General features: G+C 43.4%; 3 protein-coding genes across 7 annotated transcripts in view; 1 reads left to right on the top strand and 2 right to left on the bottom strand.

Moving 5' to 3' along the window:
* LOC106603419 (homeobox protein cut-like 1) overlaps window positions 1-39,184 on the bottom strand; it is a 221,370-nt gene extending 182,186 nt beyond the window's left edge. For all 3 annotated transcript variants that reach the window (XM_045717150.1, XM_045717152.1, XM_045717151.1), the window contains exon 1: window positions 39,066-39,184. In XM_045717150.1, coding sequence (XP_045573106.1) covers window positions 39,066-39,128 — 63 coding nt within the window. In that variant the 5' untranslated portion in view covers window positions 39,129-39,184. The remainder of the gene's footprint in view (window positions 1-39,065) is intronic.
* Window positions 39,185-47,134: 7,950 nt separating this feature from the next.
* Window positions 47,135-60,345, top strand: mlrb (Myosin regulatory light chain 2B, cardiac muscle isoform). 2 transcript variants are annotated; one of them, XM_045716224.1, is made up of 6 exons: window positions 47,135-47,167; window positions 50,962-51,127; window positions 52,795-52,899; window positions 53,138-53,216; window positions 55,606-55,654; window positions 60,131-60,345. In XM_045716224.1, exons 1-6 carry the CDS (start codon window positions 47,150-47,152, stop codon window positions 60,233-60,235), a joined length of 522 nt encoding a protein of 173 aa, XP_045572180.1. In that variant the 5' UTR covers window positions 47,135-47,149; the 3' UTR covers window positions 60,236-60,345.
* A 915-nt stretch (window positions 60,346-61,260) lies between these two features.
* Window positions 61,261-141,441, bottom strand: LOC106603471 (collagen alpha-1(XXVI) chain). Of its 2 annotated transcripts, XM_014197201.2 has the most exons (14): window positions 140,988-141,440; window positions 140,052-140,174; window positions 138,478-138,581; window positions 78,073-78,134; window positions 77,803-77,935; window positions 77,502-77,609; window positions 76,987-77,109; window positions 69,797-69,880; window positions 69,562-69,614; window positions 63,161-63,223; window positions 62,986-63,021; window positions 62,835-62,879; window positions 62,517-62,601; window positions 61,261-62,323 (listed from the first exon to the last, which is right to left on the bottom strand). In XM_014197201.2, exons 1-14 carry the CDS (start codon window positions 141,146-141,148, stop codon window positions 62,166-62,168), a joined length of 1,338 nt encoding a protein of 445 aa, XP_014052676.1. In that variant the 5' UTR covers window positions 141,149-141,440; the 3' UTR covers window positions 61,261-62,165. The 2 variants fall into 2 exon arrangements, with proteins under 2 accessions (XP_014052676.1, XP_014052677.1); XM_014197202.2 differs by lacking the exon at window positions 140,052-140,174 and having other exon boundaries at window positions 140,988-141,441.
* Window positions 141,442-144,179: the final 2,738 nt, after the last annotated feature.

Below are 144,179 nucleotides of genomic sequence, written 5' to 3'. Positions count from 1 at the left end.
AATAAACCAATTCAGTGGAGTGGAGATTGCAGCTACTACAAGTGGTACCCGGCTAGTAAATGACAGTAGCGGTATTGGCCTTCCAAACATTTGATTTTAATTGAATTAGACATTGAGAGGATGAGAGGAGGATAGGGAGGGAGGTCTGCAAAACAAAGGACCCCATGAGGATTTAACGTTACTTACTGGGGGTGGTGGGGATATTGAGAACGGGAGATATGATCTGGACTAGCAAACTGTTTCAGGAACGATAAGAGCTCAACTTTCTACATGAGCAACAACAGAATGGAGACACTACTAAGGAGTATAATACAACAATAAATGGTTCCACTAAGCTCATCTGAACGTTCCGTCATTAAACTCCAGTCAAAAAAGATCAATTAAAAAGCACAGGGAGAGAAAAGAAACATTCGATTCTAGAAAGCACTGAAGCAGTCAAGATTAATTGCATCCAGATAAAGCCTGGGGGGAAAACGCCAAAGGGTCAAGTCATTCCGAAGTCAACGAAACTGCTCAACCAGTCATTGTCAAGTTCATCTCACCCTGACTTAGACTAAGAGAATACAAATTAGAGAATTAAAATGGCAAAACAAAATGGAAAATGCATTAACTTTCGACTGGGGCTTCTCTTCTCACGACATCCATTTTAGAAAAAAACATTCATTTGTGGGGCTGGAGACGAGCATTCAGCTGGCTAATTATCATTCGGGGCCTGGACCAGATTAGTGGGCTTAAACCTCTCTCTCTGCGCTGTCCACCAGAAGTTGAAGTGTTATTCCGGCTGACTGGCTGAGATGAGCCCTTATCGCTGTGTGGAGCTCCCTGAAAGACCGAGGAGCTGGGTCGCTGCACTAAGAGATGAATTAGGGGCCAGGACCAGCACCATCAGATAACACCTGATAATAACCTAGGGCTGCACGATATGGGCAAACAATGTAATTGCAATTTTTTTGGACCAAATATTATACATGCGATTATACATCAAAACACTTGGGTAAACTGTTAGATTCATAGAAATAGAATGATCGTTCTGATTTTATGTTTGGAATACAGTGGGCACTTTTGTTTTTTGTTGAATGCAGTTTTGTTTCGCATGACAACAAATGAAAACGTGTTGGTTAGTGTTTACAACTGGACCCTAATTAGATCTAAGATGGGTACATTCAAAGTTTTTAGAATATTCTTTGCTTTTCCTAGTGTTGCACGGTATACTGAAACTTCTGTACTTTTTTGATACCACAACATGAAAAACAGTTTGGTACTAGAATTGTTGTTACTTTCGGTACTTCTGTCAAATGTGTCTGACATCATATACGTATTGAGAGGATAAAGTCTGTCTAGTAATTTGTCTGAATCTTCTCAAGGGGACTATGGTCATTTATCCAGGCTACTTGACACAGCGCAAGCCACTTTTGAGAAGCAAGCGAGAGAAGACAAAATGCCGATCGCATGGCTTCTTCTAACGAAAACGCCATACCTCCACGCCGCCACCTTGTTGACAAAACTGGCTCCAGAAGTAAACTATGGGAATACTCGACTTACAGAGCAGATGAGGTAGCCTATGCAGCCAACAGTGCTAGATGTGCACAATAGCCTAGGCTTGAGGTGCATTTCAGGTAATACACTTGTGTCCACCATGGAACGGCTCATACATAAAGAATTCTTCATTCAGGCTGCAAAGGGATTATTTTCCTCCTTAACTAGCTTTAATGGTGGGAAGGTGGAAAGAAAAGGGAAAAATGTGTGTGCTTTCTTTATGAAACACCATCTTCCACCACCATGCTAGAGTGGCTAATGCTACTTTTTGATGTTGTGCCCCTTGTTCAGCCAGGGGTAAAAAAACAGACTGCTGCAACCTGATTGGCAGAATGCGATACGCAACATCCGGGACTAGCAATCCTAGGCATTAGCCACTTTTTCTTTGCCGTGGTATCATTTCAGTATCGAGTAGAGTTTTGGTATTGATTATTGCGATACTAAAAATGGTATCGGTATCAAAGGCAAAATTCTGGTATCGTGACAACACTACCTTTTCCTCTCTGATTAAGAACAAGCTGTTGCACAAACAATTCTGATATACTCCACTACTGGTACCGGCCTGTATTAGAGCAAAAGTTTACTAGCAAGATTTGCCATACCTCAGTGGATTTAGCTAGCTAGCCAGCTACTTGCAATTAGTATTAGGGGCTAACAAATTATTTGGGCACATTTGCAGCTTTCTAATACCAACTAATTAGCATTTTGCACTGAGAGAAAGTTACACAAACAAATTATATAATATAGAAAACTTGGATTTTTATTAAGAAACAAAAGTGGAAAGCTGCTTCGTTCTTGTTTGGAAAAATCTGTTGACTGCATGTTGTTGTTTGGTCAATGCATCCAGAATGAATCTCAAGCACGAGGAACTGCCTGCTAGAGAGAAACGGGACGGGGAGTGGTGTGTGTGGGATTGGGAAGGTGCCAAAAGAGAAAAGACGGAGAGAAAACTAAATTCTCACAATAAATAAAACGTTTTAAAGAAAATGTGTGTTAGACGGCTAAGTGGTGTTTAGAAATATTGCAGCCTCTTGCGATATGGATATAATTTTGATTAAAATCGTTCAGTCCTAGGATAGCCACAAATGTCCCCCCTCCCACGACCAACAGCACTAGCACCCCCCATGCCACCTTCCAACCACCCACCCTCAGCTCCTCTCCAGCCATACATTGTTGCCTGAACACCTTTCAGGCCTTGACTGAACACCTCTCCTCACCGTTCCTTCCTCTCTCCTCTCCACATTCGCCTGGCGCTGCCTGCTGCTGCGATTCATAACCAAGAGATGGGAAGACAGAGAGAGAGAGACAGACAGAGACAGAGAGAGAGAGAGAGAGAGAGGAGGAAAAGGATGAGGGGAGAACATAAGGACCATGCATCCTGGCTGTAGATTTGTTGTGTTGGAAAGGCAGCACTGGGAGTGTTACACAACAGCCCTGAGCAGCCGTCATCTTAAGAGACCAGCAGCCAATAATAACGCGGTACTCCAGTAGTCAATGATGAAAGAACACTTTTACTGGAGGCTCAGACTGTCACTCAAAATGCAGACTGTTTTATGAATGGCCATACTTGCTACGGTACGAACGGTCAAAAACAGATCGCAATTTGGGATTAGATGCGACAGAGTGAAATTTTCACATTTCAGTTCATCTAAGAACAGGCAGCCATTTTAAAGGCTATACAATCGAGTTCCAACTACTATCAACCCTGCAATTCCAAGCGTGCACTCGACCCAATCTAAACCCAATAGTGCAGGTGTTATTCCTGATTTGTTTGGGTTGTCTGTTTGTTTGCCTGGGATTGGGTTCGGTTATGGGGCTACTGTGGTGCGGGTAAGGAGTGGAGAGCTGTCTAGCAGTAGCAAATGGATTTGGAAGTGCCCTGGTGGCGGGAGCAGATAGGGTGGATAGGGGAACTGTTAGCTACGGCGCACATCTCCAGTTGCCACGGAAATCGAAACCAACAAGTAATCAATCAGCCAATGTGCTGCCTCCTCTTAGCCCTCTCATAGGCAAGGGTGGGGGCGGCGGGACAAACTCTGGAATTCATCTGGGGGATCCAGAGGAGACCGGGCTGTAGCTGTAGGCCTGGTATGCAAGCACACACACACAGGCTTTATCTAAATTAGGCCTATACTTGCTATTAACACTAGTTTTCTATCCTGAACTTATGCTAGCAGCAACTGTATGGCACGCTACAACCCACATCACAGAAACTGAGTCTCACACAGACTTGAATGGATTTTCATATATTTCTTTAATCTTTCATTCACAGTGTCATGGACTTAATGGAGAAAGAATATGAATCGTGTGTGGGTGTGGACATGTCTTAGTGTGTGTGTGTGTGTGTGTGAGACGCTACATGTCTGTCTCTCTGCCTTCCTCTGACCCCTCACTCTAAACCCCTGGTTAGGGCCTTCTTTCCCAGACCCAAGCTTCCAATCCACTTGTCAGCAAATCTCCAGCCCTCCCTGAAATTACCTCAATCGCTAATCATAATACACTGGGACACCAATTTACCAGCACCACATTCTCAACCAAAGGCCAAATTCACACTAAAAAGGGAAAAGTACAGACGAGGGGCAGAAGAAAATAAGAAATAAGAAAAAGCATGTCAGCAAAATGCATTCCCGATCCCGTGTGGAAAACGTCGGCATGCTGATTCAGGCCTTGTGCACGCTTCTAATTTTAGGTCCACAAACCCCCATCCGTACCCATACTCACTCTGCACACTCATGTGATTTGGCTGTTTTTTGCGTTCGGAATTCTCTCTCCCCCAGTGCAGATTAGTGAAGTCCCTTTAAACATGCTGACGTGAGTTTTCACACGATCAAACGGTTAGAATACCACAGCCAGACCCGTTTGAGAGAGAAAAAAAACGCGAACATAAGGTGCCCCATTGAAATATGAAACGATGTGCTGGTTCTCTCAGATGCTTACCAAAGTCTTACACAGAATAAGAGGGAGAGAAAATGAAGGGAGAGAAACTTGAGCTGGTCCAGGAAATCTATAGGCACTTTGCAGTTTTTGATTAAGTGTGGAGGTGTGTGCCTACAACAGTGAAAAATGGATTCTATAATATTAAATAGAGAGTTCCAAGACGCACATATTAATTCATGGCCTTGTGTCAGATAAGAGCCAGGAGCCTCATTTGAAATATCAAAGCAGGGAGATCTTTTGTCTTGTGCTTTTAGCGGTGGAGATAGAGATAGGAAAAGAAAGAGAGAAGAGCCCAGAAGCACAGCTCTCATTGGCTTAATAATGCATGAAATGTGCTAGCGCAGTCTGGAGGCTCCAGCGCAAGTGTTTTAACTATTTATCATTGAACAGAATGCTAGTGCGGCCATTTTAACCAAGCCTATCCCCCCTCGACCCAGCCCTTTTCATTTGGGTTAGTTAATTATTCAAATGACATGCCAATCTTTGGAGCAATAACTGACTGACTAAATAACCATTCCCACCTCCCCCCTCTGTCCTTTCTCCACGTGAGACATTTTCGGGACATCTGCCGAGGGGATGTAAGGTCATCCCACTTGGGCTTGGGCAACCTCTGTGAGACACAACCTGTAGAAGAGGTTTTAGAACAATAGGCCTAAATAAGCTGCCTGAAATGGCAGTCCGTCGTTTCAAACGGGTGAAAAGTGAGACCAAATGGCGACGGACACCATGTTGGCAGAGTTGAGCTGTGGGGAAGAAGAACCTATCCTATCTGGATAGACTCCACTTTACGCTTAGCCTAAGCACAGATCTAGGATCGGCTAACCCAACCTGCACCATAAAGAGGTAGGCTTCACAGCAAAACTGACTTAAGATCTGCGCTTAAGAACAACTTAAAGTTGTAAAACTAAACTACACTTCTATGGCACCACAGTGCAGAGCAGGCAGTACAGTCAAACCTCTGATGTAGTGGCATTCTGAGGTAGAACCTCTTAGTGGTTCTCACTAAAAACAGAGAACAGCTGGGGAACCTGCCTGTCAGCAGACCTCACTCCACTTGGCCGGGGGGAACAGGGGGAGAAACATGGGGTTTATTTGCAAGAATTTGTATTTCCCTTAACATGCAGGTTTGCCGTTTCACCAGCCGTCGGTCTTAATAAAGGCAGACGCGGCCCAGCCAGTAGAATGGGAAGGGAGGGAGAGCGGTGGAGAGGGGGGTTTCCCCTTAGCCTTGGAAGGGCTCCAGTGAAAACTGGTTGGAACATGGGAAACATGTTGTCAGACCAGAGGAGAAGAAAGAGCACGTCTGGCTTGCGGTTTCCCCCGAGCACGTTCCGTCGTGACAGTGCTCTCGCCGCCCGTTCCAGGGGCTCCCCTTTCACTACAATGCCCCCCAGGGCACCGCGCCGCTGCCAAACCCACACACAAATACACACATCCAACAAACACATACACGCACACATTCTCACATGCTGGCTCCAACCGCACTTCCAAAGCCTACTCTGCCACAATGGCAGTCAGATTACTCAGCAAAAACACACGCTTGCTCTCATCAAACCCATTTCCTGTAGCTGGTGGTAGTGATTGGCTGAACCTTCAAAGAACCCCATAATAGGCGGAGCTAGCACATCACATGTTTCGAGTGGAACAGGAATGTAAACTAACGGTTTTTCTGTGAGAGCACTGTAAATCATCAAGACGGAAATAGAATGCCTAATATACAGCTTGTCTCGATGCCATGTCTCACTCAATAACAGAGTAGCTTGATTTAAAACTGACCCAGATACAGCCAGGATTACAGAGGCAGGTTGGATACAGTAGTAGTCATTGCTAGGTGAATCCCATCCACGGTCATAGAGTACAGCGTGGCTGTTTTAGCTCTTTATCTGGGGTCTCTATGAGAGGGCTTGATAAATCCTAGTGTGGGGGAGAACAGGCCTTCCTTACAACCAGGTAGAGAAGACAACAGCCTGAGGATGCCTTTGGTACTGCCTTGTATGTATTACAGCCCTTACCTCGTAACCACTGGTTTTTTATTCAATAATCCAGGGCAGGGAGGGGGAGCAATTACAGGCCTCTGGCCAGACTCCTTATCGCTGGGGTGGAGTCTTCATGATGCTAGTGATAAAGGACTACTAGGCAGTTGAATGAGGTTCAAATGGGTTTCTTTAAGGGGATGCAAGGTAGCAGTGACCTGGGCAGAATACACTAGGGCTTTCTCTCATGACTGGCTCCCCAGGAGGCCAGGCCAGTTTCCACTGGCCTCAGCCATTCTGGTAGGGGAAATTGACTATTTTAATCAAGTTACATAACAAAATCAGTCAGATAAAAACAGAGGTCGTAATAAAAACCCTAACACATTGGCTTTAAAACTGAGCTAAGCCAACGCTAAAAAGGTTCACAGGGGATTCTCACAAATGCGTATAAATATATATAATTAAAATGTAGCAAATTTTCTGCATCATCAATGAGCTGAGCTCCCTGGCCCCGAAAAAGCGGGTGCGATGGGGAGAGATTTAACATTACATTCCAATATAATGCATCAGGGATCTAAACATAATGGATGTTCCTGGATGCATTTACACCATAATAATCTGGGTCCTGAGTCCGACTAGGGGGGCTAACCGAGTCCGACTAGGGGGGCTAACCGAGTCCGACTAGGGGGGCTAACCGAGTCCGACTAGGGGGCTAACCGAGTCCGACTAGGGGGCTAACCGAGTCCGACTAGGGGGGCTAACCGAGTCCGACTAGGGGGGCTAACCGAGTCCGACTAGGGGGGCTAACCGAGTCCGACTAGGGGGGCTAACCGAGTCCGACTAGGGGGGCTAACTGAGTCTGACTAGGGGGGCTAACTGAGTCTGACTAGGGGGGCTAACTGAGTCTGACTAGGGGGGCTAACTGAGTGAACACACAGAGAGAGCACATAGACCTGTGCTGTGTAAGTAACGCTCTGGATTAAAACTTAATCTGAAACGTCTGATTATCCCCCAAAAATGCTTTAATGAGGGATTGCAATGGTTTAGATGAGCTGATTTTAAAATCGCATAATACTCACTTTTGGTTTGCGTTGGCATTATTCTGTGGTTTTTATGTAACGGGGTGAGAGATGCATTGGTGAGAGAAAATGGGGGGTTACGCGCTTTAGAATGGGGGTTCATTTACAAGAGAAACTGCATTTACAGTTTTGCATGTTCAAACACAGGTTAAGATTAGCACAAGACCAGTGTTTTGTCTGGCTGGTAGAACTTTATTAATACTATTTTACGTGGATTCTGAACGTGGTCTCAAAACAAAGCCATTCAAGTCACCCTGGATAAGGGCAAAGAACAAAATCTAATTTAGATTAATGGATCTCTTTTCCAACCGTCTCCTTTCGTGCATCCATATAGGAGGACAACCTATCACAGTGCAAATGGAGAGTGAGCCCTTTGAATAGGCTTACACGGCACCGCTGAAGAAACAGCATACGTCTCTTATCTACCACGCTAATGCTGCAGGTAGAGGCTCTGACTGAGGAATAGGCTCTTAAAAAGGGCAGTGTTTAAAATATGCATTGGCCACCAGCCAATTAGCCACCAGCTCCAGATATAGGCCTGCCAAGAGATCCAGTCAGAAGAGAAGGCAAACACCTCAAACAGTAACAGTACCAGTCCTACGTAGTCTACCACAGAGTCAGAGCTCAATTTTACACAGACTGAAAGTGTTACAGTGGATGTGTCCCAATACTCTGAGAGGGTCTCCTTTCCTTGTCTCTTCTCCTTCATGGCCCCTGATAAATGAAAGGCTAAGAGACAAGGATCCAGTGTAATCTCAGTCATATTGACAGTCAGGAGGATATGGTAAGACCTCTACTGTACATAAACTCCAACCTGGCTGCCAATGACTAATATTTGTGTGGTGATCCGATTTCTGCTTCTGAAAAAGACTAATGAAGAAGGTTACTTACAGCGTAATTTGTTGAGGGGTAACAAAGACAATGGTCTATTCACAGGAGCATTTGAGATGGAGTGTGGTGGAAACAAGGGATAGCGAGAGAACCTGAAAAACCCACTACCATAGGGTCACATTTGCAGTGGCATAACCACCTTCCTTTGCTGACATGGCACTTTAGTTCAAGGGTTTCAATTATGACCAATGCAGCCTTTGTCAAGAGTTGTTCATCACTGTTCTAGACATAAACAGTATCCTATGAAGGGGTGGCCATTTTAAGGGGGTGAGGGGTATATGGTTGTGCACAATGATCCTCCCAGCGCTAGGCTCGGCTAATGCTTTGTGTGGAGAAAGGCCTCCCTGTCTGCTTGTTCCCCAGCCTGCCTGCCTGGTAGGCTAATGAGGACACAAGGGTATAGAGGCATTGCACAGGGCTGGTTACTTCCCAGCAGCCCCCCAGGCTTCCCTGCCTGCACACACACAGACCCCCAACCTGCACAGGCAGGGGCTTCTCAAAATAATTGCCCCTTTTTAGAGGTGCACTGTTAAAAGAGACCTTGGACATCAACAAAGGGAGGAGGGCGAAAGACACTCAAAACAAAGGGGTCCTCGTTAGGAGGGAGAGCCCGGTTTATTAGACTTAACCTGGGAGAAAGTGGTGACAGGGACGGCCTATTTTCCCAATGCTTTGGCCTGCTCTCCTCCGCCATTGGGGCGCTTGTGGTGAACACTAAGTGGCAGAGTGACTGTCTGGAGTCCTGGGTTGACTAGCATTAGAAAATACCAGCACAGGCAGAGTGACCACAAATATATCCAAAGAGGTGACTAATACACAAAACAATGAGGCTACGCAAGGACAAAGAACTGTGGTTTACCTGTTTAGGTCAAGGCAAGGGCAAATATTTCCAGAGATGCTAACTCAGAAGAATAGGTCGAAGGGCTTGAACTCAAAACCTACAGATTCCTCAATACACGCTCTGTCTCTAACAGTAGCAAACTCGCAAAGTTTCAGAAGGAGAATAGACGTCTTCATCAGTGGAGTACATAAGGCAGTGTAGTACCACAGGAGAGGTGGCCTTCCAGTAGCCGCAGGGCGGCCCCAGGCTGTGGCTGCTGATGTGAAAACCGCAGGGAGAAGAAAACGTGCCCCTGGCAAAGAGACCCCGCTCCCCCTCTAGCCAGGGCTGCGCTTCCATCCCCGAGACGGAAAACACCAGGCTCTCTCTCTCTCTCTTTCTTTCTCCCCATTCAAAAAGGCATAATATCATTTTCTAGTCACTAACGGCATCTGGCTTTCATTTCCAGGACTCCTGGAGGTTTTCAGGTCACTAATAATAACTATTTCAGGCAAAGGCAAGAGTTCAGCCAGAGTCTACCTCCATGCCAGAGAGATGTGAGTTACACCATTGACGGGGCCAATGAAGAAGGGGATGAGCCGACTCCCCTGTGCCCCCAGGGGCCCCCCTCAGGGAGCTGGTTTTGTTTTGGTATGTAACAGCAGAGCCTGCCTGATGGATGTCTGTCTGGGGACTGAGGGGGAGGGAAAGCTCAGAGGGCCAGCGGGGAGTCCAAGGTTCCTCTCCCAGTCCGCCAGCAGCCCTCTGGGAACAGTTACTTCCAGCGCTGGGGGAGGATTGGGTCTCTGGAGGTCCCCTCTGACAACACTTAGTAATGCTGATGAAACCTACTTCTTTCTTTCTTTCTCTTTTTCCATCCCTCTTTCTCTCTCAGACACACACAGAAGGCTGGAAATGAGGGGAGAGCATGTCTTAATGCTCTGTGCTGCAGTTAAACTTCAGGTTTAGCAGAGGCTTATGTGGCAGTCTACCTTCCCCTCAGACTAATATGACAGGTTTAGAGGGCCGGGAGTCACTGGGCTAACCCCAATAGAGGAGGTGGTCAACTCAAGGCAATGTCTGTCAATGGCCACTGAGACAAGTCATGTCTCCTATGACTGCCGCCTAATCGGGCAATGGAGGGAGTTAAAGTTTGAAGCACTTGGGGTCGAATCCAAATGTGAGAATACACCATACTCTCATCAATGCATGATTTAGGCTTGCATCGAGTCCAAGTTAGGTGCTCTTATCTCAAGTTAGGAGTCGGGCCTAAGGGACTGTGTAGCATGTCAACCTAATTGGACTCTACTTTTTCAGTCTGTGTCCATAAAGAAACTGGTGTGCTGAATAGTCGCAGCTGCCACTTGTTATTGTAACACCTTGATCCAGTGCATGGGAGATACGGGACCCCATTACTCAGACAACTGTATGATTACAAAAGCTCTAAATGTAACACTGTTGCAATTTCCCCCCAATTTTAATGTACTAAACATCTGGGCCTGTACTTGGGCAGGTCAAAAATGGAAATAGAATTTTCTCCACACACACACACACACACACACACGACTTTCCATTCCTCAAGGCCAGTTTTCTCTTGTTAGCCAGACTTCTGAGCCGTGAAGACAAAGAAAAGCAGAAGGTTTCTCAGAAGACACAGGGATATCACCCACAGCTCTTCTAATTTCTCAGCCCCCATTTGGATCAGTTTTATCCTAGTTTGTCTTAGTGACAAGCAGAAACCAGGCTAAATCCCCTTTATCCTCCGCTCTCAGGTTACCGCTAAGGATGTGTTGAACTGTCAGCCATGGGTAAGGTCTACGAGTAGGATACGAAACAGATTTTTTTTTTTTAAACACCATGAGCCACATCAGCAGATGATAACTCATCAGTGGCACAACAGGGTAGTCTATTAGAATTCAAATCAGCTGTACTTTCAAGCACAAAATCCACTTCCATTAACTGTAGAATGGCCAATTAACTGTAAAATGGGCCATTAATGCGCTTCTAAAGTGAGAGCTTAGACAATCTCTCACTCTGACAGTCTGGGTTGCTGACAGTACATAAACTGCATTACCTCAGAAAGTGCGTCAGACAAGACGTGAGCATCTGTGTGAGAGCGTACAGTTGTGCTGATAAATCAACTCTGAGGGATAAACAACAGTGTTTCACTTCACCAAAGGAGAAATGTTAAACTAGGCTACGTCATTGGGAACTAGCTTCACTTCCAACACATTTATGACCAAGTCTATTAAATTATACAATCAGTTAACGTTGTGCATTTTACTTAATTTATTTGATTGAGTAAAAAAGGCAAAAACGACATACCGGTAGCCAGACCATATGGATAGTATGACCATCCATCACAGTCATGATATCAAATCAAACTTTATTTGTCACCTGCACCAAATACAACATTTGTAGACCTTACTGTGAAATACTTACAAGCCCTTAACTCTTCCTTGAACTTCACTGTTGGTTAAGAAAATATTTTGGGCCTTCCTCTGACACTGCCTATTATATAGGTCCTGAATGGCAGGAAGCTTGGCCCCAGTGATGTACTGGGCCGTACGCACTACCCTCTGTAGCACCTTACGGTCAGATGCCGAGCAGTTGCGAAACGAGGCGGTGATGCAACCGGTCAGGATGCTCTCGATGGTACAGCTGTAGAACTTTTTGAGGATCTGAGGACCCATGCCAAATCTTTTCAGTCTCCTGAGGAGGAAAGGGTGTTGTCGTGCCCTCTTCATGACTGTCTTGGTATGTTTGGACCATGATAGTTTGTTGGTGATGTGGACACCAAGGACCTTGAAACTCTCGACCCTCTCCACTACAGCCCTGTCGATGTTAATGGGAGCCTGTTCGGCCCTCCTTTTCCTGTAGTCCACGATCAGCTTTGTTGTCTTGCTCACATTGAGGGAAAGGTTGTTGTCCTGGCACCACACTGCCAGGTCTCTGACCTCCTCTGACGTCATCTCATTGTTGTCAGCAAACTTAATGATGGTGTTGGAGTCATGTTTGGCCACGCAGTCGTGGGTGAACAGGGAGTACAGGAGGGGACTAAGCACACACGCCTGAGGGGCCTCAGTGTTGAAGAACAGCGTAGGAGACGTGTTGTTGCCTACCCTTACCACCTGGGGGCAGCCCGTCAGAAAGATATGTGTTGCTTCCTTGTATTGATCAGCATTGGTGTAGGCCAGTAGGCTACTTTATGAGAAAAAGTATATAACAAAAGGCCCCTGTATCTGTAGCATAGACAGTAAAGGTGTATGTCAGTGAGCCTGTCATGCAACACATTCAGTATAGACATGCCAGCACTCTGTCCACAGGACGCTCATCAATTCAGGCAGGTTAATAATTCATGAAGCAGGGAGGAGAAAAATGTATAATGTTATAGCTGGACACCGGTGGCAGTTCAGGATGGGGGCAGGGAACGGCGGAGGGAGGGAAGACAGGAGGGGAGAAAGGAGGAGGCAGCGGTCAGGGACATAGCGCTGGGGCAGTCAACTATACTGAGTAGCACACCACAGCACTCTCTGCACTTCCAAATTTAATGTCCAATCTCTCAGCCTGACAAAATCGACTGAAGTTAACATGGGTGAATCTTATTGACAGCTAGCCTACAGCTAGTCTGCCATATTCAAATGGCAACTGATACTGGCGGGCTGGCAGGTGCTGTGAATGGAACATTGAAGAATTTTGTCCATATTCAGAATGCTGAAAACTACTGAAAACTCACTTACAATTTCAGACTACTAACATATTTTCTGACTACAAAAATCAAGATCAAGGAAGATATTGAACTATACTTACGGATGTGGACAGGGCCATGGGAGAGGCATCCATTCATTTAAATTGTGTGGCATAATAGAGCACTTTTCCAAAGTTTAAGAAATGACTGATGTGGTTGGTCAGGGACTTCTCTTTTCCCCCTCATCACTGAGGAGCCTATGTTCATCCCTCTTCAGGTAACTGACTGCATTATTCAAGGGTACAAGTCTGGGAGAAGCAGTAATGATATCAGTCTCTGGGCATTAGTCTGAACTTGGAACACTGTATGCGTACAATAGTTAAATCTCTATAAAGAATTGGGCCGAAAATATGTAGGTATCATATCTACTCATTGGTAAACGTAACTGTGATGGCTTATCTTTTCACTGCTTGTGATTAACAGCCTTGTCTCACGGTCATAATATCGAGGTCATGGAGTATAATGTGACAGAAGATTATACAGGTTCGACAGATTATCTATTTCCAATGCAGCCCTACGTAATGAGAAACTAAACACAGAATCGCTGTGCTGAACAAAACATTCTGTGCTGTATTATATTTAGAAGGCTGACTGATACAGAGACAGGGGCTGCTCAGGCACTGTCTAACTTGGCAATCAGAGTGAGGTAACCCTGCCAGCCAGAGAAAGAGAGAGCCGGTTGTACTCCCAGGCAGTTGACATTTTGTGTAACCTGATGCAACCTTGATTCATGGCTAATGTGGACACCAGAGCTGAGTGGAAGCAAGAACAGAACATGGGTCCTCCTCCCTGGTTGCCTGTCTATCCGCTTAAGTAAAAATCCAGAGACCGGCACACAGAGAGAGAGAGGACTCACATGCACCAACAAAACACATTAACAACATCCCATGGATAAAACAATGGATGAATGGCTCTCTCCATGGCTTCCAGTTGAAGCTCGCAAGGTGTTGCCTACGGAGCTGTGAAGGGAAGGCACCTATACTTCAGGCTCTGATCAGTACACCCAAACAAGGGCACTGGTTATACCACTGGCCTGCTGGCCCCCTACCTCTGAGGAAGCACAGTTCCGCTAATAAAACTGTTGCTGCTCTGGCACCCCAATGGTGGAACAAGCTCTACGCGCAGGACAGCGGGAAAACCTCAGTACTAGGATAGGAAAAGTAATCCTTCTAACCCCCCCCTAAAAGATTTAGATGCACTATTGTAAAGTGGTTGTTCCACTGGATATCATAAGGTGAATGCACCATTTTGTAAGTCGCTCTGGATAAGAGCGTCTGCTAAATGACTTAAATGTAATGTAATGTAATGAATAAGGTTGGCTACATCTTGCCTATTTATTCACAAGTCGCCCATCTGAACTTTCCACCGCCTGGCGTTTCCTGACAGTCTCTGTGGTTGGCTGCCTAGAACGTGCTCTGGTGTTATAATTGCGTGCACATTTGCTATCTGCAGTGTTCTGACGGGATAGTCAGACTTTTCAATCATTCCTCCGTGGGAGCTGAGAGGGCAGTTTCTGAGCCTAAATGGAGTGTGCTTTAATGGCCCCCCGAGCTGCCCCCCTCTGATTAAACATGGCATGTGAGTGAAATACTCACCCCAAAAGAGTCAGCCTGCTCCTAAAACATTTACAGCCCCACGTGGGGGAGGGCCTGGGGTTACTGCAACACCCCACCAAAAAAATCAATATGGTCAACCCTGCAAAAACTCAACCCACATATTGAGAAATATTCTCTCAAGAAACATACCTGGAGGTAAAGAGGTTTTTGGAGAGCATTAGTCAGTGAAGCGTAGTTGTGGATGTTCTTTGAAATTGTAATTCCACTTTATGGTGATTGATTTGTACAAGAAATAAAAGGAAAAAGTGTAACAAGTGTGCAGACATTTGTAGATCAATAAAAAACAACAGGTTCTTTAAACTGTATGGAAATTCAGGCAGCAGCTGTGTGTATATATAGTCTGACCATTACCAATGCTGCGGGGAAAACACCAATGACTCCGACTTTAAGCAGCATAATAATATTACTGTGTTAAAAGGGCAACTCCGCCACTTTTAACATTTGGGTATTTAGTGATGTCCTACATAGTTTTTGTGTAATTTTATAATTTAATGTCTATTGACTGTTTTAGTAGTCTCTAGGTGCTGAGCGATTAGTGATAGGGATGGGCATTTGACCATTTTTGACTTTGAGTACTGGCATGATTTTCTTTAGAGTACTCGAATGAAAAAAAAGAAGCTATTTTTAGAACAAGGCACTGGAAAAAAATATTGCGCATTTATCTATATGCCAACAGTGAGCAACAATGCCACTTTTTTTTATAACCATTACAGGTCCTAATTGCTAAATTGCCATATATTCAGTCAATAAAAAGAACAAGTGCCATTTAAGATTGATTTATTGAAACTGTAATATCAACTGGTTATATTATATCGAGGAACACAGTCTTCAAAAAGGTAGTAACCTCAGCAGTTTGGCGCTTGCCTATGGCTGTGCAATGGCATAGCCTTGTTTTGTTCATTTAGCAGACAAGATGCTCTTATTTCCCGAGCCTTTATCACAGTCAAGACACCTATTTTATAGTAAAAACTGGATGTAATATAAAATAACAGAATAGTGTAAAGTGATTCGCATCTCACGTCTGGAACAGTTATTCTTAAAGAGTGATCATTTGAAACGGGGCTCAATTTGGCAAGTTGAAAGACCAAAAAAGAAGACAGATTTTTGGTTTATATACAGATGTTTGATTTAGTTTATTCTGCCTGTGCCTTGGAATTCTCTAAATGGATGAACAATTCCATATTATGGGGATGAATTATGGCCAGGACATCTGTTTGGTGAGTAGGCCTAGGCTTAATGATTCTGATGAAAATATGCTCTTTGTCTTCATCAAATGAATGTTTTTGCATATTGTCAGTGTGGAACCTGTCTATGTTTAGGAGAGTAACAGCCTAGTCTAACCAATTCTAAATGCCACTAGCCGTTTGCAAAGTAGGGTTGTCACTAACGTCACTTACAACAAAGTGATAAACCCTGCCCGTTTCTACCATTCCGCTTCTTAAAATGGGATTTTCTACCTAACCGTTAACCCTAACCACACCTAGTCGGAACCTTAAATGAAAAACTAAAAACTATTTGGACTTTGTGGTTGTCACTAGTTATCACAGCCACAAAGTAGACTAAACTGAAATGTACACAATTATTCCAAAACTGATGCTCATTGTTGGAACACATATTTCCCTACTTCAGTCAACCAGTCCATGTAGAATTTGTGATGAAACTTGTCATTTGGCAAGGAATGTGGCTTGTGTATCCCATCAGATACGTTTTATTGGCATTTAGACCAAAAGGTTTTACAGTATTTGAAAAAGAATTGATCTCTGGTTAAAGTTCCAGTTTTGACGTCAGTTCGAGTACTCATGCCCGTCCCTAATTAGCGCTTTTTGAGGACGGTTCGGTTTCGGTTAGATTATAAAAGAATCATGATTTTTTTTTTTTTTACATTAAATGGACTATGCATTATGTGTGTTGAATACTGCAACACAGAATACAACTATTAATAAAAGTCCCATGATGCTAGTGACAGCTGATCACTTATTAACCATCAGTTATTCACATTACTTTAATTAAATATTTCAGTTCATGTGTCTATTACATTTGATGACTTTATCATTTCATTCCAAGTCATCATATCTATAGAGCTGCTGCCAATGCTGTCTGACAAAAATCACTATTTTAGTAGTTCTTAAAAGTAAATAAGACATACTTTTATTACAGCTGAATACCAACTATCAATCACTTAGATCATGTATTTTCAGGTAGATACCTCAAAGAAAACTTCTATGTATCCCCTCTTGATCGCGCATTCTTCTCTCATATGAGGCGTAAAAGAAACACAGACCTGACAAGTTTAGTCGCGGATTATGGTCATTGTAGTTAATTATCACGTTTTCTGCGCTAAACTATGTAGAACATTGGCCTATTGAAAACTACAACTCCGTACTACATCGCACAGTTCGGGCATATGATCATATTTATCTCCAGAGAAATTGTAGTGCAATGTGCGCATTGAGCTCACAGGAAAAAAATGAACAAAATGTAATTCAAATAAACTTGACCGACATCAGTCAATTAGTTGTAAAAAAAAGAAAGAAAGAAAGAAAAAAGAAAAAAAGAACAACATTTCGGTTACAATCGCTCAGCACTAGTAGTCTTTTGATTGGATGTTACATTTTAAGAACCCTCCCCCTACACTCCCGCAGAAGGCATGCTGTATGTTATGTGTGTCACTGTTTTCCCTCCGGGTTGTTGTTGCCTATGTTACTTTCAAGTGTTCGTTTTCAAATTATCAAGTGTGGCCGACAGTCTGCGATTTACATCTACAGCACCCGATGTCACAGGAAGGCCAAAAAGATCATCAAGGACAGCAACCACCCGAGCCACTGCCTGTTCACCCCGCTATCATCCAGAAGGCGAGGTCAGGACAGGTGCATCAAAGCGGGGACCGAGAGACTGAAAAACAGCTTCTACCACAAAGCCATCAGACTGTTAAACAGCCATCACTTAACATTGAGTGGCTGCTGCCAACATACTGACTCATCTCTAGCCACTTTAATAATGAAAAATTGATGTAATAAATGGAATCGCTAGCCACCTTAAACAATGCCACGTTATATAATGTTTACATACCCTACATTACTCATCTCATATGTATATACTGTACTCTATACCAACTACTGCATCTTGCCTATGCCGTTCGGCCATCACTCATTCATATATTGTTATGTACATATTCTTATTCATTCCTTTACACTTGTGTGTATAAGGTAGTTGTTGTGAAATTGTTAGGTTAGATTACTTGTTAGATATTACTGCATGATCGGAACTAGAAGCACAAGCATTTTGCTACACTCGCATTAACATCTGCTAACCATGTGTATGTGACAAATAACATTTGATTTGATTTAAAGCATGAAGTCAAGAGACCTGCTGATTGGCCACTGCGTAACAACCTAGCTGTGCCAAAAGCCCTGGTCTGACCTAGAAAGCCTATGTAAATTACTAGGTTGTTACGCACGATATATCGGTGAACATATCGGAATCGTCCGATATTAACAAAACTGATGTCAACGCAATATAACGAAGGTACATGAAGTAATAACGCAACGTAAAATGTTGCGTTATTGTGCAAAACAGCATTCCTAACCTGTTAGGGCTAGGGGGCAGCATTTGCACGTCTGGATAAAAAAAATGTACCCGATTTAATCTGGTTACTAATCCTACCCAGTAACTAGAATATGCATATACTTATTATATATGGATAGAAAACACTCTAAAGTTTCTAAAACTGTTTGAATGGTGTCTGCGAGTATAACAGAACTCATTTGGCAGGCAAAACCCTGAGACATTTTCTGACAGGAAGTGGATACCTGATGTGTTGTATTACCTTTAAACCTATCCCATTGAAAAACACAGGGGCTGAGGAATATTTTGGCACTTCCTATTGCTTCCACTAGATGTCACCAGCCTTTACAAAGTGTTTTGAGTCTTCTGGAGGGAGATCTGACCGAACAAGAGCCATGGAACGATGATGTCCCATTAGACACCTGGCGCGCGAGTTCATGTTGGGTACCCTCGTTCCAATACGTTATAAAAGAGTATGCATTCGTCCACCTTGAATATTATTCATGTTCTGGTTAAAAAAGGCCCTAATGATTTATGCTATACAACGTTTGACATGTTTGAACGAACGTAAATATATTTTTTCCCCTCGTTCATGACGAGAAGTCCGGCTGGCTTAGATCATGTGCTAACAAGACGGAGATTTTTGGACATAAATGATGAGCTTTTTTGAACAAAACTACATTCGTTATGGACCTGTGATACCTGGAAGTGACATCTGATGAAGAGAATCAAAGGTAATGGATTATTTACATAGTATTTTCGATTTTAGATCTCCCCAACATGACGTCTAGTCTGTATCGCAACGCGTATTTTTCTGGGCGCAGTGCTCAGATTATTGCAAAGTGTGATTTCCCAGTAAGGTTATTTTTAAATCTGGCAAGTTGATTGCGTTCAAGAGATGTAAATCTATAATTCTTTAAATGACAATATAATATTTTACCAATGTTTTCTAATTTTAATTATTTAATTTGTGACGCTGACTTGACTGCCGGTTATTGGAGGGAAACGATTTCCTCAACATCAATGCCATAGTAAAACGCTGTTTTTGGATATAAATATGAACTTGATAGAACTAAAAATGCATGCATTGTCTAACATAATGTCCTAGGAGTGTCATCTGATGGAGATTGTAAAAGGTTAGTGCATCATTTTAGCTGGTTTTATGGTTTTGGTGACCCTGTCTTTGAATTGACAAAACATTACACACAACTCTTGTAAATGTACTGTCCTAACATACTCTAAATTTATGCTTTCGCCGTAAAACCTTTTTGAAATCGTAAAACGTGGTTAGATTAAGGAGATGTTTATCTTTCAAAGGGTGTAAAATAGTTGTATGTTTGAAAAATTTGAATTTTGACATTTATTTGGATTCAAATTTGCCGCTCTTGAAATGCACTTGCTGTTGATGGAGTGCACCACGGGTGGCACGCTAGCGTCCCACCTAGCCCATAGAGGTTAAGATTGCCCATTACTTTGTTTTTGTAAGGACCCACAAGTAAGTAAACACATTTTTACAATGTTAAAAAACAATGTGACTACATTTTGCAGCTTATCATATTGCATGCAAAGCCAATGCAGCCATAGGCCTACAGTATGAAGGCATTACTGGCATTATGGGCATCTGTCATCTGAAGCAGAGATTAGCTAAACTCACACATTGTTTACATGTTGTGCAATATGTTCTCAATTTAAAATGATACCAGTAGACAATGTATATGAGGCAAACCATATACCAGATGTTGTACATGCCTTTTAATTGCTGACATAAAATAGATTAGTGCAAATATGACCCTTGTAATTTAGGTTCAGTATGAATATAAGGATGACAATTAGGCTACAGGAGATAAGCATTACAAGTGACATTTTATGAGATTAATTTTATGTGATTTAAATTCAATTTAGCAATGTTGCTTGCAAAATGATTGCATTTGTTCCCATAGATACATAGTACTATGGATAATAAACCTGGATAAGCTAGCAACTGGGTTAACACAGCTAATCTTTTAGGTTAATAATATTCTGTTTTTGTTAACATTTTGTTGGCTTTATAATTGTGAGAACAATTTAACTAGCTAGTAGCTAGCTATTTAGTTATACAAGGGTAGCTGACATCTCAAATCGAACCTCAGGACAATGTCAGTAGCCGGCTATCACCCGGTACTCTAGCCTGGCCTTAGAAACTGCTGCCCTACGTATATAGAGTCATTGAACACTGGTCACTTTAATAATGTTTCAACACTGTTTTACCTATTTTATATGTATATACTGTATTATAGTCATGGCTCATCCGATATAACTACACCTGTACACACCTGTTCTATTCATACAGTGCATTCGGAATGTATTCAGACCACTTCCCTTTTTCCACATTTTCTTATGTTACAGCCTTATTCTAAAATGGAGTAAATAAATGTTTATTCCTCATCAATCTACACACAATACCCCATAATTACAAAGTGAAAACAGGCTCAGAAATGTTAGCAAATGTATAATTTTTTTTTTTTTAAGATACCGTATTTACATAAGTATTCAGACCCTTTGCTATGAGACTCGAAATTGAACTCTGGTGCATCCTGTTTCCATTGATCATCCTTGAGATGTTTCTACAACTTGATTGGAGTCCACCTGTGGTAAATTCCATTGATTGGACATGACTTGGAAAGGAATACACCTATCTATATAAGGTCCCACAGTTGACAGTACATGTCAGAGCAAAAACCAAGCAAAGAGGTTGAAGGAAATGTCAGTAGAGCTCAGAGACAGGATTGTGTCGAGGCACATATCTGGGGAAGGGTACCAAACAAAGTATGCAGCATTGAAGTTCCCCAAGAACACAGTGGCCTCCATTATTATTAAATGGAAGAAGTTTGGAACCACCAAGACTCTTCCTAGAGCTGGCTGCCAGGCCAACCTGAGCAATCGGGGGACAATGGCCTTGGTCATGTAGGTGACCAAGAACCCAATGGTCACTCTGACAGAGCTCCAGAGTTTCTCTGTGGAGATGGGAGAAACTTCCAGAAGGACAACCATCTCTGCAGCACTCCACCAATTAGGCCTTTATGGTAGAGTGGCCAGACGGAAGACAGAGAATGCCAAGAGTGTGAAAAGCTGTCAAGGCAAAGGGTGGCTACTTCTGAAGACTCAACTATGAAATATATATTGATTTGTTTTACACTTTTTTGGTTACTTCATGATTCCATATGTGTTATTTCATAGTTTTTGTCTTCACTATTATTATACAATGTAGAAAATAGTTAAAAAAAATAAAAAAAATGGAATGAGTAGGTGTGTCCAAACTTTTGACTGGTACTGTATATATATATATATATATATACACACCTATATTTATTCCGGACTCTGACATTGCTTGTTCTCAGTGGTTAAAGAGACCCGGCACCTATGACTCAAATGAGAGCAAGGCGAAGCTAAGACCCAGTACCTGCTTTGGTTATTTGAATTATCTAAATGGAAAATTGTTGTCCACATTTCAAAACAAAAGTAAGCAACATCAAAGTCAGACAACCCCATAGTAGAATAGTAAACCTATTCAATTGTTCAACCTGTCGCATTCAATGCGAGAAAATAATATTAATCTCAAGACGCAATGCCCAGTCATTGTACAACATTCTTAATGCAACCGTGAGAACACACACCATTGAAAGCAGTTTTGATGGCCACTATTAAGAGGATGACAGATTTCTAGTGTTACAATTATTTCTCAAATCTAAGAAATTTGTAGCCTAAAATGCACCATTTTAAAACCTGAGTTTTTAGCAGCGGCATGGAATACGCACATTAGCAAATGCATAGGGAAGACAGGGATAAATGTAACAAGGGTCAGGTGTAACAGGAAGGCCTACATTATATTCACTCTACATGATCCTTGGTTGGATGACAATGACAGTGGAATGTTTTTTTTTGGGACATTCAAGTCACCAATATGTTGCTAACTAGTATTTAGACTTGAGTTTGTAATCTAGCAAATGTTTATTTTTATTTAACTAGGCAAGTCAGTTAAGAACAAATTCTTATTTACAATGAGGGCCTACCCCGGCCAAACCCGGACGACGCTGGGCCAATTGTGCACCACCCTATGGGACTCCCAATCACGGCCTGGATACAAACCAGGGACTGTAGTGACGCCTCTTGCACTGAGATGCAGTGCCTTAGACCGCTGCGCCACTCGGGAGCCACAATGATTACCCCAATGGGGTAAATGCAGATGGGCAACCCTCAGCCTATTTATTTATAGCCACTATGCTGCATCCGGTGGGCTACATCAGGTGCTAATAATTATTGCTAAATAACACACCTGCGTGATAATATGGTCCAATATGTTATAGGGCTCATTTCCGGAGGGCAAAATTATATTTTATATGTCAGCATGATTTTATTTTCATTCATTTTGGAGTAGAGTGATGTTCTCAGTCATTCTCACCCCAAAAATTGTAGGTTCCTCTGCAACCTGTAGTATGCTATGGTGTGTTTTTGTGTCAGTTTAACCACTGCACGTTCTGATTGCTTATTTTCTTGTTATAAAATATTTTGTGGTTATTGAATTGTTTCTAGATATTACTGCAATGTTGGAGCTAGAAACATAAGCATTTCGCTACACCTGCGATAACGCCTGCAAATCTGTGTACTTGCGTATAAAATAAACGTTGATATATTTTTTTGGGGGGGTTATAAAGTGGTGGAATTGTCCTTTAATAAGACTGCATTTTGGCCACTGACAAGATCACTTATCCATGAAGGCACAGGGGTATTGGACAAGATGAGAAAGCGATGTGAAATTCAGAAAGTTGCAGCTCATTAGTTTCATGAGCGGCAAAGTTACTGGCTTCATAGCTGGCTTTGATCTGTGTTTGTGCTTCTTGAAAATATCTGCTCTAAATTGCTGTGGTAAAGCTAGGTTTACTGAGCAGGCCGTCTACTGGAGGCTTTGCTATTTGGTATTTGGTACTTTATTAGGATCCCCATTAGCTGTTGCAAAAGCAGCAGCTACTCTTCCTGGGGTCAACACAAAACATTACATAATACAGAACATTAATAGACAAGGACAGAACTACATAAAAACATTTTTTAAAAGGCACACGTAGCCTACATATCAATACATAAACACAAACTATCTTGGTCAAATAGGGGAGAGGTGTTGTGCTGTGAGGAGTTGCTTTATCTGGTTTTTTTTCCAACCAGATTGCTGTTTATTTGAGCAATATGACATGGAACAGAGTTCCATGCAATAATGTCTCTATATAATATTGTACGCTTACTTGAATTTGTTCTGGATTTGTGGACTGTGAAAAGACCCATGGTGGCATGTCTGGTGGGGTAAGTCTGTGTGTGTCAGAGATGTGTGTAAGTTGACTATGCAAACAATCATGTTTCTTTTAAAAATAAGAAGTGAGGCACACTCAACTCTTAGCCAAGAGAGACTGGCATGCATAGTATTTATATCAGTCCTCTGATTACAATGAAGAGCAAGACATGCCGCTCTGTTCTGGGCTAGCTGCAGCTTAACTATGTCTTTCCCTTGCAGCCCAGGACCACACGACTGGACAATAATCAAGATTAGATAAAACTAGAGCCTGCAGAATTTGCTTTTTTGAGTGTGGTACATCTCTTTATGATGGACAGACCTCACCCCATCTTTACAACCATTGAATCTATACGTTTTCACCATGACAGTAATTTAGTCTCAACTTGTTCAACAGCTACACCATTCATTGCCAGATTCAGCTGAGGTCTAGAGCGTAGCAAATGATTTGTACCAAATACAATGCTCTTAGTTTTAGAGATGTTCAGGACTAGTTTATTACTGGCCACCTATTCCAAAACAGACTGCAACTCTTTGTTAAGTGTTTCAGTGACTTCATTAGCTGTGGTTGCTGATGTGTATATGGTTGAATCATTAGCATACATGGACACACATGCTTTGTTTAATTCCATTGGCAGGTCATTGGTAAAAATAGCAAAGAGTAGAGGGCCTAGAGAGCTGCCCTGCGGTACACCACACTTTACATGTTTGACATTAGAGAAGCTTCAATTAAAGAAAACCCTTTGAGTTCTATTAGATAGATTGCCATATTGTGGATTCAGAGCCGAGGTAAAAAAGCCATAACACATGTTTTCTCAACAACAGGTTAAGGTCAATAATATCAAAGGCTGCACTGAAATCTAACAGTACAGCTCCCACAATCTTCATTATTATCAATTTCCTTCAACCAATCATCAGTCATTTGTGTCAGAGCAGTACATAGAGTGCCCTTCTCTGGAAGCATGCTGAAAGTCTGTTGCTAATTTGTTTACAGAGAAATAGTATTGTATTTGGTCAAACAATTTTTTCAAACAGTTTGCTAAGAGCTGGCAGCAAGCTTATCGGTCTGCTATTAGAACCAGTAAAGGCCGCTTTACCACTCTTGGGTAGCGGAATTACTTTGGCTCCCTTCAGGCCTGAGAACAAAGACTTTCTTCTAGGCTCAGATAAAAAACAATATGACAGATAGGAATGGCTATAGTCAGCTACCATCCTCAGCAGCTTTCCATCTAAGTTGTCAATGCCAGGAGGTTTGACATTATTGATTGATAACAATTTTCCACCTCTCCCACACTAACTTCACAAAATGTACAAATTGCAATGCTTTTCTTTCATTATAGTTTTTTTATGCATGAATACGATGGCTCACTGTTCATTGTTGACATTTCCTGCCTAAGTTTGCCCACTTTGCCAATAAAGTAATCTTTTTTTTTTTTTGCATAAGCCATCTGATTCGATGAAAGATGGAGTTGAACGTGTCTTTCTGCCCATAATTTCATTTAAGGTACTCCAAAGGTTTTTACATCCTTCTTTATATCATTGATTTTGGCTTCATAATACAGTTTCTTCTTCTTTTTGTTGAGTTTAGTCACATCATTTCTCAATTTTCAGTAAGTCAGCCAGTCAGATGTGCAGCCAGACTTATTAGCCACTCCTTTTGCCCCATCTCTTTCAACCATACTGTTTTTCAATTCCTCAATCAATCCATGGAGCCTGAACAGTTATAACAGCCAGTTTCTTAACAGGTGTATGTTTATCAATAATTGGAAGAAGCAATTTCAGACCAACAAATACTTTTAACATCATCCACATAAGGGTCACAGCAAAATCTTTTGTATGATCTCTTATACACTATTTTAGGCCAAGCTGTTGGGACTTTGGTGTTCCTGGATATAGCCACTATATTATGAACACTGCATCCAATGGGTACGGATACAGGCTTCAGATGTGCCAAGTGAACCTGCAACCACAACACTTTTATAACACTTGACATACGATCTTCTCTAAGCATTACAGGGAAATGGCTCTGAATATAAACAGCAACACCTTCCCCAAAAGCAGTTATGTCTATTCAATAGATGTTATATCCTTGTACTGCTGCTGCTGTATCAAATGAATGATCTAAGTGAGTCTCAGAAATGGCTAACATTAATGTTGTTATCTGATGTTAGCAAGTTATTGATTTCATGAACCTTATTCCTAAGGCTACAAATATTAATATGGGCTATTTTCAGCCCTGTCCTGGGAAGCTTATCAGAGATAGACATAATACTGAAAAGAGCAAACAAAGCAAGATAAAAAAATATATACATTCAGCAGTCCATTAATCAATTGGTGTGTGTGTGCTGCAGGGTTGAAGCTATGAACCCATAAGCTTGGCTCTCATCCCTTCCAGGCTACTGGGAAGGAGGGTGGACAATGAGCCTGTCATAGTGGATGTAAGCAATGACCTCTCTCTGGCAGCTTTCATGGCTGGGATTAGTTATTTCCTCTTCTGACGCATAGCTTCAGGATAGTCCTCATTGAGGAAGATATACATTCCTTTTAAGTTCTTGGCTCTTTCCAGAACAGCTACCTTCTCCTTGAACCTCAGGAACTTGACCACTATCGGCCTGGGCCTGTCACCTGGGCTGGTGGTGGGTTTTCCAGTCCTGTGGGCGCGCTCCACCTCAATCTTCCTGTGGTCCATCTTCAATTTCTCAGATAACTTCCTTCACTTTGTCCTCAGACTCCATCCAGGTCTCTTGTGGAGATTCTGCAAATCCGTCCACGACCATGTTGTTCCGCCTTGATTGTCCCTCGAGATTTATCCGTCATTGTAATCATATATTCACATACAGAACTGATGTCCTCTCTCAATGACTTACAGATTGCTGTCATCTTGCCGTTCTCCTGTTTCAACTTATAGAGCTGACCCTGGAGAACTGCAAACTGTTCTTCAGGTCCTGGACCTCTCTGGTCAGGTCATCCATTATTTTATTAGTTGAATCCACCAGTATTTGGACAACATTTTTTTTCTTGTTGTTGTAACAACTGCTTGTAGAACTATTTTTGTTCATTTAAAAAAATCCTTCACATGTGATAGACACAGCTGTCCTCAACGGTACTCCCGCCGGCTTTTGTCTTTGTCATGGTAGCTAGCAATGTAGGTTACACTGATACTCCTCGCAGTTCCAGACAGGGCAGGTCACAGGGAAGATTGAATATAACAAACAGCAGGGATCTAGACACAAACCCGGGACAATCCGCGGTCCCAGCCACAATGGCTAACTGTGTCGCGGGCTGCATTCAAAGCCCTCAAGAAAACCCTGCTAGCTTGATATGCTAGCAGGTAACAAAACATCTGCCACGCTGATCCTCAACATGGGAGGTCAGGGGTGCATGCTCAGTCCCCTCTTGTACTCCCTGTTCACCAATGACTGCATGGCCAAGCACAACTCCAACACCATCATTAAGTTTGCCGATGACACAATAGTGGTAGGCCTGATCACCGACAATGATGAGACAGCCTATAGGGAGATGGTCAGAGACCTGGCAGTGTAATGCCAGGATAATAACCTCTCCCTCAATGTGATCAAGACAAAGGAGATGATTGTGGACTACAGGAAAAGAAGGACCGAGCACGCCCCCATTCTCATCGACGGGGCTGTAGTGGAGCAGGTTGAGAGCTTCAAGTTCCTTGGTGTCCACGTCACCAATTAATTATTATGGTCCAAACACACCAAGACAGTCTTGAAGAGGGCAGGACAACGTCTATTCCGCCTCAGAAGACCCATTTGGCATGTGTCCTCAGATGCTCAAAAATGTATACAGCTGCACCATTGAGAGCATCCTGACTGGTTGCATCACCGCCTGGTTTGGCAACTGCTCGGCAGAGGGTAGTGTGTACGGCCCAGTACATCACTGGGGCCAAGCTTCCTGCCATCCAGGACCTCTATACCAGGCAGTGTCAGAGGAAGGCCCAAAAAATTGCAAGCGGTACCGGAGAGCCAAGTCTAGGTCCAAAGGCTTCTTAACAGCTTTTACCCCCAAGCCATAAGACTCCTGAACAGCTAAACATATGGCTACCCGGACTATTTGCATTGCCCCCCCACCCCCATTTTTACGATGTTGCTAATCTCTGTTTATTAACCATGCATAGTCACTTTACCTCTACCTACATGTACATATTACCACAATCACCTCGACTAACCGGTGCCTCCGCACATTGTACCGCTACCTCCTGTATATAGCCACGCTACTGTGATTGTTTTGTTACTCCTTAATTATTTGTTACTTTTCAATTGTTGTTATTATTTATTCTTCAGTATATTTTAGTAAATACTTTAACACTTTTTTTCCTTCTTAAAACTGCATTGTTGGTTAAGGGCTTGTAAGTAAGCATTTCACTGTAAGGTCTACACCTGCCGTATTCGATGCATGTGACAAATCTAATTTGATTTGATTTGATGCAGCTAGCTAGCAGCTAGGCTAGCTGCAACGCCAAATAGCTCCTCAGACCCGTCCTTGGTCGGCAGGATCACTGGACAGAGACTAGCATTCCCAGCAACTGATGTTAACTGCGTCGCTAGACCCAACCTAAAAAGTTAGCTACGAAGAACTTTCCAATACACTTTCAAAACAACAAAACTGAGCTCTTCCTCGTTCAGCAGGAAGTGACGTGTTACAACATGGCCAAGGAGCAGGTATGGATGCTGTACAGTTGACCATATAGGGCAATAAAAGCATGTCTGTTCAACCAGCAAGTTTCTGTGAGCAAATAAATGTTTACATTATAGCAACAGTTACACTTTGCCTAAGTACAAGAAGAATGGTTGCAGAATGACTGCAACAAATCCCTGAGTAAATAAATAGGTCACCATGTTATATAGTGAGAACAGAAATGGAAATGGCACAAATAAGTCTACAGTGATTTACACAGTTGTCTACTTATCTTTAAGTTGCTTATTTCAGAGTAAAAATATGATAGAAATGCAATTGTGTCCGACAGAATGACACAGGTCTGAAAATGAGCTTGTTTTCAAAGAGGAAGAATATCTCGCATTGAAGTAGGCTACCCGTTTTATCATCAACGACCTCAAAGCCAGATTGCAACCTCCTGTCCTATCTCGCTCCGGAAAACAGGGGGGACCATTTCTTTCCCATAGCTCTTAATTCCCAAGTACTTCAGATTCCCTCATTTTCTCCAAACTGTTTCCAGATGTTTCTGCACAGAAGCAGATAAATTGCTGCTCTACTTTTTTTTTTACTTCCTTTCACAGCGACGACCCCCCCTTGTTTTCACTGTATGCTTACTGTTTCAAATTTAGGCATTGATGCTTTTCAGACTCTCTTACGAGCCATTTTACGTTGCCTTACATTTATAATCTTGACCAGAGAGTGAGCGAGCCAAAGTCTCAGTAGTCCTTTTTATTTTCTCTCCGCGTGTGAATTCAGTGGATCAGATCGTAGCAAAAAATGCTAATATGGGAACAGATCACAAAGGGACTTATATCATATCCTGATCTTGAAGTGCTGTCGCTTCAAAGCCGTCTAAACTGGAAACAAAAGACCTGTCAAAAGGTCGATATTAACATCTCCTCAGAAGTTTTACTGTGGAATATGTTTAACCCTGGCGATAGAAACATCTCTTTCATGGTGTGATATAATACAAGAGGTTGTCAAAGAAGTTGCGGACTCACGTCATTCTTGTATAGTCTAGGCCTAAACGTACCTGCGTTAAATGGGGACAACATGGCCTTGGTGATAGAAGTCTTCTAGCTGTAGCATCGCACAGACATACCTCAGCCCCTGGAGTACACACTCACATTCAGGGTGAACACAATGAAACAAACACTATCCACAATCTGATATTCCGCTGAGTAGACTAGATAAAAATGAACAAATGGGGCAAGCTGTATGAGTGTGTCTTCAAGCCTTTACACACAAGTGTCTCTTCTGTGATGTGCCTGTATGCAAGACTCATAATGGATACACATGTCAACAAGCAGCTTAAAATGCTTTATTCAAGCTCCACTACTTCCCGTGATAATGTTCCTCCACTTACTCTCAGTATTGATCTATTTTTCTGCCAGAGTTCTCAAACAGTAAGAGAGACTGTGGCTGCCAGACAATAGTTTGTGAAGCTGAAGAAAAAAAAAAGTGTCAAACAAAAGTCCATAGTAAATGAAAAAGTTAGACTGAATGGAGGCAGGATGCAGTCACAGTGCGTGGGCATGCTCTGCAGCGTAGCCTTTACGTTAGAGCCAGTGGGCAGAGGGAAGCGAGTGAGGAGGGGCCAATTCCCTGGATCCCTCCATCTAACCCACCCACCCTTCCCGGCTGAAATGGACAGCACATTCCAGGCAAATTATGTATTTAGCATCAGGGTTTCTATAAAACTGTGTGAGGCAAAGGGGGCCCCCATGAAACCCCTGCTCCGAGAGAGACAAGAGAGAGAGAGATGGGGCAGACATAGTGAGGTAATGTAGACTGTAGTGTGAACTGGCTCTGGGCCTGACCCCTCTCCTCATTCCCACAGCCACAGAGCTCATCTAGCCATTTGCATCCAAACCCCTTCCACCATTAAAGAACACTGTACTGTAATCAACATCTTTTTTAACACTTTGAAATTGAACATTAATTTACTGCGTAGTATAGCATCCCAATTTAAGACACACACTCCTAACTGCGAACTGAGATTATTCAGGTAAAAGTTAGTCTGAAGAGTTTCTTGATTGCTCACATTGCATCTCTAGTCAGGAAAGAGGCCCTTGTGATTACTCTGTCTGGACCTATTTGTCTGACAGTGGAGATAAACCACTGATTGCCGAGCACAGCTCGCTACAGAACAAAAACTATGGCCAGGCAAGTACATTTCAATTGATTTGTTAATCCAGTTACAGCCCAAATTTCTTTCAACATTTTTTTTAATTCTCTGCATCATAAAAATTACCACAGACGATGGATTCCTTCTGAGCTTTTACAGGCATGTCTGACTAGTCTTATTTCACTCAGAGGGATAAAAAGATAGTGGACAGAAGTTACGCTGTGTACGTCTTACAGCATTTAACTGTGCAGTGAAACAAGGGGTCCCAGCATTCTGTACAGCTCACACTATGACAGACTGATAGGGACTGAAGCTTGTTGCCTCAAAGAATGTGGTTCACAAAATACTGCGGGTCCCAAATGCTATGTGAAAACGCATGAATATCAAGCTTTCCATTGCAATTACGAACTCCCAGGGAAAAAGGCAAAGACGCTTGGGCTAAATTTGGAAGGGGGACATGCAAATGTCTCTCTTGTTTTGTGTCTTGTTTACAAGCTTGTTGGAGTTTGAAGTGGCGTGGATCTGACTGGGGAAATCAATGGGGGATAGCAGAGCACTGAGGCACAGTTCTCCTTTAATTTCTGTATTAAGGAGTTTTCTAAATTTAGTCCTGAGTGCAGGCTCCAGCTTTTCACTGACATGTGGCAGAACTAGTCAGGAACTTGCCTGTTTTAGCATGGATGATTCATACTCAGGTGCCTGTGTATCTAAAATCCTGCTGTACAAACATGGGATCTGAGAGACCAGAGAGGATACAGCTCTCACTTGGACTTAGATTTAATAACTTCATAGAAACTTGAGAGTGGATCTTTCTTGTATGTAATAGCACTGCAATGGATAGCTGTCGTTTTACAGGATCCTGATCAATTCTGCTATTTTGTGGGGGTTTTCTGCAGATCTTAACTATTTTTGTACATAATGTTTCTGCCATTGTTTGCTATGACTGAAAAGAGCTTCTGGACATCAGAACAGCGATCAATCACTAACCTCAATTTGGATGAAGATTTCTACTTCAACCAGTCTGCGGCGCAGGACATACTGCTCACCCCAGACCAGGCCTTAATCCCCAAGACTCAGAAAAGGGGGAGTGTAAGAGAGGCCGACGTGCTGGCACCCTGACGAAACTACGTCGGCGAGTAAATAAACCGTCGCTACCCTCTGTTCTATTGGCGAACGTACAATCACTGGAGAACAAACGTGACGAGCTCTGTTCGAGACTATCCTATCAACGGGACCTGAAGAACTGTAATAGCCTAAGTTTCTCGGAGTCGTGGCTGAACAACAGAATGGACAATATACACTGAGTGTTGAAAACATTATGAACACCTGCTCTTTCCATAACAGACTGACCAGGTGAAAGCTATGATCCCTTATTGATGTCACTTGTTAAATTCACTTCAAAAATCAGTGTAGATTAAGGGGAGGAGACAGCTTAAAAGTCCTTCCTTAACCTTTGAGACAATTGAGACATGGATTGTGTATATGTGCCATTCAGAGGGTGAATGGGCAAGACAATAGATGTAAGTGCCTTTGAACGTGGTATGGTAGACCTGCAACACTGCTGTTTTTTTTCACGCTCAACAGTTTCCCGTGTGTATCAAGAATTGTCCACCACCCAAAGGACATCCAACCAACTTGACACATCTGTGGGAAGCATTGCAGTCAACATTGGCCAGCATCCCTGTGGAACGCTTTCAACACCTTGTAGAGTCCATGCCACGACAAACTCAATATTAGGAAGGTGTCCTTAATGTTTTGTACATCTAGCTGTTTTTTCTATTAATTGGCAGCCTCGGGTAAGCTCAAGGGGGTAGGTGTGTATCCCTTTCTAAACAACAGCTGGTGCGCAATCTCTAATATGACTTTATAATATTATTTACTCCACACACAGAAAGGAATACAATGCTCTCCCTCGCCCTCCATTTGGCAAATCTGACCATAACTCTATCCTCCTGATTCCTGCTTACAAGCAAAACTCAGAGGAAGTACCAGTGACACAGTCAATACAAAAGCGGTCCGATGAAGCGGACGCTAAACAACAGGACGGTTTCGCTAACACAGACTGGAATACATTCTGGGATTCATCAGATGGCATTGAGGAGTTTACCACATCAGTAACAAATTCATCAATAAGTGCTTCGATGACATCGTCCCCACAGTGACCATACGTACATATCCCAACCAGAAGCCATGGATTACAGGCAATATTTGCAAGGAGCTAAAGGCTAGAACTGCTGCTTTCAAGGAGCGGCACACTAATCTGGACGCTTATAAGAAATCCCGCTACGACCAGCCATCAAACAGGCAATGCGTCAATACAGGACTAAGATCGAATCCCACTACGCCGGCTCTGAAGCTCTTCGGATGTAGCAGGGCTTGTAAACTATCACAGATTACAAAGAGAAACCCAGCCGCGAGCTGCCCAGTAAAAATGATCAAAAAGACTCCAGCCACCCAAGTCATAGAGTGTTCTCTCTGCTACCGCACGGCAAGCGATACTGATAGACCAAGTCTGGAACCAACAGGACCCTGAACAGCTTCTACCCCTAAGCCATAAGACTGCTAAATAGTTAGTTAAATAGTTAACCAAATAGCTACCCGGACTATCTGCATTGACCCTTTTTGCATTAACTTTTTTGACTCATCACTTACGCTGCTTCTGTTTATCGTTACTCATTGTATATTTATTATTACTTTTCTATTATTTCTCTATTTTTTTTTCTCTCTGCATTGTTGGGAAAGGACCGTAAGTAAGAATTTCACTGTTAGTCTACACCTGTTGTTTACGAAGCATGTGACAAATAAAATGTGATTTTATCTATAAATGAAGACGTAGGTCAATAGTGTGGTCTGTTGAAGAGCTCAGCGAAAATAATCCTCAAATTCTTCTCGGTGGAGCATAACTCGAAAAGACACACCCATGTCTGTGGCAAGTCTGTGACAACAGAGGGTTAAAAATAACACAGGGGAGCCAAAGCCCAGCCTGTGTCTGCCACATCATAAATATCAAACTGATATGCTTACAGCCAACGGCAGGCCGGCACAAGTTAAGGGTGCAGGGGAGCTCAAATCTCCATGGCGCGGTCATGGGCGACATTGCTTCCTTCACTAATCTCCATATGTTGACGTGTAAAATGCAGGACCACACACAGGCCCGAATGCCTCTGAGAACAGCATTTTACCTGCAGTTGGACACCTTACAAGTATGCAGAATCAACACAGGTGGTATGCTGAGGTGCCACCCTCCGCCAAGGGACCCTTTGAAATGGCTGAGAACCTATTTGGTAATGTACGTCTAAGAAAAATAAGCTCAGAGGCTAGTCTAAGGGCAAGAGTACTGTACCAGATAACCTTCTTCTCTCAAGCAAACATCTCTGTACAGAAACAAACACTTTGCTAGCTACTGCAAATGTAAACCAGACACTCCAACCATGCTCTCCATATAATTTAAATGTAGGCCCAATATACCAATATACTGAGTATAGCAAACATTAGGAACACCTTCCTAATATTGAGTTAGGAAGGTGAACAGCCCCAGAACAGCCCCAATTCGTCAGGGCATAGGCTCTACAAGGTCTGGAAAGGGTTCCACAGGGACGCTGGCCCATATTGACTCCAATGCTTCCAACAGTTGTGTCAAGTTGGCTGGATGTCCTTTGGGTAGTGGACCATTCTTGATACACATGGGAAACTGTTGAGCGTGAAAAACCCAGCAGCGTTGCAGTTCTTGACACAAACCGGTGTGCCTGGCACCTAATAACATACTCCGTTCAAAGGCACTTAAATATATTGTCTTGCCCATTCACCCTCTGAATGGCACACATACACAATCCATGTCCCAAGGCTTAAAAATCCTTATTTAACCTGTCTCCTCCCCTTCATCTACACTGATTGTAGTGGATTTAACAAGTGACATCAATAAGGGATCATAGCTTTCACCTGTATTCACCTGGTCAGTCTGTCATGGAAAGAGCAGGTGTTCTAAATGTTTTTTATAGTCAGTGTACATAACACAGCTCATTCAACATAAAGACCTTACAGTCTGCCTTAATAGTTTGAAAACTGAACTAATTCTGGGAAACTAATAAGAGAAAATGTTTATATTATAGCAGAAATTTAAGTTGAAAACAACGTTCAGTGGAAAAAACAAACAAACACGCTATAATTACAGATTTTACGACTCCTGTCTCAGATGGATCATTTTTATAAAGCACTAGATCAAAAACAGATCTGTGACATTTGGCAGATAAAAGCCATGAAAAAAAATCAGAATATTACCATGTGTCAATACATGGGGAGGGTTATGAACAAAGTGGCTTATGAAGATCAGACTGACAATCAGACACTGAGGAGAGCGGGCCTTCTGAAGTGGCCCAGTCTGAGGGCTCACATGAGAAATGTGATTGGCACATGGTGGGACAGAGGCAGCTTTTGGGCCACACGGAATGTAAACAGACAAATCAAACTTAAAATCAGGAGAGCGAGGGCCTGAATACAAAACTGTGGGCGCCCTTTCAACTACAAAGGCAGCCCCGTAATGGTGCCGTTTCAAAGTTTCACACTGAGCTGCCTACTATAAGCAGCGTAGAGAACATGTCCCAAAAAATGCCCTGACAAGAAACCCTTTTATTCCGAGCTTCATCAAAGGGCCGACAGCAGAGATGCAAGCTCCTGTGGGCTGTCTGTCTGAGATGAGCAGGGAAATATTGAAAGTCACCACATTGCAGCAGATAGCATAGCAGTTGGGCCAGTAACCAAAAGGTCGCTGGTGGTTCGAATAACCAAGCTGACAAGGTGAAAAATCTGTCAATGTGCCCTTGAGCAAGACACTTAAACCCAACTTGCTCCAGGGTTACCGTACTACTATGGCTAACCCGGTAAAAAAAAAAAAATCACAGATATCTGGTGTTTGTGGCAATAAAACATTATTTTACATGATCTTTTTATCTGAGAGACGTGTAGGGGTAGTTTGTGTGTGTGGTAATTTCCTTCAAATCCTTAGCCCCTAACTCTGATCTTTGCACATGCACTATCTGTAGTGTGAGCATCCTATATCCTAGTTTCCCTGTTTATTTGATGAATGACATAATATCCAGGACATGAAACAGTGGGTATAATGATAGTGAAGTGGGAGAAGCATTTGTCAATGCATTGGTTCCACCTGGGCTGAGTTGAGCATTGAGCCAAAAAAATTGTGCAGTAGGTAGTCTTTCCGACAGGATTGCATGAAAGTACCTGAAAAGCTTGTGAAACAACATTCATATCCTTGTAACTCATTCAATGCCTGCAACACTCTGACAAGCATCAGACATAGGCCTATAGTTCCAGTTGGAAATAAGCCACTTTAGAATGTCTGGTGGTAAAAAAGAAAATCCCCATTGGGTTTACCACAACATCTTGGATTCACATTATCTGATGCACTTCCCAGGTAATCCCTTAGTGGAAAGCAGTAGTTCCCTTGTTTGGGATAGTGGCCCTGATACAGAAATCCTATTTCTGCCGAGCCATTTAAGGTTTGTCTTGAAGCTTAACGTCTTTCCAATGTGGAATGCAGCAATATGAAAAGGCCAGAAAACAGAAACAATGTACTGGTTTATCACTTGTAACATGTACATGTATCACTAGTGACTCTTTATTCTGTGAGTCCAATTAAAAGTCTGTGGCGGCTTGTGATGAAAAGGCCATATTGCAGCGCCTGAGCATATCCTGTCAGAAAGACTCACCGGTGGCAATACCGCAGCAAAGTAAATAAGTAGTCATCAATAATGGAGGTGGAATCTTCAGTGTACTCCCTGCTGTCTGGTCTGATCCTCCAGACAGGACTTTGCCTAGTTCCTCTTCAGCTGTCATGACTAATATCATCAGATGGGTCTTACCATGATTATTGCAGGGCTCATAACACAACCTTTCTTTATGCATACTTTGTGAGAACTATGTGTGGCTTTCAAGACCCAATTAAACACTCAGTGGGGGGGGAGGGGGGGGGGGGGTGAAGCAACTAGATGACTAAGCCTTTTATTTAGAATGATTGATAATAGTAGTTAATGTTTCTGACTAGATTAATGGTTCACTCATTCTAAACAAATACAAAATACCCTCCCAAAACATTCTGCGTGAGAGAGTATAACAAAATAGCCTAAATTATGCAAGGTATCTGTGCCAAAATATGTATTACTTAAGCTATAAACATTAGACACATGTCATTATAGCTGAACTTGAGAATATATTTCGTTTCAGAATTAAATTTAACCGGGTTATGACCTTCCAACAAATGCAAATAAAGTAGACCTATTACAAAATTGCATTATATTTAGATAACAGCGGAGGCAAAGTCATATGAACTAATGACTAAATTAAATGTAATTAATGTTGACTATTGTTAGACCAAATGGAATGCACAACGCTTTAACCATTTAAATAAAGACATACACAATAACACTGCAGCCTATGGATTAATAAGGCAAACAGCACAATGTGCTTCTATCAATTATCAGAGGGGTTACTGTGGGTACAATATCAGGCATTATATTCTGGGCGCCAAAAGCGCACCTCGCGTGAGAATCATAAATCAGTCATAAAAGCGTCAATATGTTCTACATTTCTTTGTTTTAAGTCAGACGGAAAAAAAAATAAATTTGCGAGAAAGGCACAATAGCTTAGGCTACGTGAAAATATTCCTCCCAAAAATCCATGAATCAGTTGAATCCAAAATAGCGAGAACAAATTCCGATGGGGAAAGAACAGTATAGGAGCATAGCAGTCAAATACACCCATATTGTCTTTTCAAACAAATATCATTATTTCAAGAGGTGATGGCAAATGTCGCACCGGGCACAATAGCTGAGGAAACACATTCCTGTGATTGATTGTGAGATCAACCTGTTCCCTGGCCGCAGCAGAGCTTGGCTATGGCGGACACTCGGTGGCAAGGAAAACAATGGTCTAGAATAAACGGCATAGGGATGAATAAGAATATAACATTTCCGGCACATTTTTTATAATTGAATTAATCTTGGGATGGAAATATTGTCCCTTGAAAAATGCACGCATTGTCCCATTCCCCCTCCTGACATGATATGCAAAACATGTGAGACTCAGAGTGACGTGTACATTTCAAACGCATTCCTTTGATAGTAGCCTAGGGGCCACCTATATCGATATTACGACCCCTATTCATTTGAAAAAACATTACTTTCGTATGTAAAATGCATGCAAAGACGACAAATCCACGAAATTGGAGTTGAATTGGCTTTTAGTAAGCTACTAGGTTCATTGACATTTAGAAATCAGAAAGAATACAAAAATAAAAAGTAACCCAGTAGGCTATTGATTTCAAATGCGTATCTATACTACCTACATAAATAAGTATGTTGTGATTGGTAGTAGGGGTTTGTTTAAATGTGACATACACATTGAGTATCCTTCATGAAAACGAATATATTTGCAAACGTTATCGAATCACATTCATTATGATTCGTCCAATAACACCTACATTCCATGAGACTATTGATTGTCATTCGCACCCACCAAGCAATATTCATTTGGAATAACATATTTAGAGATTAGGCCATTTCAAACATTAACCCAATTACATTTGCCCAATATGCAAAAACCACACTCAAGTTGCTACTGTCGATTATTCAAGGATCAATTCAAATTCAGTCTTAGCGAACTTGAACCTGTTGAAATCAATTTAAAGAAGCGATGTATAACGTTTGTGTAGGCTACGTGCTTAATTTAAACTGCAGCCTATGTCGATATATAAACTTTCAATTGTAAAAACAGATAAACATAGCAAATCATGAAAGCAAAACAATTGTAAAACAGATAAACATAGCAAATCATGAAAGCAGAAGTGGCTCGTGCACTCGTTTAAAATCTATTGAGCGCACAATTCAAACGAGATAAAGCATACAACTGTTATTACCTGAATGGTAGGCTAAACTATTTCAGATTAAAAACACGCACATTTGAATTTGGGTAAGCAAATCCATGTCTACAGGATAGCCTATGGCTACGCATAAAAAGAAGAAATCACAATTTCACTGGACTTCCTATCTATAACACTTATTTTTCAACAGATGAACACTACCACGACAAACTATGCGGAAACTAGATATTGGCTAACTGTTTTCATATTATTAAAATAGCTATTAGTCTACACAACACTTCCCTAAATAAAGAGGTCACACAGGGCAAGAGACTTCGCAAGAGGCTTTTCTCGAATATAATAACCATAAACAGCTATTATGAAAAGCATAGTGTCAAAGCATTTCGTATATTTCTTCTTCGAAAGCAATATTCCCCGTGTAAAACATTTAAGATAACATAAATAAGTCACCTAACTCTTCTGCACCCAACTCATTTCAGCACCACAGCGCCACCCGCGAGAGCTCTAGACAACAAACGCACTTATTTTCTTTAACAAAATTATTCAAACAAAACGCATCAAGAACATCAAATACATCCTCTCAAAAGTGTTAAGTTGCCAGTTTTGCACTAGAATAGTCTTCCATGAGTGTTGAATCGCTTTTGGTCCCCGAATTGCCATAGTGACCGCTTCCCCTCGGCCATGATGTCTGATCGATGGGAATTGAACAAAGAGGATCAATTTCCGATCAACGAGAGAGCCGCTTTAATCAATGGGAGAAGAGAGCTCCAAAAGCGGCCACAAACACCGGCAAAGAGGGGCTCAAGAACGAAGCCACAACTCGACAACGGGTTTCCACAGATAAGGCTTCACGAAAGCAGAGAAACTTGAAGGAAAAAGGCTGACCTGCAGCTGCTGTAAATCTAAGCGCTTCCAATATTGAAACATCGATCCCGCATTGGCCGCCATCTTGAGACATATTGAGACTGAGTGAGAGGCTGATAGAGAGAGCGCGAGGGGCTGGAGTTCAGTAGAAAGGAGGGGGAGCGCGCGCAAAACACGGAGCGGAGCAATTGAACAGGGCCATCGCTTATTGAACATGTGCGCGGAATGGAGTTATTGAACAGGAACCTGTAATATTGAATAGGGCCACGGAATAGAATTATTGAATGGGAGTTGGCAATTTCTTTAACAGCTAAAACACGGGATGGATCTTCCACGTAGATCGTGAACGATGCAGTAAGATTTGTTGTCGAGTGTGCATTTTGGACTGCTTATTCGTTTTTCGACCTGTTATTGCCAATATTGCTATTTCATATTGCCTACTATACATTAGAAAATGCATGCCAAATGTAGTTGCTCATGTTTTACATTTAGGCTATTGTTTCTGATGTTTCTGTAATTTATTTGTGCAATTTATTCATCAATGTTCAAATGCATTTAATGATTGTTGGATTATGATTCTATAATAGTTCGTTTTTACACTAGTCATGTTACGAGTTCTTTGTGGCAGCCATCTTTTAAGTCAAATAATTATTTTGTGAACCGTCAGTTCTCTTTCAAGTGAAAACAAACAAATTAAAACGCATAAACGCCTTTTGTAAATTAAAACGTATAAACGCCTTATTGAAGTGTTCTTACTTGAACAAGACACCACCATTCAATTGATTGGTAGTTTTATAGTGGGGATATTTGTTGATAAAAAAGGAAACCGTGTCTGATCAAATGCATTTTAATTAGGCCTCTATAGTTTGAACTCGTTATATTGAGGTTGTTAACTTTGATAAAGCTCTGTAAGGTTTTTCAAAATAACACTGATAGGGGGTTAGACCTATTTCATTGTAAATTAATTCCTCTACATAATATTTTACTTGAACTTTTTTAAATAAATGTAGTAATTGCAATGTATAGTTTGCATTGTAAAAACATTACTATATGTTCATGGACTAATGTTTATTAATACTTCAGCCGTCTCAGCAATGTGTGCTTGAATTTGAACTTGAATTTGGGATAACAGCGCCCCTGTAGGTCTGAAATAGGAATAGGCGCAACCTGCTTGAATCTATAGGTTTCAATGTTGTGCTGTATACATTATGCTATTTTCGATTGTAAAGTTTCCTTCTTTTGACTTTAAAAACTTTTCACCAACACCTTTTCTTAGATTTTACACATCTAAAATAGCCTAAAGTAAACTTGAAGAATTTAATCACAACTTTGGTGTATTTGTTTTTGTTTATAATAGAGAAAATGTATATAAAGGTCAAGTAACTCATGTAAACTTTTAACACATTTAAGAACTTGAATATTGCTGGATGTCAGTTTTAATTATTTTAAAGTCCCTAATAAAAAATAATCATGTAATCACAGTGATTATAAAGCCAAGTAATATAATACAGCAGGCCTGAATGTAGTGTTATCTTTATATATATATTCCGTAGTCACAGACTGTTATGCTGATAAAGGTTATTTATATAATATACATATATTTATATAATATGAAGTTCAACTTAAATTTGCATTTTGTACTTTTGTTGAACCCTGCACAAAATGATACATTTAGCTGTCTGAGAAGCAACCATTTTTCCAGACTATTTGTATATCATTGTACAAGAATGTTTGTTTCCATGATAATCTGAAAATGTTCCATTCTATTGCATTTGAAGGAAACAGTATAGCCTTTCTAAGTTACCATAGAATCAGAGGCTGTTTCACCCAGCCACAATTGCTCCCGTTGAAAATTCCTGGCTCTTAAAGTTCTTTGGCTCATTAGTGGCAGAATAACTTGTTGAAAAGTAAAGAAAAACACCAGACACTTTTAGCATTTAACAAAATCCCATGGCACCGCATGCAAGCCCACTTGAAGAGAAGGAAATGCATACTTGTTCGACCCTGTCATTTGATGCATGTAACCGTACATGTATTTAAGATCCCCCATAAGACCTAGCGCACCAAACTAGTCTGTTATCCTAAACATATGGATTTTATAATCACACCCCCAAACAGACATTACTTTATCTAATGAATCATTCTAAGAAGCAAAGAGTAAATTAATGCTTTTAGGTGAAACGTCTGTGGATTCTATTAAACCACAAAATGGCCTGCTTGACAACATATAGAGGCTACCAATTTATACAGCCGATAAACTGATGTACTCAAACAAGTTATCTTAGACTACCTCATTTCAAATTCAATACATTTAGAAGACTACTAAATACTAAGTCAACCATAGGAGCGGGATGCCATTTATTCATAGTGAGTACAAACCTCCTACAATCCCTCCTAAAACCCCCGTCAACTTATTCATGGGGGCACTTTCTGTTTATGAGTGACTTTTCCCCCATTCACCCACATACATTTTCTCTCAGTTAATGCTTGGGCTGGGTGGGGTGCACAGTGATTAGAAATCAAACCTGAAAGACAGGCCAGCTTGCCCTTTTCCATTGCAGCCAAGGGTATCATTACCGTGAGAGAGAGACACCCTGTCAGTATTATCTCACTGTGTCTGTTCAGTCGTGCACTTTCCCCCACTAGAACCCTCCCAGGCACAGGTAGTGGTCTAGAACATTTTCAATTAAATGATTAGAGTATAGGAGAACATACAAAGGCACACAAACACTCATACAGTGCCTTGGGAAAGTATTCAGACCCCTTGACTTTTTCCACATTTTGTTTCGTTAAAGCCTTATTCTTAAATGGATTAAATCGGGGGTTTTTCGCTCATCAATCTACACACAATACCCCATAATGACAAAGCAAAAACCGTTTTTTAGAAATGTTTGCTAATTTATAAAAATAAAACTGAAATATCACATTTACACAAGTATTCAGATCCTTTACTCAGTACTTTGTTGAAGCACCTTTGGCAGCGATAACAGCCTTGAGTCTTCTTGGGTAGGACGCTACAAGCTTGGCACACCTGTATTTGGGGAGTTTCTTCCATTCTTCTCTGCAGATCCTCTCAAGCTCTATCAGGTTGGATGGGGAGCGTCGCTGCACAGCTATTTTCAGGTCTCTCCAGAGATGTTTCGATCAGGTTCAATTTCAGGCCCTGGCTGGGCCACGTAAGTACATTCAGAGACTTGTCCCGAAGCCACTCCTGTGTTGTCTTGGCTGTGTGCTTAGAGTTGTTGTCCTGTTGGAAGGTGAACCTTCGCCCCCAGTCTGAGGTCCTGAGCGCTCTGGAGCAGGTTTTCATCAAGGATCTCTCTGTACTTTGCTCTGTTCATCTTTCCCTCCATCCTGACTAGTCTCCCAGTCCCTGCCACTGAAAAACATCCCCATAGCATGATGCTGCCACCACAGCGCTTCACCGTAGGGATGGTGCCAGGTTTCCTCCAGATGTGATGCTTGGCATTCAGGCCAAAGAGTTCAATCTTGGTTTCATCAGACCAGAAAATGTTGTTTCTCATGATGTGAGAGTCCTTTAGGTGCCTTTTGGCAAACTCCAATCGGGCTGACATGTTCCTTTTACTGAGGAGTGGCTTCCGTCTGGCCACTCTACCATAAAGGTCTGTTTGGTAGAGTGCTGTAGAAATGATTGTCCTTCTAAAAGGTTCTCCCATCTCCACAGAGGAACTCTGGCGCTCTGTCAGAGTGACCATCAGGTTCTTGGTCACCTCCCTGACCAAGGCTCTTCTCCCCCGATTGCTCAGTTTGGCCGGGCGGCCAGCTCTTGGAAGAATCTTGGTGGTTCCAAACTTCTTCCATTTAAGAATGATGGAGGCCACTGTGTTATGGGGACCTTCAATGCTGCATAAATTGTTTGGTACCCTTCCCCAGATCTGTGTCTCGACACAATCCTGTCTCGGAGCTCTACGGAATATTCCTTCGACCTCATGGCTTGGTTTTTTCTTGGACATGCACTGTCATCTGTGAGACCTTATATAGAAAGATGTGTACCTTTCCAAATCATGTCCAATCACTTGAATTTACCACAGGTGGACTCCAATCAAGTTATAGAAACATAAAAAAAGATCAATGGATACAGGATGCACCTGAGCTCAATTTCGAATCTCATAGCAAAGGGTCTGAATACTTATGTAAAGGTATTTACATTTTTATTTTTAATAAATTAGCAAACATTTCTAAAAACCTGTTTTCACTTTGTCATTATGGGATATTGTGTGTAGATTGATGAGGAAATACATATGTTTATCCATTTTAGAATAAGACACCAATGTAACAAAATGTGGGAAAAGGAAAGGGGTCTGAGTACTTTCCGAATGCACTATATGTACAGTACAGACAGATAGGTTGACATATAGACAGACACATGACATGCACACACAATGACCTAATCATAATCATGGATAATATATACAGTTGAAGTCGGAAGTTTACATACACCTTAGCCAAATAAATGTAAACTCAGTTTTTCACAATTCCTGAATTTAACCCTAGAAAAAATTCCCTGTCTTAGGTCAGTTAGGATCACCACTTTATTTTATGAATGTGAAATGTCAGAATAATAGTAGAGAGTAATTTATTTCAGCTTTTATTTCTTTCACCACATTCCAAGTGGGTCAGAAGTTTACATACACTCAATTAGTATTTGGTAGCATTCCCTCTAAATTGTTCAAATTGGGTCAAACGTTTCGGGTAGCCTTCCACAAGCTTCCCACAATAAGTTGGGTGAATTTTGGCCCATTCCTCCTGACAGAGCTGGTGTAACTGAGTCAGGTTTGAAGGTCTCCTTGCTTGCACACGCTTTTTCAGTTCTGCCCACATATTTTCTATAGGATTGAGGTCAGGGATTTGTGATGGCCACTCCAATACCTTGATTTTGTTGTCCTTAAGCCATTTTGCCACAACTTCGGAAGTATGTTTGGGGTCATTGTCCATTTGGAAGACCCATTTGCGACCAACCTTGAACTTCCTGACTGATGCCTTGAGATGTTGCTTCAATATATCCACATCATTTTCCTTCCTCATTACACCATCTATTTTGTGAAGTGCACCAGTCCCTCCTGCAGCAAAGCACGGCTGGGATGGTGTTCTTCGGCTTGCAAGCCTCCCTCTTTTCCCTCCAAACATAACGATGGTCATTATGGCCAAACAGTTCTATTTTTGTTTCATCAGACCAGAGGACATTTCTCCAAAAAGTACGATCTTTGTCCTCATGTGCAGTTGCAAACTGTAGTCTGTCTTTTTTATGACAGTTTTGGAGCAGTGGCTTCTTCCTTGCTGAGCGGCCTTTCAGGTTATGTCAATATAGGACTCGTTTTACTGTGGATATAGATATTTTTGTACCTGTTTCCTCCAGCATCTTCACAAGGTCCTTTGCTGTTGTTCTGGGATTGATTTGAACTTTTTGCACCAAAGTACTTTACCTCTAGGAGACAGAACGCGTTTCCTTCCTGAGCGGTATTACGGCTGCGTGGTCCCATGGTGTTTATACTTGCGTACTATTGTTTGTACAGATGAACGTGGTACCTTCAGGCATTTGGAAATTGCTCCCAAGGATGAACCAGACTTGTGGAGGTCTACATTTCTTTTCCTGAGGTCTTGGCTGATTTCTTTTGATTTTCCCATGATGTCAAGCAAAGAGGCACTGAGTTTGAAGGTAGGCCTTGAAATACATCCACAGGTACACCTCCAATTGTCTCAAATTATGTCAATTAGCCTATCAGAAGCTTCTAAAGCCATGACATCATTTTCTGGAATTTTCCAAGCTGTTTAAAGGCACTGTCAACTTAGTGTATGTAAATTTCTGACCCACTGGAATTGTGATACAGTGAATTATAAGTGAAATAATCTGTCTGTAAACAATTGTTGGAAAAATGACTTGTGTCATGCACAAAGTAGATGTCCTAACCGACTTGCCAAAACTATAGTTTGTTAACAAGAAATTTGTGGAGTGGTTGAAAAACGAGTTTTAATGATTCCAACCTAAGTGTATGTAAACTTCCGACTGTAGCTAGCTATTACACTCGCATCTGTATCTCACATCACCTCCTCTCACTCTCTGTTTAAGAGGACTTATTCCAATGAAATGCTCAACTCGTAATGAGACTAAATTGGACAACTATTAGTAACTAAATAGAGAAAAGATGAGTTTTGGCTCTAAGTTACAGTTCTGAATGGAGAAAATATGAGTCTCAATTAAGCTAGACTTTTGTAGAAATGTTGAACAAATGTATATTGTCTTTGAATAGGAGAAATTACATTAATCAAAGACAAATCCTGGAGAAAATGTGCTGAAAGCACTTGAGATTTAAATGCATGTATCACTTTTTCTCCTCCCACACATATAGGATTTATTTAAACAATTCTGTCGGATTCTCTCTCTCACACTTTCTCTTTCTCTCTCTCTCTCTCTCTCTCTCTCTCTCTCTCTCTCTCTCTCTCTCCATCTCTTCCTTTCTCTGCCCTTCTCTTTCCCTTTCTCTACATGTCCTCCTGCCCCCCTCTCTCTCCCTCTTTCTCTCTTCTTTCCTCAGTCTCCCACTCTCTTGCTAGACATTGAGTGAGTGTCGTAGATACACCGTCAGTCCTGGCCTCATCAGGGCCATCCATTTAAAGCTAATCATGCATGTGAGTGCGTCAGTATTGCAGGGACCAGCTAGCTCCTCTCTTTCTCTGGGGGCTGTCTGTGCCTTAACAAGGCACTTCGGCGTGACGATTGTGTTTGCGCAGGGGAAGATGGGAACTGAACAGACACGGATGGGCAAGTTTGATGATGGAGCGTTTCCCAACATCTCCTTTCAAAAAAGAAAGGAGAGAGAGAGAGAGAGAGAGAGGGAGGGAGGAAAGAAGGAGAAAGATGGGGGTAGGGGGCTTTCTGATGATTAATTATGTTTGGGTTTCCCAATTAAAATGGAAAATTACTGTTAATCAACCTGCCAACTTGGTGTGCTGCGGTGAAGAATGGTACCAATGTTTTACATTACATGTACAGGAGGACATACAGCAGTGAATATCACTTAAAGGAAAATGAATAGTAGCATACACACACGTCATCATTCTTAAAATGGAATTCTTATTCAAAATGACAGTACATTATGCACTGAAACTGTAGAGATAAAAATATATATATTGTGTCGTGGGCTAATTCAAACAAAGCATTGCTATGCAAATGGACTACAACAATAGCAGTGACATGCTGAATGAATATAGGCCATGAGGGAACTGAGAAGGAGACACTTTTCTGTCCCCATCTCCCCTGGCTGGGCTCCCTTGTGTGACTGTCAGAAAGTCACACACACACATACATGTGCGCACACCCAAATATTCATACAAGTGTGCAGGAAAAGGGATGAAGACAGAGGGGGGAGAGGGGGAACAGAGGAAGCAGTGTAACTCAGGTACAGTAAGAGGAAAGAGTAAGAGAGGAGCCATGTTGAAGTATAGCTCAGAAGGGAGAGGGAGAGAGGGAACATAAGTATAGCTCACACATGAAGAGAGAGGGAGAGAGAAAAAGGGAAAAGAAGAGAGCTGAAATCACACAGGGGAAGAGAGGAAGAGTGAGACATAGGGAGCTGTAGTAGATAGTAGCCCAGGCGTGCAGTGCGGTGCTGAGGAGGGGATTGGGATTTGAGGAGGGCCCCAGTAGACCCCTGAGGCTCTGTGCTCCTCCCCTCTCCTCAGCAAGGGGCTCAGGGAGCACTCAGCCCAGCATCTTCCCTCCCACTGGCAATTTGTTTTCCTAACCCACCAGAGCCTGGTGGTACCACTACCACTACCACTACCGCTGTTGCTACTGCTGCTGCCCCTCTCTCTCCCGCTCTCTCTCTCCCTTTCTCTCTCTCTGACTTGTTCTCCCTCTCTCGCTCTCTTTCTCGCTCTCGCTCTCTCTCAGGCAGGGCCCTCTGGGGAGCCCAATTAGGGCCGTCTCCCCCACACGAAGATCTACCCATGACTCCCCGCTTCTCCTCCTCGTCTTTTTTTTAATCAAATAAGAATCCTCTGGAGGCTAGTCCTTGTTTTAAGGAGACGGCATGCTGAATTAAATTTTAATTAAGGAAATGCTAGCCTTTTAGAAGACATCGGAAATGAATGGAATTGGGAGGGTGAGTTGAAAGCCACCCAGCGAGCATTGTTGGGTGCTTGTCTGTGGGAGTGTTTGTGTGTATGTGGGGGATGGAATGTAAATCATATTATAGTGCCATTATTGGTTCAAGTAGAGGTTCATCATTGGAATAATTTGATAGATTATTAATGTCATATCATATTGCATGACTATATATCAGACAGAAATAAGAACAAATATTCTGTGGGATAAATATACATTATTTTTCAGGTACTTACTAAATATGTCAACAAAGTTAATGGACTAACATCAAAGATGGAGGTTCATCCACTCTCTCTACCTGGTATTGTTTAGTTTCACTGTAAGTTGAAACGGTATCAAGTATGACCAGTGCCCTTCTCTGGGAATACGTCGCCATCTACTGACAATCATGTGAAATTACTATTTAGCTGAGGTATATAATATCCTTCTGTAAGAGATAGCTGAACCACTTAGTATATGTATTAATTCATTAACATATTTTCACCTTCCAAAAAAGCTTTGTTAATGCACAGTACTGTACCTTGGCATTATCTTTCATTATCTCCGCAGAATCTAGGAGTTCCCTCACCCTAATTTTGGGATGGCAGGTAGCCTAGTGGTTAGACCGTTGGGCATGTAACTGAAAGGTTGGTAGATCAAATCCCTGAGCTGACAAGGTACAAATCAGTTGTTCTGTCCCTGAACAAGGCAGTTAACCCACTGTTTCTAGGCCGTCATTGTAAATAAGAATTTGTTCTTAACTGACTTACCTAGTTAAATAAAAAATAAAAATGTACCTTCTGTAATAGTTCAAGCTTTTCCTTCTAAGCTGAGGTTTTTCCATACGCTTACAATTATCAAATCTTCTCAGATCTCCACAATTGTTTAGGGGGCAGGGGTCAATTTCAGATAGGGTGTCTGTATGAGCCAGTTAGCAACCGCAATTTAATCACCGGGGGGCGCTGAAGGCCTGACTGATAGAGTGGCCTATAATAAATTGAGCTGGCCAAAGCCCTATGACAACAGTGAGCTTCAGGTGGAGCCGATGGATCCTTTCCCACTGTCAGGGAATTAGTCAACACAGACAAAACATTCACTGGGAAGGGTCTAATAATAGGGACTACACTCAAAGATGCGCATACTCTCACAGGGCTAAATTCTAATATGAGAGACACATATGCAAAACTTGGATTTCTGTTAAAATGTGAGACCTTGTCCCTGTCCCTAAGCCCTTATTTGTCCTCTCCGTGTGGACAGTGGATCTGAAAGGAATGCCATTTGGCCATTCGGCAAACACTCCCCTGAGTCAGATATAACTAGATTATATATTGTGCATGTAGCCCTACATGCAGTAGGGGGAGAATTCTAGAAGTGATTGACATGCCTGGTAGTCTATGATGTGAATACAGTGATGGACAGGGCTGGGTGGAAATGGAGGAGGGCCTTGAAGGTGCAAGAATAATGCCTGGAAGGAGTCCAAGTCATCTGTGTTAATGGAGGAATGCAGTGCCCATGGCACTGTTGCCCCTGGAGACCTTGACTCCTCGCCGCTCCCTCTGCTTGGAGAAGCACCCAACATGGACAACCCTCCATTGGCCCTCCATGAATATCCTCACCCTGGTCCACACAATTACGTGCCAGGGGCCACAGCAATAGGACATTCTCCACAGTCTTCAAAGTCTCCCCAAACCCATTCGTTATACGAGCAAATGTTATTTTACTGTACACACACGCACATGCACGCACGCACGCACGCACGCACGCACGCACGCACGCACGCACGCACACACACACACACACACACACACACACACACACACACACACACACACACACACACACACACACACACACCTATGTATCACTCAGCTAAAATAGGCCTCTCTCCTGTGGAGATGAGTTACTGCTGTCTGACACAACAATGGTCACCTGTTTTCCACACAAACATATAAAGCGCCGCCAGCACAACAGCAATCCATATCTGTACAACTGAGGCCAATAGGAGTTATTTCCTCGCTTGACCGTTCAATTTGAAGGGCTTATGTTTCTATCAAGAATCTGGTGTTTGGCTTATACTACCCAGACACATCTGTGCTGCCAATAGTGACATACTTTGGTCCCAAAATACTATTTCAGAAACAAATGTTGAGCTGTGAGCACAACTGAATTGTTTGACAAAAGTGAGCTATCTTGAGAGTGCAGCTGACTTGAGCTGTGTCAATGTTATTTACTGCAGTCATCGCTGTAGTGGTGGATCAATGCACAACTCTCTAAAGAAATATCTTAGGGGTTGATTATAATGTTTAATTGTGAGACCAAGCAACAGTTTAGTGTTCAACAATGCCTGCCATGACCTCAGTGCCCTTATCCAATCCAGTCATGGTGTCCAACCCTCCTATTAGTGAAAAGCCCCACCACAGCTGTTCAAAGCCTCTCCTTCCACACAAACTAGACAAGGGCATCAATTCATTACCGTGGTAATCTAGTGGGCTGAGATGCGGCGTTGCACACGTCCTAACTACACTCTTCGAAAAAAAAACGCTATCTAGGAGAACCCTTTAAATAACTATTTTTGGTTCCAAGTAAGACCCTTTTGGGTTCCATGTAGAAGCCTTTCCACAGAGGGTCTACATGGAACCTAAAATAGTTCTATCTGTAACTAAAAAGGGTTCTCCTATGGGGACAGCCGAAGAACCCTTTTGGAACCCTTTTTCAAAGCGTGTACAGGACCTGTGAAGTCTGAGGGATTCTCACATATTTACAACTACCCATACCCCCCCCCATAGGTGCCCGGATTTGAACTTCTAACCGTGTCCCCTGCTTCTAAGATAGTGTGTCACATAAACTGTTCAGAGCCACAGCACCCCTGCATGGGTCAATTACAATGGGTGGCTGGGGGCGGTGGGTGTTAGTTCTTTATATGGCTGGCATGCCTAGGGTAATGTCTCCCCATTGTCTAAACATAGTGCAGGTGGGCAGAGGAGCCAAGTGTTTTGCTATATAAGTAACCAGGGTCACTTTTTAGTGTTCTCTCAAGAGTAAGTGAACAACTGAGAAACTCCTAACACAATGGTAAGAATGACACCTCTTTCACTCTCTCCTCTCTACTTGTCTTCATCTTCACCTTGAGGTTAACTAGGTGTTTCACTTCTATGGTGTCTAGGATGCTGAGAGTTCTTGGAGTAGCTAAACTTACTTCAGAAGGAAGCAAAAATGCTGTTAATGTTTTTAAATGCATTTATTCAAACTATATTAATAGCCATGTAGTTTTGTGACTGGATGCTGTGCTCTGTAGCTCAATGTAGATGTTCATAGTTTTGGTTGTGCATTTGAAATACAATCCAGTAAATGATGACCTATTATTTTTTATGAAATATAACAGTAATTATATTATTACTGTTATATTACAGTTATATTACATGATACTGTCAAAACTTCACAATGTCACTGTATGCAATCTGTATCAAAATGTATGCAAGCTGTTGTTATTCATCATAACATCAAAGAACTTGTCATTTTCCTGTGTACCGAAGTAGGATCTTATTTTGATCATCCTGTTGCAGGAGAACACTACATTGCCGGACATGTAAAACTTGTAGTGTATTTTAGGTTTAAAAAGACTTCTGATGTTCAGAAATGTCTACTTTCAACTTTTAGACTTGATTTTCCCTTACGAAAAAATTTATGAACCCCAACAAAAATGTCCATTAATTATAATCCACATACTGTAATAATTCACATTTCCTGTTGCTGCAGGATTATTTTCCGCTGTAGCAAACTGGCTCAAATTTAGATCCTACATCTGTATCTCAGGCACCCAAGAAGGCAAAGAAGAAGGCAGCAGAGGCCAGCTCCAATGTGTTCTCCATGTTTGAGCAAGCCCAGATCCAGGAGTTCAAGGAGGCTTTCACCATCATGGACCAGAACAGAGACGGTTTCATTGACAAGGGTGACCTGAGGGACACCTTCTGTGCTCTGGGTGAGCTAAGGCTAATGTTAGTAACTCCTCTGGAGAATGTCCCTTTGCATTATAAAAGGGGTGGGTGAGGTTGTCATCCTTGGAGAAGTAGTTACGCAAGGGATAATCAACAACGGCTATGCGTTCTATGGAGAATAATGGACGACGTGGAAGGTGTTCCACGACACGCACGTGGAGTGGAACTAACCTTCCACGGAGATGCATTATTTTCCAGAGAACGCATAGAGCCTCGGGTTGACTATCCCTTGCGACACTACTTCTCCAAGGATGTGGCTACAATTGAACACATTTGGCGCTATAAATGCGTTCATTTGCTGGATGAAATGTTTTCGACATCCACTGAAGTAGTTAGCAAGCCAATTAGACAGCTACAGTAGTTGCCTTGGTAACCAAACAGACTTGCTAGTTTAGCAAACCAAACCATCAGCCCTAGCTTGCTTTTATTAAAACCGAATTCAACAATGACAATGTTTTCAATTCGACTTTTGCTTTCAAAAGCAGCTCTAACAGAACATGTAAGAATTAACTATAGCCATTGAATTCTAGCCTGCAGATAGCTACCATGCATAGGTGTGCTAATGAGTGTTCTTATGCACGACGCAACGTGCAGTGCCTGGATACAGAAGTAGCTAGCCAGTTAGCTTGGGTGCTTGACTGCCATTGTGAGGTCAGAACGTTCGGATCAACCCTACACATCGGCCATGCGCTCTGAACGCTCAGAGAAGCGACACGTTTTGATTTTAGGAACAGACAATCTGACAGCACAGTTGCAGTCACCAACGCTCTGGATAACATAACAGCCTAACCAGCTCTGCTAGGGAGAGTAATGTTCAGTGAGCTGTTTATCAACTTTCAAAGCAAAATTACTTTCCCATTGTTCCTCAACTGTAGTGTATGATATACCATTTTGTTGCTCTGAGTCTCTACTTTTATCCAATGTAAAAAACACAATTAACACAAATAAAAATAAAGGTGTTAGCGGTGTATAAAGGTGTTAAATAAAGGTGTTAGCTGTGTTGTTGGCTAGGGCTTCTGAACAACAGTGTCCTGACGAGTGAGAAAATGTTCACGCCTCATTAGCTCATTGTTATGGATGTATATCTTGTGGAAGGATGAAATAGTATGAATAAATTCATAAAAAATGACATTTTTAATTAAAATGTCAATCATTATTTGAATATGTTGGTAACCTGTTGTATAAAAGTGATAACAACACCCGTGCTAGTAGGTCCTCCAAACACCGGCTTATCGGGCAGTATCACTTAATTATAAACTGGTTATCAGCGTAATTATACCAGTAAATACATGGTATATGGTCTGATATACCACGGCTTTCAGCCAATCAGCATTCAGGGCTCAAACCACCCAGTTTTATAAAGGGAAATAATGCACTCTATAATGCCCTTCAAGCCAATCAGAAAAAAGTATTCAACAATGCCATGGTTTAAAGTAGTTTAACACACCCTCTCTCCTCCAGCTATCTCCAATGAGACTGTAATGATTGCTTCACAAAACACAAACATTTATTTAGAGAATGACTGATCTAAGCAACCATCTCTGACCATAAGACCTGTGCTGCTGTACTTTCCCACTTTCCCCACCTGGTCATGTGAGTGATCCCAATTAACTCTGACCTGTATCTCTTCCTGTCCTGTGTGTCTCTGCAGGCCGTCTCAATGTGGGTAATGAGGAGCTGGACGAGATGCTGAAGATGGCCCCTGGACCCATCAACTTCACCATATTCCTCTCCATGTTTGGCGAGAAGTTGAAAGGTCAGGCAAAACCCCTGTATGGCCGACTAGGGTTTGCACATGTCATAGATGGTGCATCACATGTAAACAGAAGCATTATGGCTAGTTAATGCTTTACAACAATCATATATTCAGACAGAAATTAAGAACTAGAATTATAATGAGGCAAATTACTACGGTATTTTCCTTAGTGACATTTTCCCACGGTGCACTGTTTAGACAGACCAGCTGTATGTCTGAAATATGTGTCTTCACTCAGGTACTGATCCTGAGGAGACCATTATTAACGCCTTCAAGATCTTCGACCCCGAGGGACAGGGAGTCCTCAAGGGAGAAGAGTAAGGATTTTATGAACTCTAATACCATCAAACATTGAAACAGTACCTGTAGCTCTTTCCCCTGGGCATGCTGTACAGTCAGTAAAATTATCTAATTAGTCGCTTTAGGAATTATTCAATAAGGGCTTGATCCCAATTTAGTAATTCATGCCTTCCCTACGCATTTCTCAGTATTTGGTATTCAGACTTACCTCATTCAGTCGCGCAATGTGACTGAATAAGGTAAGTATAAAAAATATTAAACTGCTGAAAACCCATCCACTTGCTGGCCAACAGATTTTCTCATAGTGTTTTCATTCAATAGGGTTTTCTGTACATTTATGTTAAGCCATCCCTTTAAATACGGTGTACCTTTAATTAGATTTTTGTCGACAGACTCAAAAGAATACATTGAGAGAACTGGGTCAGAATATAGGGATCAATAACATAAAGCCATGTATGCATATTCGTCTCCGTTTCCGCACCAACTGGTAGATAGTCTGATTTTCTAGATTATTTAGCCACATTTTTGAGTTAGGAAAGTATGTATGAGTATTTAAAAAAAAAAAAAACAGTTTGGAAAGCCTTTATGCTCTAAATATATTGATTAATAAAAAATACAGTGGTTTGATTTATCCTGAAAGTTGTCATATTCAAGTTCAATCCATAAAATATTGGAAGGTGGAGAAAAGTTTACAATAGGGGTTGAACAATAATCTTATGCATCTACCCTAATTCTCACTAATCATGGAACTGTTTTACAATGGTCTTGTCATCATGAACAGTGCGCCAGGCTCCAAGTTTAACCTGCTACGTGTGGTCTGAGATCCATAATGATTCAAATAGGCTACATGTCCCAAATGATTGCGCAACGTTAGCCAGATATGACCCACTAATGCTAGCGACCCAAGAAGGACATGACAGAGGAAAGAATTATAAAATTGAATGTTTTTAAAATAAATGTATCTGGGTATTACTGACAGTGGCTACTGATAGTGGCACATTTTTAACATGATGCAAATTGTTCAAATAAAACAGAGAAAAGCCTGGGCATATAATCAAAACATTCTAAAGCACATACATGAATTTGGCAAGTTTAGCTCTACAGAAGCCTATAGCTTGGGTCTCCAAATTTCATCCACGCAAATTATGAGGGCATACAATAAAATTTGGAATAACGGCACAGCTATTTATATTCTGTTTCACTGTAGAAAAGGGGCCGCAATACATGTCATGTTGATATGATTTTCAGTTTGCTTCCATATGTCTGGTTTCACATTCATCTCCAGAGATCATAAGGAAAAATAATCTAAAACAATTGCTATATGTATTTACAATCCCATTTTCCAAACGGATTACACATTTACCTAGCTCTTATCAAAAGCGCTTATCAAGTTGTAAATTACAGTACATGGAGAATGGTGTTATTTATATAGGAAAGAAATTAAGTAGACACTTTTTCCACTTAGAACCGGTAGGTTCGCTAGATCTTATTCATGGTTTCCTCTTGCGTAAAGTTGGTGGAATTATGAGGGAATTAAGTCAAGGTCAGAATACAGCGTATCTGTAGACACACCTCTGCCACACCTTAATTTATTCGAGCTCCACCTCAAACGAGTAGTGTGTGAATAGCATGCTATTCTCATGCTTAAATTCAAGGTCAGATTACGCATAGAGAGAAAAGCGCATAGACAGGTATTTACGTGCCATTTACACACGCTTTACTCAGGTCTGAATCAGGGCTTACAGATGTAGGATCTTAATTTGATCACTCTTTTGTTGCTGAACATTTTCCTGCACAGCAAATTCACACTTGTACTGTATTCTAGGTTTAAAAAGGCTTTTAAAGTTTGTAATTTCCACTTTAAAATGTCAGACTTGATTTGCCCTAACGAAAAATGTATCAACCCCTACAAAAAAATGTCCATTCATTATAATCCCCATATGAGAACCCTTTTTGGTTCCAGGTAGAACCCTTTTTGGTATCAGGTAGAACCCTTTTGAGTTCCATGTAAAACCCTCTGTGGAAAGGGTTCTACATGGAACCCAAAAGGGTTCTTCAAAGGGTTCTCCTATGGGGACAGCCAAACCACCTTTTTTTCTAAGAGTGTAGCTAATGACTTACAGATGTAGGATCTTAAGGCATTAGATTAATTTTAAAAAATGACTCAAATCTAATCTATTGAACCTCTCTTTTGTGATTGCTGATAATTATCCATCAGTGATAGCGTTGCTAGTTTTATTGTCATGGATTCTTGTAGAGCAAAGAGACCGTTTCTTGTAGAATGTTGCATGTGTTTTAGGATATAATTAAGGAAGAAAGTGTAACTCCTTGGGGTCAACTCTGAGAAAATAACTCCCTGTCACAGTTGATGTGCTGTACCTAACGAATCATCATTTTCCCTTCCAGTATCAAATATTACATCATGTCTCAGGCGGACAAGTTCACCGAAGCTGAGGTAATGTCCTTCTCTCAGGTTTCTGAGGCTCAGTGGGATTTGGGTTTGGAATCAGGTCGACTTTTTTTGGTTGACTCATACCTCATTTCCTGTCAGAGTCCCATCCATCACACAGGTCCATTTCGTACAGGTCCATTTCTAACCTATTTATCAGTGACCCTGAGCCCCATCAAGGCCCAGAAATGCTACGGAACAAACGCTCCCCGCAGACCACTCCTCACAAAAGAGATCCTGTGTTTCATCACAAAGACAGTGAATCTGATCTGAGTCCCCATTAAATCAAATCAAAACACATTTTCTTAGTCACATGTGCCAGATAGAACAGGTGTAGACCTTACAGTGAAATGCTTACTTACGAGCCCCTAACCAACAATGCAGCCATATCTCAGACTGGCCAATAAAAATAAAAGATTAATACGGGCAAAAGAACACAGACACTGGACAGAGATATGGCTTTTTCTTTGCAACTCTGCCTACAAGGCCAGCATCCCGGAGTCGCCTCTTCACTGCTGACGTTGAGACTGGTGTTTTGCGGGTACTATTTAATGAAGCTGCCAGTTGAGGACTTGTGAGGCGTCTGTTTCTCAAACTAGACACTCCAATGTACTTGTCCTCTTGCTTAGTTGTGCACCGGGGCCTCCCACTCCTCTTTCTATTCTGGTTAGAGTCAGTATTCGCTGTTCTGTGCAGGGAGTAGTACACAGCATTGTACGAGATCTTCAGTTTCTTGGTAATTTCTCGCATGGAATAGCCTTCATTTCTCAGAACAAGAATAGACTGACGAGTTTCAGAAGAAAGGTCTTTGTTTCTGGCCATTTTGAGCCTGTAATCGAACCCCCAAATGCTGATACTCCAGATACTCAACTAGTCTAAAAAAGGCCAGTTTTATTGCTTCTTTAATTAGATCAACAGTTTTCAGCTGTGCTAACATAATTGCAAAAAGGTTTTCTAATGATCAATTAGCCTTTTAAAATTATAAACTTGGATTAGCTAACACAATGTGCCATTGGAACACAGGAGTGATGGTTGCTGATAATGGTCCTCTGTACGCCTATGTAGATATTCCATATTGTAGCTGTTTCCAGCTACAATAGTCATTTACAACATTAACAATGTCTACACTGTATTTCTGATCAATTTGATGTTATTTTAATGGACAAAAAATGTGCTTTTCTTTAAAAAACAAGGACATTTCTACAGTCAGTGACCCCAAACTTTTGAACAGTAGTGTACATGTAGGTAGAGTTATTAAGTGACTATGCATAGATAACAACAAAGAGTAGCAGCGGTGTAAAAGAGGGGGGCAATGCAAATAGTCTGGGTAGCCATTTGATTAGATGTTCAGGAGTCATATGGCTTGGGGGTAGAAGCTGTTTAGAAGCCTCTTGGACCTAGACTTGGTGCTCCGGTAGCGCTTGCCGTGCGGTAGCAGAGACAATAGTCTATGACTAGGATGGCTGGAGTCTTTGACCATTTTTAGGGCCTTCTTCTGACACCGCCTGGTATAGAGGACCTGGATAGTAGGAAGCTTTGCTCCAGTGATGTACTGGGCCGTACGCACTACCCTTTGTAGTTCCTTGCGATCGGAGGCCGAGCAGTTGCCATACCAGGCAGTGATGCAACACGTCAGGATGCTCTCGACCATGTTAGTTTGTTGGTGATGTGGAGACCAAGGAACTTGAAGCTCTCAACGTGCTCCACTACAGCCCCGTCGATGAGAATGGGGGCGTGCTCGGCCCACTTTTTCCTGTAGTCCACAGTCATCTCCTTTGTCTTGATCACATTTAGGGAGAGGTTGTTGTTCTGGCACACACGGCCAGGTCTCTGACCTCCTCCCTATAGGCTGTCTCGTCATTGTCGGTGATCAGGCCTACCACTGTTGTGTCATCAGCAAACTTAATGATGGTGTTGGAGTTTTGCCTGGCCGTGCAGTCATGAGTGAATAGGGAGCTCTATAGGAGAAAGCCCTGCCTCCAGCTGTTTGCTTAGAAATTCTAGGAACAATTAGGAGGCCCGCGTCTTGTGACCGTAGCGTACGTGTAGGTATGTACGGCAGGACCAAATCGGAAAGATAGGTAGGAGCAAGCCCATGTAATGCTTTATAGGTTAGCAGTAAAACCTTGAAATCAGCCCTTGCCTTAACAGGAAGCCAGTGTAGGGAGGCTAGCACTGGAGTAATATGATCAATTTTTTGGGGTTCTAGTCAGGATTCTAGCAGCAGTATTTAGCACTAAATGAAGTTTATTTAGTGCTTTATCCGGGTAGCCGGAAAGTAGAGCATTGCAGTAGTCCAACCTAGAAGTAACAAAGGCATGGATACATTTTTCTGCGTCATTTTTGGACAGAAAGTTTCTGATTTTTGCAATGTTACGTAGATGGAAAAAAGCTGTCCTTGAAACAGTCTTGATATGTTCTTCAAAAGCGAGATCAGGGTCCAGAGTAACGCCGAGGTCCTTCACAGTTTTATTTGAGACGACTGTACAACCATCCAGATTAATTGTCAGATTCAACAGAAGATCTCTTTGTTTCTTGGGACCTAGAACAAGCATCTCTGTTTTGTCTGAGTTTAAAAGTACTGCCTTAACCCTCTTGGGCATGGAGTTCACCAGAGCTTCACAGGTTGCCACTGGAGTCCTCTTCCACTCCTCCATGACGACATCACGGAGCTGGTGGATGTTAGAGACCTTGCACTCCTCCACCTTCCGTTTGAGGATGCCCCATAGTTGCTCAATAGGGTTTAGGTCTGGAGACATGCTTGGCCAGTCCATCACCTTTACCCTCAGCTTCTTTAGCAAGGCAGTGGTCGTCTTGGAGGTGTGTTTGGGGTCGTTATCATGTTGGAATACTGCCCTGCGGCCCAGTCTCCGAAGGGAGGGGATCATGCTCTGCTTCAGTATGTCACAGTACATGTTGGCATTCATGGTTCCCTCAATGAACTGTAGCTCCCCAGTGCCGGCAGCACTCATGCAGCCCCAGACCATGACACTCCCACCACCATGCTTGACTGTAGGCAAGACATACTTGTCTTTGTACTCCTCACCTGGTTGCCGCCACACACACTTGACACCATCTGAACCAAATAAGTTTATCTTGGTCTCATCAGACCACAGGACATGGTTCCAGTAAGAAAATGTCCTTAGTCTGCTTGTCTTCAGCAAACTGTTTGTGGGCTTTCTTGTGCATCATCTTTAGAAGAGGCTTCCTTCTGGGACGACAGCCATGCAGCCCAATTTGATGCAGTGTACGGCGTATGGTCTGAGCACTGACAGGCTGACCCCCCACCCCTTCAACCTCTGCAGCAATGCTGGCAGCACTCATACGTCTATTTCCCAAAGACAACCTCTGGATATGACGCTGAGCACGTGCACTCAACTTCTTTGGTCGACCATGGCGAGGCCTGTTCTGAGTGGAACCTGTCCTGTTAAACCGCTGTATGGTCTTGGCCACCGTGCTGCAGCTCAGTTTCAGGGTCTTGGCAATCTTCTTATAGCCCAGGCCATCTTTATGTAGAGCAACAATTCTTTTTTTCAGATCCTCAGAGAGTTCTTTGCCATGAGGTGCCATGTTGAACTTCCAGTGACCAGTCAGTATGAGAAAGTGTGAGAGCGATGACACCAAATTTAACACACCTGCTCCCCATTCACACCTGAGACCTTGTAACACTAATAAGTCACATGACACCGGGGAGGGAAAATGGCTAATTGGGCCCAATTTGGATATTTTCACTTACGGGTGTATTCACTTTTGTTGCCAGCGGTTTAGACATTAATAGCTGTGTGTTGAGTTATTTTGAGGGGACAGCAAATTTACACTGTTATACAAGCTGTACACTCACTACTTTACATTGTAGCAAAGTGTCATTTCTTCAGTGTTGTCACATGAAAAGATACTCAAATATTTAGAAAAATGTGAGGGGTGTACTCACTTTTGTGAGATACTGTATATATGTACAGGAACCCTATGTACTTACAGTGACCTAATGCAGTACTTCTGAGTCCCTTGGAGACCATGGTATTTCTTTCTTAAAAGCACATGGATGCGTTCACAGAAATAACTCACATTAATATTGCATGCGTGTTTACCATGGCTTGTTTTCATAGCATAAAGCAAAACCATGAGTGGAGATTCCTGTCTCATCCAGGCTTACTCAAAGAAGGCCTTCCCTGTGGCTCAGTTGGTAGAGCATGGTGTTGTGGGTTCGATTCCCACGGGGGGGCCAGTACAAAAAAGAAATGCATGAAATGAAATGTATGCATTTACTACTGTAAGTTGCTCTGGATAAGAACGTCTGCTAAATGACTAAAATGTAAAAAAAAGTAAAATGTAAGGCCTTATCCTGACTTGAGATGCATGTGTGTTCACTTTTATTTCAACTAAATATACACACCAAATTCAGCTCAAAGTGCAAAAGGGCTAAGTTAATGTATTGTTTCAACCCATGACATAGCGTGACCGGTGTGTGCTTTACTCGTCCAGGTTGAAGACATGTTCACAAACTTCCCCTTGGACGTCGCCGGCAATCTGGACTACAAGAACCTGTGCTACGTTATCACCCACGGAGAGGACAAGGAGGCGGAGTAAAGGAACCAATCACAACCTTGAAATCACCCGACCAATCACCTCTGACAGCCAACTACACATCACTCTTTCCACATCTCACCATTCTGACAATAAAAACCTAGTAAAAAGGACTATGGTGTTAACAAGGCATTGTCATTTGAACTCCAAGATGAAGGTGTTGAAAGTGAAGAGTTGATTGGGGTCAGAGGTAATGCTTAACAATGTATTCTATATAAGGTGGGAATACGCTTTTGCATATTTCAGACACCTTCAAGTCGCAGGGGTTCACAGAGGTTAAGGGAAGAAGAAGAGTGCTATAGGGATACACATAAAACACCATGCTTCAGATTGCCCTTACATAATAGGACTTTGGTGACTGATTCAGATTCATCCTCTCTGTCCCATTTGTCCATTGTGTTACAGTACATCACTGTTCACAGTATTTATGGAAATTCATAGGAATTCGAGACTCATAAGACGAGCAGCAAGCCAGAGTACATTACATTGTGCATGTAAAATACCACAAGTTATACTGAAGATCAACATAAGACAGGTTCTTACATAATTTATATCGACTCAAAAATAGGCTACAATTTGAAATAAAAAATGTTAAGGCAAAAATCGTCTCATTTATGTGTCTTAAAATAGGCTACATTTACAATTCCATATGTACACTAGAGCCATATAAATGGTGCAGAAAAAAACGAAGACAAAAATCCCAATCAGTCAAAATTATAATGAATTTGATGAAAAGAACGTTCTTCAAAATACTGTGCCAAGTCAAACGAAAACAAAAAACACCTACTTTAAAAAAAAAGGGAACGTACTGTAAAACTGAACCGTTCTCCTCAAAGATTAAGAAAAACCGAAACACACAAATATGAAGTAATGAGTCATGAAATTGTCAGAGACATGCTGTAGGGAAAGACATAACAGTTGAGCTGCAATAATAAACTGGTTACACACTTTACAAATGAGTTGGCAAGGACTCCACTCCCAATATAAAAACGGTCATATGAGAGCATCCAACACAACCACATTCCATCTCCAATCCAACAGACGTTTATTCTATTCAACCTATTTATAAATGGGGTTTTCAACAGGTGCATAAAAACATGATGTAATGTAAAAATTGGAGTTAATAATAACTCCAGACTGAAAGAAAGAAAAGGTGGAGCTAAAAGTAAGATCAACGGGTCAAACTTTATTTTACAGTTGGCTATTCAACAGTTTCACCAGTCTACTTGTTGAAACAGGACTGCAAGCAAAAGCGCTACCTAGTGCTACAGCAATTAATGTTACCTCAAGCCATGTGAGGCGATGTAATCTGATATCAACATGCATGTCCATCTGCTCCAATGATATGCAACAGTGGCAGATACAGTAAAATGTCCCTTCTACTGCATCGGATACAGAATCATTACTAGAAATATAAAACCGAAACAAAACCACTTTATTTCCCTGTTGTGTTCAAATCAAATTCAAACCATTAAAAAACAGAAAACAAATCTTCTCAAGTCTTGTAAAAAACAAACAGTACAGATATTATCTAAAATCAGTCATGATATTCTTACTGAATACAGATAAAACTGTAATATATTTAGCCCACTGGCTATAGTATCTCCTTTTACCTTTGGTACATCCTACAGTTCCCAACAGGAGTATGTCATTGAGAATATGCACATGTTGAGGCCAGTACCAGCACCAAAGTTACACAATTACATTTAAATAACATGACTACGATAATGACAACAGTACTAAAAGTCAATGTAAAAAACACATTATAAACAGGCTAAATTTAAGGATCTGAGTAAGAGAATTCTGTGATTCCATGAGTATTGACTGGTCATCCACTCTGACTCAGAGAACACATGGTACGTCTATCTCAATCTCTTACCCAATCACTGTTCATATACAAACCATGCTCTACTACACCCCTTGGCAGGACCATCTAATTGCCCCTCCTCCTCACTCTTTCCTCTCCAATCAGCTTTCGGTCTCCTGTGGTGAGAGAGTGGAGCAGGGTTTTGGGTCCTGCCCTTTTGTTTTTAAACATGGGCACCAGGTCTGACAGGATGTCCAGGCCAGAACCGGATTCTAGTGGGTTTTCTGAGAAATGACCAAAGAGAGAGAGAGGGAGAGAGAGGGAGGACAGGATTGGGGATGGAGACAGAGGGAGATCAATTTAATCTCACTCTCACAACCAGGACTCTCCAATACAACTTAACTTGTCACTGACAGACACAGTGATTGCTTGGAATTGGACCCTGTCGTTTTCTGAGTAAGGGTGTGTGTCTCTCACCATGAATGCCGATCATGTGCTCCAGAATGAGAACCCTCTCAGCCAGGATCTTCAGAGCCTCTCTCAGCTGCTGCAGCCCCTCCCCCTGGACAGAAACACATCACTACATCAAGTTCAGCTATCAAGTTCAAATTCAGCTTCCATCAGGAACTATATGTTAAGGTCTAATTCATTTATTACAGTACAATTACAGTATACTGTATAACTACTAAATACTGCTACTGTGCTACTATTATGACTGCTTTTTCATAAGAGTGAGGTATTGCAAATGTGTCTCTGTGGACTATTAAATCATATAGAGGGAATGTGTAGGGTCACCTCAGCCTGGGTATCTTCTGGCTCACCCTTTGGCCCTGGTACACCCTAAAAACAGAATCACAAATGGAAAAAACACAGGTGGTTGGCAAAGATAACAATTTGTATATATGTTTAAAAGCAGTCAACTTTTGTATCCTCACTGTGTACTCACTGGCTGGCCATGTTCTCCCCTGAGTCCTGGGGGTCCCTGTGAGGAGACAGACGCTGTATGAGCGATGTAGACTCATCTCATGTATAGACTGTACATAGAGCCTTTCAGTGTGGAATTCCCATCAAATAGAGTCATCTTCATTCAAGATGGTCACTTTAAACCAGCCAAACCTCACCCGTTCACCGGAGTCTCCTTTAGGCCCACGATCCCCAGGCTTGCCTGAGGGACCAACACCAGCCTGGAACACAGAGATAGAATTTATTGCACTATTCTCCCATTGACATCAATGTATGATTTACAAGAATAACAAACACATACAGTGGGTTCCGGAATTATTGGATCCTTTGTTAAACATGAAACACTAATAAAATTGCTCAGAGAAAGAGATTGTGTTTAACAAGTAAGAAAAAACTCTCAAAAAGATAGTGGTCAAAATGATTAGATCCCCTGTTTTCAATACTACAGCCACTGGCGTACCAGAGCTCTGGGGGCCCATGCACCTGTCATCGATGTCAATTTTTATTTATTTAATAAATCATTTTGACAGTAACCCTCCAAAAAGTAATTCATAAACCTTTCTAATTTCCATATGTACTAGGAAGCTAAGAGTTTGTTTCTTGGACTTCAGGAATGTGACTGAAAAGTGATTCGGGCCTTAAAAAATAAAAATATTAACTGATTTAAAGTAAGGGGTTGTCGGTGAACAAATGCCATGGTCAAGGCTACAACGGCACCAGTGCAATTAGTGGAGCTTATTCAGGTGTTCAAAACCGCATATCAAGCTGAGAGACTCATTTTTCATAGGTAGTTATTTAGTTGTTTTAGGTGCAATATTGAGTTGAGTTTTAGTTGCAATATTCCATTATCGCTGGTATATCTGGCGTGCATCATACAAGACTAAGTTTAAATTGTGTGCAGCGCAATGGACATACACTTAGTGTACAAAACATTATGAACACCTGCTTTTTCCATGACATGGTTTGTCCAGGTGAATCCAGGTGAAAGCTATGATCCCTCATTAATGTCACCTGTTAAATCCACTTAAATCACTTTAGATGAAGGGGAGGAGACAGGTTAAAGAAAGATTTTTAAGCCTTGAGGCAATTGAGACATGGATTGTGTATGTGAATGGGCAAAAAAAATGTCTAAGTGCCTTTGAACGGGGTATGATAGTAGGTGCCAGGCGCACTGGTTTAAGTGTGTCAAGAACTGCAACGCTGCTGGGTTTTTCACGCTCAACAGTTTCCCGTGTGTATAAAGAATGGTCTACCACCCAAATGACATCCAGCCAACTTGACACAACCAGCATCCCTGTGGAATGCTTTCGACACCTTGTAGTCCATGCCCTGACGAATTGAGGCTGTTCCTAATGTTTTTTTCTCTCAGTGTATAATGCACAATGTCTCAGGAAAGTCTGGGTTGACTAGCCGTAACATAAATCCGAGACCCTGAAATTAGTATGATATGTTATGTTTGGTTATATAAGATACTAGGTCACTTAAGGCAAAAACAAAAGGAGGGTGGTTGGTCGGAGTGGATGGGTGGGCGTATAATGTGAACATCTAGCAACCCAAAGGTTGCGTGTTACATTACATCTCATTACAGACAACTTTAGCATTTTAGCAACTACTTACTACTTTTTAGCTACTTTGCAATAACTTAGCATGTTATCTAACCCTTCCCCTAACCCTAAGCATAACACTTTAACCTAACTCCTAACCTTAACCATAACCCCTAACCCCGAGCCTAGCCAATGTTAGCCAACTAGCTAACGTTAGCGTTAGCAACCTATCTACTTAACTAACGTTAGCCACAACAAATTAGAACTCGTAACATGTCATACGTTTTACAAATTCGTAACATATTGTACATTTTGTCAATTCCGTAACATATTGTACGAATTGCAATTCACAACATAATGTACAAATTGTAATTCATAACATATATGAATTGTAATTCGTTAACATATTAAATGAATTGTAATTCGTAATATATCTTTTGTAATGGATGATGGACATCCACAAATTAATGCATACCATAAGAAACGTAACATATCTGTCACATCCTGACCCTTGTAAGATGTCATTTTCTATAGTAGAGTAGGTTAGGGCGTGACAGGGGGTGTTTTTGGGTGGTTTTCTATGTTATCTATTTCTATGTGGTTATTCTAGGTTTCTATTTCTATGTTGGGGTTTTTGGGATGATCTCCAATTAGAGGTAGCCGGTCCTCGTTCTCTCTAATTGGAGATCATATTTAAGTAGGGTTTTTTTCCACTTGTGTTTGTGTGTTGTTATCTTCTGAGTAGTGTTTACTTCTCTCTGCGTCACGGTTTGTTGTTTTTGTTATTCAAGTTATTTGTGTATTGCAACGTTTCATGGAATAAATAAATATGTGGAACTACAACCATGCTGTACTTTGGTCCGATCCTTTAGACAACCGTGACAAATGGAGTGTCGTGGCTTTACGTACAGAATAATATGAAATGCTCTGACCCCGTTGGGGTTGGCAATACTTAGTATAGAAAACAGTCTTCTAAGAGCAAGGAGGACTTCAGGAGACCAGGGGAGTCCCTCAAGTTGGATTTAATTTGCCTTGAATATTTCAGCCCATTTGTGTAGGCTATTAGCCAGAAAAAACCTGCTGAGTTGAACAATAAATAGTGGCTGAATTTATCCTAAATTCTGACTACTTTTTCCCTCATTGTTAGGCTATTTGATGTGTAGTTTTTATTACAAAGTTGATAAATAGCAGCTAAATACGGCAGGCTATACAATGCATTCGGAAAGTATTCAGACCCCTTGACTTTTTCCACATCCTTATTCTAAAATGGATACATTTTTAAAAAAAAACATCAATCTATACACAATACCCCATATTGACAAAGCAAAAACATGTTTTTAGATTTTTTTGCAAATGTATTGAAAAAAAACAAACATAAATATCACATTTATATAAGTATTCAGACACTTTACTCAGTACTTTGTTGAAGCGCCTTTGGCAGGGATTACAGCCTCGAGTCTTCTTGGGTATGACGCTACAGGTTTGGCACACATGTATTTGGGAAGTTTCTCCCATTCTTCTCTGCAGATCCTCTCAAGCTCTGTCAAGTTGGATGGGGAGCGTCGCTGCACAGCTATTTTCAGGTCTCTCCAGAGATGTTTGATCGAGTTTAAGCTCTGGCTGGGCCACTCAAGCACATTCAGAGCAGAGACTTGTCCCGAAGCCACTCCTGCACTGTCTTTGCTGTGTGTTTAGGGTTGTTGCCCTGTTGGAAGGTGAACCTTCGCCCCAGTCTGAGGTCCTGAGCGCTCTGGAGCAGGTTTTCATCAAGGATCTCTCTGTACTTTGCTCTGTTCATCTTTCCCTCGATCCTGATTAGTCTCACAGTCCCTGTCGCTGAAAAACATCCCCATAGCATGATGCTGCCCCCACTATGCGTCACCATAGGAATGGTGCCAGGTTTCCTCCAGACGTGACGCTTGGCATTCAGGCCAAGGCCAATGGTTTCATCCTTTAGGTGTCTTTTGTCAAACTCCAATCGCGCTGTCATGTTCCTTTTACTGAGGAGTGGCTTCCGTCTGGCCACTCTACCATAAAGGCCTGATTGGTGGACTGCTGCAGAGATGGTTGTCCTTCTGGAAGGTTCTCCCATCTCCAGAGGAACTCTGGAGCTCTGTCAGATTGACCATCGGGTTCTTGGTCACCTCCCTGACCAAGGCCCTTCTCTCCCGATTGCTCAGTTTGCCTGGGCGACCAGCTCTAGGAAGAGTCTTGGTGGTTCCAAACTTCTTCCATTTCAGAGTGATGGAGGGAACTGTGTTCTTGGGGACTTCAATGCTGCAGAATTATTTTGGTACCCTACCCCAGATCTATGCCTCAACACAATCCTGTCTCTGAGCTCTACAGACAATTCCTTCGACTTCATGGCTTGGTTTTTGCTCTTGAAGTATTGAAGGAGAGCTGCACACTCTAGGAGCTCAAACGCAATAATTGAATAACCTAATATCCAACATTTCGACAGACAAGCTGTCTTCATCAGGGTATAATGACAAACACTGCGGAGTGACTAGTTTATATAGTGTCAAAGGACACACAGGTGTCTGTAATCATGGCTGGGTGTGGCCTGATATCATTGGTTAATTCTCATATATTAAAATAGCATACAAAAAACATAAATGGATAGCATACGATCATAGATACAATTTGGCTACATAAGCCTACAAATATTTACAATAGCAAAATCACAAGAATGGCTTCAGATCAAAGTCTAACATGCACTGTCAACTGTGGAACCTTACATAGACATTTACCGTGGCACGTCCTGACCAGTAAAGGGGTTATTTGTTATTATTGTTTGGTCAGGACGTGGCAGGGGGTGTTTGTTTTATGTGGTTCGGGGTTTGTTGGTATATGTGTTTTGTAGAGGGGTGTTTGTTTAGATTAGTCCGGGGTTTTTGGTTAGGTTCTATGTTGTGTATTTCTATGTTAGATCTGGGGTGTTTAGTTCTATGTTTAGTTTATTGGGATTGGGCCTTCAATTGGAGGCAGCTGTTCCTCGTTGCCTCTGATTGAAGGTCCTATGTATAGGGGTGTGTTTGTTGTGGGAATTGTGGGAGGTTGTTTTTGCATTGTTATGTTTAGCCTGCAAGACTGTCTAGCTGTTGTTCATTTTTTCGTTTTGTTGTTTTTGTGTAATGTTCGTCATAAAATAAATATGAGCATTCACGTACCCGCTGCATTTTGGTCCACTTCCTACGACGGCCGTTACATACCGCAAGTGGACTCCAATCAAGTTGTAGAAACATTTCAGAAATGATCAATGGAAACAGGATACACCTGAGCTCAATTTCGAGTCTCATAGCAAAGTGTCTGAATACTTATGTAAATAAGATATTTCTGTTTTTTAGTTTTAATACATTTGCAAACATTTCCAAAAACCTGTTTTTGCTTTGTATTATGGGGTATTGTGTGTAGATTGATGAGGATTTTTTTTATTTAATCAATTGTAGAATAAAGCTGTAATGTGGTGTCACACCGTGATCTGAGAGAGACGGTTTATTTCTCTATGTTGTTAGGTCAGGGTGTGGGGTGGGCATTCTATGTTTTTTATTTCTATGTTTTGACCAGGTATGGTTTCCATTCAGAGGCAGCTGCCTATCGTTGTCTCTGATTGGGAACCATACTTAGGCAGCCCTTTTCCCTTCTTGAGTTGTGGGATCTTATTTTTGTACTGCTCGTTATAGCCTGCAAGACGTGACGGTTGTTTGTCATTGTTTATTCTTTTGTTTAATTGTTCTGATTTAAAATAAATTCAAGATGAACACTTACCACGCTGCACCTTGGTCTACTCAGCCCAGAGTCTTCAGCGGCGGTCTGCAGCCCAGAGTCTTCAGCGGCGGCCTGCAGCCCAGAGTCTTCAGCGGCGGTCTGCAGCCCAGAGTCTTCAGCGGCGGCCTGCAGCCCAGAGTCTTCAGCGGCGGCCTGCAGCCCAGAGTCTTCAGCGGCGGCCTGCAGCCCAGAGACTTCAGGGTCGGCCTGCAGCCCAGAGTCTTCAGCGGCGGTCGGCAGTTCAGAGCCTCTGGCGATAATCCACGGTCTGGTTCCTCCGGCGACACAGAAGCGGGGGGATCAGTGGGCGGTGTGGGGGCTACGTCCCGAACCAGAGCCACCGCCAAGTATAGATGCCCACCCAGACCCTCCCCTATAGGTTCAGGTTTGCGGTCGGGAGTCCGCACCTTTGGGGGGGTACTGTCACGCCCTGACCTGAGAGAGACGGTTTATTTCTCTATGTTGTTAGGTCAGGGTGTGGGGTGGGAATTCTATGTTTTTTATTTCTATGTTTTGGCCAGGTATGGTTTCCATTCAGAGGCAGCTGCCTATCGTTGTCTCTGATTGGGAACCATACTTAGGCAGCCCTTTTCCCTCCTTGAGTTGTGGGATCTTATTTTTGTACTGCTCGTTATAGCCTGCAAGATGTGACGGTTGTTTGTCATTGTTTATTCTTTTGTTTAATTGTTCTGATTGAAAATAAATTCAAGATGAACACTTACCACGCTGCACCTTGGTCTACTCCTTTGGACGATCGTTACATGTGGCATAATTTGGAAAAAGTCAAGGAGTCTGAATACTTTCCAAATGCATTGTATAGTTAGATAAGGTAGACTATACTGAATATTGAAAGAATCCCCAGAAAGCTATTGTTTTGAGGATGGACTGATTGTATTATTTGGCATTAATAGATAGAAAGTTATTGTGCGTAAAACCTATCTAAGGTGGGATAGAGCGCGAGGACGGCTCATGTCATGCAGGGGAGGGTGCTGGAGTATTGAAAACAGGGGATCCAATACAATTATTTTATTACTTGTTAAACAAAATCTCTTTCTCTGAGCAATTGTATTAATATAAAATAATATAATTGTTAAAAAAAAAAATTGCATACAATATAGCTCAGTATTTTTTATTTTGGACAGTCTTTTTTGCTATTCTTTATCAAGGGATCTTATAATTTAGGACACCACAGTCTCAAATTAGGATTCTGCTGCAGGATGTACATGAAAGTTCAATGTTATACATACGTTTCTCCCTGGGGTACCTGGGTTTCCAGCAGGCCCTGTGTGTCCCGGACGGCCTCAGGAGTTGGAAAATGGAGATTATAGTTTTCCAAAATATTCTGACAATATCCACTTAAAGGTCCCACTTGGTGATTAGCTGATATGGGGAAGTAGTATTCTATTTTCCCCTAACTAACATTATGACACTATTATCATTATGACTTCATGGTCAAGGCAGCGGGGGTGTCAGTATTTATACCTGGGGGCCCAGGGGATCCGGTGGGGCCTGGGGGACCGGTCACAGCTCTTTGGTTGTTCTGTGAATGGAGCGCAGCTTCTTCATCTGTACCCAAAACAAAAACAGCCATGGGTTAGGTGCAACAGGTGCTCACAGTGTTCTAATTACATACTACATGTATGTACTACATGTACGTACTGCATGTATGTTCTTCAAGTTTGAGTTAAGAGTACTTCCATTATTTACATACTGTAGCTCTGGTGGTATTTTGGGTTGTGAATTATTGTCAAACATTGGAGATGATAGGTTGTTTTGGTTGGTTGTCACTGTGGGTGTGTTGTGAGATAGTGCCACACCCATCATGGTCAATGGTTGAGGTAGGGAGCAGAAACTCTGGTACTAGTTCAGCATCCCACTGCAGAGAGGGATCAACAGGAGGAAAACTCCAATATTCTTGGGAGCAATGCCACTGGAACTAATTTCTGGTGCACTATAAACTTGTCTACTTCCTCTAGTGACCCCCCCCCCCGACACACACATCACTCAACTAAAACAGGCCTCTCTCTCTCTACTCTTCCTCCTAACGTCAAAATACCTGCAGCATTGAGGTTTGACTTGAGAACCTCGTCTTGCCGTTTATTGAGCAGTTTCTGGCTCCGTGGCGGCCCAGGGTTTCCAGATTCAGGCTGCTGTGCTGACAGGTTACAAATTGGGTCTGATTTACAGCAGGCAGACTGCAGCCAGAGCCCAGGTTTAAACAAAGCCAGCCCACCACAATAATAATATACAGCTTTCCATGATATCCGAGTGGGAGCATTTTGCCCTCTGCTGGTTAAAACTGGGAAATGCCTCAGATGGAGGTCAATGGAACATGTCTGTAGACTTCTACAACTTACAATTTTACAGTCCATAGATTTTAGCCAAGGTCCTCTATTAAATGTTACAGCATGAATTAATAAGGCCTACATATTCTATATGTTTCGTTTCATATCAGGTCATTGTCTCTAACACGCATACATTACTACCACTGACTGCCCTCCTCCCCTAGTGTGCATATTTCTTACCGGTTGGAACCATTATTCACTATTAGACTTCACATGTCTCACAGATAATAGTACTACAGGAAGAAGGTGATAAGGCCACTCCAGCATTACAGGAACATTCTAGTCATCCATACAGCAGTCAACTGAAATCTGTCTGAACCATCATTATCAACTTTATGGTTTATGGGAACTCACTATTGACTGATAAGATATGTATTTTTGCAATGGAGACATTATCAGGCATTTGGATCCAATAAAACCTACATGATAAAACCTAGATTACTTTTTCCATGGTCTTGTGAGGGCTCAGTATATATTATAGCTCTTGGCAGAACGGTTGCCTGTTGTCCATTGAGGGTTCTTCGTGTAGGAATAGAGCATTTTAACAGGCAGGGAGAGGGATGTTCCACTGATGGACTTCCCAGATATGGGCCAATGGGACACCTGGTGAGACTACACTTTGCATGTCAATTGGCTTTAGCGGTGTCATGACATATTTTTCTTTCTTCCATAAAATGTTCCCCAGGTGTAAGAGGCTTGTGAAAATAGGTGGGAGAGTAATGTCTCCCAATATTATAAATTGATCGCTATCAGTAATTTACTATTGAAACAAGGTCTCCAGATATACAATATGTGTGGCAGATGGCCCTGATGTTACGCGAGGTGGACTCAGACGAGGAGACAGGGATAAGGTAACCAAGGTATTTATTGAAAAATGGGGGGGAGATGGGGTGCAGGCCAGGGGGAGCTCGGGCGGGTAGCAGGAACTGAGGCTGCGGCAAGGGGAGTAGGGGCAGGGTAAGGAGGTCCGGAGAGGAATCCAAGGAAGCAGTAGAGTGAGGGTCCAGGGCAGGGAAGCAGGACAAATGAGATGAGGGACTGGCAACAGGGACCAGAGCCAGAGCGGACGGCACTGTAGCAGAGAGAAAAGCAGCGTCAGGCTAGGGAAAACAGGAACAAACGGCTTGAAATGTAGATTGACTGAGCAGAGGCTACGATCTGGCAGCGTGGAAGTGGCAAGGCTGAGTATTTGTAGAGGTCTTGATTATGGAACAGGTTGCAGCTGGTGGGGATCTGCTCTGACTCCAGCATACCGGTCTCCACTTACACAATCAGATACACCCACACAGAGAGAGAGAGAGGGAGAGAGCACTGGTGGAGTGGCGGCAGGTTAGGGAGACACAGGATGAGGAGTAGACAGCACCCCCCCTACGCCCGACCAGGCTTATCTGGGTGTAAGGTATGGAAATCCGTAAGAGTGAGGGGTCCAGAATGTGACGGCGGGGCACCCAGCAGCGCTCCTCAGGCCCGTATCCCACAGTCCACCAGGTACTGCCAGCCACAACCCCGACGGCAAATGTACAGAAGCTGCCGGATGGTATAGGCAGGATGGTAATTGATGAGCCGAGGGGGTGGAGGAGCTGCTGCAGGAGGAGACAGGTTTAAATCAGGGATACATGGAAGGTAGGATGGATCCTGAGAGTTTCAGGCGCACCGCAGAGGGGTTAATAACACGGTCAATCTCAAAGGGACCAATGAATCGGGGGGAAAGTTTATTCGATGCCACTTTCAATGGCAGGTCCCAAGAAGAGAGCCATACCTTTTGGCCTGGGGTATAGACTGGAGCTGAGGCACGGCGACGGTTGGCTTGGGACTGGGTCCTGGCGGAGAAACAGAGAAGAGCAGCCCGGGCCTTCCTCCAGGTATGATGACAACGACACATCTGGTCATGGACAGAGGGAACCGCAACCTCTTGGGCGGGGAACAAGGGAGGTTGGTAACCCAGAGCACACTCGAAAGGTGACATACCTGATGAGGTGTTGGTGAGGGTGTTGTGGGCATATTCAACCCAGGGTAGCTGGGCACTCCAGGAGGAAGTGTTAGCAGAAGTCACGCAGCATAGCACTGTCTCCATCTCCTGGTTGGCCCATTCGGTCTGGCCATTGGTCTGGCTGTTGGTTTTGGGGTGATATCCAGAAGACTGACATTGATACCAAGAGCTGAACAGAAGGATCTCCATACCTGGGACGTAAACTGGGGTCCCCTGTCCGAAACGATGTCAGTGGGAATGCCATGCAGACAAAATACATGGGATACCAGCAGGTCCACAGTTTCCTTGAAGGACAGGAGCTCGGAGAGGGGAATAAAGTGAGCCGCTTTGGAAAATCTGTCAATAATGGTGAGGATGAGTGAGTTACCGTTAGATGGGGGAAGGCCAGTGACGAAGTCCAGAGCTATGTGTGACCAGGGGCGACTGGGTATGGGAAGGGGGTGAAGCAGACCGGAAGTTGGTCTAGTGGAGGTTTTGTTCCGGGTATAGACAAACTCCCGGGCATCTCTCTCCATGGTGGGCCACCAAAAGCGCTGACGCAGGAAGGCAAGGGTCCGGTTCATACCAGGGTGACAGGTGAGACGGGTAGAATGGGTCCACTGAAGATCAGAGTGAACGGAGCATTTCTAGGACCGTTACCCGTGTCAGGCTGGTTTTGCTGAGCCTGGTGGATATGGGACTCGATCTCTCAGGAGACGGAGGCAACAATGCAGGTGGATGGCACAATGGAATCTGGCTCGGAACCAGTGTTGTCGGCGGTGAACTGATGGGAGAGGGCGTCAGGCTTGGTATTCCTAGAACTGGGGAGATAAGTGAGTGTGAAATTGAATCTACCGAAGAACAAGGCTCACCTGGCTTGCCGGGAGTTCAGACGTTTGGCAGTCTGGATGTAGGACAGGTTTTTGTGGTCTGTCCACACGATGAAGGGGAGTACAGAGCCCTCCAGCCAGTAACGCCATAACTAAAGAGCCAGCTTAACTGCCAGGAATTCACGGTTACCGATGTCAAAATGATTCTCTGCAGGTGAGAGCTTATGGGAAAAGAATGCACATGGGTGGAGCTTCTGATCAGAGTGGGAACATTGAGACAGAACAGCACCTACCCCGGTGTTGGAGGCGTCCACCTCCACGATGAACTGGAGTTCTGGGTCTGTCTGAGTGAGGACTGGAGCGGAAGTGAAGCGGTGTTAGAATTCCAGGAACGCTGCCTCTGCCTCAGGGGTCCAGTGGAACGGAGCGGAGGTGGAGATGAGAGGTGCTGCCAGACGGCTGTAGTTGCGGATGAAATGTCTGTAAAAATTGCCAAACCCCAGGAAATGCTGTAGCTGCTTCAGGTTTGAGGGCGCAGGCCACTCTGTGACTGCCATGAGTTTGGCAGGGTCCATACGTAATTCCCCCTACGCAATAATATAACCCAGGAAAGACAGAGGAAGCATGAAACTCACATTTCTCAGCTTTGACAAAAAGCTTATTCTCCCACAGCCATTGGAGAACGTGTTGCTGGTGAGCCTCTGGGTCCTTAGAAAAAAATCTGAATGTCATCCAAATTTACAAAATGAAGCGTCCAATCACATCCCTCAGCACGTCATTGACTAGGTTCTGGAAAACAGCAGGGGCGTTAGTAAGACCAAAAGGCATGACCAAATACTCAAAGTGGCCAACTGGTGTGTTAAACGCAGATTTCCACTCGTCCCCCTCTCTGATGCGGACAAGTTGGTAGGCATTCCAGAGGTTGAGTTTGGTGAACCCCGTGGCACCATGGAGGGGGGCAAAAGCAGAGCTGATGAGTGGCAAAGGATACTTGTTCTTAACTGTGATATTATTCAGCCCACGGAAGTCTATGCACAGCTTCAGTAACCCATCCTTTTTATTTACAAAGAAAAAAACAGCACCTACCGGAGCGGATGAAGGCCTTATAAGTCCTGCAGCCAGGGAACCAGTCCATAGCCTCGTGCTCGGGGTGAGAGAGGTTATAAAACCGGCTACTGGGGAGAGGAGCTCCAGGCAGGAGGTCAATGGAGCAGTTGTATGGCCAATGAGGAGGCAGCGACATGGTGTGGTGCTTGTTGAACACAGGAGCTAGATCGTTATACTCAGGTGGAACTGTTGACTGGTCCGGAGGTTCTGGAATGGATTGGGGCACAGACAAGGCAGGGGCAAGGGCAGAATGTAAACAATTAGAGTGACAAAATGAACTCCAAGTGGTTACCATTCCGGCGGTCCAGTCGATCTGAGGGTTGTGCAGCTTAAACCATAGATGGCGAAGAATCAGGGGAGATTGAGGGAAGTCGATTAGATTATGTGCAAACTGATCCTTTCCTGGTGGTTTCCAGAGAGATGCAGGATGACAGGGACAGTTCTCTCCCAGACAGTGGCAAGTAGCTGTCCGTTGGTATCGAGAGGTGAATCGAGTGGAACAGTGTCCAGGCCCAACTGGGTAACGACACCACGGTCCAGGAAACTCTCGTCGGCACCGGAATAAATGAGAGCAGGCTGAGGAAAGGCCTGGCTCTGCCACACGAGGGTGCCATTAAGCAGGGGTCTGGGGGGAGATGGGCATGGTGATTTGGCTCAACAGTATATCCCCCACTACTCCCGAGCCACCTCTTTTGCTGGACGCAGGGAACAAGTGGAGACAAAGTGACCAACCTGGCCACAGTATAGGCAGCTCCTAGTGCTGATTCGCAGCTGCCTCTCCTCTGGAGAGAGACGGGCCCGGCCGAGCTGCATGGGTTCAAGTTCTGGAAGAGACTTGGGAAGGGAGGCAGTCGGGGAAGTAGAACAAGGCAAGGAAGCAGATGTTGTTATGGGGCATGCAACCTTCGACGGTTGTCGATGCGGATGGCGAGAGAGATGAGTTCATCGAGTCCATCAGGCTCATCCCTGGACATCAACTCGTCCTTGATGGTCTCTGTGAGAGCGTTCTGGAATTCTCCCTGAAGGGCATCCTCATTCCAGCCGCTCTCAGCGGCTAGGCTGCGAAACTCGATCGCCATTTCAACGACACTATGGGAGCCTTGATGGAGGGACAGGAGTCATTTAGCGGCATCCTTACCGCTGACAGGGTGGTTGAAGGCTCTTCATCTCCTCCGTGAATCTGAAGTAGGAGGAGCAGATGGGAGACTGTCTCTCACACACCGCTGTGGCCCAGGAAAGCGCTGCTCCACGGAGGCAGCCAATCAGGAAGGAAATCTTGGCCCGTTCGCTAGCATAAGAGTAAGGCTGTTGCTCAAATACTAGTGAACATTCTACCAAAAAAGCTTTGCAAGCTCTGAGGTTGCCATTGTAATGCTCGGAAGCTGGAACAAACGGTTCACGGGGTGGAGGAGAAGGACTAGGGGCTGGTTGCGAGCTCTGGGTGATGGTTCGGTCCTGAAGGTCAGAAAGGCTCCGTGAAAACTCATTGACATGCTCCAGAAGGGTTCTCAGGGCTTGGTCATGTTGCTCGAGCAGGGCGCCTTGGCTGACGAGGGTTTGATGGAGACGATCTAAGTCTGCTGGGTTCATATCTTTTGGCCAGAATGTACTGTTACGCGGGGTGGAGCAGGTGAACCCAAGTGTAGACTCAGACGAGGAGACAGGGATAAGGTAACCAAGGTATTTATTGAAAAGCTGGGGGGAGATGGGTGCAGGCCAGGGGGAGCTCTGGCGGGTAACAGGGAACCAGGAACTGAGGCTGGGGCAAGGGGAGTAGGGGCAGGGTAAGCAGGTCCAAAGCGGAATCCAAGGAAGCAGTAGAGCGAGGGTCCAGGGCAGGGAAGCAGGACTGACAAGACGAGGGTCCGGCAACAGGGACCAGAGTCAGAGAGGACGGAACTGTAGCAGAGAAAAAAGCAGCATCAGGCTAGGGAAAACAGGCACCACAGGAATAACAAGATCTATGCAGGAACAAATGGCTTGAAATGTAGACTGACTGAGCAGAGGCTACGATCTGGCAGTGTGGAAGTGGCAGGGCTGAGTATTTGTAGAGGTCTTGATTATGGAACAGGTTGCAGCTGGTGTGGATCTGCTCTGACTCCAGCATACCTGTCTCCACTCACACAATCAGATACACCCACACAGAGAGAGAGGGAGGGAGAGAGCACTGGGGGAGTGGCGGCAGGTTAGAGAGACACAGGAGGAGAACTAGAGGGCGTGGCAGGGGCAGATGTAACACCTGAAATAATGGATATTCCAAAATGTCCTCGATGTCAAACTGTCAATGACAAGAAAGAGGTCAGAGACTCCTGAAACACTTTCAGAATGAAACATCAATCATATTAATGAATGTGGTATCCCTATAGGGCCTATGGCTTACATTTCTTGACTTAAATTCATTGGTGTAGCAGGGATACTCACACTGACCCAGCTCCCTCAGACCAAACACGTCTCCACTGTGAGAGAAGGACGAGGCTGGCCCCAGAGGCCCCGCTGGCCCCGGTACACCTCTCTCCCCTTGGGCTCCTCGCTGGCCCTGGGGCCCTGTGGGAAACAGAGCCCAGTCAGCCTCAACACAACACTGTCCTTACACATACCATACACATCTAATGTGTGAACATGCACATGTGCAAGTGTCAAACTGCTTTGTCCCTTTATATTTGATTGAACCTTTATTTGACTAGGCAAGTCATTTAAGAACAAATTCTTACTTACAATGACGGCCTACCCCGGCCAAACCCGGACAACGCTGGGCCAATTGTGCGCCGCCCTATGGGACTCCCAATCACGACTGGATGTGATTCAGCCTGGATGCGAACCAGGGACTGTAGTGACGCCTCTTGCACTGAGATGCAGTGCCTTAGACAGCTGCGCCACTCGGGAGCCCCAAGTGATAGTGTATGGGTGAGATACAGAGGTGGGGGGAAGACTTATACCTCTGGGTCCCATGGGTCCAGGTTTCCCTGCTAGGCCTGTCACTCCAGTGCATCCAGGGGGTCCCGCCACACCTGGGGGTCCAGCTGGCCCTGGGAGGCCTCTGGCTCCTTGGAAAACAAACGATTTAACAACTCAGTCAGAATTCCACCCGATTCAGACACTTCTTTAAACATTTGGTGCACTTTTCTGAAAATCCATAACACAACAGAGTCAAATAGTTGCCATATTAAACTATGGAGGAAGAAAAGTGAATTGTTAACCATCAGAGGTTCAGTGAGGTCCTGCTGTAAAGCGCCTCACCCGGTAGTCCGATTGCGGGGGGAGTGATGGGGGTGGGTTTGGGTGCTCCCAGTCCCACCTCGTTATCTGATGACCTATCTGGGGAGTATCTGAATAGGAGAGGTGGTGGTCCCACCTCCTCCAGCAACACAATCTGACACAAAATGAAGGAAGATTAGTGTTCAGTCCTGCTGAGATAGGAGCTAGATTTGTGAGAATATCAGGTCTCATTACATTCATGTACTGTTTGTAATACTGTTTTAATGACAGGTTTGGTTGCTGCAAGATTACCTTGGATTCAAGCATACTCAGTCTATCATTTATATCAGCATAGCCAGTGCAGTTCATACACTCTGAGGAGAGAGAAAGAAAGAAAGAGATATAGGTAAGTAAGTAATACAGTGTAGCATGTTGCTTCAAGTTAGAGATACCAGATTAACTCTCAAGTTGGCAGAAACAGGTAAGACTCGCATCTTTGTCCTTTCAATCCATCCATACCAATTCATGGTGCATCAAAGTGCAATAATGCAATTCCAATAGTAGGGAACATCAGAAAAGACAGGCTTGGTTTCGCATAAGAAGACACACATTTCCTAAGCCAGACTACCACAAAAGAGAAAACAAACACGCACTGTGTTGGCCCAGACTGTATTGTTTGTAGAGAGAGAGGGTTCATGTAGTGGCTGGGACATTATGAAGTGAGCCAGTCAAAGCAGAAGCACATTGCCAAGGTGACACAGGATAAATAGACAGCAACCTCCCGTTGCTCAGATGACATATGGGCTGGAAAGAGGGTGAGAGAGTAGGGTGAGAGAGGTGAGAGATGGAGAAAAAGACAGAGAGAAAGACAGAAAGAAAGATAGATAGATAGAGGAAGAGTGAAAGAGAGAGACGTGAAGCTTTCCTGGCAACCTCCCTGACCATTTATCTTCTCTCTTTGCCAGAGAAAAAACCCTTCCCTTCTCCTTTGCCAAATCTACCAACTCCTGGCCAAAGTGTCCTTCTCTGTCAGGCTGACACTTGGCATCTGCCATGTGTTCAGACTGCACCGCCACTCTGCCCTGCTCCAGTGTCCGACAGAGTCACCCGCCACGGATGAAAGCATCTGCTAAAGTCGCTTTGGATAAAAGCTAAATGGAATATATAATGCTCAAAAAAATAAAGTGAACACTTAAACAACACAATGTAACTCCAAGTCAAACACACTTCTGTGAAATCAAACTGTCCACTTAGGAAGCAACACTGATTGACAATACATATCACATGCTGTTGTGCAAATGGAATAGACAACACGTGGAAATTATAGGCAATTAGCAAGACACCCCCAATAAAGGAGTGGTTCTGCAGGTGGTAACCACAGACCACTTCTCAGTTCCTATGCTTCCTGGCTGATGTTTTGGTCACTTTTGAATGCTGGCGGTGCTTTCACTCTAGTGGTAGCATGAGACGGAGTCTACAACCCACACAAGTGGCTCAGGTAGTGCAGCTCATCTAGGATGGCACATCAATGCGAGCTGTGGCAAGAAGGTTTGCTGTGTCTGTCAGCGTAGTGTCCAGAGCATGGAGGCGCTACCAGGAGACAGGCCAGTACATCAGGAGACGTGGATGAGGCCGTAGGAGGGCAACAACCCAGCAGCAGGACCGCTACCTCCGCCTGTGTGCAAGGAGGAGCAGGAGGAGCACTGCCAGAGCCCTGCAAAATGACCTCCAGCAGGCTACAAATGTGCATGTGTCTGCTCAAACGGTCAGAAACAGACTCCATGAGGGTGGTATGAGGGCCCGACGTCCACAGGTGGGGGTTATGCTTACAGCCCAACACCGTGCAGGACGTTTGGCATTTGCCAGAGAACACCAAGATTGGCAAATTCGCCACTGGCGCCCTGTGCTCTTCACAGATGAAAGCAGGTTCACACTGAGCACATGTGACAGACGTGACAGTCTGGAGACGCCGTGGAGAACGTTCTGCTGCCTGCAACATCCTCCAGCATGACCGGTTTGGCGGTGGGTCAGTCATGGTGTGGGGTGGCATTTCTTTGGGGGGCCGCACAGCCCTCCATGTGCTCGCCAGAGGTAGCCTGACTGCCATTAGGTACCAAGATGAGATCCTCAGACCCCTTGTGAGAACATATGCTGGTGCGGTTGGCCCTGGGTTCCTCCTAATGCAAGACAATGCTAGACCTCATGTGGCTGGAGTGTGTCAGCAGTTCCTGCAAGAGGAACGCATTGATGCTATGGACTGGCATGCCCGTTCCCCAGACCTGAATCCAATTGAGCACATCTGGGACATCATGTCTCGCTCCATCCACCAACGCCACGTTGCACCACAGACTGTCCAGGAGTTAGCGGATGCTTTAGTCCAGGTCAGGGAGGAGATCCCTCAGGAGACCATCCGCCACCTCATCAGGAGCATGCCCAGGCGTTGTAGGGAGGTCATACAGGCACGTGGAGGCCACACACACTACTGAGCCTCATTTTGACTTGTTTTAAGGACATTACATCAAAGTTGGATCAGCCTGTAGTGTGGTTTTCCACTTTAATTTTGAGTGTGACTCCAAATCCAGACCTCCATGGGTTGATAAATTGGATTTCCATTGATTATTTTTGTGTGATTTTGTTGTCAGCACATTCAACTATGTAAAGAAAAAAGTATTTAATAAGATTATTTCTTTCATTCAGATCTAGGATGTGTTATTTTAGTGTTCCCTTTATTTTTTTGAGCAGTGTATTATATATTTTATTATTATATATTATACATTGATTATGCCATGTGGACGTGCTTATTAATAAGTGGAAAGAACATTTCTGGCCTAAAAGTTGTGTTTTTTCCTCCAGTTCTCTGAGTAATGAATGTGACATCAGTGTGAAGGTGGTCTAATTCATCACCTTGTTCTCAGCTCATTAGGATGGTGTGGTGTGTGCTGGGATTGGGAATCATGGAACATTGCAAGACCTGAGGTGGGATGCCAAGAGACAGACAAGGGAATGTGATGACTTTATCAACAGATCAGGAAGAGACCCTAAAACACATTATTACACTGTTTTAAAATGTGTTTACACTGTTATTTTAAACTTAAATCCAATTGAAAATGTCACAAATCCAATTGTATACACAATTTGTTTTTAGGAAGTTTAGTTGCTGTCATGTACACAAAACACTGCAGTTCATGAAGGTCGTTCTAAGCATAGGCCTGGCATTGCCTTGATCAACCACAAGGATATTGTCAATTCCCAATCCTCTCTCCATGGCTATGTTTTCAATCTTGTAAGAAATATAATTCCTACATACAGTATCAGTAGATGAAGTAGACAAAGGAGCTGATCGTGGACTACAGGAAACAGAGGGGCTAGCACGCCTCCATCCACATCGATGGGGCTGTAGTGGAGAGGGTCGAATGCTTTAAGTTCCTCTGTGTCCACATCACTAAGGAATTAACATGGTCCACACACACCCACACAGTTGCAAAGAGGGCACGACAGCACCCTCTATAACAGGCTTTGTCAGAGGAAGGCCCCCAAAAATTGTCAAAAACTACAGCCACCCAAGCCATAGACTCTGCTATCGCATGGCAAGTGGTACCAGTGCACCAAGTCTGGAACTAACAGGACCCTGAACAGTTTCTACCCCCAAGTCATAAGACTGCTAAACAAGACTGCTAAATAGCTAACCAAATGGCTACCAGGACTACCTGCATTAACACTTTTTTGCACTAACTCTCTTGCACACACATGACATGCGCACACATGCATACTGACGCCACACACACACACACACACACACACACACACACACACACACACACACACACACACACACACACACACACACACACACACACACACACACACACACACACACACACACACACACACACACACACACACACACACACACACACAGCTGCTACTGTCTATTATCTATCCTGTTGCCTAGTCACTTTACCCCTGTCTACAGTACAGTGGAGGCTCCTCAGAGGAGGAAGGCGAGGACCATCCTGCTCAGTGAATTTCATAAAAATACTAATAATCAGATAAAACTATACTAAATATATTCATGTCACCAAATAATTGATTAAAACACACTGTTTTGCAATGAGCTACACCGTACTACACCGGCTCCGATGCTCGTCGGATGTGGCAGGGCTTGCAAACCATTACAGACTACAAAGGGAAGCACAGCCGAGAGCTGCCCAGTGACACGAGCATACCAGACGAGCTAAACCACTTCTATGCTCGCTTCGAGGCAAATAACACTGAAACATGCATGAGATCACCAGCTGTTCCGGAAGACTGTGTGATCATGTGAATAAGACCTTTAAACAAGTCAACATTCACAAGGCCGCAGGGCTAGACGGATTACCAGGACGTGTACTGCGAACATGTGCTGACCAACTGGCAAGAGTCTTCACTGACATTTTCAACCTCTCCCTGTCCGAGTCTGTAATACCAACATGTTTTAAGCAGACCACCATAGTCCCTGTGCCCAAGAACACTAAGGTAACCTGCCTAAATGACTACAGACCCGTAGCACTCACGTCTGTAGCCATAAAGTGCTTTGAAAGGGTGGTCATGGCTCACATCAACACCATTATCCCAGAAACCCTAGACCCACTCCAATTTGCATACCGCCCCAAACAGATCCACATATGATGCAATCTCTATTGCACTCCACACTGCCCTTTCCCACCTGGACAAAAGGAACACCTATGTGAGAAGGCTATTTGTTGACTACAGCTCAGCGTTCAACACCATAGTGCCCTCAAAGCTCATCAATAAGCTAAGGACCCTGGGACTAAACACCTCCCTCTGCAACTGGATCCTGGACATGACGGACCGCCCCAGGTGGTAAGGGTAGGTAACAACACATCCGCCATGCTGATCCTCAACACGGGGGCACCTCAGGGGTGCATGCTCAGTCCCCTCCAGTACTCCCTGTTCACTCATGACTGCACGGCCATGCACAACGCCAACACCATCATTAAGTTTGCTGATGACACAACAGTGGTAGGCCTGATCACAGACAACAACGAGACAGCCTATATGGAGGAGGTCAGAGACCTGGCCGTGTGATGCCAGGACAACAACCTCTCCCTCAACATGATCAAGACAAAGGAGATGATTGTGGACTACAGGAAAAGGAGGACCAAGCACGCTCTCATTCTCATCGACGGGGCTGTAGTGGAGCAGGTTGAGAGCTTCAAGTTCCTTGGTCTCCACATCACCAACAAACTAACATGGTCCAAGCACACCAAGACAGTCGTAAAAAGGGCACAACAAAACCTATTGGGTCCTCACATCCTCAAAAGGTTCTACAGCTGCACCATCGAGAGCATCCTGACTGGTTGCATCACTGCCTGGTTTGGCAACTGCTTGGCCTCTGACCGCAAGGCACTACAGATGGTACATCACTGGGGCCAAGCTTCAAGCCATCCAGGACCTCTAGAGGAGGACTCCAGCCGCCCTAGTCATAGACTGTTCTCTTTGCTTCCGCACGGCAAGTGGTACCGGAGCGCCAAGTCTAGGTCCAAGAAGCTTCTAAACAGCTTCTACCCACAAGCCATAAGACTCCTGAACATCTAATCAAATGGCTACCCAGACTGTTTGCATTGCCCCCCCCCCCTTTTAGACCTCTGCTATTCTCTGTTATTATCTATGCATAGTCACTTTAATAACTCTACCTACATTTACATATTACCTCAATTACCTCGACTAACCTGTGCCTGGTACCCCCTGTATATAGTCTCGCTATTGTTATTTTACTGCTGCTCTTTAATTACTTGTTCCTTTTATTCCTTATTCTTATTCATATTTTTTAAACTGCATTGTTGTTTGCGGCTTGTCAGTAAGTATTTCACTGTAAGGTCTACACCTGTTGTATTCGGCGCATGTGACTAATACAATTTGATTTGAAGGTCAACAGTAGCCTCAACAGCACTCTCTAGGGTAGCACCATGGTGTAGCCGGAGGACAGCTTGCTTCCGTCCTCCTCTTGGGACATTAACTTCAATACAAAACCTAGGAGGCTCTTGGCTCTTAATTATGACAACTTCCGGAGGATGTCCTCCAACCTATTAGAGCTCTTGCAGCATGAACTGACATGTTGTCCACCCAATCAAAGGATCAGGGAATTAATCTAGTACTGAAAGCATAAGTTACAGCTAACTAACACTGCAGTGCATAAAATGTGGTAGTAGTTGACTCAAAGAGAGAGAAAGACTATAGTTGAACAGTTTTCAACAAAATCATTTCTTCAAAAATGAAGAAGAGAGAGAGAGAGATTTCATAATTTTGTTTAACTTTCACTTTCAGTTTCATTTACTTAGCTAGAAAATGCAGCTGGCTAGTTTAGTTACTCAAACACCCGGCTCAAACAGAGGGATGCTATGTTAGCTAGCTGGCGATGACTATCCAACACAACACTGGAACTCTTCCAAGTCAAGGTAAGCTTTTGGTTATATTAATTTATTGCCATTGGGGACCGCCAGTGTAACTGTTTACTGACTATAGACTCTAACGTTACTGCATGATTATAGTGGGTTTACTTACACATTAGTTCTATTTGCTATGTTGACTAGGATGTTACTTTAGCTAATATGGGGACAACAATGTAGGCTGTGTGTAGCGGTTATGACATGGTTTGGCATGGAAAGGTTATTTCGACTGGTCACATACAGCTGATGTGTTGTTCACTGAAGTTCACAAATGAAGGGAAAAGGTGAGAGGAGGAGAGTGTATAGAGGCGAGAAGGAATACAACGTAGCTGCTAAGAAAATGAACTGTGTTTATTTATTTATTTTTATTTCATCTTTATTTAACCAGGTAGGCCAGTTGAGAACAAGTTCTCATTTACAACTGCGACCTGGCCAAAATAAAGCATAAAACAACAACACAGAGTTACACATGGAATAAACAAACGTACAGTCAATAACACAATAGAAAAGTCTATATACAGTGTGTGCAAATGAGGGAAGATTAGGGAGGTAAGGCAATAAATGGGCCATAGTGGCGAAATAATTACAATTTAGCAATTAAACACGGGAGTGACACAGTAGATGTGCAGAAGATGAATGTGCAAGTAGAGATACTGGGGTGCAAAGGAGCAACAAAAAAATAACAATATGGGGATGAGGTAGTTGGATGGGCTATTTACAGATGGGCTATGTACAGCCGCAATGATCTGTAAGCTGCTCTGACAGCTAAAGCTTAAAGTTAGCGAGGGAGATATGAGTTTCCAGCTTCAGTGATTTTTGCAATTCGTTCCAGTCATTGGGAGCAGAGAACTGGAAGGAAACGCGACCAAAGGAGAAATTGACTTTGGGGGTGATCAGTGAAATATACCTGCTGGAGTGCGTGCTATGGTTGGGTGCTGCTATGGTGAACAGTGAGCTGAGATAAGGCGGGGCTTTACCTAGCAAAGACTTATAGATGACCTGGAGCCAGTGGTTTGGCGACGAATATGAAGCGAGGGCCAGCCAACGAGAGCATACATGTCGCAGTGGTGGGTAGTATATGGGGCTTTGGTGACAAAACGGATGGCACTGTGATAGACTGCATCCAATTTGCTGAGTAGTGTTGGAGGCTATTTTGTAAATGACATCGCTGAAGTCAAGGATCGGTAGGATAGTCAGTTTTACGAGGGTATGTTTGGCAGCATGAGTGAAGGATGCTTTTTGCGAAATAGAAAGCCGATTCCAGATTTAATTTTGGATTGGAGATGCTTAATGTGAGTCTGGAAGGAGAGTTTACAGTCTAACCAGACACCTAGGTATTTGTAGTTGTCCAAATATTCTAAGTCAGAACCGTCCAGAGTAGTGATGCTAGACGGGCGTGCAGGTGCGGGCAGCGATCGTTTGAAGAGCATGCATTTAGTTTTACTTGCATTTAAGAGCAGTTGGAGGCCACGGAAGGAGAGTTGTATGGCATTGAAGCTCATCTGGACGTTAGTTAACACAGTGTCCAAAGAAGGGCCAGAAGTATACAGAATGATGTCGTCTGCGTAGAGGTGGATCAGAGAATCACCCGCAGCAAGAGCGACATCATTGATGTCTACAGAGAAAAGAGTCGGCCCAAGAATTTTATTTATTTTATTTATTTTATTTCACCTTTATTTAACCAGGTAGGCAAGTTGAGAACAAGTTCTCATTTACAATTGCGACCTGGCCAAGATAAAGCAAAGCAGTTCGACAACATACAAAAACACAGAGTTACACATGGAGTAAAACAACATACAATCAATGATGCAGTAGAATAAAAAAAAATAATAAAAAAATAAATAAATAAATAAATAAAAAAAATGGGGTACATCATAGCTGCAGGCAACATCCAGATGGATCCTGAAAAGGTGAGAGCGGTGGTGGATTGGCTGCAACCCACCTCCAGAGTGCTGTCGCAACACTTCCTTGGGTTCGCCAATTCTACTGCCAGTACATCCGGGGCTACAGCACCCGGGCTATCCCCCTGTCAGCACTCACCTCTCCCAAGGTCCTGTTTACATGGTTTCCAGCTGCGGACCAGCCATTCTTGGACCTCAAACACCAATTAACTACCGCCCCCATCCTAATCCATCCAGATCCGTCCCGGCAGTTCATGGTGGAGGTCGAAGCCTCGGACGTTGGAGTGGGGGCTGTCCTGTCCCAGCGTTCGGCCCAAGACCATAAGCTGCATCCTTGCGCTTTCCTCTCCCATCGTCTCAACCCCACGGAAAGGAATTAAGACGTGGGTAACTGGGAACTTCTGGTGGTGAAGATGACGTTGGAGGAGTGGAGGCACTGGTTAGAGGGGGCGGAACACCCATTCATAGTATGGACAGATCACAAGAACCTGGAATATCTCCTCACCGCCAAGCGCCTCAACTCCAGGCAAGCTCGATGGACCCTGCTATTCACCCTATTTAACTTCATCATCTCCTACCGCTCGCGGTCCAAGAATGTGAAGCCGGATGCGCTGTCACGCCTCTATTAACCCACCTTCGATCACGAGGAATAAATACACAGTAAACAACGAATAACAATGACGAAAACATTTTAATGCCTATATAAAGGGAGATACCTAGTCAGTTGTACAACTGAATAAATTCAACTGAAATGTGTCTTTCTGAACATTCGAGACGTGTAGTCCACTTGTCATTCCAATCTCCTTTGCATTAGCGTAGCCTCTTCTGTAGCCTGTCAACTATGTGTCTGTCTATCCCTGTTCTCTCCCCTCTGCACAGGCCACACAAACGCTTCACACCACGTGGCCGCTGCCACTCTAACCTGGTGGTCCCAGCGCGCACGACCCACGTGGAGTTCCAGGTCTCCGGCAGCCTCTGGAACTGCCGGTCTGCGGCCAACAAGGCAGAGTTCATCTCAGCCTATGCTGCCCTCCAGTCCCTCGACTTCTTGGCGCTGACGGAAACATGGATTACCACAGATAACACTGCTACTCCTACTGCTCTCTCCTCGTCTGCCCACGTGTTCTCGCATAACCCGAGAGCATCTGGCCAGCGGGGTGGTGGCACTGGAATCCTCATCTCTCCCAAGTGGACATTCTCTCTTTCTCCCCTGACCCATCTGTCTATCTCCTCATTTGAATTCCATGCTGTCACAGTTACCAGCCCTTTCAAGCTTAACATCCTTATCATTTATCGCCCTCCAGGTTCCCTTGGAGAGTTCATCAATGAGCTTGACGTCTTGATAAGTTCCTTTCCTGAGGATGGCTCACCTCTCACAGTTCTGGGTGACTTTAACCTCCCCACGTCTACCTTTGACTCATTCCTCTCTGCCTCCTTCTTTCCACTCCTCTCCTCTTTTGACCTCACCCTCTCACCTTCCCCCCCTACTCACAAGGCAGGCAATACGCTTGACCTCATCTTTACTAGGTGCTGTTCTTCCACTAATCTCATTGCAACTCCCCTCCAAGTCTCCGACCACTACCTTGTATCCTTTTCCCTCTCGCTCTCATCCAACACTTCTCACTCTGCCCCTACTCGGATGGTATTGCGCCGTCCCAACCTTCGCTCTCTCTCTCCCACTACTCTCTCCTCTTCCATCCCATCATCCCTTCCCTCTGCTCAAACCTTCTCCAACCTATCCCCTGATTCTGCCTCCTCAACCCTCCTCTCCTCCCTATCTGCATCCTTTGATTCTCTATGTCCCCTATCCTCCAGGCCGGCTCGGTCCTCCCCTCCTGCTCCGTGGCTCGACGACTCATTGCGAGCTCACAGAACAGGGCTCCGGGCAGCCGAGCGGAAATGGAGGAAAACTCGCCTTCCCTGCGGACCTGGCATCCTTTCACTCCCTCCTCTCTACATTTTCCCCTTCTGTCTCTGCTGCTTAAAGCCACTTTCTACCACTCTAAATTCCAAGCATCTGCCTCTAACCCTAGGAAGCTCTTTGCCACCTTCTCCTCCCTCCTGAATCCTCCTCCCCCTCCCCCCTCTCTGCGGATGACTTCGTCAACCATTTTGAAAAGAAGTTCGACGACATCCGATCCTCGTTTGCTAAGTCAAACGACACCGCTGGTCCTGCTCACACTGCCCTACCCTGTGCTTTGACCTCTTTCTCCCCTCTCTCTCCAGATGAAATCTCGCGTCTTGTGACGGCCGGCCGCCCAACAACCTGCCCGCTTGAACCTATCCCCTCCTCTCTTCTCCAGACCATTTCCGGAGACCTTCTCCCTTACCTCACCTCGCTCATCAACTCATCCTTGACCGCTGGCTACGTCCCTTCCGTCTTCAAGAGAGCGAGAGTTGCACCCCCTTCTGAAAAAACCTACACTCGATCCCTCCGATGTCAACAACTACAGACCAGTATCCCTTCTTTCTTTTCTCTCCAAAACTCTTGAACGTGCCGTCCTTGGCCAGCTCTCCTGCTATCTCTCTCAGAATGACCTTCTTGATCCAAATCAGTCAGGTTTCAAGACTGGTCATTCAACTGAGACTGCTCTTCTCTGTGTCACGGAGGCTCTCCGCACTGCTAAAGCTAACTCTCTCTCCTCTGCTCTCATCCTCCTAGACCTATCTGCTGCCTTTGATACTGTGAACCATCATATCCTCCTCTCCACCCTCTCTGAGTTGGGCATCTCCGGCGCGGCCCACGCTTGGATTGCGTCCTACCTGACAGGTCGCTCCTACCAGGTGGCGTGGCGAGAATCTGTCTCCGCACCACGTGCTCTCACCACTGGTGTCCCCCAGGGCTCTGTTCTAGGCCCTCTCCTATTCTCGCTATACACCAAGTCACTTGGCTCTGTCATATCCTCACATGGTCTCTCCTATCATTGCTATGCAGACGACACACAATTAATCTTCTCCTTTCCCCCTTCTGATAACCAGGTGGCGAATCGCATCTCTGCATGTCTGGCAGACATATCAGTGTGGATGACAGATCACCACCTCAAGCTGAACCTCGGCAAGACGGAGCTGCTCTTCCTCCCGGGGAAGGACTGCCCGTTCCATGATCTCGCCATCACGGTTGACAACTCCCTTGTGTCCTCCTCCCAGAGTGCTAAGAACCTTGGCGTGACCCTGGACAACACCCTGTCATTCTCCACTAACATCAAGGCGGTGACCCGATCCTGTAGGTTCATGCTCTACAACATTCGCAGAGTACAACCCTGCCTCACACAGGAAGCGGCGCAGGTCCTAATCCAGGCACTTGTCATCTCCCGTCTGGATTACTGCAACTCGTTGTTGGCTGGGCTCCCTGCCTGTGCCATTAAACCCCTACAACTCATCCAAAACGCCGCAGCCCGTCTGGTGTTCAACCTTCCCAAGTTCTCTCACGTCACCCCGCTCCTCCGCTCTCTCCACTGGCTTCCAGTTGAAGCTCGCATCCGCTACAAGACCATGGTGCTTGCCTACGGAGCTGTGAGGGGAACGGCACCTCCGTACCTTCAGGCTCTGATCAGGCCCTACACCCAAACAAGGGCACTGAGTTCATCCACCTCTGGCCTGCTCACCTCCCTACCTCTGAGGAAGCACAGTTCCCGCTCAGCCCAGTCAAAACTGTTCGCTGCTCTGGCACCCCAATGGTGGAACAAGCTCCCTCACGACGCCAGGACAGCGGAGTCAATCACCACCTTCCGGAGACACCTGAAACCCCACCTCCTTAAGGAATACCTAGGATAGGATAAAGTAATCCTTCTAACCCCCCCCTTAAAATATTTAGATGCACTATTGTAAAGTGGTTGTTCCACTGGATATCATAAGGTGAATGCACCAATTTGTAAGTCGCTCTGGATAAGAGCGTCTGCTAAATGACTTAAATGTAAATGTAACCCAACACCTCTGAATCAGAGATGTGTGGAGGGCTGCCTTAATCGACATCCACGTCTTCGGCGCCCAGAACAGTGGGTTAACTGCCTAGCTCAGGGGCTGAATGACATATTTTTACCTTGTCAGCTTGGGGATTTGATCCAGCAACTTTTCAGTTACTGGTCTAACTGAAAAGTTTGCTGAATCGAATCCCCGAGCTGGACTCAGGGGTAGATGTTACATTGTAAATGTAAATCCGAGACGCCCCAATTAGTATGATATCTTATGTTTCTTATGGTATGTATTAATGGTATGCATTAATTTGTGGATGTGCATCATCCATTTCCTATGATATGTTACGAACTACAATTCTTATTATATGTTACGAACTGCAATTCGTACAAAATGTTACGGATTTCAATTTGTACTGTATGTTGCGAATTTGCAAAACATATGATATGTTACGAATTCCAATTTGTCGTGGCTGACATTAGCTAGGTGGCTAGATGACTAACGCTAATGTTAGCTAGGTGGCTAATGTTAGCTAGGCTAGGCGTTAGGGATAGGGGTTAGGGTTAGGGCTAAAGTTAGGGTTAAGGTTAGTAATTGCGAAGTAGCTCAAAAGTAGTAAGTAGGTGCAAAGTTGCTAATTAGCTAAAATGCTAAAGTTGTCTGTGATGAGATTGGAACTTGTAACCTTTGGGTTGCTAGATGTTCATCTTCTAAATTGTCCGGGATTATTGAACAGGCCTTTCTAATTGATAGGTATCCTGGAATGACCTTGACCTCATCCCGTCAGTAGAGTGCCTTCCTCACCATCTTAAATAACCATAATCAATTCAAAAAATGTAGAATTAGGAATAGATATAGCCCTTGGTTCACTCCAGACTTGTCTGCCCTTGAGCACAAAAACATCCTGTGGCGTTCTGCATTAGCATCGAATAGCCCCCGTGATATGCAACTTTTTAGGGAAGTTAGGAACCAATATACACAGGCAGTTAGGAAAGCTAAGGCTAGCTTTTTCTTTTTTAATTTAAAGTTTTATTAAGTTTTCTTGTTTTTCAATCAACCAACAAAACACATTCCACACTCACAGATGTGACAGACTTAAAAAAATAAAAAAAATATAATTAAACTTATAATAAAAAAAAACGAAAAAAAAACGAACAATAATAATAAGAAATATATATATATATATATATATATATATATATATATATATATATTAAAAAAATGAATAATTATAAAAAAAATAAAAAATAAATATATATATAAAAACTTGCGGCAGCACTATCAAGGTTCTTATTAGCTATTTCCAGCCTTAGCTGAGATGACGAGCAAATAATTAGTTTTTAGTTTTTACAGTACCTTACACAACATGTATCTGCTCATTTCCCTAATCACCCCATTCACTCTGTCCAATTTGAAATATAGTTGAGTAGTGTAGACCAGAGTCTGTCAAACTTGGGCTGTCTCTTGCGGAGGTCATAAGTAAGCTTTTCAAGAAGAAGAAAGTCAACAATCTGGTCAATCCACATTTTAAATGTAGGAGAGGTATTACAGGCCCACAATAGAAGAATACATTTCTTAGCAAAGTATGTAAGCAAATTTTCTCTGTCAGGATCAAGAACAAAGTCCTGCTGGGCATTAAGAAGATAGATACACGGGGTCATATCAAACTGTACATCTAGTATTTTCTGTGCAGCAGTATGTATGCCAGAATCTGGCAATCTCTCTACAGCTCCAAAATACATGCATATAGGTTCCACTTTCAGAGGTACATCTTTTACAGTTAGGAGAAATGTCTGTTTTCATTCTGTGGAGTCTCTTTGGAGTGTAATAAAATTTGTACAAAAATGTGTAATTAGGTTCTTTCCTTTTTACATTAGTAGAGGAGCAGTATACCCTGTCGCAAACCTCCGCCGATAACTCATCACTGATAGTCAGACCAAGGTCCTTTTCCCAGATTATTTTCAAAGGAGTAAAGGAGGAGCCTCCTTTCTCAGAAAGGAGTCTATAGATATAGGAGATTTTGCCTTTAATGGATTGTGCTGTGACAAGAAGGGTTTCAGCCTCATTCAGCTGAGCTCTAAACCTCCTCTTGGAAGTAAATGAGTGTATGACATGTCTAATTTGAAGATATATATTTTTTTAAATGGGATCTTGGCACATTGAATTCACTGCAGAGCTCTTGAAAGGATTTCAGTGTAGTGGAATAGGTCTGAAAATGTCCTGATTCCTAGAGTATGCCAAAGATTAAAGTTGGCATCACTCAGGGCTTTTGGCAAGTCTGGGTTGCCTACTATAGGCGAGTGAGAACATATTTGGGAGGAAATGCCCAGGTATTCCTTACAGTCCCTCCACGCTAGTAGGGTGCTGTAAATCAAAGGTTTTGGCTATGTTTCCCACTTCACTAAAGTTATTAATGAATATAATTGAGCTTAGGGGGTAATGAACCACAGGATTGGGCTTCTATCTGAATCCACGTTGACTATTGTCTGTTTGTGATCCATGTTAGCATGTTGCGGATTTGGGCAGACCAGTAGTACAATTGAAGGGGGGAGAGGGCAAGACCACCTTTAGATTCAGGTTTTGATAGAGTGGAGAACTTGATCCTAGGTTTTTTATTGCCCCATATACATTTGATGAGGCATTGGTTAGTTGTTTTGAAAAAGGAAACTGGGAGATAGCATGGGAGCATCTGAAATAAATAATTCAGTCTAGGGAGGATGTTCATACGGATGACATTAATTCTTCCGACTAGGCTAATTGGGAGGGAGATCCTAATTTTCCTTGAAAAGGCTATTCAGATCTGGTGTTATGAAGATCCCAAGGTATTGAAACCCCTGTGTCTTCCATTGAAATGGACGTAGTGTCTTCATAGAGCTGGTGAGTGTAAGATTCAGAGGGCAGACAGTGGATTTGTTCAAATGTATCTTATATCCTGAAAACTTGCCATACTGAGCAAATGTGTCTAAAATGGGAGGGATTTCTCAGGTTTGGATATGTAGAGCAAGACATCATCCGCGTAAAGCGAAATCTCGTGCTGCAGGCCGCCTGCAGAGATACCCATAATACTTGGATTGCTCCTTATCAACTCTGCCAGAGGCTCCGCCCCCCAACAAGTAGAGCAGGGGGGACAGCGAGCACCCCTGTCTTGTACCCCGTCCCAAAGGGAATCTGTCAGAGTTCAGTCCGTTAGTAGTCACCATGGCTTTTGGATGAGAGTATAGGGACTTAATAATCAATTTACTAAAGTTTGGGCCCATATTGAACTTTTATAAGACTACGAACAGAAAGCTCCACTCCATCCTGTCGAACGCCTTCTCAGCATCCACTGAAGCCAGCAGGACAGGGGTCTTCTATGTGTGTACTTGATCAATAATATCAAAAAGACGGCGAATGTTATCAGAAGAGTATCTGTCTCTAATAAATCCAGTTTGGTCCGCTTTTATTATTTTGGGAAGAACAGTGTTTAGTCTTTGGCAAGCAATTTGGTAATTATTTTGTAGTCGAAATCCAACAAGCTTATGGGCCGGAAGGACGAGCAGGATAGAGGGTCCTTGTCTTTTTTGAGCAAAACTGTAATGCGAGTTGTGTGCATTGAGTCTGAGAGAACTCCGTTTTTACAAAAATCCTCCAGCATTGGCATGAAAATAGGGCTAAGCTGGGGCCAAAAAGCTTTGTAGAACTCTCTGGGGAATCCATCTGGGCCTGGGGACTTATTAGGTGGCATGGAGGTAATTGCCTCCAGGACCTCCTCAGGAGTGAAGGGGGAGATGAGATCTTCTCGGTCGGTCTCTGATAGTTTAGGTAGCGAGAGTCCCTCTAGGAAGGAGTGGAGTTCTGCCTCCGTATGTTTTCTCTCAGAGGTATATAGTTTGCAGTAAAAATCATGAAAAGTTAAATTGATCTTTTTTGGGTCATATGTGACCTCGTCCTCTGCTGTTCGGATAGCCATGATTGTACGCTCTGACTGCTCTTTTTTTAATTGGTAAGCAAGCAATCTACTCGGCCTATTGCTATACTCATGGTATTTCTGTTTAGTAAAGAAAACTTTTTTTTTTATCTCCCGAGTATAGTCCAAATTCAGTTTGGCTTTGGCTGCTTTAAGTTGACTTCAGGAGGTGCTGTCTGGGGATTGTTTATGTACTTTTTCACAGCGTTCCAGCTCCCTCTCAAGATCTAGCCTGTGTGCTTCCATTGCTTATTTCTTAGAGGACGCATCTGCAATTAGATTACCTCTTAGTGTGGCTTTGGCAGCGTCCCACATTGTGGCCGGAGAAACAGGAGAATCTTTGTTGTCTTGTGTGTAGTTGTCTATCCATGTAGTTACCAATGTATGGAACGCTTTGTTTGATAACATGGAGGTGTTGAATTTCCAGCTCTTTGACCTCGGAATGTTTTGCAGAGGTCAAAGCGGAGGTGGACAAAGGCGTGATCTGAAAGTGCTATGGGTCCGATTGTACACGTGGCTGAATTTATGAAACTCTTTGGGATAAAAATGTAATCTATACGGGAGTAGGTGTTATGGACATTAGAGTAGTATGTATAGTCCATAGTTGAGCTATTAGTCTCTCTCCAGATATCTATCAGTCCCATCTCTTTAGTAAGAGACTTCAACATCTTTGCAGATCTAGGATTAGTGGTGGGGACTTAAGATAATTTGTCTAGGGTTGGGTTGAGGGTACAGTTAAAATCTCCGGCCACCACTCCAAAGGAAACACAATGCTCATTGAACAGGGTTATCATTTTTGACATGAAAGCAGGAGTATCTGTGTTAGGGGCGTACATGTTTAAGATAGTAATTGGTTGTCCATACAGTGACCCAGTTATCAAAATAAATCTCCCCTCCGGATCAGATATGTTTTTGTCAATTATGAGAGGAACATTCTTATGGATAAGTATGGCTGTACCTCTACTGTTTGATTTGAAAGATGAGAAATACACCTGCCCCACCCAAGCTCTGCGGAGTTGAGCATGTTCAGCATCACAGAGGTGTGTCTCTTGTAATAGCGCAATGTCTGCTTTTTTCCTTTTTTAGAGCACATAGTATCTTTTAACGTTTTATTGCATGACCTAGACCATGACAGTTCCATGTCAGTAGATTTAAGGTACTAGTCATCGTCATGGAATAGTAATCGAACTTTAGTGCAAGTCATCTCTGGGTAAAGGTGGATAATAGATACAGCTGCGTTCACATAAAAGGAAAATAAATGGTGTACATAAAATAACAATCTCTGAACACCCCAGCCGAGTTCCCAAACAACTCGACATATCCCGTTGGATCTATTACCCCCCTGCTCAGTGTCAATTCTGCGTTCCGAAAAAAATAAATAAACCGGGCACAGTTAGCAACGCACAACGTCTCCCCATCCCTACCATATAAATGCCTCATCCTCTCCGCCCCGCATTGAGTAAATGACAACGTAGCCCCCTTCCAGACCACATTAAAAGAGGGAGAAAATAAAATCAGTAGCCCAGCCTACTTATACCTCCCCCAAGGGACATAGGGAACCACAAGTAATAATAGCACAAAAAAGAGGGAAATAAAAGTAGGCTGAAACATTAGTAGACCTAGGTCAGGCTATAGAGCCTATCCCTCTCAGCTAAAGGAAAATAAATATAGATTAGACTGCTATAATGACATTTAGCGCGGTGGGTGGGTCTTTGGATGTCGGCTATATGTTGTCTTACCTCCTTTAGTAATAACAGTAATCGCATTTAGTCATTGGTCCATTTCTCATTGACCAGGATTGTCTTTCAAAAAACATTTTGCCTCTTCGGGAGTTTTGAAGTGTCGCCGGGCTCCTTGGTGAAGAATCCTGAGCTCGTTTGGGTATTAGAATCCCCTAAAGATGCCTCGGTCAATGGAGTATTTCTTCACCTCATCAAACTCTCGCCGCTTTCGGCGTATTCCAGCTGACAGGTCCTGGTGTAAAGTGAGTTTGGCGTTTCTGTAATAAAGATAATCTAACGTTTTACCTAATGATATATAAGGAGGGCATTTGCACAACATGTTTCACAACAGCACACAACAAAATTCCAGAGACATATTGAGCGACCAACTGATACCAATCACGACCACACCCAGAGACAGATGGCTGAATTAAGCCCTAGCCACACGAACTGACCACTGGTGTAAAGAACAACATTCCATGAATATCGCAAGCACCCAGACACGAATTACCAGAAATACACACACACACACACACACACACACACACACACTTCGGTGTGTTGGACTCCGAGGACAAAGGACACTGCCAAGGGCCAATGGGAAGTCGACACCACCTGGAGAGTGGACCGTCCCTCCACTCATCGACCAGTCAGGAGAGCGGACCTACTAGACTCAACGTCAACACACTGTTATTTCATTGTATAAATTGGATGTACACTATGTTTCGGGGCTCTCTTCTGCTAGTTCCCTATGAGCTAAACGAAGGAGTCCGTGCACGCTTTGCCAAATATCTTTGTCTCATAATAAACTGCCTTACTATAAACTGAATCACCCGGTCCAGCGTCTTGACTTGTCTCCTTCTCAAATAACTAATCATCAACATTTCCCACTGTAATGGTGTTGATTTTCGCCGCCTGTAGGACTCGTTCCTTGTTGGTGAATCTCAGGAAACGTATGGTGATTGGGTGCGGTGGTTGTCTGGCTGCTGGTGGGGGCCTCAGTGCTCGGTGGGCTCTCTAGAGTTCTATGGACCTGTCGGTGGACAGGTGGAGCAACTCGGGAAGTTTGTCTTGCAGGTAGCGGATCAGTGGCATGTTTCCCTCTTCTTTTTCGCCCAGATTTAATAGAACACAATTATTCCATCGCCCCCTGTTTTCCAGGTTCTCTGTTTTCTCTTCCAGATGCTCTATTTTCTTTTTAGCATATGCTATTGTTTCCATGGCGTCTGTCAGTAAGTTTTCCATGGATAGGTTTCGCCCCTCTGCCTCGTCCAGGCGCCCCGCGTTGATGGTTATCTTGTTGTTGATGTCAGGCAAAGCATTTTCCAGGATTGTCACCTTGCCCCTATCGCACTGAGCTGAGAGTTAATGGCATCTAATTTAATGTTGTTCTGTACGTTGGGATCTTAGCTCAGAAAGGACAGAGTGCGATGTTGGCATTTGTTGGGCCTCGGAGGGGGACGGGTCCTCTTGCCCCTGGCTAATGGCGCTAGCTTTTTCTGAAGCTAGCTGCGTCTTGGAGGCTTTTTCAGCCGCAAGTGCTCGAGTCCGTGTAAAAATGTCACCTGTAATGTCGCCTTTTGTAGCCGCCATGACTTTTTGACTAAAGCTAAAGGAGTTTAAACTTGAAGTGGAGGTAAGATTAGGAATTAGAAACTACTTGTGCGGAGCTCTTAGTTCATGCGGCCATCTCGTTCAAGGGTCACGTGATCCCCCCAGGCTAGCTTTTTCAAACAGAAATTTGCACCCTGTAGTACAAACTCAAAAAAGTTCTGGGACACTGTAAAGACCAGGGAGAATAAGAGCACCTCCTCCCAGCTGCCCACTGCACTGAGGCTAGGAAACACTGTCACTACCGATAAATCCACTATAATTGAGAATTTCAATAATAATTTTTCTAAGGCTGGCCATGCTTTCCACCTGGCTACCGCTACCCCGGCCAACAGCCCTGTGCTCCCCACAGCAACTCGCCCAAACTTCCCTCACTTCTCCTTCACCCAAATCCAGATAGCTGATGTTCTGAAAGAGCTGCAAAATCTGGACCCCTACAAATCAGCTGGGCTAGACAATCTGGACCCTGTCTTTCGAAAATGATCTGCCGAAATTATTGCAACCCCTATTACTAGCCTGTTCAACCTCTCTTTCGTATCGTCTGAGATTCCCATAGATTGGAAAGCTGCCGCGGTCATCCCCCTCTTCAAAGGGGGAGACTCTCTAGACCCAAACTGTTACAGACCTATATCTATTCTACCCTGGCTTTCTAAGGTCTTTGAAAACTAAGTTAACAAACAGATTACCGAGCATTTCAATCTGGTTTCAGAGCTGGTCATGGGTGCACCTCAGCCACGCTCAAGGTCCTAAACAATATCCTAACCGCCATCGATAAGAGACATTACTGTGCAGCTGTCACGCTTGTCGTTGGAAATGGAGGACCAAAACGCAGCAGGTATGTGTATGCTCATCTTGCTTTTTAATAAATACAAAATGAACACCAAATTAACAAAGAACGACCGATCAACAAAAACAGTCTGGTAAGGCACAAGGCTAAACACAGAATAATCACCCACAAATAACAAACACAAACACACCCTCATATATGGGACTCTCAATCAAAGGCAGATAGACAACACCTGCCTTCAACTGAGAGTCCCAACCCCAATTAACCAAACATAGAAACAGACATACTAGACAAAATCATAGAATACCTGAAAACCAAACAGTGGCCAAAAACCCCGGAATACTTAAACCAAATGCCCCTTCAACAAAAACACCACCCCGAACCACATAAAACGAATACCCTCTGCCACGTCCTGACCAAACTACAATACCAATTAACCTTATACTGGTCAGGACGTGACAGTACCCCCCCCCCTTAAAGGTGCTAACCCCGGAAGCACCTTAACAAAAATAACCCCAAGCAACACCAAAAAGAAAAATTCCCCCTTACTAAAGGGAGGGAAGGGAGGGTGGCTGCCGTCAACGACGGCACTGTGCCACACCCCCCCTCCCCAACCCACCTATCTCTGGAGGTGGCTCCGGCTCAGGCCGTTTCAGGCTGTCGGGGCAGTCTGGCAACTCGGGACAGTCTGGGCAGTCTGGCCACTCCGGCAGTTCAGGGCAGTCTGGCCACTCCGGCAGTTCAGGGCAGTCTGGCCACTCCGGCAGTTCAGGGCAGTCTGGCCACTCCGGCAGTTCAGGGCAGTCTGGCCAACCCGGCAGTTCAGGGCAGTCTGGCCACTCCGGCAGTTCAGCGCAGTCTGGCCACTCCGGCAGTTCAGCGCAGTCTGGCCACTCCGGCAGTTCAGCGCAGTCTGGCCACTCCGGCGACTGTTGACTGGTGGGCAGCTCTGACGACTGTTGACTGGCGGGCAGCTCTGACGACTGTTGACTGGCGGGCAGCTCTGACGACTGTTGACTGGCGGGCAACTCCGACGACTGTTGACTGGCGGGCAGCTCTGATGACGACTGTTGACTGGCGGGCAGCTCTGATGACGACTGTTGACTGGCGGGCAGCTCTGACGACGACTGTTGACTGGCGGGCAGCTCTGACGACGACTGTTGACTGGCGGGCAGCTCTGATGACGACTGTTGACTGGCGGGCAGCTCTGATGACGACTGTTGACTGGCGGGCAGCTCTGATGACGACTGTTGACTGGCGGGCAGCTCTGACGACTGTTGACTGGCGGGCAGCTCCGGTGACTGTTGACTGGCGTGGCTGGGTTTACGCACTTGAAGGCTAGTGCGGGGAGCGGGAACAGGACGAGTCGGACTGGGTTGACGCACTTCCGGGTCCTCACGAGAGACAGGAGCTGGAAACCCAGGGCTATGGAGGCGCACAGTCGGTCTTGATCTTACCTCCTGCACAACCCGTCTTGGCTGGATGGAACTAGTAGCCCTGTACGAGCGGGGTGCTGGTACAGGGCAGACTGGGCTGTGCAGGGGCCTGATGGTAGCCGTGCGTAGAGCGGGAGTTGGGTAGCCTGGTCCTCGGAGGCGTACCGGCGACCAGATGCGCTGCGCAGGCATCCTCCTATCAAAACACACCACCCCGAACCACATAAAACGAATACCCTCTGCCACGTCCTGACCAAACTACAATACCAATTAACCTTATACTGGTCAGGACGTGACAGTACCCCCCCCCTTAAAGGTGCTAACCCCGGAAGCACCTTAACAAAAATAACCCCAAGCAACACCAAAAAGAAAAATTCCCCCTTACTAAAGGGAGGGAAGGGAGGGTGGCTGCCGTCAACGACGGCACTGTGCCACACCCCCCCTCCCCAACCCACCTATCTCTGGAGGTGGCTCCGGCTCAGGCCGTTCCAGGCTGTCGGGGCAGTCTGGCAACTCGGGACAGTCTGGGCAGTCTGGCAACTGCGGCAGTTCAGGGCAGTCTGGCCACTGCGGCAGTTCAGGGCAGTCTGGCCACTCCGGCAGTTCAGGGCAGTCTGGCCACTCCGGCAGTTCAGGGCAGTCTGGCCACTCCGGCAGTTCAGGGCAGTCTGGCCACTGCGGCAGTTCAGGGCAGTCTGGCCACTCCGGCAGTTCAGGGCAGTCTGGCCACTCCGGCAGTTCAGGGCAGTCTGGCCACTCCGGCAGTTCAGCGCAGTCTGGCCACTCCGGCAGTTCAGCGCAGTCTGGCCACTCCGGCAGTTCAGCGCAGTCTGGCCACTCCGGCAGTTCAGCGCAGTCTGGCCACTCCGGCGACTGTTGACTGGCGGGCAGCTCAGACGACTGTTGACTGGCGGGCAGCTCAGACGACTGTTGACTGGCGGGCAGCTCTGACGACTGTTGACTGGCGGGCAGCTCTGACGACTGTTGACTGGCGGGCAGCTCTGACGACTGTTGACTGGCGGGCAGCTCTGACGACTGCTGACTGGCGGGCAGCTCCGACGACTATTGACTGGCGGGCAGCTCTGATGACGACTGTTGACTGGCGGGCAGCTCTGATGACGACTGTTGACTGGCGGGCAGCTCTGATGACGACTGGTGACTGGCGGGCAGCTCTGATGACGACTGTTGACTGGCGGGCAGCTCTGACGACTGTTGACTGGCGGGCAGCTCCGGTGACTGTTGACTGGCGTGGCTGGGTGTACGCACTTGAAGGCTAGTGCGGGGAGCGGGAACAGGACGAGTCGGACTGGGTTGACGCACTTCCGGGTCCGCACGAGAGACAGGAGCTGGAAACCCAGGGCTATGGAGGCGCACAGTCGGTCTTGATCTTACCTCCTGCACAACCCGTCTTGGCTGGATGGAACTAGTAGCCCTGTACGAGCGGGGTGCTGGTACAGGGCAGACTGGGCTGTGCAGGGTCCTGATGGTAGCCGTGCGTAGAGCGTGAGTTGGGTAGCCTGGTCCTCGGAGGCGTACCGGCGACCAGATGCGCTGCGCAGGCATCCTCCTATCAGGCTGGATGCCCGCTCTAGCACGGCACCTGCGAGGGGCTGGAATAACGAGCACCGGACTGTGCGTGCGTATGGGTGAGATAGTGCGCTCCTCAGCGAAACATGGCGCTCTCCACCCCATACGCTCCTCCATATAACCACGGGTAGCTGGCTTACGGCTCTTCCCTGGCCTGGCCAAGCTACCCGTGTGCCCCCCCCAAAAAAAATCTTGGGGCTGCCTCTCGGGTTTCCTTGCCAACCGTGTTCCAACGTAACGTTCCCGATGGTTCCTCTGTCCAGCTGCCTCCACTCTCCTGAGTGCCTCCACCTGTTCCCATGGGAGGCGATCCCTTCCGGCCAGGATCTCTTCCCAGGTGTAGGCTCCCTTGCCGTCCAGGACGTCCTCCCATGTCCATTCCTCCCTTTTTCTCTCCTGTCGCTGCTCCTTCTTCTGCTGCTTGGTCCATAATTGGTGGGTGATTCTGTCACGCTTGTCGTTGGAAATGGAGGACCAAAACGGAGGGCCTGTTGTCCGGACCTCTGGCAGTCTCTATGGGGGTGCCACAGGGTTCAATTCTTGGGCCGACTCTTTTCTCTGTAGACATCAATGATGTCGCTCTTGCTGCGGGTGATTCTCTGATCCACCTCTACGCAGACGACATCATTCTGTATACTTCTGGCCCTTCTTTGGACACTGTGTTAACTAACCTCCAGATGAGCTTCAATGCCATACAACTCTCCTTCCGTGGCCTCCAACTGCTCTTAAATGCAAGTAAAACTAAATGCATGCTCTTCAACCGATCGCTGCCCGCACCTGCCCGCCCATCCAGCATCACTACTCTGGACGGTTCTGACTTAGAATATGTGGACAACTACAAATACCTACGTGTCTGGTTAGACTGTAAACTCTCCTTCCAGACTCACATCAAACATCTCCAATCCAAAATTAAATCTAGAAATCTAATTAAATCTAATCTTCCTATTTCGCAACAAAGCATCCTTCACTCATGCTGCCAAACATACCCTCGTAAAACTGACCATCCTACCGATCCTCAACTTCGGCGATGTCATTTACAAAATAGCCTCCAACACTCAAGTCAACAAATTGGATGCAGTCTATCACAGTGCCATCCGTTTTGTCACCAAAGCCCCATATACTACCCACCACTGCGACCTGTATGATCTCGTTGGCTGGCCTTTGCTTCATACTCGTCGCCAAACCCACTGGCTCCAGGTCGTCTACAAGTCTCTGCTTGGTAAAGCCCCGCCTTATCGCAGCTCACTGGTCACCATAGCAGCACCCACCCGTAGCACGCGCTCCAGCAGTTATATCTCACTGGTCACCCCCAAAGCCAATTCTTCCTTTGGCCCCCTCTCCTTACAGTCATTGGCAGCAGAGAACTGGAACGAACTGCAAAAATCTCTGAAGCTGGAGACTCTTACCTCCCTCACTAGCTTTAAGCACCAGCTGTCAGAGCAGCTCACAGATCACTGCACCTGTACATAGCTCATCTGTAAATAGCCCATACAATCTTCCTCATCCCCATACTGTATTTATTTATTTATTTATTGATCTTGTTCCTTTGCACCCCAGTATCTCAACTTGCACATTCATCTTCTGCACATCCTACCATTCCAGTGTTTTAATTGCTATATTGTAATTACTTTGCCACCCTGGCCTATTTATTGCCTTACCTCTCTTATCCTACCTCATTTGCACATGCGGTATATACATTTTTCTACTGTATTATTGATTGTATGTTTGTTTATTCCAAGTGTAACTCTGTGTTGTTGTATGTGTCGAACTGCTTTGCTTTATCTTGGCCAGGTCGCAGTTGCAAATGAGAACTTGTTCTCAACTAGCCTACCTGGTTAAATAAAGGTGAAATAAATAAAATAAAAAATAAAAGATTCAAACACGCAACCTTATATTGCCACCCTGACCAACCACCCTACTTTCCTTTAAGTAACCTTCTGTCTTGTGTAATCATATCAAAGGTAACATATCATGCTAATTTGAGTGTCCCGGATTTATGCTTACAATGTTACATTTAGTCTATGAGAGCAGGCTGTTGTGTGTGTGTTTGGTGGAGCTCTGTGGTGGCCTTGGCAGGTTCCATCAGCAGCCTGTGATCTTGAACAGTAACATGACTAATTCATACACTCAAGCTGCCTCTTTCGTTGATGCACAATCAAGCACTGAAAACACATGTGCAACTTCCCCCCTCCCACACACATTCAGATTGCTATATAATGACTGCCAGGAGGCCAGTACAGACAGAATGGTGATATTTCTCCTGGCATAGATACTGCAATAACATAAAACAACCTTTTACTGTTACAAAAACATGCTGTTGGTTTTTGTATGGTTGTCATGACTGTGGAAGGGCATCAAGGTCTGCAGCATTTGGATACAGAATGGAACCCTTTCTAACTTTGAAAGTCTTTCTTGCTGCATGTCTACTAACAACTCAAGGATTATCTTCAAGTAGCTCAAAATCTGTTAGATTTGAGTTCCTCCTAAAAATGTGATGGTTTTGGCTTTGGCGTGCCATTAGACTCTCACATAGGCGAGATAAATGACTACCTGAGCATCCTATAGCAGCCATGCTAGAGGAACATCTGTTAAGAAAGTCGTATGCTTCAGTAGCTATACAGTAATCAACACAAGAGTCAAGAGTCAGTAAGAAAGGTGACAACAACGCCCCTAAAAGAGGTGACTCACTTGAGATGAAGGGTTTGATACTGGCATGTCCATTTCTTTCACTGGTAACAATCCAACAAGAGCTATTTGCTTTAGATCAGCTGGTTGATTCAAGGTCTGACACTCATATGGTTCCTATCACTCACATCTAATGTGTCATGAAAGGCACTCAGTGTGATTCACTGTAGAGCATATTTTTTATAGGTTATTTTCCAACCAATAAAGGTATACTTCTACCTCGAGTGATTGTCTACAGTCCACACACATGGTTAGCTAGACAGTCTGCATAGAAAAGTTAAAAGATAGAGACAGGATAGGAGATGCTGTTTCAGCACTAAAAGAGTAGACATTTTGGGCATGGCGAGTCAAAGATAGATGAGCAAAAACGGCAAAAACTGAAGTAGGGTGATTGGTCGGGGTGGATGGGTGGGTGGGCGAGTTCCAATCTCATGACTGACAACTTTAGCATTTTAGCTAATTAGCAACTTTTCAACTACTCAGAGTAACCGATGTGAAATGGCTAGTTAGTTAGCGGTGGTGCGCGCTAATAGCGTTTCAATCAGTGACGTCACTCGCTCTGAGACCTGAAGTGGTTGTTCCCCTTGCGTTGCAAGGGCCGTGGCTTTTGTGGCGCGATGGGTAACGATGCTTCGTGGGTGTCAGTTGTTGATGTGTGCAAGGGTCCCTGGTTCGAGCCCAGGTTGGGGCGAAGAGAGGGACGGAACCTACACTGTTACATTAGCATGTTAGCTATCCCTTCCCTTAACCATAACCATAACACTTTTAGCTAACCCTTCCCCTAACCTTAAACTTAACCCTTTTAGCTAACCCTTCCCCAACCTTAACCCTTTAACCTAATTCCTAAACTTAACCCTAACCTTAACCCTAACCCCTAGACATAGCTAACGTTAGCCACCTAGCTAGAATTCGTAATATATCATACGTTTCTGTAAATGCAGAACATATTGTAAGTGATGCAAAATCATAACATATTGTACGTTTTGCAAATTCGTAACATATAATACAAATTGTAATTTGTATCATACAAAATGTTTGATTGACATCCACAAATTAATACATACCATACAAAATGTAACATTTCTTTATTTAACCTTTATCTAACTAGGCAAGTCAGTTAAGAACAATTTCTTATTTACAATGACGGCCTAGGAACAGTGGATTAACTGCCTTGTTCAGGAGCAGAACGACAGATTTTTACCATGTCAGCTCGGGGATTTGATCTAGCAACCTTTCGATTACTGGCCCAATGCCCTAACCACTAGGCTACCTGTCGCCCCGTAACATATCATATTAAATGGAGTGTCTCGGATTTACGTACAGAATAATACGAAATGCTCTAAGACCAGGTTGTGAGGAGAAACCCTCAGCCATATCCTGACCTGAACCACAGAACCTCCTCCTGCTGCTGCCTCACAAAGGTCGAGGGTGGGGGCGCAGGATGGGCAGAAGTGAAGAAACTGGCTCCACAGAATAGGAACAAACTTCAAGAGTCAAAGGCTGTAATTTGGCATCATGCCTTTGTTAGGCAGACTACATCCAGTAGGACTATAATTGTCATCAACGCATGATTACACAAAAGTTATGTGTGCACATCTCAAGTTAGGATTTGGCCAAATGCTGCATTTTGACAATGGGGGGGGGGTAACTGTGCAATATAATTTCAACTATAGGCTGTCCCCCTAATTCCTATGTCTATATGAGGAAGATACCAATCAGAAACAGCCATGTAGATGGATAAGTTATCTTCCACACCTGCTAGTATTTTTCATCTCATGCGGTATAGCTATTAGGGTGGATCCATCTTGTCTTTTAAAGCCATTATGATGCATAGCCCTGTGATAGCTTTACCTCTTGATGTATTTTTTTGTTTGTCTTACTTTGGTACAGATACTGTACAATAACTGTAAACGTCTCCTCCTTTCTTCCTCTTCCAGAGTAAGAGATTTATGAACTGTTGACCTTGATGGTGCTTGTCGATGCTCCATGGCTCTGAGGGTCAGGTAAGTCTATAAGGGTCGCATTTCAAAAGATGAAGTGCGCCTAGAGTCCAAGATCCTGGCACTGACTGTCTGGTCTAAACCCAGGCGTGCTTTTCCTAAGATATAGTGTATCTCTGGCTAAAGGTATACTTTCAGAACACTGGACAGGGGAGAGGTGGTGGAAAATACAGATGTTCTCTTCAGTCAGCAGTAAAAGAGAGAGAGAGAGAGAGACACCCCCTGAAGACAATGAAGTATGCAGACCCAGAGAGGTGAAGACTTTTTCCAGATGGATATCTGGGGTGGAGGACCCATTGGAAAGCAACTTCACTGCTTTGCAAGAGGCAGTAATCAGACAATAAGGACAGTTGACGATTTAAAATATAGACACCACACGCATGCACACATCACACATATGCCCAAACACACACACACACACCGACATGAGTAGAGGAACAGAGGAGTACTTATTAAGCATCGTCAGGGTGAAAAGTGCATTGCAATACCCTCAAAAGTCACCACACTCATGGAACAAACCTACAGACACATAGTTGTGGAGGAAGACGTTTCTGGAGATGTTGCTTTGCAGTTCAGGGCATAAAAACACCAGCATGAACCCTGTCTCCCTCATCGATAAAGCTGGGCTAATTATAATAATAATCTCCCAGACAAAACAAATGGCCTTGTCTACAACCCCGTCCTAAGCCTATTTTACAGAATGTACAGCACAATATTTATACTGTGAGTCTAGCCGCTGGCTAATCCTGATCCAGACCACTGTATGCCCCCCCTTGCAGAATGAGATGGATAGACTAGGTCTCCCTGGTGAAGATTTGACATACCACTCTCTGAGGTGGTCTATAGTATGTTTGACTGGACCCATAAACAAAGGAGACTTGATCTCACAGCCCACAACAAAGCACAAGCCACTACTTAGAGGTGAAAATGGGGGACACTCCCTCTCTTCGTCCACCCTGCGATGTCTAGTTCCAATCCCACTAACCCAAGCCACAACAACAAGTTGAATTCCAAACAAACAATCACTCACAAACATGCAGATCCTGTGTCTGTCTTAAAACCAACTAAACCAACATTGTTAGTAATTCCATTTAAATTAACTGTTCTAACAAAGCTTTTTGTATCAATGACCCAGGTGGGTGCCACATATTGGCTGATGGATGAGATGGTTTACATCCATACAATGGCCCTTCTTTGGACACTGTGTTAACTACCCTCCTGACGAGTTTCAATGCCATACAACTCTCCTTCCGTGGCCTCCAACTGCTCTTAAATACAAGTAAAACTAAATGCATGCTCTTCAACCGATCGCTGCCCGCACCTGCTCGCCCGTCCAGCATCACTACTCTGGACGGTTCTGACTTAGAATATGTGGACAACTACAAATACCTAGGTGTCTGGTTAGACTGTAAACTCTCCTTCCAGACTCACATCAAACATCTCCAATCCAAAATTAAATCTAGAATTGGCTTCCTATTTCGCAACAAAGCATCTTTCACTCATACTGCCAAACATACCCTCGTAAAACTGACCATCCTACCGATCCTCAACTTCGGCGATGTCATTTACAAAATAGCCTCCAATACCCTACTCAATAAATTGAATGCAGTCTATCACAGTGCCATCCGTTTTGTCACCAAAGCCCCATATACTATCCACCACTGTGACCTGTACACTCTCGTTGACTGGCCCTCGCTTCATACTCGTCGCCAAACCCACTGGCTCCAGGTCATCTACAAGACCCTGCTAGGTAAAGTTCCCCCTTATCTCAGCTCACTGGTCACCATAGCAGCACCCACCTGTAGCACGCGCTCCAGCAGGTATATCTCTCTGGTCACCCCCAAAGCCAATTCCTCCTTCGGCCGCCTCTCCTTCCAGTTCTCTGCTGCCAATGACTGGAACGAACTACAAAAATCTCTAAAACTGGAAACACTTATCTCCCTCACTAGCTTTAAGCCCCAGCTGTCAGAGCAGCTCACATCTTACTGCACCTGTACATAGCCCATCTATAATTTAGCCCAAACAACTACCTCTTCCCCTACTGTATTTATTTATTTTGCTCCTTTGCACCCCATTATTTCTATTTCTACTTTGCACTTTCTTCCACTGCAAATCTACCATTCCAGTGTTTTACTTATTGTATTTACTTCGCCACCATGGCCTTTATTTGCCTTTACCTCCCTTATCTCACCTCATTTGCTCACTTTGTATATAGACTTATTTTTCTACTATATTATTGACTGTATGTTTGTTTTACTCCATGTGTAACTCTGTGTTGTTGTATGTGTCAAACTGCTTGCTTTATCTTGGACAGGTCGCAATTGTAAATGAGAACTTGTTCTCAACTTGCCTACCTGGTTAAATAAAGGTGAAATAAATAAATAAATAAGCTTGGCACATCTAGCTACGGGGATTTTTGCCCATTCTTCAAGGCAAACTGCTCCAGCTCCTTCAAGTTGGATGGGTTCCGCCGGTGTTCAGCAATATTTAAGTCATACCACAGTTCCTCAATTGGAGAACACTTAGATTGCACACAGGTGGACTGTATTTAACTAATTATGTGACTTCTGAAGGTAACTGGTTGCACCAGATCTTATTTAGGGGCTTTATAGCAAAGGGGGTGAATACATATGCACGCACCACTTTTACATTTTTTTGTTATTTTTTTCATTTCACTTCACAATTTAGACTATTTTGTGCATGTCCATTACATGAAATCCAAATAAAAATCTATTTAAATTACAGGTTGTAATGCAAAAAAACTGGAAAAACAAAAAGGTGGATGAATACTTTTGCAAGGCACTGTACCTAATGCAGGTGCGTAATGTGCTGTACAGGTGTGACTAACTTGTGCGCACTGAATAAATGTAATTCAACTGCTGAAAACCCTCACACTTGCCGGCCAACAGATTATTTACATTTACATTTTACATTTTAGTCATTTAGCAGACGCTCTTATCCAGAGCGACTTACAAATTGGTGCATTCACCTATAATATCCAGTGGAACAACCACTTTACAATAGTGCATCTAAATCTTTTAAGGGGGGTTAGAAGGATTACTTTATCCTATCCCAGGTATTCCTTGAAGAGGTGGGGTTTCAGGTGTCTCCGGAAGGTGGTGATTGACTCCGCTGTCCTGGCGTCGTGAGGGAGCTTGTTCCACCATTGGGGTGCCAGAGCAGCGAACAGTTTTGACTGGGCTGAGCGGGAACTGTGCTTCCTCAGAGGTAGGGAGGCGAGCAGGCCAGAGGTGGATGAACGGAGTGCCCTTGTTTGGGTGTAGGGCCTGATCAGAGCCTGAAGGTACGGAGGTGCCGTTCCCCTCACAGCTCCGTAGGCAAGCACCATGGTCTTGTAGCGCATGCGAGCTTCGACTGGAAGCCAGTGGAGAGAGCGGAGGAGCGGGGTGACGTGAGAGAACTTGGGAAGGTTGAACACCAGACGGGCTGCGGCGTTCTGGATGAGTTGTAGGGGTTTAATGGCACAGGCAGGGAGCCCAGCCAACAGCGAGTTGCAATAATCCAGACGGGAGATGACAAGTGCCTGGATTAGGACCTGCGCTGCTTCCTGTGTGAGGCAGGGTCGTACTCTGCGAATGTTGTAGAGCATGAACCTACAGGATCGGGTCACCGCCTTGATGTTGGTGGAGAACGACAGGGTGTTGTCCAGGGTCACGCCAAGGCTCTTAGCACTCTGGGAGGAGGACACAAGGGAGTTGTCAACCGTGATGGCGAGATCATGGAACGGGCAGTCCTTCCCCGGGTGGAAGAGCAGCTCCGTCTTGCCGAGGTTCAGCTTGAGGTGGTGATCCGTCATCCACAATGATATGTCTGCCAGACATGCAGAGATGCGATTTGCCACCTGGTTGTCAGAAGGGGGAAAGGAGAAGATTAATTGTGTGTCATCTGCATAGCAATGATATGAGAGACCATGTGAGGATATGACAGAGCCAAGTGACTTGGTGTATAGCGAGAATAGGAGTGGGCCAAGAACAGAGCCCTGGGGGACACCAGTGGTGAGAGCACGTGGTGCGGAGACAGATTCTCGCGTGCGGAGTGCGGAGAGCCTCCGTGACACAGAGAAGAGCAGTCTCAGTTGAATGCCCAGTCTTGAAACCTGACTGATTAGGATCAAGAAGGTCATTCTGAGAGAGATAGCAAGAGAGCTGGCCAAGGACGGCGCGTTCATGAGTTTTGGAGAGAAAGGAAAGAAGGGATACTGGTCTGTAGTTGTTGACATCGGAGGGATCGAGTGTAGGTTTTTTCAGAAGGGGTGCAACTCTCGCTCTCTTGAAGACGGAAGGGACGTAGCCAGCGGTCAAGGATGCGTTGATGAGCGAGGTGAGGTAGGGGAGAAGGTCTCCGGAAATGGTCTGGAGAAGAGAGGAGGGGATAGGGTCAAGTGGGCAGGTTGTTGGGCGGCCGGCCGTCACAAGACGCGAGATTTCATCTGGAGAGAGAGGGGAGAAAGAGGTCAAAGCACAGGGTAGGGCAGTGTGAGCAGGACCAGCAGTGTCGTTTGACTTAGCAACGAGGATCGGATGTCGTCAACCTTCTTTTCAAAATGGTTGACGAAGTCATCCGCAGAGAGGGAGGAGGGGGGGAGGGGGAGGAGGATTCAGGAGGGAGGAGAAGGTAGCAAAGAGCTTCCTAGGGTTAGAGGCAGATGCTTGGAGTTTAGAGTGGTAGAAAGTGGCTTTAGCAGCAGAGACAGAAGAGGAAAATGTAGAGAGGAGGGAGTGAAAGGATGCCAGGTCCGCAGGGGAGGCGAGTTTTCCTCCATTTCCGCTCGGCTGCCCGGAGCCCTGTTCTGTGAGCTCGCAGTGAGTCGTCGAGCCACGGAGCAGGAGGGGAGGACCGAGCCGGCCTGGAGGATAGGGGGACAGAGGAAATCAAAGGATGCAGAGAGGGAGGAGAGGAGGGTTGAGGAGGCAGAATCAGGAGATAGGTTGGAGAAGGTTTGAGCAGAGGGAAGAGATGATAGGATGGAAGAGGAGAGAGTAGCGGGAGAGAGAGAGCGAAGGTTGGGACGGCGCATACCATCCGAGTAGGGGGAGAGTGAGAAGTGTTGGATGAGAGCGAGAGGGAAAAGGATACAAGGTAGTGGTCGGAGACTTGGAGGGGAGTTGCAATGAGATTAGTGGAAGAACAGCATCTAGTAAAGATGAGGTCAAGCGTATTGCCTGCCTTGTGAGTAGGGGGGAAGGTGAGAGGGTGAGGTCGAAAGAGGAGAGGAGTGGAAAGAAGGAGGCAGAGAGGAATGAGTCGAAGGTAGACGTGGGGAGGTTAAAGTCACCCAGAACTGTGAGAGGTGAGCCATCCTCAGGAAAGGAACTTATCAAGGCGTCAAGCTCATTGATGAACTCTCCAAGGGAACCTGGAGGGCGATAAATGATTAGGATGTTAAGCTTGAAAGGGCTGGTAACTGTGACAGCATGGAATTCAAATGAGGAGATAGACAGATGGGTCAAGGGAGGAAGAGAGAATGTCCACTTGGGAGAGATGAGGATTCCAGTGCCACCACCCCGCTGGCTCGATGCTCTAGGGGTATGCGAGAACACGTAGTCAGACGAGGAGAGAGCAGTAGGAGTAGCAGTGTTATCTGTGGTGATCCATGTTTCCGTCAGCGCCAGGAAGTCTAGGGACTGGAGGGTAGCATAGGCTGAGATGAACTCAGCCTTGTTGGCCGCAGACCGGCAGTTCCAGAGGCTGCCGGAGACCTGGAACTCCATTATTAAGATTATCTTGTGAAGTTTTCAATCAATAGAGTTCTCAGTACATTTATCTCAAGACATCCCTTTAAATACAGGGTACTTTTAATGATAATTTTGTCAACAGACTCTCTAGAATACATAGAGAGAACGGGTTCAGAATATAGGGATCAATAAAGGAAAGCCCTCTAAATACAGTACCAGTCAAAAGTTTGGACACCTACTCATTCAAGGGTTTTTCTTTATTTGTAAAAATGTTAAATATTAGCCACCATTAGTTATACCCACATACATGTCACTGGGCCTGTCACTGGGCCTCCCAAGTGGTGCACTGGTCTAAGACACTGCATTGCAGTGCTAGCTGTTCCACTAGAGATTCTGGGTTCAAGTGCAGGCTCTGTTGCAGCTGGCCACAACCGGGAGACCCATAGGGCGGTGCACAATTGCCCCAGCAATCGTCCGGGTTTGGCCGGCAGGGATGTCCTTGTGCAATTATGCACTAGTGACTCCTGTGGCGGGATGGGTGCTGTGCATGCTGACACGGTTGCCAGGTGCACAGTGTTTCCTCTGACACATTGGTGCTTTGGGTTAAGTGGGCATTGTGCCAAGAAGCAATTCGGCTTGGTTGAGTTGTGTTCCGGGGGACGCACGGCTCTTGACCGTCACCTCTCCCAAGTCCGTACGGGAGTTGCAGCGATGCGACAAGACTGTAACTACCAAATAGATTCCATGAAAAAGGGGTATAAATAACTGTCACTGACTTTAGTGTTAGTTTCCTTACATTTTGCATCATTCCATTACATCTTTAGTTTACCTTTCTTTCCTCTGTCACGTTCGTGTGGTTGTTCCTGAGGATCACTAGCAATAGTGGATCATATTATGCTAACGTATTACAAGTTGTGCAATAATTTGGGACATGTAGCCTATTTGAATCATTATGGAAGGCAGACCAAATGTAGCAGTTTAAACCTGGAGCCTGGCTCACGGTTCTCGACAACTGGACTGTTGTCATCATAGTTCCATGATTGGTGAGGATTTTTAGGGTAGATATAGAGGACTACGGTTCAACATTTTACAGTCTATTTTACAGTCTTCTCACCTAATATTTAATGGATTGAACAATTGAATATGGCAACTGTCAGGATGAATCAAACCACTGTATTTTTTATTCACCAATATATTTTGTGCATAAAGGCTCTCCAAAACTGTTTTTTTGTATTATTCATAAAGATCAGAGTATTTTTAAATCTACCAATTGGTGCTGAAATAGAGACAAATATGCATGTATTTACATTGCTTTCATTCATTAATCCCTAATATTCTGAACCTTTCTCTACATATATTCTAGTGAGTCTTAAGAAAATTCTAAATAAATAAATTCAAAATAAAACTCCACAAGAAAATCTGTTGGCCAGCAAGTGGGAGGGTTTTCAGCAGTTGAATACATTTATTCAGTGCACACAAGGGAATCATGCCCGCAAAGCTGAATACCAACTACTGAGAAGTGCGTAGGAAAGGCGTACATAAAAAAGGAATAAATGTGATCCGTTTCAGGAAACTATGCATATGTCGCTAGTCACTACTTCACAGGAGAGCAGTTTGAACGTAAACTTTTTTTTAATCAAAATGCGTTTTTTTGGGGGGGGGGGCAGAAATGCCTTCTCAAACATGTCAACTTTCATGTGCCTTCATAACAAACGTATATGCCATCTGTAAATACAAATAAAATTGTTAAATTACGAGTTTAGTTGGTTTAGCCACAGAAAAAGAAAGCAAACTTCCTGCTAGCCATGATTGACTGAGATGAGAGGGCTGGACATGCCGAGAGATGAGTTTGGATTGGTCTGCCATATAGCACGCTTCTGTCTATTTGAGTTGGTCAGTATGTGTAGGTAATCCTGTCTAACGCAGCTTTAAAATGTTTTTATCACATAGTAAAACTGTATAAGTGTTGCTCTCCACTTTCTGGAGGACCGACTTTTGAAATCAGTGGAATTCGAGTATGATAGGAGATGGAGAAAACACCTGTCTCCGGATTACATCTTCAAACTAAGGGCAACCATGGTATCCGTGACAGGAGGCATGTATACGGGCAAGATAGTCTAGGTAGCTACATTTTCAGATATTACACATTTTAATTTTGACAGAAAGTGGTTTCATTTCAAGTTAAAGTGTACTGTTAGCTAGCTAATGTTAGCTGGCTGGCTTGCTAGCTAACGTTACATTACGTGTATGATCTTCTTCTTATTATTATTATTATTATCTCAAAGTAATTTGCTTGGCTAGTTATAGCCTAATGTTAGATAGCTAACATTGAATCTGGTTGGTTAGCTACCTGCAGATTCATGCAGGGTAGTAACGTCATGAGTTGGGATTAGGGTTAATTGATTAGCTAGCTAGCTAGCTAGCTACATGTCTTCACAAAAGTCTCCACTATGCGATGTATCCATTTCAATAGAATGTCACTGCAACAACTGTTGATAGACGTAACGTTAGCTGGTAAATTCGCTCTGGTTTTCTACTCCGATTTCAAACCACGGGTGAGATAGTCTAGCTACCAATATTTTCTGATATTACACGTTTTTAATTTTGACATAAAGTCTTTTCATTTCAAGTTAAAGTGTACTGCTAGCTAACATTAGCTGGCTGGCTCACTAGCTAACGTTACGTGTATGATCTTATTAGTCGTATCTCAGAGCCATTTACTTGGCTAGTTATAGCCTAATGTTAGCTAGCTAACATTGAACTTGGTTGGTAAGCTACTTGCAGATTCATGCAGGGTAGTAATGTCATGAGTTGGGATTATGGTTCATTGTTTAGCTAGCTAGCTACATGTCTGACCAAAATACTCCACTATGCAAGTGTCCATTTCAATAGAATGTCACTGCAACAACTCTTGATAGACATAACGTTAGCTGGAGAATTCGCTCTGGCTTTCTACTCCGATTTCAGACCACAGATAAAATAGTCTAACTAGCTACATTCTCAGATATTACACATTTCTAATTTTGACATAAAGTATTTAGGGTAGTAACGTCATGAGTTGGGATTATGGTTCATTGTTTAGCTAGCTAGCTAGCTAGCTAGATGACTCCGATTTCAGAGCACTCTCGTCAGTGTGCCAGAGCACAGAATAACTGATGAATTTACGAATGCTCAACACCCGTTGAATATGGCTGGTGTCAGTAAACGTCAGCAAAAAAGCATAATTCAATTGTTGCCAGCAGCACAGTTACAGTCACCAACGCTCTGGATAACATGAAAACAGCCTAACCAGCTCTGCTAGGGTGAGTAAAATGGTCAGCGTTTGGGTGGGGGCTAAAGCTTAAGAGGGTGTGAACAATGTTGAATGGATGTAGACAAAGGAGAGCTCTCCAGTAGGTACCAAAACATTCAAAAGCCATTTTCTCAAAAGTGAGGGTACATGTTTATCAACTTTCAAAGCAGAATTACTTTCCCATTGTTCCTCAAATGCAGTGTATGATATACCATTTAGTAGCTCTGTGTCTCTGCTTTTATCCAATGTAAAAAACACAATTTAAAATTTTGCTACATGAGACCGAATCAAGATGGTTGTTCACAAATGTCAAAAGTCTGAATTGGGCCCCCAGTGCATACCATTCATTGTTCTTGATCTACTATATTACTGCATTATGCGCCACCAGTTAGCATAGAGTGGTGGTATCATCTGACTGAGTCAAGAGTCAGAGATGGAAACCGAGGTGGGTGGATCTGTCAGACTTTATCCTGGTGAGGGGAGACCTTCCGCTAGGAGCGTTTGACACATTTCTCAGCTCGAACGCTCAAAAGTATGTATAATTTTAAATGCTCAAAGGAATGAATGATTCCATGCCTCATGTAAATCAGACCTCATGATACTGCGCAGTAACAGGGGGCATATGTTCTCACTTACGGTCCTTATAAGGCTCACAACTCACGCACTATACGTACGGTACTCAACCAAAATCTTTAATAAGAGTGCTTAGTGTTTAAGAATAAGATAGATGGACTGTTGATAAGGCTGCGTGTGCTATCTGATTAAAACAGTCTAGGCGTGAGTCATGTATCTAGACCTTTTTTAAAAGCTCCATAATTAAATGAGCATAGCCATAGAAAAGACATAGAAACATAGACATATAGACATAGAAAGGTCACTGCAAAGTATTCACAGCGTTGAGTTACTCGACAGACGGGTACGCCAGCTGTCTTCCGAAGTATCCCATTCCAAACAGTTGCTTATAAAGGACATGGGGCAAAATGATGGCAGATTCTGGAATTACAGTATTACTTGAGTTTGAGGAATGTGGCTTGATTAAACTGCTGGCTTACTTAGAGCTCTGCAATCAGCTGGCATGTGGCTGAATGCTAAATGGAGCTTGCCAGAAGAATAGGAGTGGCCAGCCCCCACCTCGCTTTCACCCCTCCCTCAGCGGTCAATTAGAGTTGAACCTGGGTCTTCTCAGTCTCCTTATTTCTGGCAGATTTACAGTGTCACAGTGGGTCAAGTGTAGGCACACAGTGGGTCAAGTGTAGGGACACTTCCTGGTGGACTGTCAATTCTCCAACACACTCATGCAAGGTGGCTCAAGGAGTCAAAGTGATTCCAGTAAAGAGTAGCTGTGGACAGATGTGCTTGGAGTTTTGGGAAAGCATTGCACAAAACATATCTGAACCCTAGTTGAGGATACATATACTAAAGTAAAAATGTGTCACGGGATACTTTTAGCAGTCATCCTTCACTCCAAGTCCACTGTCCCCAGCCATGATACTTTGATGGAAAATGGAACTTGAAGTCAAACCACAATAAGTAATTGTGTCCTTTCCACATCGGCATTCAGTAGTTTCCTACAGTGGGCAGCTGCTCCTTTTATGTCCTCATCATCCACACAACATCCACAATTCTCATGTTTCCCACACTACATCCACAACTCTCATGTTTCCCACACCACAAGCCCAAGCAAATAACACCAGGGAGAAGATTTGATCAAACAGCTATCACAATGAGCCTGCAGAAGTTTCTGGAAAAACAGGTGAGCCAAAGATTGTCTGGATGAACACCATCCTCCTCTAAGTGGGACTAACCGTACCCCGAAAGACCTGCCAAGACCTCCTGTTACAGCTGGCCATGGTACAGTAGCTCTTGCTCAGCTACTGGTGGTCATCCAGGGCCCAGATAACTCCTACAGGGTGTGCTTGTTGTCTCAGGCTTAAAAGACCAGTGGCGCCATAGGGGATAGTGTGAGTGATGAGTTTAAGTCCCACTCCGAACCTAAACCTGAACCCTTAACCTCTAGGGAAGTGAGCCGGATCCCTCTCGTACGGCCAGTGTGTCCACCTGTCCCATTCAGCTGTCCTCTACCATTTCCTGTTCTGCATTCCCCTTGGCTCTATACTGTCTATCCGTCTGTCTGTCTGTTTTGTTCTCACATTCCGTGTCGCAATGTGTCATGCCATTCCATTTAGATTATCACTTACAGTACCAAAGCTGATATCTATTGGAAGTTGGATGCAGTTGGATGCACAGCTGACGGAGACTTAATGAAACAATTTATCCTCCCCAGTCTAACGTGCTAACTAGACCTCTCGCACGTATGCGTCCGCATACGCCATCACGTGCATTTTGATTTTGTCTACTATTATTCTACAATGTAGAAAATAGATAAAAAATTAAGAAAAACCCTTGAATGAGTAGCTGTGTCCAAAAATGTGACTGGTACTTTATATGTATGTATGTATGTATGTATGTATGTATGTACTGTACCAGTCAAAAAGTTTGGACACACCTACTCATTCAAGGGTTTTTCTTTATTTTTACTATTTTCTACATTGTAGAATAATAGTGAAGACATCAAAACTATGAAATAACACATAGCGAATCATGTAATAACCCCATTTTTTTTTTACAAATCAAAATATCTTTTATATTTTAGATTCTTCAAAGTAGACACCTTTTGCCTTCATGACAGCTTAATATTCAAGAAAAATACAAACATGGTTCTTGCAATCAAACCACTGTTTGTACGCATGAACTGTATATCTATAGTGCATTAATAATGATATGCTAATGTAGTTTTTCCTTAGGTAGGGCTAGCGTCTGTGTATGTTTTCCCTGCTCTTATCCATCAGTAAGTTGCAAGATGCCAGAGACGTGTAATTCATGTGAATAGAGGAGAATGTTCTCAGATGTTAAATTAGCCATGATGTGTGATATGGAAAAAGTTATGGAAAAACAAATAATCTGCATCATAATCAATACACTTGAGGACAAACAGAAACAGAGTTTTCATGCCAGATCTCGCAGGCAAAGGTGAAAGGGTGTGTGAGTTATTAACCATGTTCCATCTGGAGTGCATTAATGAACTACAAACAAATCTCCACTGAAACCACTTGATACCAGACAAACATGTCTCTTCATTTTAACTCACACACTCAAATGTATGTGGCTCTACATGTGACTGAACTACAGAGAAATGTATGGTTCGACATGAGCCAATGCAACCTAACACGATCCAGTCTTGGGAAGTCTGTTTGCCAAAACCATTAAACACATTGACCTGAAAAACAACCACGTGGACTGAACATATGTAGATCTGGGTTTCATGACAGAGTTATCGTTCCCTTCTAATTACCTTGAGGGAAAAACCCTTGTTCACCTTGAAATGTAATCATACATTTTGACTGTTTGAGCTTCCACATATACAATCACTCAACATAGGAATAGCAATAGAAAATGTCTCAAAGCCATAAAACACAGGTGAAATACACTGAAAAGACAGAGTTCACAAAGCAACACCAGGGGTGGATGGATACCTGGCAGAGCACATGGGCAATGATGACCACTGGGGAGGTCCTGGCACAGCCCCAGTTGGGCTCTTTAACTGCAGCCCCATTACAGTTCTAGATATGGACTATAAAATATCCCGCCAGAGATAGGCATCAAAAAGGCTGTGTCGAGAAGGCGAGGGAGGAAGGTGGCACCGTGGTGTAAGGGGAAATGAGAACCAGGATCCAGAGTCCCCCAGTGATGAGATTACCCTCCAGTCTCACAACAAGAGGGGATGGAAGAGCTCATCTGGACCTTACATAAACACTGCCTGGTTCTCTCTACAACACACCCTAAGATCACTGCTGAAGAACTCCATTAAAACCCCATCAGCAACTAAAACCACAGACAGCAGATTTTCAACAAAACACACAAATTTAGAGTTGATGATCTGTGTATCTCACAAAAACTACTGCTTACAGTCATTGTGGTTTAAAGTGATGATAACCTCTTGATAGGCTTGTCTGTGATCAGAGAGTTAAAAGGAGTTAAAGGGACAGGCGCATCTTCCTCTTCTAAAGGCTGACCTCTTTTTCCATTAGATTGTTCACAGTAGGGAGCACATCACGTCTTGAGATGAAAGGGGATGTCAAGATATGGATGTCACTGACACGCGCAAGATGCCGCAGTGGGGCGGATATATTTAGTCTAATTGAAATGTTTCTGGGAGGATTCTGCCCTTAATTGGTAAAGATGGGATCTGCTGGTGTCAGATGTCCGTGTTGGTCTCCTATGGCACTGAGGAGGAAGTGGCCTGCCTGGGGCTGTTTGGGGGCTGGAGCTGACCAACTCTCCATGGGTCATCCTTACAAGCAAGCCCTTTTTCCAAATGGTTTTTATAAGACTACCTTTTCCAATAAAGACAAGTGAGGAGAAACCAGTGACTATGACTGCACGGTCCTGTAAATGCTCAGGGACGCCTCCTCATTTTGGCAGGAGGAGCCATGCTGTAGCAACACAGGAGACTCGCCACAGGCAATCTCTAAACCTACTGACGATGTTCTGCCTCAGATTTATTGCTTTATAATGGGGATATCTGCCCCACTGGTCATTACCACAGACAGAGACTCAGGCTCCAGCTTTGTTAGCATACTTTTCCCCAGCTGTCCAAACAATCTCGTGAGAGACTCAGGTGTGCAACAAACTGAGTTAAGTGGCAATTTAAACAAATGTAGTGGGACTTTATCCACTGTTTGATTTATGGAGCCAGTCAACACAATAGCGGTGAGTGGAGGCTGGGATGGTACGGCAGGGATGCAGGGGCCGTGGGGATGCTGTCACTGACAGTCTGTGCCTGTGGATGTGAGGTCTGCAGACAGACCCTGTATTGACAGAATGCGTCATTGGCCATAAAGTCATAATGAGCAGTGAGAGCAGTGAGCTGGCTTACATGGACTGCTGTCTGGGAACTCCCCAGCACACAGACAGATTAACAGTTTGGTTATGACTGAACTGACTCCCATCTTCAGCTCTTACTGGTCCACTTAGCCAGAGGGAGGATGAGAAGATGGGATCAGGAGAGAGAGAAACAAAGAGGGGGAAGAAGAGAGGAAGAACATACTACAGACAATGGTATAATTCACACAAAGACGAAAACACTTGGACACAGAAAGCACATAGTGCACATACTGAACACAGTGAATACACTTGGAGTCATTTAGTGCCTCTTGCCTGCAATGTAATATGTGCATAGCGAAAGGTTGATCAGATGTAAGTAATTGTCCAATGGTCCTTACCTGGTGTACAGTCGTGGCCAAAAGTTTTGAGAATGACACAAATATTAATTTTCACAAAGTTTGCTGCTTCAGTGTCTTTAGATATTTTTGTCAGATGTTACTATGGAATACTGAAGTATAATTACGAGCATTTCATTAGTGTCAAAGGCTTTTATTGACAATTACATGAAGTTGATGCAAAAGTCAATATTTGCAGTGTTGACCCTTCTTTTTCAAGACCTCTGCAATCCACCCTGGCATGCTGTCAATTAACTTCTGGGCCACATCCTGACTGATGGCAGCCTATTCTTGCATAATAAATGCTTGGAATTTGTGGGTTTTTGTTTGTCCACCCGCCTCTTGAGGATTGACCACAAGTTCTCAATGGGATTAAGGTCTGGGGAGTTTCCTGGCCATGAACCCAAAATATCGATGTTTTGTTCCCCGAGCCACTTTGTTATCACTTTTGCCTTATGGCAAGGTGCTCCATCATGCTGGAAAAGGCATTGTTCATCACCAAACTGTTTCTGGATGGTTGGGAGAAGTTGCTCTCGGAGGATGTGTTGGTACCATTCTTTATTCATGGCTGTGTTCTTATGCAAAATTGTGGTCTCAGGATGCTTTACTGTTGGCATGACACAGGACTGATGGTAGCGCTCACCTTGCTTTTTTCTGGATGCCCCAAACAAATCGGAAAGGGGATTCATCAGAGAAAATGACTTTACCCCAGTCCTCAGCAGTCCAATCCCTGTACCTTTTGCAGAATATCAGTCTGTCCCTGGTGTTTTTCCTGGAGAGAAGTGGCTTCTTTGCTGCCCTTCTTGACACCAGGCCATCCTCCAAAAGTCTTCGCCTCACTGTGCGTGCAGATGCACTCACACCTGCCTGCTGCCATTCCTGAGCAAGCTCTGTACTGGTGGTGCCCCAATCCCACAGCTGAATCAACTTTAGGAGATGGTCCTGGCGCTTGCTGGACTTTCTTGGGCGCCCTGAAGCCTTCTTCACAACAATTGAGCCGCTCTCGTTGAAGTTCTTGATGATCCGATAAATGGTTGATTTAGGTGCAATCTTACTGGCAGCAATATCCTTGCCTGTGAAGCCCTTTTTGTGCAAAGCAATGATGATGGCACGTGTTTCCTTGCAGGTAACCATGGTTGACAGAGGAAGAACAATGATTCCAAGCACCACCCTCCTTTTGGAGCTTCCAGTCTGTTATTCAAACTCAATCAGCATGACAGAGTGATCTCCAGCCTTATCCTCGTCAACACTCACACCTGTTGTAACGAGAAAATCACTGACATGACGTCAACTGGTCCTTTTGTGGCAGGACTGAAATGCAGTGGAAATGTTTTTTGGGGATTCAGTTAATTTGAAAGGAAAAGAGGGACTTTGCAATTAATTGCAATTAATCTGATCACTCTTCATAACATTCTGGAGTATATGCAAATTGCCATCATACAAACTGAGGCAGCAGACTTTGTGAACATGAATATTTGTCATTCTCATATTTGTCATTCTCAAAACTTTTGGCCACGACTGTACACAGACAGAATCACTATTATAACAGTTATGTTTGTATGGCCTCCAATTCAAATCTATACCTTCAAGAGAAAACAAGAAGATGTCACTGACTTGGAAATAATCGGCTGACATTGAGCTGTTAACTCTTCTTGTGTGCTTAAAAGATACTTTGAGCAATTTTCCCCAGTCCATTGGAGTTGAAGTGTGTCAGGGGGTGATACCCATAACTAAATAAATCCTGTTAAATAAACAAGACCATTAACTTTAGCCACCATCCAAGAGATACTGGTGACAACCCACTGGGAGGATTAACTTGAGGTCATGGCCATAGTGACCCACGAGAGGAACTCCAGGGTCAAGGTGCCTCCCACCCATCCACCCCAACACTGGCAGACAGACCCTACATATCATGTATGCCTGCACTATCGGATTTGGACCAGGGCCATAACTTGAGGCTCTTTTTACCTTGCTCCATTACACCGCCATCCCTATTCTTTCTTTCTCTCCCTCTCTTAACTCATATTCCTCTCTCCCTCTCCCCCTTAGCCACCTTTTGACAGGCCAGCTCCTCAGTGACGAGGGCAGGTCATGCCATCCTGCTCAGCTCCATATGGACGCAATTATTCCAGGCACTTTGACCACTTCAAAAAATGGTAGCAGACACATTTCCAAAAGTTAAGCAAAGATTGAAAAAGACACCTTTGTTTCCACTACATTTGATCATATCTTATGAGACTGGCTGAAATGCATCTATGCAAAGACATTAATTCTGACTCAAATAGGGTCAATAGCAATTGAAAAAATGTAAAGCTGCTGACATATTCAACATTATAACCTTAACTTTTTCAAAATGTTGTTGCCTTACAGCCTGAATTTAAAATGTATTATATTGAGATTTTTTTGTCACTGGCCTACACACAATACCCCATAATGTCAAAGTGGAAATGAATAACTGTATAAAAAATGAAAGCTGAAATGTCTTGAGTCAATAAGTATTCAACCCCTTTGTTATGGCAAGACTAAATAAGTTCAGGAATAAACATTTGCTTAACAAGTGACAATAAACTGCATGGACTTCAATATCCCTTTGAACATGGTGAAGTTATTAATTCAAATCAAATCAAATTTTATTAGTCGCCTTACAGTGAAATGCTTACTTATGAGCCCCTAACAAACAGTGCAGTTTCAAAAAAATACGGCTAAGAATAAGAGATAAAAGGGTCTGAATAGTTATGTAAATAAGGTATTTCTGTTTTCACAGTTAATAATTGTGCAAACATTTCTACAAATCTGTTTTCACTCTGTCCTTTTGGGGTATTGTGTGTAGATTGATGAGGAAAAAATGTAATTTAATCCATTTTAGAATAAGGCTGTAAAGTAACAAAATGTGGAAAAAGTTTGAAGGGTTTGAATACTTTCCGAATGCACTGTATGTGAGAATAATGTGGACATTGCCTGACTAAATAGATTGGATGCTTGCAGTGCAAATTTTATGTAGCCTATGTGGCCGATGCAGGCACACATAATAAATCCATGAATAGCAGTAGCATTAATCTCAACATCACTGTTTTTATCGTTAGAAAATGACCAGGTTCCTTTTGGGGATAGGGGGCAGTATTGGGGATAGGGGGCAGTATTTGCACGGCCGGATAAAAAACGTACCCGATTTAATCTGGTTACTACTCCTGCCCAGTAACTAGAATATGCATATAATTACTAGATTTGGATAGAAAACACCCTAAAGTTTCTAAAACTGTTTGAATGGTGTCTGTGAGTATAACAGAACTCATATGGCAGTCAAAACCCTGAGACAAATCCTGACAGGAAACTGAAATCTGATGTGTGGATATCACTTCAAACATTTGCCATTGAAACACACAGGGGCTTGTGAATCATTTAGCACTTCCTAAGGCTTCCACTAGATGTCCCCAGTCTTTACAAAGTGTTTTGAGTCTCCTACTATCAAAATTGACTGAAAGAGAGGCTGTGGAACTTGGTCACAGGGGATGGGCCATTACCATTGTGACGTCGGCGCCCATGGGTACTCTCCCTTTTCGAAACGTTTTGAAAGACAATGAAACCAGTGTGATTTCCCAGTAAAGTTATTTTTAAATCTGGCAAAGCGATGGCATTCAAGACATGTTAATCTATAAGTCTTTGAATGACAATATTACATTTTAACAATGTTTTCGAATAGTAATTTTGTAAATTGTAGCGCTAATTCACCGGAAGCATTTGAGGGAAAAGATTTTCTGAACGTCATGCGCCGATGTAAAATGCTGTTTTTATATATAAATATGAACTTTATCGAACAGAAAATGCATGTGTTGTGTAACATGATGTCCTAGGAGTGTCATCTGATGAAGGTTGTCAAAGGTTAGTGCTGCATTTAGCTGTGTTTTGGGTATTTGTGATGCATGCTAGTTGCTTTGAAAATGGCTGTGTGATTATTTCTGGCTGGGTACTCTGCTGACATAATCTAATGTTTTGCTTTTGCTGTAAAGCCTTTTTGAAATCGGACAACGTGGTTCGATTCAGGAGAGGTGTATCTATAAAACGGTGTAAAATAGTCATATGTTTGAGAAATTGAAGTTATAGCATTTATGAGGTTTTGCATTTAGCGCGACGCGATTCCACTCGCTGTTGATTAGGGTGGGACGCAAGCGTCCCACTGGCCCAGACAGGTTAATGGAAGGATTTGTATGGAAAGCCAATACCGCAACAGATAGCGCAAACCCTACAAATTAAGTGGCAGAAAACAAAACAAAAGTGGCCAAATCTCTCACAAAAACAGATAAATTAAATCACGGATAATTATAAGGGAGCAGGACAACTTAGAAATTGGCTACAATAATTTCAAGCACCAAATTAAGTAAATGTCTGATTGTCAAGGTAGGCCTATTTCAGTAGTTTAATTTCTGAGCTCCAAATAAAGGTCAAGTAGGCTACTTCAAGCCCCTTGTATCATTTAAAATTGCAGGTGTAACATGGAAAACCAAATGTATTTGTCATGTCATTTCATTACCAGATCATGTTGTGAATAAGCCCACTAGGCTATGTAATTTGTTGTCATTATATCCAGCATAATTAATAGAAAGAGTGTTGGGTGTTGCGCAATAGTCTATCCTACACAGTTGCGCACAGTAGACTCGGTGTCCAATACAAAGCACAAAAACATAAAAGAATTACCTTTATTGCTTTCTCTGTTAAATCTAACGAGGCCCTGCTGTAAATCAACCAGACAACAACAGATGATCAACCTCAATTCGCAAGGGATATTAGATCCAATGTGGACCCAGGCACAACCGGCTTAACATTTTAGTAATTTAGCAGCTGCTCTTATCCAGCGAGTGTATACATTTTCATACTTTTTTTTGACTGGTCCTGGGAATACAACCCACAATCCTGGCGTTGCAAGCGTCATGCTCTACCAACTGAGCCACATGGCATAGGCTCAGTGGCGGTCGGTGCCTTTAAGATGCGGGAGGACAATTATTTTTTTTTTTTTTATGAGCATGAACTTATTTCTATTACAGCATATTGGATGTCTGTCATTAATATTCTATTCATCCAGTTCAATGTAACATCGATAGGTTTGGGCTACTACATGATACTCAAAATGTCCCTATACCCATCATGAGGTTGCTACAACCTAACCCAGTGGTTCCCAACCTTTTTTGGTTACTGTACCACCAACTGAATTTTGGTGGTACATGAGTACCCCCCTCATGTACATTTTACCATTAGGCCTATGGTCTCATGAGTCTTCTCAAGAACCCCGTGTGGATAGGTAAAGTTTGAGTAGTCTAAACTAGCTAGCTGCATTTGCTAGCTAAGTAAGTGAAAGAGGAAAAAAATGACAAAATGTCTCTCTCTCTCTCTCTCTTGCTTCTTATTTTTTGAAGAAATTAATTTGTTCAAAATTGTTTAACTATTGTCTTTCTCTTTCAGTCAACTACGTACCACATGTTATGCTTTCAGCACTAGGTTCATTTTCTGATACTTTGATTCGGTGGACAACATGTCAGTTCATGCTGCAAGAGCTCTGATAGGTTGGAGGACGTCCTCCGGAAGTTATCATAATTTCTGTGTAAGTCTATGGAAGGGGGTGACAACCATGAGCCTCCTAGGTTTTGTATTTAAGTCAATGTTCCCTGAGGAGGATGGAAGCTAGCTGTCCTCCAGATACACCGTGGTGCTACAGTGCTGTTGAGGCTACTGTAGACCTTCTTTGCAAAACAGTGTTTTAATCAATTATTTGGTGACATAAGAATATATTTCGTATAGTTATCTAAAAAGGATCACTTTTCAATGTTTCAATAATTTAATTTTTATAAATGGATGGTCCTTCCCTTCCTCTGAGGAGGAGCCTCCACTGCGTAGACTAATTAAACAGCTCAACACCAAATGCGCATCCAACAAGTATTTTGCATAATTATTGAAGAACCACATTAATTACATTATCATTAAAGTTTTAAGTATCAAGGTAAGGTGACTCTTTCGGTTATTTATTTTGGATTTGTGTGCCCATGAAAACTGTTTTCACCACATAACATAAGGAGACACAAAATGTTACATAGTGACACTGCATTTCTGAGATTTCTATACAAAAAACTGTCTGACAGCTAGATCCAGGATTCTTACAGGGTTCAAGATAAATGTTACATTTAACTGATGAATACTTAATATGATATAACAACAACTTACACTGCCATAAATGCAAGGACAGAAAAGTACTGTTTTATGTCACACAATTTTGAACAAATCTGTCAAGACACCAACCACGATAAAGGATTAAACATACAGTTGAAGTCGGAAGTTTACATACACTTAGGTTGGAGTCATTAAATTCACTGTACCGCAACTCCAGTGGGTCAGAGGTTTACATACACTAAGTTTACTGTGCCTTTAAACAGCTTGGAAAATTCCAGAAAATTATGTCATGGCTTTAGAAGCTTCTGATAGGCTAATTGACATCATTTGAGTCAATTGGAGGTGTACCTGTGGATGTATTTCACGGCCTACCTTCAAACTCAGTGCCTCTTTGCTTGACATCATGCAAAAATCAAAAGATATCAGACCTCAGAAAAAAATTGTAGACCTCCACACGTCTGGTTCATCCTTGGGAGCAATTTCCAAACACTTGAAGGCACCACGTTCATCTGTACCTAAAATAGTACGCAAGTATAAACACCATGGGACCACGCAGCCGTCACACCGCTCAGGAAGGAGATGCGTTCTGTCTCCTAGAGATGAACGTACTTTGGTGCGAAAAGTGCAAATCAATCCCAGAACAACAGCAAAGGACCTTGTGAAGATGCTGGAGGAAACGGGTACAAAAGTAAAACGAGTCCTATCTCGACATAACCTGAAAGGCCGTTCAGCAAGGAAGAAGCCACTGCTTCAAAACCGCCATAAAAAAGCCAGACTATGGTTGGCAACTGCACATGGGGACAAAGATCGTACTTTTTGGAGAAATGTCCTCTGGTCTGATGAAACAAAAATATAACTGTTTGGCCATAATGACAATCGTTGTGTTTGGAGGAAAAGGGGGAGGCTTGCAAGCCGAAGAACACCATCCCAACCGTGAAGCACGGGGGTGGCAGCATCATGTTGTGGGGATGCTTTGCTGCAGGAGGGACTGGTGCACTTCACAAAATAGATGGCATCATGAGGCAGGAAAATTATGTGGATATATTGAAGCAACATCTCAAGACATCAGTCAGGAAGTTAAAGCTTGGTCGCAAATGGGTCTTCCAAATGGATAATGACCCCAAGCATACTTCCAAAGTTGTGGCAAAATGGCTTAAGGACAACAAAGTCAAGGTATTGGAGTGGCCATCACAAAGCCCTAACCTCAATCCTATAGAATATTTGTGGGCAGAACTGAAAAAGCGTGTGTGAGCAAGGAGGCCTACAAACCTGACTCAGTTACACCAGCTCTGTCAGGAGAAATGGGCCAAAGTTCACCCAACTTATTGTGGGAAGCTTGTGGAAGGCTACCTGAAACGTTTGACCCAAGTTAAACAATTTAAAGGCAATGCTACCAAATACTAATTGAGTGTATGTAAACTTCTGACCCACTGGGAATGTGATGAAAGAAATAAAAGCTGAAATAAATCATTCTCTCTACTATTATTCTGACATTTCACATTCTTAAAATAAAGTGGTGATCCTAACTGACCTAAGAAGTCCTGACCATAGTAAGCTGTTATTTTGGTAGAGTAGGTCAGGGTGTGACAGGGGGGTTTTCGAGTTTAGTTTTTCTATGTTTTCAGGTTCTAGTTTTGTATTTCTATGTTGGGGTTTTGTTTGGGATGATCTCCAATTAAAGGCAGCTGGTCCTCGTTGTCTCTAATTGGAGATCATATTTAAGTTGGGGTTTGTGGGAGATTATCTTTGAGTCAGTGTATGTTTCACCTCTGCGTCACGGTTTGTTGTTTTTGTCAATCAGTTTATTTACGTAGTTTCACAGTGTATGTGGAACGACACACACGCTGCACTTTGGTCCGCTCCTCTTTACTACAGCCGTGACAGACAGGGAATTTGTACTAGGATTAATGTCATTGTGAACAACTGAGTTTAAATGTATTTGGCTAAGGTGTATGTAAACTTCTGACTTCAACTGTAGGTTTTAAATCAACTTGTGAATTTGATTGAATACAGCTACAATATGGGAGAGGGGCTCCCTCTGTATGATCCCTCCTTATATCTTGATGTAATGACATGATAAAAAATTGCCAGATAAACCCTAGTTTATATAAAAATGTATGTTATTTTCAATAAATTTGCAAAAATGAATAAACATTTTTTTTCTTCCACTTTGTCATTATGGGGTATTGTGTGTAGATGGGTGGATAAAAAAATCTATTGAATCCATTTTGAATTCAGGTTGTAACAGCAAAATGTGGAATAAGTTAAAGGGTATGAATACTTACTGAAGGCACTGTATCTGACAGTCACTCTATTGTCAGAGCCAGTGATTTGTGTACAATTTCACTTAGTTAGCTACTATACAAACGTCATTCTGTTACATGCATGACCACGTTTCTACCATGATACATAATTCAATTAGCCAGTACTTTGTCAGTGTAAGGGGTATTTGGTTGCACCTGGAATTCAAGCTACTGACTCATACCACAGAATTACACTGAGAGAGGTATATTACGGGTGCTTCCCAGGGATATCGCACTGCCTTACAGTCTGTGCTTTCTCTGCTTGATTCAACCTTCAAGGGACAGTTCACTCAAAATTCACGTTTTGACATAAAGTCGCAATAGAACAGAATAGAAAAAGTATGTAAAATTACTGCGCTCCCTTTGCAATATCTTTGGTGTCCACATGGGGTGGGAATGAAGACACCGCATCAAAGAAAGTAGAAAACACCTTAAACTAAGTGCTTCTGCTGTAGATGATGAATAATTGAATCCAAGCAAAGTGGCCAGATGTTCTCAAGCCCTGCTGTAAAAGCAAGGGGACCCCTCTTTCAAAGACTTATCATCCAAATCCTTCCTTTGGTCACAACAAAGGCTGTGGTTGGTTTTTCTGGGTCTCATTCCTTCTGTTGACAAACAAATTCCAGGCTGGTCTACCAGCCCTCCATAAGTCAGGTCTGCTGCCAGTCAGAGCAAAACGCAGACAGACAGATGCAGTTCAGGGCCATGCCAATGGCTCACCTCACAAGCTCCCGTCCTTTAGCTGACGACGCGCTTCAAGTCAGCCAGGTCAGAGCCATTGGGGTACATGTCTAAATGTCTGTTTGAAGGGTGTTTTGGGGTGTCTGGAATAGTTTACAGTACGTTCTTAGACTCTCCTGACAATAGTTGTGCTCCTGGAATAACAATAAAAATGTTTATGGGTACTTGTAGATTAATCATTTTAGCATGTGATGTCTCTGTTCTTAGTCTCCTCAGATGCACACTTGCTTGGTTTTTCTGAAGTTCAGACTCTCACTATGGGGATGATTTGCTTCCTTTGCTTGGTGAGTAGGGAGATCTGGATAATTGATGATGCACTGGAGGAAAGTAATCAGCTTATTCCCTACTGTGGATCCAAGGAACCTGTCATCATATACAGTGCCTTCAGAAAGTATTCATACCCCTTGACTTATTCCACGTTACAGCCTGAATTCAAAATTGATTAAATCAAGAACAAAAAATTCACCCATCTACACACAATACCCCATAATGACAAAATGAAAACATGTTTATAGACAATATTCCAAATGTATTGAAAATGAAATACAGAAATATCTAATTTACATAAGTATTCACACCCCTGAGTCAGTACTTTGTAGAAGCACCTTTGGCAGTGATTACAGCTGTGAATATTTCTGGGTAAGTCTTTAAGAAATTTCCATACCTGGATTGTGCAACATTTGCACGTTATCATTTTCAAAATTCTTCAAGCTCTGTCAAATTGGTTGTTGAACATTGTTAAACAACAATTTAGAGGTCATAGATTTTCAAGTAGATTTAAATCAAAACTTTAACTCGGCCATTCAGGAACATTCACTGTGTTCTTGGTAAGCAGTTTAGATTTGGCCTTGTGTTTTTACTGTCCTGCTGAAAGAGGAATTCCTGTTCCCAGTGTCTGGTGGAATGCAGACTGAACCAGGTTTTTCTGCTGGATTTTGCCTATGCTTACTTTTTTATCCTGAAAAACTCCTCAGTCCTTAACGATTACAAGCATTCCCAAAATATGATGCAAACACCACTATGCTTGAAAATATGGAGAGTGGTATTCAGTAATGTGTTGTATTGGAATTGCCCCAAACATAATGCTTTTTAGTCAGGACAAAAAGTGAATTGCTTTGCCACATTTTTTGCAGTATTACTTTAGTGCCTTGTTGTAAACAGGATACACGTTTTGTTAAACACTATTATTGCACACAGGGTGAGTCCATGCAACTTATTATGTGACTTCTTAAGCACATTTTTACTCCTGAACGTATTGCTTGAAAACGTATTTAGCTTGCCATAACAAAGGGGTTGAATACTTATTGGCTCGAGACATTTCAGGTTTACATTTTTTATTAATTTGTTAAAAAAAATTAAAATAGAAAAACATAATTCCTCTTTGACATTATGAGGTATTGTGTGTAGGCCAGTGATTTAACACAGCAAAATGTGTAAAAAGTCATGGGGTGTAAATACTTTCTGAAGGCACTGTAAATGCACGTCGATGCAGCAATCTTTTTTGACCAGGATAGTTTGTGTTGGTATTGATATGTAGGATATGTGTGCCTTATACATTTTTTATTTAGATTTTTTATTGATGTAGTTAAGTCCTTGAGCTGTTCTTGTCTATTAATGTTCTATATTATGTCATGTTTCATGTTTTGTGTGGAACCCAGGAAGAGTAGCTTCTGCTTTTGCAACAGCTAATGGGAATCCTAAGAAAAATCAATACCAATCCTAAATTGATCACTTGAGTTCCCTGATGACATTTTGGAATCAGGGTAATAAATGATAACCTTTTGACCGCTGACAAATTGTGCATGAATAATAGCATTACCAAATGCATACGCTAATGTGATATCTAGTAATACCGCTGAACAGTAATTTGTTATGGTCACTTAAAATACAGGCCAGGGAGTATCAATCAAATAAGAATCATGCCAAATTCAGCAAATAACAATTCACTACAAAGTCTTGGTTTTAGAGGAGGAAAGCAAATGATTGTGGCAGCTTTCTCAAGCCCCTGTCATGAAAGCCATAGAAGCAGAACAAAAACAGTCAAGTGAAATATTACAGACCCAATCACCTACTCATTCAAAGGTTTTTCTTTATTTTTTACATTGTAGAATAATAGTGAAGAAATGAAAACTATGAAATAACACATATGAGATCATGTAGTAACCCAGAAAAGTGTTAAACAAATCAAAATATATTTTAGATTTTAGATTATTCAAAGTAGCCACCCTTTACATTGATGACAGCGCTGCACACTCTTGGCATTCTCTCAACCAGCTTCACCTGGAATGCTTTTCCTACAGTCTTGAAGGAGTTCCCACATATGCTGAGCACTTGTTGGCTGCTTTTCCTTCACTCAGCTGTCCAACTCATCCCAAACAATCTCAAATGGGTTGAGGTCGGATGATTGTGGAGGCCAGGTCATCTGATGCAGCACTCCATCACTCTCCTTATTGGTCAAATAGCCTTTACGTAGCCTGGAGGTGTGTTGGGTCATTGTCCTGTTGAAAAACAAATGATAGTCCCACTAAGCTCAAACCAGATGGGAGGGCTTATCGCTGCAGAATGCTGTGGTAGCCATGCTGGTTAAGTGTGCCTTGAATTCTAAAGGAATCACCAACAGTGTCACCAGCAAAGCACCCCCACACCTCCTCCTCCATGCTTCGCGGTGGGAAGCACACATGCGGAGATCATCCGTTCACCTACTCTGCTGTAACGGTCGTCGTAGTAAGTGGACCAAAGTGCAGCGGGTTGAGTGCTCATTATATATTTATTTAGAACACTTAAGAAAACAAAACAAGAAAAACCGTACGCACGAACAGGATTACAGGCTAAACACAGCAGTGCAATGACAACTTCCCACAAAACACACCCCTATATATAGGACCTTCAATCAGAGGCAACGAGGAACAGCTGCCTCCAATTGAAGGCCAAATCAATAAACTAAACATAGAACTAAAAAGACTAGAACATAGAAATATACTAACATAGAACATAGCCCAAAAACCCCGGAAAACACTAACCAAACACCCCTTTACATAAACACATCCCGAACCACATAAAACAAATACCCCCCTGCCACGTCCTGACCAAACTACAATAACAAATGACCCCTTTACTGGTCAGAACGTGACATCTGCGTCTCACAAAGAACCAAAAAAATCTCTAATTTGGACTCATCAGACCAAAGGACAGATTTCCACCCGTCTAATGTCCATTGCTCGTATTTCTTGGCCCAAGCAATTCTTTTATTATTATTGGTGTCCTTTACTAGTGATTTTTTCCCCAGCAATTTGACCATGAAGGCCTGATTCACACAGTATCCTCTGAACAGTTGATGTTGAGATGTGTCTGTTACTTGAAATCTGTGAAGCATTTCTTTGGGGTGCAATTTCTGAGGCTGGTAACTGTAATGAACTTATCCTCTGCAGCAGAGGTAACTCTGGGTCTTCCTTTCCTGTGGCGGTCCTCATAAGAGCCAGTTTCATCATAGCGCTTGATGGTTTTTGTGACTGCACTTGAAGAAACTTTCAAAGTTCTTGACATTTTCCAGATGGACTGACCATCATGTCTTAAAGTAATGATGGAATGTCTTTTCTCTTTGCTTATTTGAGCTGTTCTTGCTATAATATGGACTCATATGGTCTTTTACCATATAGGGCTATCTTCTGTATACCACCCCAACCTTGTCAAAACACAACTGATTGGCACAACTGAACATCAAGTTCTTATTGCCAACATGGGCAATACATCTATTGTCTGATTCATTAACAAAGACTGTTTCCTTTCCTTCTGGTTAAAGTCTGACACTTTGATACAAAGGTATTCCACGCACATCCAGGCAAATTTCACAGGTGCAATTGAAGTGTCTGAACCTAATGAAGACCTTATCGTAAAAAATTTGGCACAATATAACTATATTTTTCTTTCTTTCCTATAAAATCTGACAATCGCCATGTTCCTGCAACATGCTCATCTTGACATGGACTGGCAGTCAGGGCCGTTCCAGGCATAAACGGCATAAGCGGTCGCTTAGGGTCCCCTGAGTTCCTTTAATTTAGGAACTCAGTTGGGGTTTCAACTTACTATTGAGAGTAAGAATCGTAGCATGCACCAGGTGCAATTTCAAAGTCACTGACAGTCACTCAATTAGTCGTGTCAGCTAACAATTTTTTATTGGTAGTTAGTCTAGCCAGCTGTCTAAACTTGTAGCAATCATGGCCGAATACTGACTGGCACACAGGGCCAGGGGGCCCGCATTGATTTCGTTAGTCATTTTCACTCAGATACAATATTAACAGGGCATAAGTCATACAAAATGTGCAGAATTGCAGGAAATTTGCTTCAAAACGGCAAACATGTCTCTCCACCCCATGACAAAATGTGTGGAATTGCATGAAATGTGTTATGAATTATTTTATTTTTTTAAACTGCAACATTTTCTCTACGCCCCATGGCAAAATGTGTAGATATTCAGGAAATTAACCATAAAACGTAAATGTTTCTGTCCACCGTCAAGGGGGGGGGGGCACTATAATGTTTTTCCGCTAGGTGGAGGGCCCTCCAGTCAAATCTTGTTTAATGCCCCAAAAGTCTAGAGCCAGCCCTGCTGGCAGTTCATGACAACACTTGCTTATGAAGTCCCATCATATTCTCCCTGTCCAATGTTCCAAAGAGTAGACATCGTGATGACTCTTCTCTTGGCCAGCTGTTTCCATAGGCCAGTGAAATATGGGGTACAGCAGCTGTGCATGCACTACCACAGGCAGCTGGCTGAGTCCCAGCTCTCACATCCACCAGGTTACACACACACACACACACACACACACACACACACACACACACACACACACACACACACACACACACACACACACACACACACACACACACACACACACACACACACACAAACTCAAACGCACAGGGTGGCAGGCTTCAAGGCCAGATAACACACCAGCCGCCCAGTGCATGACGACAACTTGAGGCATCACAACCCGGAGCCTGAAACAACAAGGATGCGCTGGTTTCGATTAATGTCGTGCTCCCTGGGAGCGAACACTCTCTGAAACGACTGTGTCGATAGAGTGGGAGGGAAAAGACCTCCTATTCCCAGATGATGTCATTTCTTTACCTCAGAAGCAAATGCTTTCGGGATGAAGATGGGGAAGTCCTGTGGGTCTTGCCACATAAGTGGGATGACTTCTGCAACTGTGGTTTGCCTATCCAGGGATAACAATGCCTCCTGAGCACTGACCCTGGGGTGCTTTGCTTCAACAGCTCTTTGCACTTTTTCAAGTCACAATGGAGTTTTGCAACAGGTATGTGTACAGTGAACGTGTACGGCTTCAACTGCTCATTTTCCAGGAATACACATTCTACTTTTCATACAGGCTACAAATCTCTAGTCTCTGCATTTCCATCTCCTCTCTTTCTCTGTTGCTTTATACCTATACAGTGCCTTCAGAAAGTATTCACACCCCTTGACTTTTTCCACATTTTGTTGTGTTACAGCCTGAATTTAAAATGGAATAAATTTAGCTTTTTGTCACTGGCCTACACACAATACCCCATAATGTCAAAGTGGAATTAATATTTTCAAAATGTTTACAAATGAATAAAAAATGAAAAGCTGAAATGTCTTCGAGTCAGTAAGTATTCAACCCCTTTGTTACGGCCTAAATAAGTTGAGGAGTATAAATGTGCTTAACAAGTCACAAAATAAGTTGCATGGACTCACTCTGTGTGCAATAATAGTGTTTAACATGATTTTTGAACAATTACTTAATCTTTGTACCCCACTGTATAAAGTCCCTCAGCTGAACAGTGAATTTCAAACAGAGATTCAACCACAAAGACCAGGGAGGTTATCCAATGCCTCGCAAAGAAGGGCACCTATTGGTAGATGGGTAAAAATAAAAACTGCAGACATTGAATATCCCTTTGAGTATGTTGAAGTTACTAAATACACTTTGTATGGTGTGTCAATACACCCGGTCACTACAAAGATACAGGTGTACTTCCAAAGTCAGTTGCCGGAGAGGAAGGACACTGCTCAGGGATTTCACCAATGGTGACTTTAAAACAGTTACATAGTTTAATGGCTGTGATAGGAGAAAACTGAGGATGGATCAACATCATTGTAGTTACTCCACAATACTAACCTAATTGACAGAGTGAAAATAAGGAATCCTCTACAGATAACTAGGCACTAAAGTAATACTGCAAAAAATGTGTTTTGTTTGGGGCAAATCCAATACAACACATTACTGAGTACCACTCTCCATGTTTTCAAGCAGTGACCATGGCTGCATCATGTTATGATATGCTTGTAATCGTTAAGGACTGGGAAGTTTTTCAGGATAAAAAATAAACGGAAGGGAGCTAAGCACAGGCAAAATCCTTTCGAAAAAAACCCTGTTCAGTCTGCTTTTAACTAGACACTGGGAGATGAATTCACCTTTCAGCAGGACAATAACCTAAAACATAAGGCCAATTCTACGCTGGAGTTGCTTAACAAGAAGACAGTGAATGTTCCTGAGTGGCCGAGTTACAGTTTTGACTTAAATCTACTTGAAAATCTATGGCAAGACTTGAAAATGATTGTCTAGGAATGATCAACAATTCATTTGACAGAGCTTGAAGAATTTTTAAAGGAATAATGGGCAAATGTTGCACAATCCAAGTATGGAAAGCTCTTAGAGACTTATGGGTTATTGTGTGTAGATGGGTGAGAAAAATAAATAAATGTAATCTATTTTGAATTCAGGCAGTAACACAACAAAATGTGGAATATGTCAAGGGATGTGAATACTTTCTGAAGGCACTGTATACAGTATGCCATTTAGCAGACACTTTTCTCCATCGCAAAATTTTCGTATGGGTGGCCCCAGCGGGAATTGAATCTACAATCCTGGCAATGCAAGTGCCAATCTCTACCAACTGAGCTTGACAGGACTACTCTCCCATCTCTCCCACAGGACGACAATACATAACTCAAAATTGTGCTGCTGCCAGAGTCCCTCACCTCAAACTGCAACACAGCTACGCTGGAGCTTTCCAGACCGACATTTTATACCTTTGAACATTTTTGAGTCGGATAAATTAGTTTTTTTCTGACTAGCACTAATTTTCTTCACCAAAATAAACAGATCAAGTCATGCATGAAAAATATGATATCTGATTGCCATGGTTGAGATCCTACAGTATAAGGCCTGTGGAGTACACAGCCATGTGAATGACTGCAGAGATGGAGATGTTTGGTGGTGGGACCAGTAGCAGATGTTCATGGCTCAGGGATAAATCCTAACTCATGAGTGCTTGAAGTGCACACAAATCTCCCCATAACAGTGAAGCCATTTGCTTGTGTGAGAGGGTGTGTGTGTGTGTGTGTGTGTGTGTGTGTGTGTGTGTGTGTGTGTGTGTGTGTGTGTGTGTGTGCATGTTATAGAGCTGAACTTCCTGCCATGAGACATCTAATCACTGGGGTTCCTAGTCTGTGAAGACATCCGCTATAACAGAGAGGTGGAGAGTGGCAGAGTTTGTGTAGGGGGGGTAATGGAGGGAATGGGGAAGACAGGGGAGAGTAGGGAGGATTGGTACATTAACAACAGATGGAGCGTATGACCTTGGTTTCCCCTGAAATCCAAAACAAGGCTGGACCCCCAGTAGAACAGACCAGTAGGGCCCGGGGGATCACTATACTGAGGGCCGCCCCACACCGCCACAGTCTGGCTCTGTTTACCCATTCACAGAGAGAGCACTTCCAGTCAGTGAAAGGCCCCTCTCCAGATGGTGTGTGTGTGTGTGTGTGTGTGTGTGTGTGTGTGTGTGTGTGTGTGTGTGTGTGTGTGTGTGTGTGTGTGTGTGTGTGTGTGTGTGTGTGTGTGTGTGTGTAACCGCACAATGACTTGCAAATACAGTACGACAACAACATATTGTTTTTGGTACAATTGTACACTATCAGAGTGCAGCATACTCAGTGGTAGCCAGTGGAACACCAAGATAGAAACAATAGATAGCGATCTCAGTGGTAGCCAGTGGAACACCAAGATAGAAACAATAGATAGCGATCTCAGTGGTAGCCAGTGGAACACCAAGATAGAAACGATAGATAGCGATGCATACAGACAATCTTTGAGAACAACACAGACACAAAAAGCTGAAACCCCTGTGAGGCCATTCTTCATTTAGACTTTGACCCATTACAACTTTATACTGGTATCTGCAAAAACAATTCTGCCATTAACACTCATTTCACATCTTCATAACATTGCTTTCCTTCTGTAAATTGACTCCTCAGAGTCAGCACAGAGGAGGGTCATCGCCGGTCCTATGTTGAACAGAGCTCCAGTCTGAAATGGGGAGCAGAGCCATGTTCTCTGTACTAGACACCAGTCATAAATTAGAGACCTTGGTCTCAATTGGACTCCCTTTAAAAATAAAGGTAAAATTAAATCAATTAAATTAACTCTGAACCACCATATCAGTTACAGAAGAAATACTGTGTCTTGGTCCATTAACCCCTTGCCCGATGTGAACTTACAATAAGGAACATTGTCCCAAGAAAAAGCAGAACAGTGAGTCCAACCAAGAGGGAGGACATGTAAGTAAAATCTGGTTCAGTGAACCAGAACTATCTTCATTACACCACAGTCAGGAGATTAAATAAACAAAACAAACCACAAAAACAAATTGCCCAGTCTAGAATACAGTGCATGAGTGGGTGATGATCGGCCACTGTTTTTCACCCTGTGATTTTGATGTCATACAGTACATAGCAGGGAGTTTAGGATCAAAGAATGTATGAGGTACGCAAGGGGACCACTGTTTTGACTGCAGTGTCCTTGGGGCATTTCTACCTCCAGCTCGCCAGCTCTCTGAGTTTAAAAGGTAGACAGATAGATAGACAGACGAACGGACTGAAGGACGGGCGGACAGACACAGACAGATGTAGGATCTTATTTTGACACAGCAAAATAATCCTCAGCAACAGAATTTGAACGTTTAGTCCATAATGTTGCTTGATCAGTGGTTAGGCAATTAGCTGGCCAAAAGTAGGCTACATGAAAAGTGCAATACTGTTCATATAACCATGTGTTAGTGTGGGTTTTCAGTGAATTTATGTAAATCACGAAGCTCATCTACATTTGCAGGAAAATTGTCAGCATCAAAAGTGATGAAATTAAGATCCTACATCTGTACAGTACTCTACTCACCCTCTTTGCAGTCGTCTCCCAGGAAGCCGGGGCAGCACTTCCACTCCAGTGCTGTCACCTGGCGAAACGTCAGCCTGTAAGTGGGCCGGACCAGGGTCCTGTAACTGAGAGAAGATGATAGTCACTGACGGGCAGCACTGTAGCACTGGGGCACGTGTTCACTTCATAGACATCATTAGAGGTCTTAACACTGACATCAGTAACATTACTGTAGGACAAACCTTCACAGACATCATTAGAGGTCTTAACACTGATGTCAGTAACATTACTGTAGGACAAACCTTCACAGACATCATTAGAGGTCTTAACACTGACATCAGTAACATTACTGTTGGACAAACCTTCACAGACATCATTAGAGGTCTTAACACTGACGTCAGTAACATTACTGTAGGACAAACCTTCACAGACATCATTAGAGGTCTTAACACTGATGTCAGTAACATTACTGTAGGACAAACCTTCACAGACATCATTAGAGGTCTTAACACTGACATCAGTAACATTACTGTTGGACAAACCTTCACAGACATCATTAGAGGTCTTAACACTGACATCAGTAACATTACTGTTGGACAAACCTTCACAGACATCATTAGAGGTCTTAACACTGACATCAGTAACATTACTGTAGGACAAACCTTCACAGACGTCATTCAAATCCTTTACAAGGGAGAGAATACACTGACCTCTTTACACTGGGAATGACTCTAAATCTAAATGTTTAATCCATCTGTAACATAGGGATAAAATAACAATGTCGATCCAAGCTTAACACTATGTCCGAATACCCTGAGTCCATTAAAGTTGTCTTTCTGGAAGACATAGAACAATGGAATGCAACCACACAGTTACAAATCACACACATCTACAGTATATGATAAACGGCTATGGTCTTACATCAGTGTCTTTTCTGGGAGCAATGGCAGACCTGGGAATACTGGAATGGGAATGGGAAAAATCATATTCATATGCCTTAATGGTGTATGACTTGCTGCTCTGCGTGGTGTGCTAGGGAGTAAATCTGCCTTCTTCGACCAACAAACAACTTAACAAAGAGCATTTCCATGGGGTGAATTATCTGTCATTAGACTGTCTGTAGTCAAAGCTGGATGATATAAAAACATCATAATTATGACCCCTTGTGCAACATCCGGCCAGACTCTTGGCCAGCTGAACTGAAACCAGAATCAATGATCTGATCTTTTCCCTTTAAGAATGCTTTGTCTTCAGGAGATGTAGAATTATGAATCTAAAGACACCAAAATGTAGTGGCACCAAAATGTAATGGCACTTGACCCATAGCTATCCTGAAGGCGACTAAGGGAAACCTGGAAATGGTAGCCGCCAAAGCTTTTGGCTCAGCAAGATGGTTTGTTACCATATAGGCTACTGCAACCCATTATGATTTATATCTAGCTTGTGGACATGAGTGTATATTCCCTAAACTCAATATGGGTCCCAGCGCAACACTGAAATCATAACACTTCATGTCTGAAGTTGTAATTGCCGCTGCATGACAATCAATCTGCATGAAAGGCCTGTGGCGGTGAGTGAGTGAATGCCATTCATACCTGATGAGGTTAGAACAGGGTCTTGGCCACCGGCAACTCTGAAACACTCGCTGTACTAGCGTCTCCGTCCCGTTGTGGACCTGGCATGACACAGTCTTCGACACTGTGTACTGACACCAGTTCCTACCAAAGGAGACCACAGGGAGGCAGAGTTTTAGTGTGTGTGTGTGTGTGTGTGTGTGTGTGTGTGTGTGTGTGTGTGTGTGTGTGTGTGTATAATAAAGCATTTTTTTATTGCAATTCTTATTTTATTGAGGAAAACTCTCTGGGAGGTCCGCTTATGTCAATTGAGAAGTTTGGAATATCAGGCCAAATCTAGTAAGACATTAATAAATGTGTTCATATTGTCATAAACTAGTGTTGAGTGACAATGGGCAATTTTTAAGTAGTCTGCTCCATTAATTAATTCCAAACCAAACCAGAGCCACATCTTAATTCTTTGTTTCATTATTGCCAGTACTGCTTTTCATGTAGTTATTCATAGCAGGAATTGAAACAGTTATATACTTTTGGTTACTTCATTCAGAATGCAAATTGTCATGCTCAAGCGTACACAACAAGTTCAAATTTTTTTTACTTGTTTTTTATTTAACTAGGCAAGTCAGTTATTTACTTATTTACAATGACCGCCTACACCGCCAAAACCGGACAACGCTGGGCCAATTGTGCACCGCCCTATGGTACTTCCAATCATGGTCAGTTGTGATACAGCCTGGAATCGAACCAGGGTGTCTCTAGTGACATCTCAAGCACTGAGATGCTGTGCCTTAGACCACTGCGCCACTCGGAGCTCCCCCCCAAAATAGATGTTTCTGCAGATCAGTATATGTTTAACCTTGAACAACAACTTGGAATCATAATAACTTTTCTGATGAATACATGAGTGACTTCATTAGGTTTTCATTTAGGCTACTTATTTGCTTGAGGTCCACTTACCTGCGAGCCGCGTTGGTGCCTGCAAGGGGTCCAGCAGTGTGTTCAGTGTGGATGCGTTGGAATGTCACACTTGGAAACTGATAGACAAACCCGGTCCCTTGTGACAGACTGGGTGAACACATCCAAATACAGAGAAAGCTCAAAATTATTGAAGCTGTCATTGTCTGCGGTTTTATGTTTCCTTTCGAGTGAGAGTTTGAACACTCCCTGTATTGTGAAGTGCATAAAGTTAAGAGACGGGCGTCTTGGGAAAGCAAAGCCGCAGGGAACGAATATATCGTCCTAATTTGTCATTAAAGTAAATTAATTCCATATAAATCTGCAACGTCGTGAGACATTCTGTAGTGTTCTCCCGGTCCCTGCCTTCGTCGTGTTAGGCGTTTGCCTTCCAACTCTGGAGGCGATGTCTACTGTCTGCAGCAGCGTGCGCGCTATAACTCACTGGAGTTTGGAGAGTTCGACGCAAAAACGTTTTTGCGCAGAGCCTATTACTGCTCAGTAATGTAGAACGGATAAAGTTCACCACCATCAACAGAATATATAGTGGTAGGCTAGCTATTAGTTTTACATATATGGAATAGGAAGCCATATCAAACTTTATCCATACATAATTTACGAGGCACCAACATTAACTAACAGGTGCTTAAATTCAAATCAAATATTGATGCAAATCATGTCGGTTTAATTGATCAAAAAGTGTAAAAAGTAGCAATAGATCTGAAGGAAAGAACTAGTATAGGCAGGTAGGGGCTTAGAGTAAGAGTGCATTTACACATTGTTAGATTATACTGGTTGTGAGTATAATCTCCCGTGGGCATATTTGACTTCTGGGTTACAGAGATTACAACTAGTATAATTGTCCCCAACGATGAAGTCGGGGATGGGACTGTGGATCTGTCTCTATCCATTAGTTGGCTATCTTATGGGATATCTCAGACAGCACTGGCACGATTTTGATGAAACTTGGGTGAATGATGTGTCTTGCCATAGAGATCCGGCATTTACAAAAGTACACTGATTGGCCAAAATCGGGAGATAATAATTTTCTTAAATGTGTTAGTCACAGGTGATAACTCAATTGGCCCAAGGTGGCGCTGCATCATTCGTGGGGGATGACATGTTTACTGTTGTCTTGTTCTCACATGAGCAGAATTGTATCATCCTTTTAATGCAGAGGAGGTCGATGGCTGGAACAGTCCCTTGGTCACATCATCAGGATGTCAACGAATTTCTGCAAATGCAAAAACACTGCCATATTTGTGGTATTTTATTAAAAATAATAATACAAAATGTATTTATGAACGCAAGCGTCTACTAAAGAGTCCAGAGGCTTCATCGCCAACAACAACTTGTTTGAGAGAAAACATAAACATCATTCATTGACGAGAGATACTTACGAGCTCAAAGAAACATGTCGCTGGTTTAGGAGGATTCAAGCACTGTTAAGGACAACAAACCCAATCAACAAAACAAACTAAAGCCATTTTGCCAAGCGGTATCAACGATGGCACCAAACCATCCACAAGCAACAGGGCGCGCGTGGAGAGTGGGGAGAGGTTTACTGATATGGATGTTGACTTGTTAAAATCCATCAACGAAAGGCTTGCCAAACTTGATATCTTGGATATATTACAAGAGGACATCAATGCATTATGTGCCAGTCTAGAATTCAGCCAATGTCAGATTGATGAGCTAAGGAAAGAGAACACAGAGCTGAAAGGTACTGTAGACTATATTCGTGGAAAGGTGGAGGTGGTGCAAAGGGCAAACAAACCACTTAAAGAAACCTTGCTTGATGTAGTGTTGAACAATGTGGGACAATCTAATATGTTCAGGGATACCGGAGAATGACAACAGCAGAAGCTGCTAGGACATTGTCCGAGACTTTATGTCTACTCAACTGAAACTGCCCACTGATGTTGTGCGTAATGTCACTTTCTCCAGAGTCCATAGAATGAGTAAGGACTCTGGGAATTGGCCACGGTCTATTATTGCATGTTTTGACAATTTTAAGCAAAAGGAAATGGCGAAGAGCAGGGGCAGAGAACTCAGAAACACTGATTTTGGAATGAATGATCACTTCCCCACAGAGATCAATGAAAGGAGAAAAAAATGTATCCCACCATGAATGAAAAGCGTTGCCTGAATCAACGAGTCTCCATGGTGATGGATAAACTTTACATCAACGGGCAACTGTATCGGGACTCTAGACTAACTCCCTGACATTTTTAATTCTATGTTCAAATCTGAGTTTGTCTGTTGTAGTGTATCATGACAACTTCAACTATAACGAATACATGCTCTATTCATCTCCACAGGGTTGCATATAGCTCAGGTGAATGTACAGTATGTAGCCTTCCTAACAAAATACATGAGGTTTTTAACTTGGTCAACATAAATAATATCCATATTTTAGCTTTGACCGAAACGCATTTAGATTGCATCTGTAAATGATGGGCAAATTAACATGATATTGTCTACTTCGAAGGAATAGGAATGGTGTGGGTGTAGCACTGTACATTCATAATCATATTTTTATAGTATTTATTTATTTAGCCTTTATTTAACTAGGCAAGTCAGTTAAGAACAAATTCTTATTTACTATGAAGGCCTACTAAAAGGCCTCCTGCGGTGATGGGGCCTGGGATTAAAATAAATAAATACAATATAAATATAGGACAAAACACACATCACAACAAGAGAGACAACACTACATAAAGAGAGACCTAAGACAACATAACAAGGCAGCAACACAACAACAACATGGTAACAACACAACATGGTAACAGCACAAAAACACAGTAAAAACATTATTGGGCAAAGTCAACAGCACAAAGGTCAAGAAGGTAGAGACAACAATACATCATACAAAGCAGCCACAACTGTCAGTAAGAGTGTCCATGATTGAGTCTTTGAATAAAGAGATTGAGATAAAACTGTCCAGTTTGAGTGTTTGTTGCAGCTCGTTCCAGTCGCTAGCTGCAGCGAACTGAAAAGAGGAGCGACTCAGGGATGTGTGCGCTTTGGGGACCTTTAACAGAATGTGACTGACAGAACTGGTGTTGTATGTGGAGAATGAGGGCTGCAGTAGATATCTCAGATCACCGGCCTTCTAGCCATCGCCGATCCACTTTTCATTTTCCATTTGTTTTGTCTTTGTTTTACACACCTGGTTTCAATTCCCCAATTACA

The sequence above is a fragment of the Salmo salar genome, chromosome ssa04 (genome assembly GCF_905237065.1).
Source record: "Salmo salar chromosome ssa04, Ssal_v3.1, whole genome shotgun sequence".
Classification (NCBI taxonomy): domain Eukaryota; kingdom Metazoa; phylum Chordata; class Actinopteri; order Salmoniformes; family Salmonidae; genus Salmo; species Salmo salar.
This window is presented reverse-complemented; position numbering and strand designations above follow the sequence as displayed.

What these genes read in the sequence shown, in the direction of transcription:
- mlrb (XM_045716224.1), top strand. An exon ending in GGACACCTTCTGTGCTCTGG is followed by an intron (nt 51,128 to 52,794) that starts GTGAGCTAAGGC and finishes GTGTCTCTGCAG; the next exon opens with GCCGTCTCAATGTGGGTAAT. An exon ending in ACAAGTTCACCGAAGCTGAG is followed by an intron (nt 55,655 to 60,130) that starts GTAATGTCCTTC and finishes TTACTCGTCCAG; the next exon opens with GTTGAAGACATGTTCACAAA.
- LOC106603471 (XM_014197201.2), bottom strand. Translation starts at nt 141,148, where the DNA reads ATGACAGCTTCAATAATTTTGAGCTTTCTCTGTATTTGGATGTGTTCA. An exon ending in CGGATCCCCTGGGCCCCCAG is followed by an intron (nt 69,615 to 69,796) that starts GTATAAATACTG and finishes CCAACTCCTGAG; the next exon opens with GCCGTCCGGGACACACAGGG. An exon ending in CAGGTACCCCAGGGAGAAAC is followed by an intron (nt 63,224 to 69,561) that starts GTATGTATAACA and finishes TCTGTGTTCCAG; the next exon opens with GCTGGTGTTGGTCCCTCAGG.